The 144,179-nt window shown below is 41.5% G+C and overlaps 5 protein-coding genes across 6 annotated transcripts; all 5 read right to left on the bottom strand.

The window, feature by feature from the left end:
* Positions 1-5,096: 5,096 nt before the first annotated feature.
* LOC142204914 (cholesterol 25-hydroxylase-like protein 1, member 2) lies at positions 5,097-6,038 on the bottom strand. Its single transcript, XM_075276243.1, has one exon. It carries the CDS (start codon positions 6,036-6,038, stop codon positions 5,097-5,099), a length of 942 nt encoding a protein of 313 aa, XP_075132344.1.
* A 1,147-nt stretch (positions 6,039-7,185) lies between these two features.
* LOC142203276 (cholesterol 25-hydroxylase-like protein 1, member 1) lies at positions 7,186-8,239 on the bottom strand. Its single transcript, XM_075273858.1, has one exon. It carries the CDS (start codon positions 8,237-8,239, stop codon positions 7,442-7,444), a length of 798 nt encoding a protein of 265 aa, XP_075129959.1. The 3' UTR covers positions 7,186-7,441.
* Positions 8,240-28,964: 20,725 nt separating this feature from the next.
* On the bottom strand, positions 28,965-68,032 carry LOC142203251 (uncharacterized). The gene is made up of 13 exons (XM_075273822.1): positions 67,930-68,032; positions 60,098-60,780; positions 53,956-54,015; positions 52,923-52,975; positions 52,290-52,434; positions 51,825-52,186; positions 48,605-48,833; positions 48,384-48,501; positions 48,119-48,239; positions 46,345-46,456; positions 43,937-44,049; positions 41,611-41,705; positions 28,965-30,220 (listed from the first exon to the last, which is right to left on the bottom strand). The coding sequence occupies exons 2-12, from the start codon at positions 60,746-60,748 to the stop codon at positions 41,639-41,641; spliced, it is 2,031 nt and encodes a 676-aa protein (XP_075129923.1). The 5' UTR covers positions 60,749-60,780; positions 67,930-68,032; the 3' UTR covers positions 28,965-30,220; positions 41,611-41,638.
* A 6,425-nt stretch (positions 68,033-74,457) lies between these two features.
* On the bottom strand, positions 74,458-98,729 carry KTI12 (KTI12 chromatin associated homolog). 2 transcript variants are annotated; one of them, XM_075273856.1, is made up of 10 exons: positions 98,597-98,729; positions 95,081-95,243; positions 91,039-91,090; positions 90,030-90,082; positions 83,709-83,764; positions 82,379-82,458; positions 79,930-80,089; positions 78,217-78,279; positions 76,947-77,015; positions 74,458-75,495 (listed from the first exon to the last, which is right to left on the bottom strand). In XM_075273856.1, exons 2-10 carry the CDS (start codon positions 95,226-95,228, stop codon positions 75,352-75,354), a joined length of 825 nt encoding a protein of 274 aa, XP_075129957.1. In that variant the 5' UTR covers positions 95,229-95,243; positions 98,597-98,729; the 3' UTR covers positions 74,458-75,351. The 2 variants fall into 2 exon arrangements, with proteins under 2 accessions (XP_075129957.1, XP_075129958.1); XM_075273857.1 differs by having other exon boundaries at positions 95,081-95,240.
* An 11,772-nt stretch (positions 98,730-110,501) lies between these two features.
* Positions 110,502-133,210, bottom strand: NMB (neuromedin B). The gene is made up of 3 exons (XM_075273869.1): positions 132,985-133,210; positions 111,355-111,518; positions 110,502-110,676 (listed from the first exon to the last, which is right to left on the bottom strand). The coding sequence occupies exons 1-3, from the start codon at positions 133,145-133,147 to the stop codon at positions 110,626-110,628; spliced, it is 378 nt and encodes a 125-aa protein (XP_075129970.1). The 5' UTR covers positions 133,148-133,210; the 3' UTR covers positions 110,502-110,625.
* Between the last annotated feature and the right edge of the window lie 10,969 nt (positions 133,211-144,179).

Genomic DNA, 144,179 nt, shown 5'->3' with positions numbered 1-144,179 from the left:
CTTCAATGGGAGCGCTCGTAACAGCGGCGTTTACGAGCGCTCCCATTGAAGTGAATGGGAAGTGTTCGGCAGCCCTGCTGTAACGCCGGCGTGTACGGCTCTCATACACGCCCGGCGTTACGTAGTGTGAATGCACCCTAACATGTGTATTTTGACGTGTTTTTTTTACACGTGTAAAAAAAATGTCATTGAAGTCAATTGGAGTCTTATTTTCACACATGTATTTTGCCAAAATACACGCGCGTTTAGTCCGTGTGAACGGGCCCTAATGTTGAAGCGCTAGAGATAACCTAGACAAAGCACCTCTTTAATATACAGTGTTCCTATCCTAAAGGCTCAAAGTCAAAATCCAGTAATGTCTTACCTATGTTCGGTGTGAAATGTTGTGCACAAGACTTTTTATCTATATTCAATAATCTTTTGTGGTAAATGATTCATTATAATGTGTCATTTGTACCTGCTCATTGTGAGCCTAGTAGTCATATGGGTGGCTCTGCTCAGTGATTGACAGCCTCCCTTGAGTGTGTATGTCACGGGATGGTTAGAGTCTATACTATAGGCAATGTGTAATATATATTTCATGTGGAATGTATTCTCTAACCTGTTATATACATCAATGTGTAGTTGGCTGATTGGGGTCTAGTGTGTTAGCGCATTGTATGCAAATACCTCTAACTAGTGAGGACCAGTGAGGACAATGGGTGGAGATAATCTGATCAGTGTCTCCAAGAAGATGTTGGATGGTGCATTGTCCATAGTAGACAGGGAGTCTGCTCTCCTTGGTATAGGTGAGGGGGGAAGGATCTGTGACTCAGCCCTTCCCACCCACAGATATAGGTGTAACAGTTTTAGTATATAGTTGTAGCTGGAGTTAGTATGTGTTAGCCGGCCTGTGCACAGCTCTGCAGAGAGCCAGGATATAGTTACAGGACCAAGGAACCAAAGTTATCATTGGATTGTGACTTCTGTGGACTTATTGTTATTACGGTTGATGTGACCGCTGCCGGCTACTAACTTTGTGGATTACAATAAATTGCTGTTGTCTCCCGACCTCTTGCGTCCGTGTTGATTCAAAAGACCATCCGGAGGAAGACGTATACCTTTGCTCCGTGACAACTGGTGGCAGCAGTGGGATCAACAGCGGACAGCGAGATGGACTACAGCAGCTCAGCGATTAATGGAGCCACAACCTCAGAATACAGGAACTGGACTATGGCAAGTCTACAAGTAAGGGCCCGGGAACTAAACCTGAGTTACCAGGGAAGAACGAAAGATCAACTGATCGAGGCACTGGAGGAGATGACCCTGCAAAGCGACCATGAGGAGGGCTGCCCCCAGGAGACTGGAGAGATACGGGAGTGGCAGGTACAGACCCAAAAGAGCAGATGGGTTGTTTTGTATGAGGAGGAATTGGCAGTGCTGGGGCTAGGAGCAACTGCAGAGCAAAGGAGTAGAGCATTACAGAGGGCTCAGGAAACGGAGAAGGAGGAACAGAGAATGGCGCATGAAAAGGAAAGAATGGCGCATGAAAGGCGAATGGCTGAGATAACTACGAGGAATTATAATCAAACGCCGACCCCCAGCCCAACAGTGAGAGAACCACCATATGTCTCCCATAAACACTTCAAGACCTTTGATGAAGCGGCTGGGGATGTTGATGGATATTTTCAGGACTTCGAACACCAGTGCCACCTGATGGAAGTCCCAGAGAAGGATTGGGTCCGGTATCTGGTGGGGCACCTACGAGATGGGGCTGCGGAAGCTCTCAGAGCCATGGACCCTAGTGATCAGCGGGACTATGAGGCCATTAAAAGAGCGGTGCAGAAGTATTATGCAGTCACTCCAGAGACCTACCGAGTTCAGTTCCGCTCTTTGTCTTACAATGGGGGAAGCTCCTTCCACATGTTCGCCCACAAGTTGAAGCAAGCATGCAAGCGCTGGCTAGAAGGAGAGGAGGCTGTCACAGTCGATAAGATCCTCCAAGTCATACTTAAGGAACAGTTCTTTTCCCAGTGCCCCGCTGAGATCCGTGAGTGGGTGCTGGAACGGAACCCAGCCACAGTTGAGCAAGCTGCTTCTCTTGCAGATGAGGGCCTGACCATCAAGCCGCAGTGGAAGAGGTTGTTTGCAGAGGAGCGGAAAACTACCACAGTCCGCCAGACACCCTTCAGCCAGCCACCCACCTTTCGTGTCCGGCCTCAGGATTACAATTCCCCCTCTACCCCTGCCCCAGCCCATCGGCCTCCAGCTATGAACAACCCTGTCCCTAGACAACGACCCACTGGAAGAATGCTAGAGCGCAGATGTTTTGGGTGCGGGCGGCCTGGACATTTGCAAGCTAGTTGCCCTGCTAACATGGGGGCACGGGCCACCGTGGCATCCCGGCCTATTCACTACCTGGGAACCACCCCTAGGACAGAAAGTTTGGCCCCATTTCCAGATGACTCCATGAATGACCCATCTGTTCCACCTCCAGGGGTCTATGGGATTCAGCCTTCCGCCACACATCCCGCAAACCTTCAGAGGAAGCACTTGCAGGAGGTCCTACTGGATGGCCGAACAGTTGTTGGATTCCGGGACTCGGGAGCTTTCCTAACGGTAGCGGACCCCCGAGTTGTGCGACCCGAGGCCCTAGAGGAGGGCCCTGGCATTTCTATCAAGTTGGCAGGGGGTACTCAAAGACGTATTCCTAAAGCTACCGTGGAACTCGACTATGGTTATGGACCAAAACGATGCACAATTGGTGTGATGAGCGGGCTGCCGGCCGATGTTCTGTTAGGCAACGATGTTGGAAATCTACAGTGCCACTTTGTGGGAGCAGTGACCCGAAGCCAAGCTCAGAGAGACGCCAACATGGATCGACCGGATTTTCTGCCAGATGCCAGCCCTTCAAACCTACAACTTTACCATTCAGTACCGCCGAGGGAACCAACACCAGAACGCAGATGGGTTATCCCGGCAGGAGGACATATGAGCTATAGAGACTGATGTGCATTCCCCAATTTACCTGTGTAGGCCAATTGTGTCATGCACATGTTTTGACAGGGGGAGGGGTTGTCACGGGATGGTTAGAGTCTATACTATAGGCAATGTGTAATATATATTTCATGTGGAATGTATTCTCTAACCTGTTATATACATCAATGTGTAGTTGGCTGATTAGGGTCTAGTGTGTTAGCACATTGTATGCAAATACCTCTAACTAGTGAGGACCAGTGAGGACAATGGGTGGAGATAATCTGATCAGTGTCTCCAAGAAGATGTTGGATGGTGCATTGTCCATAGTAGACAGGGAGTCTGCTCTCCTTGGTATAGGTGAGGGGGGAAGGATCTGTGACTCAGCCCTTCCCACCCACAGATATAGGTGTAACAGTTTTAGTATATAGTTGTAGCTGGAGTTAGTATGTGTTAGCCGGCCTGTGCACAGCTCTGCAGAGAGCCAGGATATAGTTACAGGACCAAGGAACCAAAGTTATCATTGGATTGTGACTTCTGTGGACTTATTGTTATTACGGTTGATGTGACCGCTGCCGGCTACTAACTTTGTGGATTACAATAAATTGCTGTTGTCTCCCGACCTCTTGCGTCCGTGTTGATTCAAAAGACCATCCGGAGGAAGACGTATACCTTTGCTCCGTGACAGTGTATACAAAAGTAGCTGTCAGTCACTAAATAGGGCCGCCCACTGGACTACTAATCTCAGATAGAAGAGAGACATACTGTAAATGACAGGTTACACCGAATCTTCTCTGACAAAACTATTATAAGCTGCTCAGCAGCTCCTGCTCTGTAACATGCTGCCTGCAGACTGGACTGCATTTTCATGCCACATGATCCCAGGTTCATTGAATTTTAACCCTACAAGTTCCTGGATGCTTAACAGATGGCAACATTGTAGCCAATAAAACTGTATTAGACCTGCCATCAAGTATGTGCAAGAAGAGATTAAATGATTCATCTTTATCCTGTAAAGAATGCAACAAACAATAGGCATATAAATGCTTTACAGTCTTCATTTTTCCTATTTGACAAAGCAAGTCATAAAACTTAAGCTGGATTCATGTTATATAGCAGAAGGTAGACAGTGTACAGAGAACAATATCTGAACATCTGCAGATGTGTGCGCATGGCGTCATATTTCAGGTGTAATCAGTTATATTGTGTTATGCAATGCAAGAAAGCAAATGTTGGATCTTTTGCTACAGTATCCTTATACTTTACTGATTACTCTTAGTCTTTGTTGTTGCCAGAGAAATATACTGTACTTTGAATACACTTTGGTACTATTTTGCTTTGGTTGTGAAACCTCATGTTTATCTGATATCAAGTACGTATTAATACTATATGGATGTTGTGTTGTTACCAGTCATCGTCTTTTACTATTGCTTCCTAGCCATACATTTCTCCAGATCTGGTGAGCGGTTTAATGATTTCTGTTATCACTAAACTCATTGGGAAAGGTGTATCGATTTGACATAATATGAATTATTGTCTGAACTATAACATTGTTCATAGGAACAAACATATTACCCCACTTGCCATTTCCTTGGAGTATAATGAAGTACAAAATGTCACGGTAATATTCACCACAGAACAAGAAGCTAGAAATAAAAGCTAAGAACAATTCTAAGTGAGACCAATTCAGTACCATAGTAATAAACATTTCCTTAATAATGATCTTTGCATCACCATGATGTTTGGCAATGACAATACATTTATAACATTATTCACAATATACTGATATAAAATAGTCATTAGATGTTTATATGTGCACGTCTGCAAACATAAACCAATATTTGCTTTTCATAATGTGTAAACCATTTTCTTATATCTTCATTCTAAATAAATAGGGGCAATGAACAGATAAAAGCAGAGTAATACTACAACAGACAATCCGGACTGTTCAGTAGGCAAAATCCTACCGCAGAATGCAAGTTATGGTTCATGAAATATTATAAACCTTATTGATAATCCTGGTGTTGCAATGTGTAAATATTCTGATTTACAAACCTGAAAAATACTCATTGAAAAAATAACAATAAACAAATTAGTATCAAAATATAGAAATGTGCAGTTCTTCATATATGATATATAATTTAAATGCTTCTTTCTTCAGCAACCCTATCTGTTGGGGAGACACTTTCATCATAAAGGTTATCCTCCTGTTTACTGGCACAGCAAGTTTTATTCGGGGTAGCAACCTCCAGTACGCCTTTGACTGAAGTGAAGTCTGCATGTGTGCCAAAAATCTTGTCCCAGTGTGTAAAGTGAGGGGCATAGTTGCTCATGGGTTTCTGGTGATGAAGATCATGCTTTATTGGCCCACCGTAAATCCCAAATGGTATCAGACGTGAAGTGGACCAGGGAAAATCATATCCACAATGGTCTTCCACAGAGACATACACATGAAATACCATAAATATCCAGGCTGTAAGAGTATGGCACCTGAATATGATAGGGTTTATTGTGGTCCAGAATCCAACAGTCACCAGTTCCCAACCCCCAAGACATTGGGTAGCTAAAGAAAAAGGAGCCATGTATTCATGATGAATGGCATGGAATGTTTTGTATAGCCACCTGTTCCTGTGATGGATCATGTGCCATATAAAATACTGAAAATCAAATAGCAGAAGACTTGCTATCACCCCAAACACTACGTCCACAAGGTTTGGAGCGTCTTCTGGCAATGGGCATGGAGGTCTCCAGTACCACTGGGCAACTGTAGCTGGGAAGATAAAGAATAAGTGGTTGTATAGAGTCACTCCAAGGCAATGGAAAATCATTGGTCCAGTTGGATTCCTGTCCTGTTGGATCTTATACTTGTGAATAAAAGGCCATCTTCTGCCCATAATGTTGAAAACGAGGTAAGGCATGCAGAACACAGCGTAGCATGACACAGTAAGGACTACAGGAAAGAGTGGAGACCTAAGAGTATCAGAATAATGAAGCCGCAGGTAGTCCCACAATGGCTGCAGAAGTGATCTGCTCTGGAGATATGTGTCCAAAACATGGGGCAGACAGGAGAAGGCTTCCATCATCAGCACCTGCTTTGCTATAATCTTCAAGGGAAATGCTGCATAAGATCTTCCTTTTTATTATTCATTTGGATGGAGCTGAGCTGACTCCCCCTCCCATTCAGCAGCTTTCACAAACCCAACAATTCAGACCCTTTCCAGCTCCCTGACAACACAGCCTGGCTCCATGAGGATAATGTGACTGTTTTAAAGGGGCCACAATTGACAAACAACAGCTTTTAGTTACAGCAGTGAAACAGTGAACAAATAAGTGGCATCACACGTGTGATTTAATGCACAAAATAAAATGCACAAAACACAAAATATCAGCACTTATAGTAATTGTCACACGAGAGAACATATCATTTTAACCCTACTGCCTTGGAAGTACTGTACAAAAGTAGTGTTATATTACTACTGAATTATTTACCTACTGAAACAGAGAACACAAAGAGGACGTCATTCTACGGACACCACTAGGAGCAACATTATTTGGACTAGGAATATACAAATTACACCTATGGCTGTGTATAATTGGTAAGTAGATAACATTACTAGGTATCTGTTCCAGTTGTCTTCACACTGGTATTATGTGCTCTTTTAGCACTGGTTTCTATATGGTATGTAAAGAGGACCTGTCATCTCCTTGACCTGATTGTTTTAGGAAATAATTGTATTCTCTATGACATAACAATTCTGGAACATCTTTTCTCTGCATTGTCCCATTCTTGTAATTCCTCTTTGTAATGTATCAATAAATTGACATCTGGGTGTTCGCTGGCATGTCCCTGCACAGTCCGACGTTGTCCAGTCAGTGCTGACTGTGGAGGGACACACCCTGCTGACAAGGTGGATGGTAACACCCAATTGTCAGTCAATTCATATATTTCTAGGAGGAATAACAGAGGAAAAGTATTATGACAAAACAGGATCCAGAACTATTATTTCATTGGAATTCAAGTATTTACTAAAATAGATATGTCAAGAGAGGTGACAGATGTACTTGTAACAAATGTCTAAAATAACTATCTGCAGTTGACATTACCTCTATTTCTACACTCTTGTGAAATATGAACCGTTTATGTTATCACAAAATGTATTATATATAATAATGGATTATTATAAAATATTGATTTCACCCAATGTCACTATAATAACAGTTAACAATTACACACTGACACTGTCTTATGAGTCCTACAATGTAAGAACACGGTGCTAGATTGCACAGATGATCTGTGTGGGTGGATCTGAATGAAATGCACAGAACACATAGAAATGTAAAAGCACACTCTTAAGAATACTTTTATTTCCTGGGTTAAACATCGGAGGTGTAAAGGTTTCCTGTTGGTATTTTGGTCGACTCTAAAACACAGTTTGGTTTCCCTTCACCTTTTTATTATACAAAATAGAAACAATACACCTGAATATTAGGCATTTTCACTAAAAGAGCAAGTGGTTCCACAAATTAAGTCCCAGTGTCGGAAAAAAGGAGCAAAGTTTGTGCCTGGCTTCTGATGATGCAAATCGTGGGCTAGAGCTCCTCCATATAAACCAAGGGGGAATATATGGTGAAACGCCCATGGAAAGTTATACCCTATGTGATCATCTACAGACATCCAAATACTAAGTAGGTTACAGGTCCATGATGTTAATGGATGACATCCTAACCGGATGGGATTCATAGTACTCCAAAATCCAACAGTCATCAGCTCATAGCCACTGAGATTCTGACTAGACCATGAAAATGGTGCAACATATTCATGGTGAACAGCATGAACCTTTTTGTATAACCAGTGGTTTTTATGGTGTAGTAAATGCCATATAAAATACTGGAAGTCAAACAAAAGCAGGCACCCCAAGACCTCTCCAAGAAGAGTACAAAGGGAAGGAGCACTTACTGGCAAGGATACAGGTGGCGACCACAACCAATTTACAAATACAGTTGGAAAGACAAATATCACATGGTTCAATACCGCCTTCCAGACACAAGAAATCATCATTCTTATTGTGGGTCTCATGTTCTTCTGAATTTTGTATTGATAGAAAAAGTGCCATCGATTTCCCAGCAGGTCTATAACAGCAAATGGCAAACTGAAGAACAGATAGCCAGAGAATGCAAGGAAGACAGGGAAAACAGGGCTCTTCACTGTGCCATCAAATTCTCTGAGGATGTAATCCCAGAATGGCTGGAGAACCAAATGTTGTCTTGAAGTAGATGAGTTCATTCTGATATTGGTGTTCTGAGGCATTCACCGTCTTATTTATCTGAACACTAATCTACTAATCCATAGACATTTTTTAGGATCTGGAGGAGCAATCTCATTATGTAAGGGCAAAATAAGCAATTGTTTAGTTTGCCAATTAGTTTCTTAGAAGAGAATAGAATGTCTTTGAAAGCTGGAGCCTACAAAAATGTACAGTATATACAATGTACGTATCCAAAAATAGACATAACCAGCTTATCTGGTTCAGTGCTCCATGAAGGCTTTTCTGTCCTGTTCACATTGATGCCGAAAATGTAAAGATGTATGCTGGCAACAGGAAACATTCTTGTATTAAAAAGTTAATCTTTTTTTTTTTTTTTTTCTCTCTAAGGGTGAATTCACACTGAGTAAACGCTAGCTTATTCTGAACGTAAAACACGTTCAGAATAAGCGGCGTCTAAAGCAGCTCCATTCATTTCTATGGGAGCGGGGATACGAGCGCTCCCCATAGAAATGAATGGGCTGCTTCTTTCACTCCGTGCAGTCCCATTGAAGTGAATGGGGAGTGCCGGCGTATACGGCAAGCTCTGCTCATGCCGGAGCGTACACGCCGGCACTCCCCATTCACTTCAATGGGACTGCACGGAGTGAAAGAAGCAGCCCATTCATTTCTATGGGGAGCGCTCGTATCCCCGCTCCCATAGAAATGAATGGAGCTGCTTTAGACGCCGCTTATTCTGAACGTGTTTTACGTTCAGAATAAGCTAGCGTTTACTCAGTGTGAATGCACCCTTACATTGGACAATGGGACAAATCAGCTTAATTGATGTGTTTCTGGCGAAAAAGGTTCCTCTATTATAGCAAGAGCACCACCATTGGAACTATATACTATATGGAGAAAAGCAATGGTCCCATCTCTTCAGTAGTTCCAGTGAAGGGAATTTTTAACGCTTCAGCATATGAAGACATTGTGGACAATAGCATGCTTCCAACTTTGTGGGAACAGATTAGGGAAGATCCTTTTTCTATTCCAGCATGACTGCGCCCAGTGCACAAAGCAAGGTCCATAAATGCAAGGTTGGGTGAGTTTGGTCTAGAAGAACCTGACTGGCTTGCACAGAGCCTTGACATCAATCCCATAAAATACCTAGAATAGTTATTGAGAGCCAAACCCTCTTGTCTGATAAGTATTTCAAAGATTAATAAATGTACATACATACAGTATATACATCTTCTTAATGGTAACATATAGAAATAAGAGGATATCTCCTATGCGAGGGGTTTTTGATTGTTAATATGGTATAATCCAGTAATGCTATTTATTAACCACTAAGTAAATATGAACAGTCAACTGTAGTGGGTCAAGGTCATTTTGATCTCAGATTTATCTGACAGTCCTTCTTTATCTCAATAAACATCCGGCACAGAGGTGTTTTGGGGTTATTGCCTCTCATCAGCTTATGGCTGGCTGGATGAGAGGTCCTAGATGAAGAACAGAATGGGTACTATGCAGGGCATGCATGGTCTAATAAATGCGGGCAGCGCGCGGCAAGAACACGGAACCCATTATAGTCTATGGGATCTGGGTGCTTTTACAGCACAGCGCTTGCAATTGCGTTTGTATTCCATTTGGGGGGTCTCCATACAGACTATACCCGGATGGAATACAAAAGCAGATGTGAACAGGGCATTAATAGGGGCTGCTCCACTAATTCCAGCACAGTTGGAATTTTTTTCTCTAGCTCCCACTATTCCTGAGTAATCAGTGCTATTAGTTTTGGTACCTGATATGTTATTTAGATGCTGCACTGTCAGTAGAGTGGTGCCAGGCAGGAGCAGACAAGGGGTGTGATTCTGAGCTCTGATAATGGCTGCCTCTGATTGGAGTTCTGAATCACACCTCATTGCCTGACACTGCCCTTCTGATATTACAGAGCTTAAATCTGAGGTTTCCTCTGCAGACTTTCTGCTTTGATTTTACCTATGTGGAATCCCATCCACTTTACTGTGACTGTAAAACACTATGTTTTTTTCACTATCTGGGGCCCCAGCCCAAGAGAGAAGAAGCGCTGCAGGTCAGACCCCAACTGAGCCATCTTACATCATTGTGGCATACATAACCAGCCAGGGCAGGTGTGTCATCTGAAATAATCCTAGCAACTTTACTCCACAATATTTTCATGTCATCTATGGAGGAACATACAGAAAGAACTAAATCTATTCCTCTTGTTTGTTCCTAAAGGCTTTGGAAGTCATGCAACTCTTCTTCAAAGTCAGTAACTGAGCGGTGTCAGATGCATCCGTGCTTTCAGGGCAGGCTGACAAAAAAAAAGAAACTCCACTCCTGTCTCTTAATATCCGATGAAACATCTTTAGTTCTCCGTGTCACAATGTTACTTCTCAGGACAAATGTTGCTTCTCAGGACAAATTTTCTCTGCCATTTTCATCACGCAGTTTTTAATAAATTCACCCTCAGTAAAGGGTTTGCAGAGCTTGGCAATAAGCGTTGCTACCTCGCAGCTCACCTTCATGGCACATGGGCTCTTGTGAAAAGACGCTGTTACAAGTGCCCCTTAAATCAGCTTCCGCTTGCTTAAATTTTTTGACGCTTTCTTTCCCAGTTATCTTGTCACAGTTAGCATATTTCCTCTGATAGTGCCTCTTGATATTGAATTCCTTGAAAACAGCCACAGAATCAGTTGTTTCGTATTCCAGTGAAACAATTCCACTTGTCCTCGAACTGGCAGCCCTCGCAGTTGCTTTGAGGAAATGGTGTCAGCTCCTGGAGGTAGCAAAGTTTTCTGTGGCAATATATTACAGTATAAACCACAATTTTTTTTTATATTTTCAATCTGCTCACAGACTGAATCTCTATAGGTAGTCTTTTTCTCTTATTTTGAAAGAATGACTTTTTTAATGTACCATATATACTCGAGTATAAGCCGAGTTTTTCAGCACAGTTCCTGTGCTGAAAAAGCCCGCCTCGGCTTATACTCAACTCAAGCAACTTTTTTTTTTTTTTGGGGGGGGGTGGGGGGGGGGGGCAGGGAGGTCTTTGATACCTTTGATCAGAGATCTCAGGCATTAGCTCCAGCATCTCTGCTGTAACTCAGACCCGGTTGCTATGGCGACCGCTCTGCAGCAGAGCGGCAGCCATTATAATTACAGACCCGGCATCCGCTGTAATAGAAGGGCGGATGCCAGGGAGGGTTTTTGTGTCGGGGCCCGTAGCATCGCCACGCTCCTGCCACTGCAGAAAAACAGCGCCGGCAGGAGCTTGGCGATTCTATTTGAAAAATCACAGGTCCATAGGTCCACAGAATAAATCACTCCTTTCTCTAGAATACATATAAAAGTAGAAAATTACAGTGAAACACATACACATTAGGTATTGCTGTGTCCGCAAGTGCCCGGTCTACTCAAGAAAGGGTATCTGCAGTGCTCCTATTCTGTCGGGAAGGGGTTAATAGGAGCACTGCAGATACCCTATATTCAGCCAGGCTGAATTCCAAGTGGGGGGAAAAAAGCCAGTCCTCAAGCTCAGGGAAGGGGCAGACAGACAACCAAAACACCCCCTCCCCTTCCCCATCACCCAGCATCTACTGTACCCAAAAATTCCGGCCATTTTAATTTTTGAAATTTTCCAGTAGCTGCTGCATTCCCCCCCCCCCCTCCCCCAGCTTATACTCAAGTCAATAAGTTTTCCCAGTTTTTTGTGGTAAAATTAGGGGTCTTGGCTTATATTCACGTCGGCCTATACTCGAGTATATAAAGTAATAAAGTTTCTAAGCTCCACTCTTTCCATTTAAAGCCCCCCTCAGGCCAGTTTTATTATTCTTTAATCCTATAGTACTGGGCATGCTCATGTCACTCTCCGGGTATCATTATTCAGCTCCAGAATGGGTCCTGGGTTGGTCATGTGATCAGTAGTCTGAGCTGCCAACTCACACACCATCTGAAAGTCTCTGGTTTCTGTGTATGTAAGACTTACATAGGAAAAGTGACTTCTGGCTGCTTTGTGAATCACCAAGTCAGTCTGCCAATCACGTGATCATCCAGGAAGATATTTTATGAACAATGAGCCTAGTGTGTGCAAATCATTCAATCCACACTGCACATACATGAATGTTATTAGAGATACAGATGCAGCACAGAGCAAATAGTGAGTACCAGTATCAGAAGCAATTATCAAAATGGCAAAACAAAGCGCTGAGCATCCAGCGCACCCTGGGCCGCACCAATCCCAACCCTTCAGAAATGTTCACCAGAACCCCTGATGGTGGGGATGGACTTGGAGGCTATTGTCGGGTAGGGCGGTAAGGGTCAGGGAAAGCCGGACACACAGCACACCACTAGTCACAGCTTAACCAGAAACTGAATAACTTACCAGCAGTTTTTCAGAGTTGGCGTGAAGATTTGAAGAACCAGAAGGCAGCGTATGGCAGTAGCTATTAAATGGCAGCAGTACACCCAAGAGTAGTTGTCCAATCCGGGTCGTCAACATGAGGTCAGCACAGTACAGAGGGTAATCCAGAAGAGAGGTCAAGCAATTCAGGCTAGTAACAGGAGAGCAGAGCGGTACAACAACAGATTCAAGGAGCAGAGGTCTAAAGGCAAGCCGGGGTCGTCAACAGGAGATGTTACAGTACAAAATTGAGAGGCAAAGGCAGAGTCCAGGGAACAGAATCAGAAGGTCAAAAAACAGAGACACACAGAACAATACAGCAGAGGAAGCTAATTAGGAGAACCCTAATAGCCAGAGGTGAGCCAGAGCAAGAGCCCAACTTAAATAGGCTTCAGTGCACCACATGACCCACTGCCCCGGCAGTTCGCTGCCCAACTCAGGAGGGGACCGGCAACCCCCGCACGCCGCCGCAGAGGTTCCGGTTCCCCCTTCTGAAGCAGCCAGAAGCAAAGGGCCGAGGGACCAAAAGAGGAGAGGGCCGGCAACCTCCACACACAGCCACGGAGGCTCTGGCCTAACTCCCAACATACGCAGATAAAATGCCTATAGTTCACAAAATTTCAAAGGCAATAAACAAAAGACTTTTTTGCAATGAAATCAAAGTTCAGTTTTTGTTCTTCAATCCTTCCCTATTATTTCCCATGAATCATTGACTGTCTTTGGATTTGGCACATATAATTAACAAATAGATGCATAAATAAATTACATAATATTACTTCCTCTGTACTTATTAGCCGCTGAATAACAAGGGAAATGTCACGGAAATGTTTTGGGGAGAAAGATGTGAATAGTTTTATTCCATTCAAGCTGGCAGTCCCAATATGGTGATAGATAATAAGCTCAGAAATACATTCTGGCTTGTACAGTAAAGAAGCTCAGGCTTTCTGCTATATGAATCACATGTTGGCACTATATGAAGATGCAGCCACTCAAAAGCTGTTTCTGTATCTGGATGGCTCATATTTTTTTCTCTTAGCATTATAGGTGATGCTGTATGTGTTGATGTTCAGTAAGTATTTCATTTGGAAAAGGATGGTAGTTGGGGCATATGTGTATTTCAGAATCATAACTACATCCATCATTTCATCAGCTGCACCGCCATACCCTTTAAATGCATTTACATATTAATGTATAAAAAGATAAAATTACATTTAGTGCATATTATGTAACACCAGTAAGCTTTGGTACAAGACATATAATATCAACCACAGTGCCCATACATTAGTGCCAGCCACTGTGTAAGTTTTCCCACCTACATAGAATGGAAAGGTCTGTAATTTTTATCTTAGGTATACTTCAATTATTAGATAGAAAAAAAAATCCAGAAAATCACACTGTATGATTTTTAAATAATTAATTTGTACTTAATTGCATGAAATAAATATTTGATACAATAGGAAAGCAGAACTTAATATTTGGTACAGAAACTTTTATTTGCAATTACAGAGGTCAAATGTTTCCTGTAGTTCTTAACCTGTTTGCACACACTGCAGCAGGGATTTTGGCCCACTCCTCCAAACTATCTTCTTCAGATCTTTCAGATTTCAGGGTTGTCGCTGGGCTACATTGAGTTTCAGCTGCCTCAAAAGATTTTCGATGGCATCCAGGTCTGGAGACTCGCTAGGCCACTCCAGGACCTAATGCTTCTTACGGGGCACTCTTTAGTCGCCCTGGCTGTGTATTTCGGGTCATTGTCATGCTGGAAGACCCAGCCACAGCCCATCTTCAATGTTGTTACTAAGGGGAGGAGGTTGTTGGCCATAATCTTGAGATTATGTTGTTGGCCCCATCCATCCTCCCTTAAATAGTTATGGGTTTGGAAGGAAAGGGTTAAAGGCTCCCAGTTTGGAGGTTTCTGACCTGTAGTAGCCCATTCATGTAAACCAGGACACAAGACAGCTGATAAGAGGGAGCAATGTCTGTACTGTAGGTTTAGTGTCTTAACGAATAAATTACCAAAAGTTCTGATATGAAGAAGCCTCTTAGCCTGGAAGATTTTAATGACAGAATCAGGGGCGTAACTACCGCAGTGGCCTTGATAGTGGCAGTTATGGGTGTTGCAGAGGTAGAAATGAAAAAAGATGGTTAAGGCTGGGGCCTGAAATGGTGTAAACTCCCTGAAGAGACCCCAGAGTATAAGAACACTAGTATTTGTTGGGGTTCACCCAGCAAACACTCTTGCCAGGGGCCTGCAGCCTTAAAGGGGTTGTCCCATCACAAAGATCCTATCTATACTGCTTGTTAATGTGGATGTAAGACTTTTCCTAAATACACTGCTTCAGCAAAACTGCTTTGTTTGTCCACTATCTTACTTTATTCAATTATTTGTGGCCACAGCCCTGACTTATCTGCTCATGAGTCAAGTGATGTATCTGCTGCTCTCAGGGGGGAGGGAGGAGGGGCTAAGTGCAGGGAGCGAGCCTGTGTATCTAGCTATTCCTGTGTCTACACCACATGACCTAGCTTCCTGTTAGCAGATAGAGGAGAGGAGCTGCTTTCATTTCTTCTGTTCTCCCAGTTATCAGGCTAGCTAATTCAATTGTGTTCATTATGGCAGAGACAGGCAGTCTCTGTATGTAACACAGAATGGAGTTGCTGCTGCCTGTACTTCATAGTCCAATATGGGTGGGCGGAGCTACACACAAATTTGGGGGCGGAGCTGAACGGCAGGTTGCATGTGAAACCCCACCCACCAAATGATGCAAGAAACCAGGAAGAAAGAAGATTTTACAGCAGTAAAGACTGATGAGTATGTGAGGTGGGAATACCCCTTTAACTACTGATCCCTGCTCATGCTCACGGCGGCCTCTTATAGTCTCTATTGGGTGAACAGTCTCTTATGGATACGTTTAGTGTATAAACTAGGTGTTTTTCCCAACCTGTGTACTATAAGGAGGACTCTACTGCTATGCGGACAAAACGTTTGTTGCACAGATACAATAATGCGATAGTGCTATGTGGGGCCTTTTCCTTAATCTGACTTTTTTTAATTATAAATTATTACTGTACTCTCACATCATTACATACAATATCATAATTTCTTCATCTCTCAGAATCATCTTAATGTGTTAACATTTATTGGCAATAACTTTTTACAACGCAGATGGTTCTAATTAATCTTGGCTAAATACAATTAGTCCTCTCGCAGCTTCCTTTGTGTAATTAGCTTTCTTAGATCAAAAGGGAAAACAAGGTTACACAGAATGGGCGTATTGTGCAGAAATAATTGAGGCTAGAATAAGATTGTAAATCTGAAGACAGGCATGTGAAATCCAACAAGATTAACCTGGAAATGCAAAAAAACATAATAATCTAAAAACTAAAATGCTTCACTATAGATCTGTATAAGGATTTGCTTCAGGGACTGGCTACTTGAATAAGACATTCAGCTGGTCGCCAGGGGTCCGAACTGTTAAGGATAGGCTATCAGTTTTGTAAAGGAAGATAACCACTACAATCTGAACCAAGTAAACCATGAATGTAGTTATGGAGTATATTAATGGAAAGTACAGCCTCATAAAAATCAGCAACTTTATTTCATCTCCATAAAACCCACAGGGCGCTCCTTACTGCTAAGTGTGATTGTTATGCAGTAAGGAGCGCCCCCTCTGACAGTACAAGGCTATTTTAGAGTACAGTCAAGGGGGTGTTTCTCACAGCCCAGCAATGATGTAGGCTGATATTGAGGAGATATTGTTGCCGAAATTAACAGCACCAATATCTCCAGGATCGGGACACATATGGGGAAAGCCAACAGTGTGCTGCATTCATGACCATGACATTTAAGGGTTCCCGATACAACAATATTATTATCATATTATTATAATAATAACATATTTGGACACTCGTAACTTTTTTAAATTTCTATGTACATGGATGCATAAGGCTTCTTTTTTTGTGGGGCCAAGTGTAGTTTTTTTGTTAAAAACCTATTTGGATCAATAATACATAAATACAGTGAAACACATACACATTAGGTATCCCTGTGTCCAAAAATGCCTGGTCTATAAAATCTTTAAAAATATTTTTCCCGTACGGTAAACGTCGTAGCGTGAAATAAAGATCAAAAGTGCCAAGGGAAGCAGTAGGAGTTAGGAGAGCAAGAAAAAGAGACATTCTGCTACAGATAACATTAAGTTTTTAGCAGTTTTCTAACCATTCAAAACTGTATTGATGTGAGTGAATCTATAGTGAGATATATCTTACAGTTATCTGTTTTCTTTCTGCTTCTCCCCACTCCACAGACCTCTATTAACTGCCGCCACTTAGGACTGAAGAAGGATCTGAGCAGTAAACTGAGCAGGTTAGAAGGTAGGGGGAGCAGGAAAGAACTATAATAATTGGAGAGATTGTACTATTGTTTATTAAAAAAAAAAAAAAAAAAAAGGGAATGACAGCTACATTTTAAATTCAATGGTCAAAAAAACCCTTTTACAGTGCCCTAGTGTCAGGCTGTCTAGCCCTGATCAGCTTTCATTTGCATGAGCAAAGTATATGGGAGAGGAACGGTTAGTGTAGTGATCATTCTTATCATTATCGAGAGCACACCCCAGTCAATCCAGAGCAATGTGCTGCTGATTATCATCCATCTCTTTACGCTGCATAAAAGATGCAATCTGCCGAAACAGGGATATGTAAATATTCTTATGAACACTTGTTCTCGATAAAAGCTCTGATAACCCAGACGTGTGATGCAGCAGACATGTGTCTGTTCGTATATACATCATGGCTTTCTTTCATAATGTAAGGCAGTGACACTGTGCCAGATCAGGATTCATCATAAAAAGAATCGCAACGTGCTCCTTTGATGGTTTCCATCATTTTATAACATTCATGCTATGAAAAGTGATGGAACAGCAGAGCTACTAATGGGATTGTAATATCTAATGTAAAAGGAGGGAGGATCAAGTGTAGTATCCAGAGGTGTATCTAGCATAGACTGGGACCCATAGCAAACTTTTGACTTGAGACCCACCACCCACATATGACACAGCACCCCCTTTCTTGTCCCCTACACTGTATAATACTCCATTTACAGACAATATAATGTCCCAAAGTGGCCTCCAGACAGTATAATATGCCATAGTGGCCCTTCCACACAGTGCAAGATCCCATAGTGGCCCCTGCAAACGGTATAATATCACATAGTGAACCCTCCACACAGTACAATGTCACATACAGGTCCATTCACACAATATAATGTTCCATAGCAGCCCCTTCACACAGTATAATGTCCCACAGTGGCCCTTGAACACAGTATAATGTCCAAAACCATCCCCTCCACGCAGTATAATGTTCCATACTGATCCTTCCATAGTATAATGTCATATATTGGCCCCAGCACACAGAAAAATATTCCATAGCAGCTCCCCCACACAATATAATGTCAGAATGGCCCCTGCACACAGTCAAATGTTCCATAGCAACCCCTCCACACAGTACAATGTCCCACAGTGGCCCCTGCACATTGTATAATGTCACATAGTGGACCCTCTAAAGAGTATAACTTCACATAGTGGCCCCTCCACACAGTTTAATGTCCCATAGTGGTCCCTATGGTGTTCGTTACAGATATTGGAAAAATTTTGGATACACACGCATACATTATACATACTATTATGCCCCTTAGTGGCCCCTGCACACACTATTTATGTGCCATAGTGGCCGCTGCACACACTATTATGCCTCATTGTAGACCACCCATGAACAATTATTATAATCTGGGGACCAAAGTATAACAATTGGGGGCCCAGGCTGGGATACAAGCATAAAAAACGATGTTATTTACCTCTCCTGGGCTCTGGCACACTTGCTGATTTCGGTCATCTTCAGTGTCGGTACAGACGTCACATGAGCCAGGCCTGCGGTCGCATAATGACGCAGACCCGGTCCACATGATGTCTGGGACGTCACCACACATTCCCGAAGCATGCCAGAGTGCAGGGGAGGTAAGTAACAGTGTTTTTTTATGTTCCCTCACCTCCCCTGGCCCTCCCATCGTTATATTCTTGGGTCTTTTCAGATCCCAGAGTATAATATGATAGCAGTGTTTGTTGGAGTTCGCAGGCTCGCGGTCTCACTTGCCAATCCCTGCTCCTGATCACAGCTGCATCTGCAGAAGGAGAAGTGCAGGCAGCCGTGAGCAGATTCAGGGATCAGTAAGTAAATAGGGCCTGTTACCTACTGGGGTTATTCCAGCAGGTAATGGACTATTAAAAAAAAAAAAAAATGTCCTAATGTCCCGCGCCCTGTGGCAGCTGCTATTGCTGCTATCTCGGTTGTAACACCACTGACTATACCCCAGAGTATAAATCATACAAACAAAAACCAGAGAGACTTGCCTCTCCTGGGCTCTGGTATGACTCCTCTTCAATGATGTCACAGATGTGGGTTACACCGATGTCATTATGTACTGTGACACCAGCCTGACCCACGTGATATCTCTGATATCACTAAAGAGGACCAAAGACAGCAGGAACCAAGGAGAGGTAAGTAACTTTTTTTTTTTTTTTTTATGTTCACTCACCTCTCCTGGGCTCATGATCATTATATTCTGGGCAGGTGTCTGAAGAGGTCCCAGAGTATAATAGTCTCAATTTGGACGTATTTGGTCCAAATGGAACCTCCAGGCCGCAGGTCCACACCCTTATCCACTGCTTCAGCTTCCCCTTCTGCCCTTCAGGGGGCATCCGAGCATCCTATATTACGTTGCTGTCAGCGATGGCCTGACACTGTTAACCATCAGTAAGCAGAAATAGGGATCGGTAAGTAAATAGGGCCCATTGCCTGCTGGGGTTACTTCAACAAGCAATAACCTTTTTAATTTTAATATATATAAAATTAAAAAAGCAGCAGGGGCCCACCACTCATCCTTGTTCAGTAGCCTTCCAGATGCTGAAACAGATGGTAGTCTTGGTCTGTAATATAATTGGTTGCACATATACAGTTTTTTTTTCAATATATGTCCCAAATCTCTTTCAGACTAAATTTATTAAAACTATGCTGAAGATGATCTCCGAGGTTGCACAAGGCCTGCTGATACTGTGCTGAGATTTCAATGCACCTAATATGCAGCATGATGGATTATACAGCAGGCTCCAATTCTGATAGGGTAGAGACATACTCTCTAGCTTTGCAAAAGAAAACCTCCTTAATATTTGGAGGTATCAACGTGCCTCAGAGAGGGGTTATTCATTTTTCTCTACTAGACATCGCTCATACTAGAGGATCGATTATTTTCATGTTAACCGAGAGGCTGAGGCTTGGTTCACACATCAGTATGCCATCCGTCCTTTTGAATTCAGTTTGACACTTTAAAACGGACTGATGCACATACTGATTGTATATAGAGATGAGCGAACAGTGTTCTATCGAACACATGTTCGATCGGATATCAGGGTGTTCGCTATGTTCGAATCGAATCGAACACCGCGTGGTAAAGTGCGCCAAAATTCGATTCCCCTCCCACCTTCCCTGGCGCCTTTTTTGCACCAATAACAGCGCAGGGGAGGTGGGACAGGAACTACGACACCGGGGGCATTGAAAAAAATTGGAAAAAGTCATTGGCTGCCGAAATCAGGTGACCTCCATTTTAGACGAATAGTGGATTTCAAATCCGGGTGTGCTTAGCACACACATTCAGCTCTACTTCATCGGGCTAATAGAATGCATTGGCCAATCAGCGCTGGCCAATGCATTCTATTAGCGTGAACTGAGTTTGCACAGGGGTTCTAGTGCACCCTCGGCTCTGCTACATCAGATTGCTACATCTGATGTAGCAGTGCCGAGTGTGCATCAGATGTGTAGTTGAGCAAAACTGACTCAGCACTGCTAAGTCTCTGCATTCGCATAGGAATGCATTGGCCAGCCTTCGGCCAATCAGCGCTGGCTCTGCCGGAGGAGGCGGAGTCTAAGGTCGGACCTGAATGGAGACTGGTGTGGAGCGATCTTAGACTCCGCCTCCTCCAGCAGAGCCAGCGCTGATTGGTTGAGTTCCGTACTCTGGCCAATCAGCACTGGCCAATGCATTTCTATGGGGAAAAGTTAGCTTGTGAAAATCGCAAACTGACAGGGATTTCCATGAAATAAAGTGACTTTTATGCCCCCAGACATGCTTCCCCTGCTGTCCCAGTGTCATTCCAGGGTGTTGGTATCATTTCCTGGGGTGTCATAGTGGACTTGGTGACCCTCCAGACACGAATTTGGGTTTCCCCCTTAACGAGTATATGTTCCCCATAGACTATAATGGGGTTCGAAACCCATTCGAACACTCGAACAGTGAGCGGCTGTTCGAATCGAATTTCGAACCTCGAACATTTTAGTGTTCGCTCATCTCTAATTGTATACTGACACTTTTTTATGCTGATAGCAAACGCTGTCATCCCCTAGAGGACAGATAAGTGGATTAAAAGTAGAAAATTGTAAAAAGAGTAGAGATAAGGAGGACATAAGGAAATTTATTATGAGATAAGGACATTTATTATATGTCCTTATCTCTACTCTGTTTACAATTGCTACTTTTAATCCCCTTATCTGTCCTCTAGGGGATGACAGCGTTTGCTATCAGCATAAAAAAGTGTCAGTATACAATCAGTATGAACATCAGTCCGTTTTTAGTCTCAAACTGAATTCAAACGGACGGACGGATGGCATACTGATGTGTGAACCAAGCATAAGGTGTCTGCACAGAACATGAACTACTTTCCTCTCCACATGACTCGTGCGGACACCGCGCAGAAAACACACGGACTTCATTATAGTCTATGGGGTCCGTGGACTTTCACTGCTTGTCAATGCATTCGGTAATCCATTCGGGGAGTTCCCATGCGGACTCCCCGAACGGACTACCGAACGCAGATGTGAACCGGGCCTTAGTTAAGGTTTGTTGATGCATTTTTTTTTATTTTAATACTGGAACCAGGAGTGGATTGAGTATAGAGAGGCAGTACTTGTCCTTTATGATCTGCACCTGCTTTTGGCTACAGCAGCATTCAGTACCTGGGCTGCTGATGCTTTCACTTCTCAGGAAATAAATCACGGATTCATTTTAGCTTTATTTCTTACCAACATGGTAACAGCAAAACCGTGTGGCCAGTAATGAAATAAAGATGAATTGATTTGTCATTTCATGGGGCAACACGGTGGCTCAGTGATTAGCACTGTAGCTTTGCAGCACTGGAGTCCTGGGTTTGAATCCTGCCAAGAACAACATCTGCAAGGAGTGTGCATGTTCTCCCGGAGAACTGATAGGGAAAAATGTACAATGTGAGCCCTATATGGGGCTCACAATCTACAAAAAAAAAAAAAAAAAAAAAAAAAGGATGGGTTCACATCCATGTTGGAGACTCCATTGCAGATACCTCGGAAAACCAGCAGAGAAATAAGTCCTGCAAGGAGGAGCTTTTTCCTTCTCCGCCGCTTTTCGTTTTGAAATGGTGGAGACCCGACGGATCTCATTATAGTCGATGGGGTCTACTGGGCTCTGTGTGTGACTGCTGTTGTAGCAGCCCCCCATTGTTCGGTTCCCTCGATGAACCCAAATGACGGAGAGCCTAGTGTTCGTGTGAAGCTAGTATCAGAAAGATGTCAATGTTCTAAATCTTAAGGCTGGGACCCCACTTGGTGTAAGCATAGCGGATTGGCCGTGACAGAAACGCAGCAGAAAAAAACAGCAGCACTGCAGCCGCTAACCCCTCAGCCACCATGTTGCCCCATGAACCCAGCCTTATTGTGGCTTCACTATTGAGTAAACACAAAGAAATATCTACACACTAGCATTTGCGAGTTGTTGGCGTTGATAATCCGCCTATATTCAGAAAACTGCTGCCATCGATGGTTTGCCTGCTCCAGCATTTCGGCAGCTCTCAAGCTGTCCTGATTTTCTTTTTCCAGACATGTTGAAAATTGGCAAACTGCCAGTTTGAATTAAAGGTGTTTGCCCATGTCAGTTTTTCAGCAGTGCCTGGAGCAGATCAGATAATATGCAAATGCATGTACACAATCCACTGACAGTTAAGTGTGTTTACACAGAGAGATAACAGACCTGGCTGAGATAAGGTGCTGCAGGAGCAGTGTAATATAGTATGTGAACATAAATTCATAACAGTCGTAAAGCCATGTCATTTACCGGGATAAAAAGTAGCCTATATTTTAATCGAGGTTACAATCTATCTATGTGCCAAATTTCATCCAAGTCCGTTCAGTTATTTTTGCGTGATTGAGGAACAAACACACAAGCATCCAAACTTTCACAGTTATAATATTAGTAGGGTAGGATAGGATAGGATTGTCTGAGACCAAGAGGCAAGTCATTTTATTAGAGGTACAGAGTAACAATTCTCAATTAATTGACAACTTCACATTGAATTAAATTTTAAAAGTAAATTTAGGAATAAATTGACATTTTCCAATCTTGCACCTATATGACAGGTACAGTAAGCAAATCCATTTAAGTGCTATGTCAGAGATTGTCCCCTGCATTGTCATGTAAGGTAAGGCAACATAATGGAGATCTGCCTAATGTAAAATGCTATCAACATAGGGTAGCAGAGTATACAAATCAATGAGCATTGTTATCTTTATACGTATAATATACTAAAGAAAGGATGAACATTTTTGCAAAAATAAAACAGCTTATGGAAGAATCATTTCACTTCGTTTAGGTGGGCCATGGCATAGCACTACCTTTCCTTGCCCCCACACAGTATAACACCCCATTTATACACGCTTTGTCACATAGCAGCCCCTGCACACAATATAATATCCTATAGCGTCACCTCTACCACTATATAATGTGTCATAGCGGTCCCCACACACAATATAATGTCCTATAGCCTCACCTCTACCACTGTATAATGTCTCATAGCGGTCCCCGTACACAGTAAAGTATCATATAGTGGTCCACTCCACAAAGTGTGACATCCCATAGAGACCACAACAGTGTTCATTGCAAATAATGGAAATATTTCGGGTTTGGCAGCACCAAAGCTTTTTTGGGGGTGTACCATACACAAACTATTATTATACTATGGGGTCTATCCAGACTGGGGGTGGGATACCACTGAGTGAAGCACATAGCACTTCACTTCAACTTTTCCATCTTTTGGGCGCTCGCCCCTTTTTGCCCAGTCTTTTCGCTGTGCAAAGGGAAATTTTTAGAAGTTCAGCGGGACGACAGAACCATATTACAAGGCACTTTTTTCTTAGTGTGTTCACCATGTGTTTTGTCATGTTTGTCATAGGACTGAGGGATGTGGTTGCCTTTTTGGGACCTTGCAAGGATTAGGGGATGGATTGTGTGGCCCATTAGATTACCTCCTTCCCTGTAAATGTAAAGAAATCTAAACAAGGCGTGACCAAATCTGCAGACCTATTTCCATAGCATATAAAAGAGTCTACCACCTCCCCCCGAACATATTCAGCTGCTACCATTGTGTTACAGAGCACATTCGTGATAAACAACATACCCTTCTTATGTGTATCACTTATGTAGATTTGGAGCAAAACTCAGAAGTCTTATGCAAATGTGGCAGTTGGTGCACAGGGGGTGGGGCCTTCCACCCTGGGAGCACTACTTTTACTGCTCAAGTAGGATGGCTATCTACATGGGATGAGACAGAGATTGGCAGGCACCTGAGTAGGAGGAGAGGTACTCCGAGAAGCTGAAGGCTCACCCCCACTGCATCAACTGTCCCATTTGCAAAAGACTTCAAAGTTGCTTTTCTCAAAATCTACAGAAGTGGCCGACGTAACAAAGGTATGTTGTTGATACTGTAATATGGTGGTGACAACTGAATATACTTAGGGGAGCTGGCAGACTCCCTTTAAGCACCTTTTACACAGACAGATTTGCTGAAAGACAATATAACAAGCTGAAAGGCTTTAACTTAAAGGGTCTTTACATGTGAGATTGCAAACTGCATTAAGGGCATTAGCTGATTGTTGTCAGCATACCCCCTTACCACAGATGTGCAGCAAGCAACAATGATATTTGGCCAACATAAAAGATGCAATAAGCAAACAAGCATTTTTGCATTTGTCAGATGTTTAGCCTTCCAATAATTTAGAACATGTTTGTTCACCCATTCATCTGTATGGATAAAAATGCATTCATGGGGCACATCTGCTGCTTATGAACATTTACAATGAACTGACATAATTTTTCAGTAACATCTTGTATAGGTGAAGTACATGACTGCAAATGTGCTTTACCTGTACAAACTTGGGGGTGGATTAGGGTGAAAAAATGCAAAAATAGTATCTTTATAGCAATTTGCTATGAAAAAAAAATGTATGCAGGTGTGTTGTAAGCTCTCAGTCATGTGGCAAAAACTGCAGCACATGTACAGGCTAAATTAAGATGGACAAATAAAAGAAATAATAAGCATTCATTTGGCTTAATATAATTTCATTATTTAGCCTGTGGTGCCATCTTGTGGTGCAAACATGTATTACACTGTGTGAATTGCACTTTCACAGTACAGCATTCTTGTATTACACCATGACGGCTATCCAGTAAGAGGACATGACATGGGTGATTTTTGTGTATTATTTTTGCAGATTTTATTATTATTATTTTTTTACATCTTGTTTAGTTCCAGTATACAACTAAAACAAAGAAATATTTCTGACTTATAGTGTATTATAAGTGTCAGCCAAGATGTAAAATGTGGGCCTGTTACAATGACAACCCATCAACATGTGGTGATCATGTTGCAGTGGTGCCATGAGGTGTGGGCAGCGACATTATCAAACTCCAACTGTGGCATTTAACCGTTAAGGCCAGTGCCCCACGTTACATAAATGCTGCAGCAGAACAGTTGTGGTAAAAAAACATGGCGTTTTACAGTCCCTGCAAATCCCATCCATACACGCAGCAGAAATGCTGCACTTTCCAAAACGGTTGCGTTTTAGGAACATAGCAGCATATCAGTTGTACCTACAAAAATGCCAGCAGTTTCCCTATAGGTATAAACAAAGCAGAAAGTCTGCACAGGAAAACTCTGTGGACATTCTATGAAAAGCCTCTATGTGTTTCCGTTGAAGTTTTTCCCGCAGTTCGTTTTCGCTGCGGCCTGCTACACGGGGCTTTTGCCTTAAGGTCACAGCAGCCAGGTTTGGTCTTAAAGAGGACCTTTCATGTCCTCAGGCACATGCGGTTTTATACATCGCTAGAAACCAGACAGTGCACTGAATTCAGCACACTATCAGCTTTTCCGTTATGTGCCCCTGGTGAAGAGCTATCGGTGCTGTTACCGTAGCTCTTCACCATCGGAAGGGCGTTTCTGACAGTCAGTGAGGAACGTCCCTCCTCACATTACTGTCCATAGCTCTGTACTGTGATGGGGCGTTATTACGGTGATTACAACTTATTGGCAAAATTTAATGAACTTTTTTCAGGTGTCAATAATGTCCAGTTTAGGTTGGGGCCCCATGTGGTGCAAAAGACGTGGCGGAAATGGCGCAGAAAAAACAAAACTGTGGCGTTTTACAGTCACTGCTAGGTGGATGGGAGTCTGGCAACTCCCATCCACACACTGTGGAAAAATACACACAACATACATGCTGCTCAGTTTTGGAAATCACATCATGTCAATTATACCTACAGAAACACTGGTGGTTTCTCTATAGGTATAATGGAAGCAGAAAGTCCAAAGATGAAACCTCTGCAGACTTTCTGTGAAAAGCACTGGGGGAAAATCTGTGGTGCTTTTTTTTTTTTTTTTTTTTTCACTGCGGCCCACTAGCTAAGCCTTGTAAAAAAAAAAAAAAAAATTATTTGCTTTAAGCTTTGCGATTAAACACTTTGTGAAAAATCTCTTTGTTTTTGCATAACCATGTTCTACAAGCTATAACATTTTATTTTTCTATCAAATGAGCTATCAAAGTGCTCACTTTTTACTAGACAACATTTGCTTTCATTGGCACCATTCCTGGGGGGGGGGGCATATAACTTTTTTTCATTTTTATTTTTTTAAATTCGCCTTTTGTGACGAGGTGAAGACATTTCTCTTTTACGCTAGGTTCACACTAGCGTTCGGGTCTCCGCTCTGTGCATGCAGAAGACGGAAACCTGTCAGAGCGGGTCCGGCCGTGAGCGGTGGTGAGCGTTTTATGCTCTCCGCCGCAAAACCGTTTTTTTAAAACCGGACACAGAGTACTGCATGTCCGACTCTGTGTCCGATTTAAAAAAAAAACGGTTTCGCGGCGGAGAGCATAAAATGCTCACCGGCGCTCACGGCCGGACATCTTTCAATCCCATTCAAATGAATGGGTATGAAAGAGTCCTGCAGGTTTCCGTCTCCTGCCTCTTTTGTGCAGGAAACTGAAACCTACATAACGGAGACCGAGCGCAGATGTGAACGAGCCCTTAGTTGCAGAGTATTCGTGTATTTACTACTCATGTATGATTGTATAGAAAGTTTTGCAATTTTATCCTTCAAGAAACTAATACCCTGAACTAGCAGCATCATAGTTCCCTATATTGCTGCTCGCTTAGGTCATTGGACAGCAGTCAGAACAAATTTTTTCTCCTTCCTGTGAAATTCTGCATTTCTTTATTCTTTCCGCTGCTTCACTCTTCAGATCTGTACACTGCTTCTCATTGTGGACCAGGCTGTGTGAAATGCAGAGAAAATAAGGGTGGAGTAGGGTTACGTCAAACAGTTGTATCTCAGTTAAACTCAGAAAGTTTCTTTTTGGGCCATATGAAAGCGCAGCAGCTGCATATAAATATCCCCATCCTAATTGTTTTCAACAAGTGATATCTCTAGAAATCATACAGATAGAACTGCATTCTTAGAGTCCATTCACACAGAGTTTTTGGTGAGGATTTTGGCACTGAAATCGTGTCAAAATCCACGTGGAAAAACGCCTGCCCATAGAGTTCTATGGGTTCTGCTAGATTTTTTTCCCGCTAGTGAAAAAAGCGCTTCCTTCAGGTGGATTCCGTATGCAGAAACCTCCGCAGTCAATGGGAGGCGGAAAATCCACCAAGAATTGCCAAAAACTGCATGGAAAGACAGCTAGCGGTTTTTTCAAGGTCCATACACTGCGCTAGAGGAAAAAAAAAATCCTAATTCCTGAAGCAGATTTTTTCCTCGCCAAAAAACTCTGTGAATGGACCCTTAGTGTCATATGAAAGATGAGATTCTCTTCAAAAGCAAGTTTCTACATTTTATAATGGCCGAGGATATAGCTGTTTGAAGTGACTCTCCCCACTTTCATTTCATTTCACACAGCAGGTACACTGAGATAGATACAGGATTTCACAGAAAGAAGACAACATTTGTTAATAAAGTAAATTACAAAATTTATTAATGACACAAATGTTGGCAGAGAATCTAAAGTGGTCTGAAAGTTTAGTTAAATTTAATTCCATTTTCTGACAGGATTATGAGGTCAGCCATCTTGCCTGAGCAGCTGTTACAGCTGACACATGAGTCTGAGGCAGAAATAATCTGGAGATGATGGATTTACATGTTATCTTACAAATGCTCTTACTTCTGTGCAGAGGTCATCGCACAGGGAGGGTTAGTAGCTGTGACCTACAGTGGATCCTACAGAAAGAGGTGTTATTTCTCATAGTCATCCTACCTGTGAGGTAAATAAGATGGCTGCTGAAAAGTGAACAGAATAATGCAGAGTACTAAATAGGAACTATCAGTATATTAGGAGTCTTCGTGGCCAGGGTGAAAGCTGCAGGATAAATAAACTAAACATAACTAAAAATTCTTAAAAATTACCTACTTTCATCAATAGGTCCTTTTCTGGTAAGGCATTCCCATTGAGGTTCTGTTCATGTGCTACTTATTTAAAGCTAAGATAGGAGTTAACTGATCCAAAAGAATGGGATTTTTTTCATTAAATAGACATAATACCACTGTCTATATAAGCCCTATAGCTGGTTCAGACGTTACAGCATCTTGATAGCTAAAAGCCGGGTAGTAAACTGCCATTCAGCTGCATAACGGTGTAAACCATGCTGATCTGAATGTCACCTGGACCTCCTTGTAGGTCAGCCTTATGTTATTCTAAGACCCCTTGCAGAGGACCGTGGCTGTGGTCAGTGTGCTATCGGTGTTTTTCACGGATAGCACATTGACCCATTCATTTCTATGAGCCCGTGCACACAACCGTGAATTTCACAGTCCTGTGTGCGGGCTGATGGTCTGGGCCGCAAGATATAGAACAGGTCCTATTCCTGTCCTATTTTGTGGCCCGCACTTCTGTGGCTCCTATTCATTTAATGAAAGGAGCCACAGAAGCATGGTCCGTGTCACACATGGGGAACATCCCCGTGTCCCGCCCGTGCTTTTAATTCATGGCAGGCCAGTTGCAGCACAGTCGTCTGCAACTGCCTAAAGCAGCTATACCTTACAAAAGGTATACAGGTTATTTGGCTGTGCCAATTTTACAGGGTGATTTGAAGTTGAAGTTAGATTGATTAAAAAAATAATCTGCTACACCAAGAATTTATCATCGTTTACATAATTTTATCTAAGGCAGTGGAGGCAAAACAAAGATTAGAACTTTAAAATAATAGTTCTGATAGAAAAATCCTTATATCTTTGGAGGGGGGGGGGGTTAAGAAGAAATTTCCATAAAAAGAAAAGTGTGCTAGAGACACTGGGAAACTTTTAAGCACCGAAAACATATCTACATTTGCCTCCAAAATTAGCTGACATATTCTAAACTGATTCTGTACATAAAGCTAGAAAGATATGAGGTAAAATAATATCACAATGTCATATAAACCTAAAGCTCTGTTTACATCTGCGTTGTGGCTGTGCGTTACAAATAGAAAGCATGACATAGATACGTGCGGCACCAGAGAGATCCCACTAATTTATTAATGGGGTGTTTGTCAGGTTCTGCCATGGTGTTTGGTATTGGATGGAGAGATTTCCGTATGGGCAGCCCCATATTACTTATGGCAGATGTTCTCTTCACCTATTTCCGCTGACAGCTGGGTTCAGACAAATGTGTAACAATGCATGTGTTCATTTTGCTGGGAATATCTATATCCGGGGTCCCGGCAGGGTCCAGGGTACTGTACTCTACTTTTTTTTCCATAACAAAACCATTTTTCCCTGCTTATTCAATGGAAAATATATAATATGTAGCTTGTGTATATTGGTATCATATAAAGATGAAAGAAGATGTATACTGCATTTACATGTATACTTATATACACACACATGTGTATAGTATTGGAACTAGCTATCTGAATAAAAACATGCATCATTTACACTGCTGTCTGCATTTTTGAGAAATGGCTAACAGCGCAAAACAAAATGACAAAAGACATTCAGAGACGGCCTGTATGACGAAGCAACATTATTTCAGAAAATATTTAGAACTCCTATAATTACGCAAATGCACTAAGACAATGAATGAATGAATGAATGAATGAATGAATGAATGGTGTTTGGACTGATGATAAAGAGCCCACTGTTATTTGGTATATGTTCTGACATCTTGATTCCTTTATTATGATCTTACTTTCCATCAGAATGGGATGTGACTTCATAAGACACTGAGAATAAAACAAGATTAAGAGACAAGATAAAATGTGTGAGAAACATCAGAACACAAATGACATAACGGCAGGTATACATGCATATAGGAACTGGCCACAATAGGAATATACCGTATAATGTTACTAAAGGGATCTGCCACTTTCTGAAGACATATCAGACATGACATAAAATGTTGTGTACTGGAATATTAAGGCTAAGGCCCCATATAGCGGCAGCAGCAAAAAAGAGATGTGGGAAAAACCACAGTGGCAATGCATTGCGATTTTTTCCCACAGTGCTTATCACACAAAATCCGCAGAAGTTTCCTCTGCAAACCTCATGCTTCCATTATATCTATAGTGAAACAGCGAGCGTTTCTATAGGTATAATTGACATCCTGTGATTTTCAAAACTGCAACGGTTAAAGCGTCATTTCCCACCCGAGCACCTACACTAAAGCTCCCGTTTCCCATGGAAACCCTGTGTAAATGTGCACAAAACACAAGCCATTTTTTATTCCTCTTAACTGATTCCTGAATTGTAATTTCACTTCTATTGAAATGAAATAAAGATGGATTTCACCCTATGGCTGGATGAAGACTTATTTTCTGACCCAAGTCAGTGCTGTGAGGAGGATTTTAAAAAAAGCTACAGAAATGGCTGACCTGGTAATTTCTTATTCCAGTACCTAATGTAAACGCTGGATGAGGCAGACACTGCACCCTTGGCTCTCAACATGGCGGTGGACATGCAATTTAACCATGTGACTGCTTTACTCGCTGTGTCCTCTTCTGTGCTGAAAACATTCAGTACATATGCAGAGAGAGAATATTCAAGCATAGAAGCTGATGCAGTTAGGGAGAGAGTAAGAAAGTAAATCATGTCTAAAGAGCTTTGTTGTTGCAGATTGTTTTCACATGGAACTATGGGCAACATGGAGTCTTCAATGTAGGTGCTGCCGTGAGGAGCGAGGCCCATCATGCATAATTTTATACTGTATAACAACTATGTTGAGAAAGAGGCCAACCCCTTTAATCCTTTTTCTGTTAAACTAGAAATTGTATGAAATATTAGTTGCTATATTTTGCTTATAAACCACATCAGACTGGGGCTCACTGTACCCAACACAGAAATGGACTATTCATCCTCCATCTATAAAGAATAGAGATGAGCGAACACTAAAATGTTCGAGGTTCGAAATTCGAATCGAACAGCCGCTCACTGTTCGTGTGTTCGAACGGGTTTCGAACCCCATTATAGTCTATGGGGAACATATACTCGTTAAGGGGGAAACCCAAATCCGTGTCTGGAGGGTCACCAAGTCCACTATGACACCCCAGGAAATGATGCCAACACCTCTGGAATGACACTGGGACAGCAGGGGAAGCATGTCTGGGGGCATCTAACACACCAAAGACCCTCTATTACCCCAACATCACAGCCTAACAACTAGACACTTTACACACTCAATACCACCTCTCTGACAGTAGGAAAACACCTTGAAACATGTGTATTTGGCACTTGCAGTGAGGAGAGCTTGTCACCAGCAGTGAATTTGGCCCTTGTAGTAAGTTGAGGTTGGCACCAACATTTGTTTTGAAAATCAGGGTGGATTGAGCCTCTAACCAGCAGAGTTGGGGCAAATTCATGGTGGAGGGAGCCTCTAAAAACCCCAGTTTGGACCAATTCATGGTGGAGGGAGCCTCTAAAAACTCCAGTTTGGACCAATTCATGGTGGAGGGAGCCTCTAAAATCCCCAGTTTGGACCAATTCATGGTGGAGGGAGCCTCTAAAAACCCCAGTTTGGACCAATTCATGGTGGAGGGAGCCTCTAAAAACTCCAGTTTGGACCAATTCATGGTGGAGGGAGCCTCTAACCAGCCCAGTTTGGGCAAATTCATGGTGGAGGGAGCCTCTAAAAACCCCAGTTTGGACCAATTCATGGTGGAGGGAGCCTCTAAAAACCCCAGTTTGGACCAATTCATGGTGGAGGGAGCCTCTAAACAGCCCAGTTTGGGCAAATTCATGGTGGAGGGAGCCTCTAAAAACCCCAGTTTGGACCAATTCATGGTGGAGGGAGCCTCTAAAAACCCCAGTTTGGACCAATTCATGGTGGAGGGAGCCTCTAAAGACCCCAGTTTGGACCAATTCATGGTGGAGGGAGCCTCTAAAAACCCCAGTTTGGACCAATTCATGGTGGAGGGAGCCTCTAAAAACCCCAGTTTGGACCAATTGATGGTGGAGGGAGCCTCTAAAAACCGCAGTTTGGACCAATTGATGGTGGAGGGAGCCTCTAAAAACCCCAGTTTGGACCAATTGATGGTGGAGGGAGCCTCTAAAAACCCCAGTTTGGACCAATTGATGGTGGAGGGAGCCTCTAAAAACCCCAGTTTGGACCAATTGATGGTGGAGGGAGCCTCTAAAAACCCCAGTTTGGACCAATTCATGGTGGAGGGAGCCTCGAAAAACCCCAGTTTGGACCAATTCATGGTGGAGGGAGCCTCGAAAAACCCCAGTTTGGACCAATTCATGGTGGAGGGAGCCTCTAAAAACCCCAGTTTGGACCAATTCATGGTGGAGGGAGCCTCGAAAAACCCCAGTTTGGACCAATTCATGGTGGAGGGAGCCTCGAAAAACCCCAGTTTGGACCAATTCATGGTGGAGGGAGCCTCTAAAAACCCCAGTTTGGACCAATTCATGGTGGAGGGAGCCTCTAAACAGCCCAGTTTGGGCAAATTCATGGTGGAGGGAGCCTCTAAAAACCCCAGTTTGGACCAATTCATGGTGGAGGGAGCCTCGAAAAACCCCAGTTTGGACCAATTCATGGTGGAGGGAGCCTCTAACCAGCAGAGTTGGGGGAAATCAGGGTGGAGGGAGCCTCTAACCAGCAGAGTTGGGGGAAATCAGGGTGGAGGGAGCCTCTAACCAGCAGAGTTGGGGGAAATCAGGGTGGAGGGAGCCTCTAACCAGCAGAGTTGGGGGAAATCAGGGTGGAGGGAGCCTCTAACCAGCAGAGTTGGGGGAAATCAGGGTGGAGGGAGCCTCTAACCAGCAGAGTTGTGGGAAATCAGGGTGGAGGGAGACTCTAACCAGCAGAGTTGTGGGAAAGCAGGGTGGAGGGAGCCTCTAACCAGCAGAGTTGGGGGAAATCAGGGTGGAGGGAGCCTCTAACCAGCAGAGTTGGGGGAAATCATGGTGGAGGGAGCCTAGTATTAGCAGAATTGTGCAACGCTTATGGTGGATGAGTATGAGGATGCGGAGGAATTGGAGAGGTTGAGCACAGACATGGAGTTTCATGTTGGGGTGCTTTACACAGGTGGGCACAAAAATGAAGGCTCTATCCAGTGGTGGTTCATTTTTATCAAAGTGAGCCGGTCGGCACTCTCAGCTGACAGACGGGTGCGCTTGTCAGTGATGATGCCACCGGCTGCACTGAACACCCTCTCAGATAGGACGCTGGCGGCAGGACAGGACAGCACCTCCAAGGCATATAGGGCAAGTTCAAGCCACAGGTCCAACTTTGACACCCAATACGTGTAGGGCGCAGAGGGGTCAGAGAGGACAGGGCTGTGGTCGGAAAGGTATTCCCGCAACATGCGCCTATACTTCTCACGCCTGGTGACACTAGGACCCTCCGTGGCGGCACTTTGGCGAGGGGGTGCCATCAAGGTGTCCCAGACCTTAGACAGTGTGCCCCTCGTTTGTGTGGACCGGTGAGAACTTGGTCGCCTACTGGAGGAATTGCCCTCCCTGCCGCCAACGTCACATGCTGGAAACATCTCCATCATATTCTGCACCAATTGCTTGTGGCAAGCATTGATGCGATTGGCCCTCCCCTCTACCGGAATAAAAGAGGAGATGTTGTTTTTATACCGGGGGTCAAGGATAGCAAAGATCCAGTACTGGTTGTCCTCCATGATTTTGACAATACGCTTGTCGGTTGTAAAGCACCCCAACATGAACTCAGCCATGTCTGCCACAGTGTTAGTTGGCATGACTCCTCTGGCCCCACCGGAAAGTTCAATTTCCATTTCCTCCTCATCCTCCATGTCTACCCATCCGCGCTGCAACAATGGGACGATTCGAAGTTGCCCGGAAGCCTCCTGTATCACCATCACATCATCGGACAACTCTTCTTCCTCCTCCTCCTCCTCCTCCATTAAACGCGATGAAGCGGACAGATGTGTGGACCTACTCTCCAGCTGTGACGGATCGGATGCTATCCCTGACTCCTCTGTGTGATCTGAGTTATCCCTGATGTCAATCAGGGATTCTCTCAGAACACACAAGAGCGGGATTGTAAGGCTCACCATCGCATCCTCAGAGTTCACCCTCCTTGTGGACTCCTCAAACACCCGTAGGATGTCACAAAGGTCTCTCATCCATGGCCACTCATGGATGAGAAACTGAGGCAGCTGACTTTGTGGCACCCTAGGGTTTTGTAGCTGGTATTCCATCAAAGGTCTCTGCTGCTCAACCACTCTATTCAACATCTGAAACGTTGAGTTCCAGCGTGTGGGGACGTCGCACAAAAGCCGGTGTTGTGGCACATGCAGGCGTTGCTGGAGAGATTTTAAGCTAGCAGCGGCTACTGTCGACTTGCGAAAGTGGGCGCACATGCGCCGCACTTTCACCAGTAGCTCTGGAACATTGGGGTAGCTCTTTAGGAAACGTTGCACCACTAGGTTGAAGACGTGAGCCAGGCATGGAACATGTTGGAGTCCGGCAAGCTCCAGAGCTGCTACCAGGTTCCGGCCGTTATCACAAACGACCATGCCTGGGCCCAGGTGCAGCGGCTCAAACCATATTGCCGTCTCATCGAGGAGGGCATCCCTCACCTCGGAGGCAGTGTGCTGTCTGTCCCCCAAGCTGATCAGCTTCAGCACGGCCTGCTGACGTCTACCAACCCCAGTGCTGCAACGTTTCCAACTCGTAGCTGGGGTCAATCTAACAGCGGAGGAGGAGGCGGTGGCGGAGGAGGAGGCGGTGGAGGAGGAGGAGGAGGAGGAGGGGGGTGTTCTTCTCGTGTCCCTGCCAGGAATGTTAGGCGGGGAGACTAGGTACACCGGGCCAGTTTGGGAAGCAGTCCCAGCCTCAACTACATTCACCCAGTGTGCCGTCAGTGAAATGTAGCGTCCCTGTCCGCATGCACTTGTCCACGCGTCGGTGGTCAAGTGGACCTTTGTGCAAAGCGCGGAACTAAGGGCCCGCCTGATGTTGAGTGACACGTGCTGGTGCAAGGCGGGGACGGCACACCGGGAGAAGTAGTGACGGCTAGGGACGGCATAGCGAGGTGCCGCAGTTGCCATCAGGTCCAGGAAGGCGGGAGTTTCAACAAGCCGGAACGCCAACATCTCCTGGGCCAGCAGTTTAGCGATGTTGGCATTCAAGGCTTGCGCGTGTGGGTGGTTAGCAGTGTATTTCTGCCGCCGCTCCAATGTCTGAGAGATGGTGGGTTGTTGTAAAGAAGCGCCTGATGGTGCCTTTGATGGTGCAGGAGAAGGAGATAAGACAGGAACAGGGGAGGATGAGGGAGAAGTCAACAAAGTGGCGGAGGCAGATGAAGTGGTGTCCTGGCTCGTCCTCTGGAGTGCATCGCCAGCACAGTCAGCAGTGGCAGTGGCAGAGGCAGTGGCAGTGGCGTGAACGGCAGGCGGCCTTTGTCCTGCCATTGCTGCCTGCCACTGATTCCAGTGCTTGGATTCCAAATGACGGCGCATTGAAGTGGTGGACAGGTTGCTCTTCTCGGAGCCCCTAATCAATTTCGAGAGGCAAATTGTGCAGACAACACTATATCTGTCCTCGGCGCATTCCTTGAAAAAACTCCACACCTTCGAGAAACGTGCCCTCGAGGTGGGAGTTTTTCGGGGCTGGGTACAAACTGGAACATCTTGGGAGATTCCGGGTGTGGCCTGGCTTCGCCTAAGCTGCTGACCTCTGCCTCTGCCTCTAGCTACCCTTTTTGGTGCTGCACCTGCCTCAACATCCACACTACTTTCCCCGCTTGACATCCCCCCTGTCCAGGTCGGGTCAGTGTCCTCATCATCCACCACTTCCTCTTCCAACTCCTGTCTCATCTCCTCCTCCCGCACAATGCGCAGGTCAACTGGATGCCCTGACGGCAACTGCGTCACATCATCGTCGATGAGGGTGGGTTGCTGGTCATCCACCACCAAATCGAACGGAGATGGAGGAGACTCTAGTGTTTGAGCATCTGGACACAGATGCTCCTCTTTTAGGTTCGTGGAATCGCGACGTGGAGGGGCAGGTTGAGGGACAATGAAAGGAGCGGAGAACAGCTCTGGGGAGCAGGGACAGTTGGGGTTATTGTTCTGTGAAGCTTGGGAATTTTGGGAGGAAGGAGGACAAGACTGTTGGGTAATAGGAGGAGAGGAGGCAGAGTCTGACTGGCTGCTGGACAATGTGCTGTAAGCGTTCTCCGACAGCCATTGCAAGACCTGTTCCTGGTTCTCGGGCCTACTAAGGTTTGTACCCTGCAGTTTAGTTAATGTGGCAAGCAACCCTGGTACTGTGGAGTGGCGCAATGCTTGCTGCCCCACAGGAGTAGGCACGGGACGCCCTGTGGCTTCACTGCTACCTTGCTCCCCAGAACCATTCCCCCGACCTCGCCCACGGCCTCGTCCACGTCCCTTTCTGGGAGCCTTGCGCATTTTGAATTCCCAGTCAGAAACTGGCACTATATACCAGTAGCAAAAATTGTGGGTGCACGTAACCCCAATATATTCTTTGAATTCCCAGTCAGACAATGGCACTATATAGCAGTAGCAAAAATTGTGGGTGCACGTAACCCCAATATATTCTTTGAATTCCCAGTCAGAAACTGGCACTATATGGCAGTAGCAAGAAATGAGGGTATTTGTAAACCTAATATATTCTTTGAATTCCCAGTCAGACAATGGCACTATATAGCAGTAGCAAAAATTGTGGGTGCACGTAACCCCAATATATTCTTTGAATTCCCAGTCAGACAATGGCACTATATACCAGTAGCAAAAATTGTGGGTGCACGTAACCCCAATATATTCTTTGAATTCTCAGTCAGAAACTGGCACTATATGGCAGTAGCAAGAAATGAGGGTATTTGTAAACCCAATATATTCTTTGAATTCCCAGTCAGACAATGGCACTATATACCAGTAGCAAAAATTGTGGGTGCACGTAACCCCAATATATTCTTTGAATTCCCAGTCAGAAACTGGCACTATATGGCAGTAGCAAGAAATGAGGGTATTTGTAAACCCAATATATTCTTTGAATTCCCAGTCAGACAATGGCACTATATACCAGTAGCAAAAATTGTGGGTGCACGTAACCCCAATATATTCTTTGAATTCCCAGTCAGAAACTGGCACTATATGGCAGTAGCAAGAAATGAGGGTATTTGTAAACCCAATATATTCTTTGAATTCCCAGTCAGACAATGGCACTATATACCAGTAGCAAAAATTGTGGGTGCACGTAACCCCAATATATTCTTTGAATTCCCAGTCAGAAACTGGCACTATATGGCAGTAGCAAGAAATGAGGGTATTTGTAAACCCAATATATTCTTTGAATTCCCAGTCAGACAATGGCACTATATAGCAGTAGCAAAAATTGTGGGTGCATGTAACCCCAATATATTCTTTGAATTCCCAGTCAGACAATGGCACTATATACCAGTAGCAAAAATTGTGGGTGCACGTAACCCCAATATATTCTTTGAATTCCCAGTCAGACAATGGCACTATATAGCAGTAGCAAAAATTGTGGGTGCACGTAACCCCAATATATTCTTTGAATTCCCAGTCAGACAATGGCACTATATACCAGTAGCAAAAATTGTGGGTGCACATAACCCCAATATATTCTTTGAATTCCCAGTCAGACAATGACACTATATAGCAGTAGCAAAAATTGTGGGTGCACGTAACCCCAATATATTCTTTGAATTCCCAGTCAGAAACTGGCACTATATGGCAGTAGCAAGAAATGAGGGTATTTGTAAACCCAATATATTCTTTGAATTCCCAGTCAGACAATGGCACTATATAGCAGTAGCAAAAATTGTGGGTGCACGTAACCCCAATATATTCTTTGAATTCCCAGTCAGACAATGGCACTATATACCAGTAGCAAAAATTGTGGGTGCACGCAACCCCAATATATTCTTTGAATTCCCAGTCAGACAATGGCACTATATAGCAGTAGCAAGAAATGAGGGTATTTGTAAACCCAATATATTCTTTGAATTCCCAGTCAGACAATGGCACTATATAGCAGTAGCAAAAATTGTGGGTGCACGTAACCCCAATATATTTCTTTGAATTCCCAGTCAGACAATGGCACTATATGGCAGTAGCAAAAATAGTGGGTGTATATAGCCCCAATCCTATTGCTAGGGGACTTGCAGGGTATTTCTGAGGTGAAGGTGGGGGGGGGCACACCGTTGGAACGGGGATTTGGGGTGTATATATGGGGTATACGGGAATACACTGTCAGTGTATTCCATTCAGGATCCTGGGAAAGCTGGGTTGCGGCGATTGAGCCCGTCAGTGCCACGTTACACTGACAAGCTTCTCCCTGGAATTTAGCTCTTATAAGAGCTGTTGGTTGTCTTCTCCTTCCTATCCTAGCCTGTCCCTGCCTACCCAGAATCTAAGCCCTAGCTAACTGGACGGAAACCTCCGTCCCCAGTGAATTGCAAGCTCAGAATGACGCGAACCTGGGCGTCGCTGTTCTTTTAAATTAGAGGTCACATGTTTTCGGCAGCCAATGGGTTTTGCCTACTTTTTTCAACGTCATCGGTGTCGTAGTTCCTGTCCCACCTACCCTGCGCTGTTATTGGAGCAAAAAAGGCGCCAGGGAAGGTGGGAGGGGAATCGAGTAATGGCGCACTTTACCACGCGGTGTTCAATTCGATTCGAACATGCCGAACAGCCTAATATCCGATCGAACATGAGTTCGATAGAACACTGTTCGCTCATCTCTAATAAAGAACAAAGTTACACTTTTTTTTTGTAAACTCTTTCTCCCTGTTAATAAAGGCCGCCACGTAAAAAACAGAATTCTTGTTCTGTTCACCTGGCGCAGCCTCCACTTGGGTCACCTGCAGAGACAGGGGATTGATAGCCCCATCTGCCAAATCATACATGCTTTTTGAGCAGACAGGAAGTTACTCTCTTTATGCAAGTCTATATCACCAATATCAAGGCTCTTACACTTGCAAAAAGAGTCTGACTTCCAGTTGATCCAAAGAGCATTTAGGAATCAGCAATTCAGTTTGAAGATAATATGTTTCAGACAGAGAATCCGGGTAAAGGTTGTTCAAGCCCCTGGTGAGCAAAGTAAGAGTGGTATAGTTTACAGGACACACATTACCAATGAGCAGAAAGTTATACAGCTCTGGCAAAATTTAAGAGACCACTGCACAGTTTTCTAAAAATCAGCATCTCTACATGTCTGAGAGCCGTTCCATTCCAGTGTCAGCTGAATTCCAACCAAAGTCCAACTCATTCTACTTAATGTGCTTCTGATTAGGTGATCACTTGAGCCAAATCTTATTTAACGAGGGAATGTATAAAAAACACTGCTATGGTCTTCACAATCTTCTTGCAATAGGACAAGCTGGATGGCAAAACAAGTGCTAGGAATAGCCCAAAAGAAATTTGAATGAAAAAAATAACAACCATGCCAAAGGAGTTGAAAAGAAAAGTCTTGAGTGAGGAAAAGAAGGGCTTAATTCTGGCTTTAATAGCAGAGGGATACAGTGACTGTCATGTTGTCTCCAGCCTTAAAATTTCAAAGACTGCAGTCCATTACAACAAAGTCAAGCAGCAGACATTGGGGATAACAAAGGTACAGACCTGCAGAGGGCAAAAGCAACTCTCCAATGACTGGGATGACGGTCATCTTATTCGATTGTCACCCAGGAATGGCAAATGACAGCTGGGGTGAAGTGCAAGAACAGTTCATAACAGGCTCCTAGAGGCAGGGCTCAAGTCATGTAAAGCTAGAAAAAAGCCTTTTATCAATGAGAAGCAAAGGACAGCCAGGCTAAAGTTTGCCAAAGACCATAAGGATTGGACCATAGAGGACTGGAGTAAGGTCATCTTCTCTGAAGAGTCAAATTTTCAGCTATGCCCAACCAGATCACCTAATGGTTAGACTGAGACCTGGAGAGGCCTACAAGCCACAGTGTTTTGAACCCACTGTGAAATTTGGTGGAGGATCTTTGATGATCTGGGGATGCTTCAGCAAGACTGGAATCGGGCAGGTTCATCTTTGTGAAGGACGTATAAATCGTGCCGCATACAAGGTTATCCTGGAAAAATACTTGCTTTCTTCTGCTCAGGCAATGTTCCCCAACTCTGAGGACTGGTTTTTCAATCAGCAGGACAATGTGCCATGCCACACAGCTAGGTCAATCAATGTGTGGATGAAGGAGCACCACATCTAGACCCTGTCATGGCGGCCCAATCTCCACACCTGAACCCCATTGAAAACCTCTGGAATGTAATTAAGAGGAAGATGAATAGTCACAAGCCATCAAAAAAGAAGAACTCCTTGCATTTTTATGCCAGGAGTGGTATAAGGTCACCCAAAAGCAGTGTGAAAGACTAGTGGAAAGCCGAGACGCATGAAAGCTGGGATTAAAAATCATGGTTATTCCACCAAATATTGATTTCTGATCTTCCTGAGTTACAACATTAGTATTGTTGTTTCTAAATGAATATGAACTTGTTTTCTTTGCATTATTTGAGGTCTGACTGTGCTATTTATTTTTCATTATTTTGACGATTTCTCTTTTGCTACAAATAAATATATTTTTTTTTTGCTTTGAATTACAGAGACAAGTTGTCAGTAGTTTATATAATAAAAGAACAATGTACATTTTACTCAAAAATATACCAATGTAAAGAAAAATCAGAGAAACTGAAAATGTTGCAGTGGTCTCTTAGTTTTTGCCAGAGCTGTATATATTAAAAAAAAAAAAAAAAAAAAGTGGAGTGCTGCTTTAACTGTATGGCAAACTCTGTTGTGCACACACAGGACATTGACTCAACAAAGTCAGAAAGCAAATTAATTCTAGTAGCCAGTAATTGGCTACAAACTCTTCTCCAAAGGCGAGTGCCTTCTGCTGGGGCTTTGGAGCCCAGTTATTTTTGGAGACCATTACTGTGTCACAGTCTGAGCCAGGCTGCTCCTACTGTGAATTCTGTGATCTTACAGGTGTAATATATCTAGCCAAAATGGCAGGAAAGGCAAGCTTGGTATTAAATTATTCAAAGCTGAATGGAAAATGTATACAATAATGTAGGTTATCCCTACCCTACAAGGAACAATCTCCATAAACGAGTAATGCATGACTAAAGAACAAATGAATCAGATTCTTGCATATACTTACCATTTGTGTAAGCTCTGATGGAAGATGGCTACTTCTTGTTTACACTCTTTCGTGACAAAGTCTTTGAGGAGTTTGCATATTTTTGCTTATCCTTTCTGCAAGTAATAAAAAGTCAATACAAAAGTTAAAGGGGTTATCCAGCTTCAAAACATTATCTGCTAATCCACAAAGGTGCAAAATACTCACTGTTTCCTTGTGTAGCCTTTTCTTGGCTTTATTTTACTAGCGACTCCTTGTATCACTGTTATTTACATGTGAGCCTGTGAACAAACTATAGTTCTCATGATGCAGCTGCCTGCTGTCACTGTCTGTGTTTGCTGCTCATAGAAGGGAGGGAGGAGTGAGCTGCCAAATGAAACATCACAGGACATGTGACCTCAGATGTGGGAGTGATTTATTACTTACAATTCCATTGGAGGAGAGAGTGGAGAAGGGAGGGGCACACAGAGAGTGAGAGTAGGGTGAGGAATCATGGGAAATGCAATTTATTCATATGTTCATTGCATGTAAAATAACAGTGATACAAGAAACAGCAAGTAAAAGAAAGCGAAGGAAAGGCTGCACAAGAAAACAGTGAGTATTTAGCACTGCTGTGGATGTATTTATAGTTAAAGGTGTTATCTAGATTATAAAAATTAACAAAAATTCCAGACCAAAACACAAGTCAATAAATGGAGAATAAAGGCAGCAGTATAGACATAAAGGGGTTGGCCACTTTCAGACTAGTATTGAGAGACAAATGTTATAGTTTGTTGTAAAAGTCCTCCTCATTGTCATTTTCTTAGCTGCGTTCTTCTAATCTTCATTTTCACCTAGAATTAAGATGGCGCATTGAACATGCATTATATGCTTGGCCACCATGAACCCAAATTGGCTGAGTATAGAGCCTATACTCAAGATTTGGATCTCGCCTACGTCAGAAGCTGCTATTGATGCAGCTAAGAAGATAACAAGGAGGAGGACTTTTACAACAAGAGGGCATTGAATTCAGAGGAAGAGGGCATTCAAATTAGGATGATGTGGCTGTGCTCGTATCACAAGGATAACACCCCCTGTGCTCCGTGTAGCTCATTTACATATTGGAAAATAAGGGATTTACAACAAAACTGCATGGAGGATCATTGAACAAAAGATTTGCTTGAAATAGCCTTTAAACAGGACCTTTCACCACCTGGGGCACATGCGGTGTAATACACCGCTAGAAAGCCAACAGTACGCTAAATTCAGCGCACTATCGGCTTTCACTTTCTGTGCCCCAGTGAAGAGCTATTGGTGCTGGTACCGTAGCTCTTCAACGTCAGAAGGGCGTTTCTGACAGTCAGGAAAGCCCTTCCTCACAGCAGCATCTATAGCGGTGTACTATGACGACTCCCACCCCTCCTGATAGTACTCGTCCATAGAGGAGTACTGGGGGGGGGGGGGGGGGGCTTTTATCACCACTCAGCGTCATTGCTGGGGGGTAAGGAATGCCCCCTCTTACAGTACAGCGCTATAGGCGCTACTGTGAGGAAGGGCGTTCCTGACTGACTGTCAGAAACGTCCTTCTGACACTGAAGAGCTACGGTACCGGCACCAATAGCTCTTCACTGGGGGTGCAGATTGTGAAAGCCGATAGAGCGCATGGTCCCAAAGGAGCCATAGTGGATAGGGGGATAACTTATAAATACCAGAGTATCCTTTTAACTCCTGGTATCAATTAACTGCAAGATCTTGACAAACTGTTACTCATAGCATTACTAGACATTTACTAAATTAATCGTAAAGATGTTAATACGTAACATTCCTTCTGAGAAGGGATAAGGAGAAGCAGCACCTTGTTTTCACTTCTTCCAGACTACATGATTGAGACAGCACATTTTCACTATGATTATATGCAGACAATATAAGTTCCCAAATTTCACTAAACCAAAAATAAATTCTGACAAAATACACTAGCCATCGCTCTCCCCTCCCTGCTCTGTGTGGGTTTGGGATGGAACCTCATATACTGCCAGGCTGGGGTGGGTTCCTGGGCGAGGAACTCCCTTCCCGTTAATTCCTCTTACCCTTTTTTTCACTCTGTCTCTTTCATATTGCTTTATTTTTGTGTGAATCCTTTTCTTTATCTGAATTTTTCCCTATAATCACATTTTGCAAATAATCATGCCTTGTTAGTACTTTCTAGTTTAGTTTTTCTTTTCTCCCCCATATATATTGATTTGTATTGTATTGAATTATTAAAACTGTATAAAGAAAGAATACAAAAAATAAATACAGTGGCTGTCAATACTTCATGCAATGCACATATCGGTGTCTACGTGCATGGCATCTTAATAATAAGACAAACCTTGACATTTTAATTTTATTTCTGCAGCCCTTTCCTCCTTCCCAGTGTACAGACTGGATGTTCCTATTCATCATGTTTCCACAGGAAATGCAGGGCTTCCCATTAGTGTATGGCTGCATGAGACAAACAAGACAGGTGCTAAATACTTTATAAGCCATGAGGAGCGAGAAGTATGAAAACGCTGCACACAAACAAGCAAAATAACAATGAATGCAGGAAGACTTATTAAAAAGTCTCTCGATGGAGGAAGAGGCAATAATTCCTTCTTTCCCCAAGAAAAATAATCATCAACAGAATGTCCTCTCCCTAATGAAACGTCCATGTTTATGATGTAATGCTGCCAACAGAGAAGCTTCTCAGTAAATAATGCTTAGTACTTGCTTTATTTGGAGTTTAGCTGACTTGAAACTTATTGATATGTACAAAAGTTAAGGCGCTGTACACACCAGGCTAGAGTTTATGTATATGGATGATTTGAATGATAAATATTGCTCAGAGGAAATTAAACAATGAACATTGAAAGTGTTCCTACATGTACTGTCCTTTGCCCGCTATCACTAAACATGTATAACCAGTCTGAATAATTGTGATGGTCAATAAGAACTAAAATAGGTATGGCTGATCCTATGAAATAATCGATCACCATGCAATGGTTGGTTAAATCATTGTTCAGCCATCTTGTAGTATGTGAAGTAGTTATGGTTTTATAAAGACAAGTATTTCATTTGTGGAGTCCCATTCAATTTCTCTATTTTGTATAGCATTTCATAACTGTAAAAAGGAGCAATTTCAACAACAAGAGTATATTCATCTCTTAAAGGGGTTTCCAACGTACATAATCGTATCAAAATTTGTAGACAATTAAAGGTTAAAAATGATTTTAAGGATTTCCTTATGTGGCTGGGCTGTCTTCCTATGCATGCTGTGTTCCTGCATTATACTCCCCTTTTAACAGTTTTCAATCCTATAAGGAGAAGTTTATCATATCACAATAGTGCCAGTATTATTTAGAACTAGCTGTTACCCGCGACTTCGTCTGCGGTGATTTGAGAATTGGGCGGACACAGACGTGTGAAACTGTAAAAGTGCTTTAAAAAGTTTGGTGGGCTAGCAAATGTGATGTGTTATATTGTGTATGTAGTGATACAGACAATGTGATGTGTTGTATTGTGTATGTCGTGATACAGACAATGTGATGTGTTGTATTGTGTATGTCGTGATACAGACAATGTGATGTGTTGTATTGTGTCAGACAATGTGTTGTATTGTGTCAGACAATGTGATGTGTTGTATTGTGTCAGACAATGTGATGTGTTGTATTGTGTATGTCGTGATACAGACAATGTGATGTGTTATATAGTGGAAATCTATATGTAAATGTGAGTGGGTAGAGTGAGGGCTACTCCTGAGGTGACAGTAAGGAGTGTGCAGGCAGGTTGAGGCAGGAAATGCCAGGCAGTGTGTATGAGTCTATAGCTGGGGCTAGGAGTTCTGCTTTTGTGAGTCTCCTGCTAGGAAGCCATGTTGTTTAGTGGCACCAAAAGTAGCCTGTGACTCAATCCTAAGGGAAAACTATGTTTGTGGAAAATTGCACGCAAATCCGTCCAGGCGTTTTAGTGTGATTGAGGAACAAACATCCAAACTCACAAACATCCAAACACACAAACTTTCACACTTATAATATTAGTAGGATACAAAGGCACTTGAAAGGGCAAACTCAAGTTATTCTCCAACAGGCATCAACAAGACAGCCCTGGGGACATTTGTTAGGTTCTAGACTGGCAGTACGAGGCAGGTGAGGACTTAGTTTCGGCAATCTAGGACCTAACAACCACACACAAGGACCTTATAAATCATCAATGCCATCTATTTCCTGTACTCCTGTTAAGAATACCAATTTCTGGCATCTAATGTGGAACTGTGTTTATGTTGGATCCTTTAGGAGGGAAGTGATTGATCTCCTGTCAGAAGTGGTGGACCCTTCGGTGCCCTTCACACTGTAGGCTTGTCTACGGTACACCCATTTCAGTTAGGGCATCCCTTTTATGGACTGAAAGGCGATTGTCCTTTGCTGGATTAGGGAACGCTCATCATATATATCCCAATGTAAATCTATGATCATTAAGGTGCCATCATTTCTGATGGATGGGCCATCAATATTAGCAAGTGGATAACCCCTTTAAGTCCATTAACTGTTGTTTCTCAGGGCTCCCAGCCTGTCTCAAACTTTGCAGCAGGAATACATTGCATTTATTTCTGTTACATTGTACTTCTATAGTGTACCTTTTATGATCTTTATTTGTTCAACTGTATGGCTCTGTTTATTGTGTTCAATAAAACCAGTTTTAAAAATAAAAAACTAATCAAATTCAAAAACTATAGGCCACAAGAAATACTGAAAGTTTCACCTGTTCCTTAGCACAATAACCACATAGCATGCGTGAAGCCAACTCCATTTCATGGTTTTCAGCTTCATCATGGCAAATATCACATGGGTAAGCTTTTCCGCAGCATGGGAACCTTAAATAAAGAGAGAAAAATAGGGAGAACGAGATTGTTTCTAACAAACCACAAATAATCCTACTTCATATCCACATAGCATATACTAGAGGTTAGAGGATATTCCGATCAGTCGGTAGCCATCAGATGAGAGCTTCTTGGTTGTTCTAATCCCATGGATATGACAGAGAGGCTAGTCCCACACAAGAAGGAGATGTGTTCTGACAGTCGTTTCCAGGAAATGGCCTGTACCGTTTGGTTGGTTAGCCTGGTGTTCGCTTATGTGGCTGTGTGACCTGGGTGTCCAGTTGGCTTCAACTGCCTAGAACACACAGCCACATAAAATAACAACAGGAAACTCTTAAAACCCTCCCCCCTGCACTGCTTTCCTCCAATTTACCCATCCTCCTTGGTGTGACAATGCCTGCCTCCTGGTTCACTCTGGCCAGCCCTCCAAAAAGAGACATGACCTTTTTCTGCTTTATCCAGAAGTTAGGCTAGAACGGAGAACCGATTGACATGGATACGTCACCAGAAGTGGAGAAATTAGCTCCAAGCCAATGACGTGGCCACTGTTGTGGAAAGAGAATGACTCACGAGAGGGAAAAAATCACAATGTCAAATACATTAGGCATAGGGACATGGTTGCAGGGAAACTTTGCCATATAGTCTGGAAAGACCCCTTTTATAAAGTAGGATTATTAGGTGATTAAAGAATCATATTTATGGTATATTTATATGGGTAAAATGTGGTCATGACTAATTTCCAGGAGAGTTCATGATTAGAACTGGTCATTTCAGGTAAAGTAAAAGACCATGTGATAAAACGATGGTTTATCACGGATATTCATAAATCATGCCAATGATATTCCACCAGATCCTTGGCAAAAAATGATAGATGTAGTGATTTCAACCACCAATACCCAAGCAACAATGGCATCTCTTGTCCCAGCGCCCATCTACCTTTAGCTAGAGATATCTTACATGGTGAAAGGCCATCAGATTCTCACCGGTCTTTCCATGCTAAGAAAATACTGATACAAAAATGAAGCAGCAACTTGTACTCTACACAGCTAGTTATCATTAGCAAGCAATGCCAATAACCATCTCTATGCTCAATGCTTCACTCCTTAATGACCAAACCACTTTTTTGTAGTCTTCCATTGTCACATATCAAGAGCTACAACTTTTTTTTTTTTCTGGCTATGTTACTGCTTGAGGGCTTCTTTTTTGGGTGACAAGTGGTAGAGTTTAATAGCACCATTTTAGGTAGCCTTATCTACCTAATCTGTCAGGTAGTTTTTGTACCATAAACTGGCAGGATCAAGTACTTTATTTGGTGTAAAAGGCACAAAAACACCAACTAAAACAATTACTACTAGAACTAGCGTATAAAAAAATCGCAAACCCAAGGTTTGCGACTTTTACGTTAGATATCTGTTGTAAAGTATATAATTATTATGCCGTAATATATGTATTATGTTTTTATTTTTTTATATTTCGGGATGGGTGGATTAATTTTTCTTCACAGTATTGTGTCTTCTGATCGATTACATAATAATCCGCCCTACCTTTGGGATACTGATTATTCGATATCTGTATTAGATCACTTTGGATAGAACAGCCTACCTCCTATATAAGAAACAGTAAAGATACAATACAAGTAGGCATAACAAAGCTCACCGTAGCCAGCGGCAGCTCTTCCTATAATGTCTACAGGTACCGTGATCTGGAAGAGGCTTCCCAGATTGTATAGAAGGATCTCTCAATGTCTTCTTTCTCATATAACCAAGATTTTTGTTACCTGTAACAGAATTAATAATACTTATAAGTAAGAAATTATTGTATACTTACATGCCTAAATCTTGGCAAGTGTGTTTTTCTTGAACTAAGGATTTATTTATTTTTAAAATATAATTAAAATGTTATACAATGGTTTGTATCCTACCACTATCTTTCCCAGGGTAACGCTGAATCTTCTGAAACCTGGCGGCTTCAGTAAAAACGCTGAGCTTGCTATGGCACTGGGCACAATTCAAGTCTTTAGTGATGCCATAAGAGAGGCTCTGCAGAACAAAGAAGGAGATAAAGATAAGACAGACACAAGCATGAAGTAAGTGAAGAGGAGGAAAGGGCATATGGCATTGTTATCATCAATGTGTCTCGTACCTTTACTGGTTCTTCACAAGAACAATTTAAGCAGCTGATAATAAATGTACAATCCAGCAAGACGAGATCTCTGGCAGAGGCTCCTTGTATATCTACAAAGCCCAGCACAGACGAGTACTGGTGCAGGATGCTCGGGTGGAAGGTGCCGGAAATACGACTGTTACATTTCTCACACTGTGCTGTACATGGCTGCTTTCCAGTCAGTGACAAGTCTGCTATAACTTTACACCTGAAGGAACAAAGCTAAATTCATATAAAGAAGATTACAAGAGTTCAGTTGTTTACTGCAATAAAGGAGAATATATTACTATTGGGTGAGTGGAGGTTTTATAGCGGAGAGGGAGAATGTGCGAAATAAGAGGAAGAACGTATTGTACTACTACTGGGCTGAGAGAAAACACAATAATAAAGCAGCAAGTGTCTGTCCAGAAAAAGACATTCAGCATTCAATACACAGGCAAACTCAGGGCTTTACCGAGGATACTTTAAAATCATAGCAATCCTATAATTAAGGGCCGGTATGGCCTGAAATGCGTAAGCGTCTAGTGTCTTGCGTGTATGTGGATTTTAAAGGATCTTCAATAAAGCCCTTACTGTTTACATCTGTTGGATGCTGGGCGCTCTCTTTCTCTGCTGTACACAGCCCCGTGCAAACATTATACAACTGGAGGAGATTGACGTTTTCAGAACGGGGTTGGTGATGTGACTTTACTACAAAGAAAGTGATATATGGAGAAGAATGTGCTAGACGAAAACTGATGCACAACAAAGATTGTGGGGGACTTTGTTATGGATAAGGGGGATAAATGATACAGGAGTGGGAGAAAAAGAGGAAAATATTTAGATGAAAGGATAAATAAATGTGAAGGTTATGGAATATTAATAAAGGGGTTTCGAAGACTAAAATATGGATATTCTTAGGACAGCTCATCAATATGAAATTGGTTGCAGTCTGACAACTAACCAGCCTGCCATGTCCGCCAGCTCTTGTGTATGGCGCTGGCAGCAGACAGTTATGTATCCTGTGTAGCGACCATGCTGGGGTACTGATGCTTAGTCCCTATTCAGGTTGAGACAAACAATGCTCTCCATTCTACTGGATTTAAAAGATGCCTGAATCTTTTTACCATGCTTCATTTCTAGCTCCATCATTGTCTCTTAGAAGTAGTAAAATCTGACAATGTGTTAAAGGATCCTTTTGAAAAGTGTAATCTCACTGAATGTCCCTGAGGAAAGCGACAAGGGATATCAAAAACTCACCGGACATTTTTGGGATGTTTCAGAATGATCACACTGACATATTACTTGTACAGACTACACCATTATATCAGCATGGAACATGATCTCTCCTGGATATTTGTGGAGAATCAAGATTTACCCCCTAAAAGCAGGGGTGTAACTTCAGGGAGTGCAGAGGGTGCAGTCTCACCGGGGTCCAAGAGCCTTAGGGTCCCATAAGCACTGCCATCAGTATTGAGATTATAGCTTCCATCTGGCCCATAAGGCAAAGAGACCCACAGATAACCCTAACCACACTAAGGCTGCGTTCACACAGAGTTCTTTGGTCAGGAAACTTACTCAAATTCCTCCTCCTAAAAACGCCTCACCATAGGACTGTATGGTGAGGCGTTTTTTGGAGAAGGAATTTCAGTCAGTTTCCTGACCAAAAAACACTCAGTGTGAACGCAGCCTAGGTTGATTAAACGCCTTAGCACCTATAACTATCACTATCAGGAATTCACTGTAGGGATGAGGTAGGGGGCCTGGACAAAATGTTGCACCTGAGCCGATAAGACTTTAGTTACGCCACTGCTTAACAGCCATATTAAAATTGCAAAAAACCCTTCCAAAAATGTCACTTTTTGTTTTTGCAGATTTCTTTGAATTCATGGTTCAAATAAATACTGCTGGCACATAACTTTGTTGCCTTATGTACATTTTATCCCCTTAGTGATCTAACACATTTTAGACTTAAACCAGTAACATTTTATCTCTTTCTGAATTCCTGCTTTCAACTAAGGCCCCAAGTGACGTCCTGCAGCAAAAAAAAAGTTTTGCGGGAAAACCAGAGGTGAAAACGCATTGTGGTTCTTCCCGCAGCGCTTTAGATAGAACGTTTGCAGAGCTTTTCTCTGTGGATTTTCTGCTTCAATTATACCTATTGGGAAACCACCAGTGTTTCCATAGGTATAATTGACATGCTGCATTTTCCAAAATAGCGCCGGGTTTTAGAAATCGCGGCGTGTCTGCAGCACGGATTTTACTGCAAAGTGGGAATGGGATTCGCTAGAATCCCATCCACTTTGCTCCGATTGTAAAACGACGCAATTTTTCCCACGGCATTTCCACTATGGGCAAATTGCAGTGTTTGTGCCCGGAACGCAGATACATGCCTGTATGTAGGGGGGTGGGGTCTGTATTCCAGGCCTGCTAGCAGAAGCACCATAAGTACTTCTGCAGTTTTAAATGAGCAGCATCGCTACGCTCCTGCTATGAGCGTGGCTATGCTGCAGCCCGGCACCTGTCCCGGTGTCTGTAAGCCAGGTCCGGATGCCGGGTCTGTAACTATGATATTGCTGAATTACCGTAATGACCCGAGTATAAGCCAAGGTGGACTTTTTCAGCACAAAAACTATGCTGAAAAACTCGGCTTATACTTGAGTATATACGGTAATTTTAATGTAAGGGTTGGTACAGATGTGGTGATACCAATTTTGTGTTTTGCTTTTTTTCCATTATTATTTTTTTATTTCATTATTATTTCATTTTTCCTGTATAATGACTTGGGTGCTGTGGTCAGCATTGACTACAGAATATGATGGGTTAAACAGCAATTATGCTTTCTGATTGATAATGTAGGGGGATGACATGAGCAAATGTCCAAGGTACCCCCTCTCCTGGGGTCATCTGAAGTAACCAGGCAGGAGAATAATAAAATCATTTTCTCCTCTCCCTGCACTGAAAGTGTTCTCTGCAAAGTGAAAGGTGCGAGTATATACAACACTTTAACCAGTGATATCTCTATCTCCCCCGCAGCTCTAGAGTCAGAGCCGTCTAAAATGACAGTGTCCCTGGACGTATTCCACCTGGGGTGAACTATAATGCTCATTGCTCAAACTTTGAGTAGAGTTTGTTCAAAGTCGTGGCGGGGGGAGAAGGGGGGGGGTCGTCAACCTGCATAGAAAGCTGCTAAAATTACACCCCTGCCCTCCTGTCTCACCTGCTGCACTCCAAGGACACTACGATGTTTTGTGCAGTTAAAGTGCCCACTCCACCTCCCATTTGTAATCCCAAGAATCGTATTTCTGTGCCCTTTCTTGGACCTTCTACTTTTCCTCCTTCCACAATTCTCATGCCACCGGTACCATCTCCTGTGCCAGGCTCTACAGCATCCTCATCATCTTCATTGCAGCTTATCCAGCTATCTGAGTCATCATCCTCGAAATCTTCTTGGTCAGTCTCATGTTGTTCCTCATCTTCAACATTTTCTTCCTCGCCTGATTTAACTGCGACTGCTGCTTGCAACTGCTGGTATGGCACAAACTCTAATCCTGCTTTCTCTGCTTCAATGTCTCTTTTTAACTAGAGCACAGGCAAAATATAAATTAACACTAACATGTAAACCTGTATCAATTGACTTTTTATATACTTATTATTGCTCTGGATAGAATAAAAACTCTCCTACCAGGCGAGCTCCTTCTGTAAACAAACGCTCCAAGTTGCGATCAAGCCAGAGAAGAAAAGGCCTAAACAAAAGCTCCACTTTTCCAACCAACTGATTGGTTGCATGTTTTCCTTCGAGCCATGCCTTTGAGGCGTCACACACATGCCTGTGAAATAATATACAAAGTTTAGGCTTTGTTCACATCTGCATGATACAATTTCTATTATAGTTTCCAGCATTGTTGACAGTGCCCTCTAGTGACAGACCCTGTAATAAGTCAGTAGTGTGTGCCTGAATCTCCTGGATTAAGGATTTGTCATAACTCTATCAATCTGTGATTCTAATACAGAAACTTGGTCACACTAGTTCAGTATTAGAAACACATTTACAAGCATTCATTTTTATTTATTTATTTATTTTTTATTTTCTCAAGAGACCCAGTACTTGTTCAAAATCAACAAGAGCACCGTCTGCATGTGCTCCCTGTGTTCGCTACTTCTCTTTCAACCTCTGCCCTGTATGTATAAGGGAAACTAGAACACATGCCTGAGTACAGGCACTTGTGTGAGATTTGTTATACTGTTATAATGTATAATAAATATTTATATATAAATATTATAATGTACATAAATATTACAATATGTGTTACCTTACCTGCCCATAACAGAGGGCAATTCTTGATCTTCAGGGATCTGAATTGTAAAAACCTGGAAATAAAATGAAGGAGTGTCCAGGTTTTTATTTTTTTATATAAAACCTTACAAATTCCTGATATAGTTTGTAGATTCAATTGCAGCGCAGTTGGTTGCAAATTTCTAATATACACGTCCTTAAAATTCGTCTCACTTATGTTTTTTATACCATGGGACTATCAATTCTAAATATGACCCTCTCATTACAAAAGAAAAATACCCTGCTTCAATGTGCCCCATAAAATATGGTTGGATAAAATGTGTTCCCATATAAACAAACATTTGGGAACAAATCAAGGCATGATATCTGAAATGTATTTAAACATAATGGGTTTTGTTGTATTCTGTACTGCTAGAGCTCCGTAGACAGGGACACAGATATTAAGTAAATGAAGGACTATGGGGCCTTGCATTACAACCAATAATGACATACATGAGCATTTGAGATTTCTTAATATTATTAAGTGGGACAGGAAGAGAGAATGTAGGTTTCATAGCAGAGGGGGCAGTGAGGAGGTGATACGGAATACAGCTATCTACTGTCAATCACTATGTCTTTATAATTCAACAAGGACGACAACGGAGACGCACAAAATGATGAAAATACATCAAACGTCATCTCAAAGCCAACAAAGATCTTATTAAATCCTCTTTGGGAGACAGTGTTGGGATAGCTTTAATCTCCTGAACAAAATCTTGTAAAAAAGCATGGAGGGGAGGGAGGTGGAATTAATTGCAGTGAACATAGTTGTTAGGATGATCCCAGTTCTCCGCATGAGGAAGATGAAAGAGCAGTACAGACAACCATGATGGCTTCCCAAGATAGGAGAAATTCATGGGGTTTTTTGGGGTTTTTTCAGACCGCTTAACCCCTTAAAATGATGAACAGGTGAAATAACTCTCCCACCAACAGCAATAAAATTTAAGGTATATTCTTTTCAAATGAAGGTAACGTGGTAAACAGGCTAAAGGGTCATTGGTTCGGTCTTAAATACCTGCATGGGATAGTCCTCTGGGAACTCCAGCAAAATCTCAATTTCCTTCAGGTCAAATGGCTGCGGAAGACATAAATAAATGCATTAGTTTATCATCCTAGTCATTAAGGAAAGGATGAAGGATCCAGATGAGAACAAAGTTACAATTGATAAAAAGAAATCAAGATGAAAACAGGGGCATAGGGATGAAAGAAGGTAGTATAACACCAGATTTTAAGAAAACAACATATTTTGGCTGTGGGATGTGATGGAAATAAATGATGGTTTGTGTCGGACCATTACCAGGGTCAATCTCCTTCAGAAAGAAAAGCGTTTAAAGGGGTATTCCCATCAACATAATCATATCTATATTTGTAGATAATTAAAAGTTAAACAGTTTTACAAATATAAGTAATTAAAAATTCAGCAGAGTTTTAAAAATTTCCTCTAACCATCTTAGTGGTGACGTCTGTTGTCTTGATCGGTTGTCAATGGTAACGACCACTAATGCAGAAACTTTCTATGGTCTGGGACTTGTCAAACACCCAGCCATGATTTTTTATTGTAGCTGGGTCATCAGGCAGGGACACTACATGTATCAGACGATATCCCAGCCACAATAAAGAAATCATAGCTGATTTTCTGTCCTTAGAAAGTTCCTGCATTTATGGTCGTATCCACTGGCAACCGATCAAGACAACGGACTGTGACCACAAGATATTTAGAGAAAATCTTTAAAACTCTGCAAAATGTTTAATTACTTACCGTATTTTTCGGACTATAAGACGCACTGGACTATAAGACGCACCTAGGTTTTAGAGGAGGAAAATAGGGAAAAAAAATTTTGAAGCAAAAAATGGTAAAATATTTAATATATGGGAGTTGTAGTTTTGCAACAGCTGCAAGGCCACATTGACAGGTGACCCTGCAGCTGTACGGGGATGCATAGAGTGTTTTTTTTGCGGGGCCAGAAGTACTTTTTAGTTATACCATTTTGGGGAATATCTATTGCTTAGATCACCTTGTATTGAAAAAAAACCCGGTGGTATATGTATATATACATTTTTTTTTTCCTAGGGACAGGAGGTGATTTAGAACTTTTATTTATATTTTTAAAGCTTTTTTTTTTTTTTTTTTACTATTTTATTCCCCCCGGGGCTTGAACCTGCGGTCACTTGATTGCAAGTCCCATAGACGGCAATACAACTGTATTGCCGTCTATGGGACATTCTGTCTATTAGTATTACGGCTGGTCATAGAGACCAGCCGCAATACTAATACAGCAGTGACAGGCCTGGGAGCCTCATTAGGCTCCCGGCTCTCACCCGAACAGGTCGGCTCCTGCGATATCGCCGCGCAGGAGCCGGCCTGCAACTTTACAGGTACGGGGCCGGTGGGGACCGGCCCCGGGGGAGAAAGGGCCACCGATACTGACCCGGCATCCGCTGTACTAGAGAGGCGGATGCCGGCGAGGGATAGACGCCAGCACAGGTGCCGGGGCCTGAGACATTGCTCCTCTGCCCTGCCTGAAGCCAGCGGCAGGGGGACGGAGGAGCGGAATAGCATCACTCCTCCCGCTGCTGGCTTCATGCAGGGCAGAGAAGCGCAGCGATGTCTCAGGCCCCGGCGTCTATCACTTGCCGGCATCCGTCTCTCTAGTACAGCGGATGCCAGGTGCCACATTCGGACTATAAGACACACCCTTCTTTTCCCCCCAAATTTGGGGGAAAAAAAGTGCGTCTTATAGTCCGAAAAATACGGTATATTTGCAAAAATGCTTAACTTTTAATTATCTACAAATTTAAAAATAACTATGTACATGGGAATACCCCTTTAAGGCTAAAAAGGTATCTAAAAATGTGTTGCTTTTTTCCTCATAGTTTTTGCTGTGTCTTTCTCAGCTTTTTTTTTTTCTTCCTCTCTTCAATATATAGGGAAACAGCTTTTGAGTCCGCAGCTAAAATTACATGCTGCACATTTTAAACACAGAGACTTTTTGGTTGGTTGCCGTCCAAAGATAAATTAGTAAAACTTACTATTGTTGCTAATAATAGTAATAGTACTATTACTATTGTTGCATTATTTTGAGCCAAAGCCAGGAGTGGATTAAACAGATGCAGAAGTATAAAAGCTACCTATAGATTCCTTTTGTAGCTATTCTTGGCTTTGGCTCAAAAAACCGCAGCAAAAATCTGCCATAAAAAAGCTGCGTTTCCGCAACGTGGAGCCTCAGCCCAAGGGGGTGTTCCCATGAACATAACCATATCCAAATTTGCAGACAATTAAAAGTTAAAATTAAACATTTTTGAAAATACAAATAAACAATTGGCAAAAATTTAAAGATTTTCATTTACCAAAGAATACACAACCATGAATGCAGGAACATCAATGGTCTGACACTGGTCAAAGACCCAGCCCTGATTTCCTTGTGTCTGGATTATTTTCTCCTGCATGTAATGTCCCTGTCTGATAAGTTGACCGCAATAAGGATATCATAGCTGGGTTTCTGACAATACCATAAAAAGGTCTTGCATTGATTGTCGTATCCATTGGCAAACGATGAAGACAAAGGATTATCAACATGAAGATAAGTAGAGAAAATCTTTAGATTTATACAAAATTTTTATTATTTACATTTTCAAAAATGTTTAACTTTTAATTGTCTACAAATCTAAATGTGGTTATGGTCACAAGAAACTCCTTTAATTCAAAATACTGCACCAATACCCTAAATTCAGACCTCTATCTCTTTTTTTCCCCAGAAGCTTCATTTGTGCTTTTGTCCACAGGCAGAGATCTTCCTGCTACCTGTGTCAGTTATGTGATGAAGAGGACTGGCAGTCTAGCTCATGTCATTAGGCAAGTCAGCCAACTTCTTTACCACCCGAACGGAATACCGAATGGGGTCCGTGTGCTTTTACTGCTCACCGCTTGCAGTTGCGTTCGGTCCTCATGTGAATTCCCCTGGACGGAATCACAACGCAGATGTGAACCAAGCATATCTGAGGGTGTTTAACTACATACCTGGAAGCAGCTGTAGCCACATCCACATTCCTGGCTGCTGCTGCCTTCACTTCTAAGTAACAATATATTCACACAATAGTTAAAATAGTTAATATTTCATGTATTATGGATGGGTTTTTTTTAATGGCCATCAAACGGCCTCATTAATTTCAGTGCATGTGAATGGGGGCTATTTACATGACCACCAAGCAAATCAACCCTTCAAGCAAGTCACGGAGACTAAGGGAGGGCAGGAAGCTCTCTGCTATGTTGAAACAAAAGCAGAAGATAAGATTCTGGAACCAGGAGAAGAGATCTGAGAGAAGGCCAGTGATCCAGTACTGGGAATTAAAGTACATTAGAAGGTTGTATTAATTTACATAGGGACAACAACCAAATTATGCCACATAACAGATACTAATGTTCCTGATGGACCCAGCTGACTGTCATGCGGACCATTAGGTTTTGATCATGGGGTCAGTCATTTAACCGGAAACTAAATGGTGTGCTGTCTTGTTGGGGTTTGTTTTCTGTGAATCTGTGAGAAAGGCTCCTGAAAGGTGACAAAACACGGCATGTCACTAAAAACCATCTCAATGTTATATGTAGATTTCAAAGAAGCATTAGGGGATATTTACATAACAAAAAGTGACAAATAATATGTGTTTTGACAATTATACATCCACTTTGATCATTGTGAAAAGCGTTGAGAAAGGAAATGTAAAGTTTCCATATATACCAGCCATGATGTGTTTTCAGAGCTATGTGTCTAGCATGCCTAAGAAGTTGTGCCACACTGGAAACAGAGTCATATAATAAATGTTAAACCCAAATGTATCTCTGAGAATACAAATAGATCCTATACAGCTAATATGTTCTTAATAGTAATACTACATTCCCAAAGGGGGGGCAGGAAAGCAACAAATATCATTGATTTCCCAAGTATGCACCATGTGGCTGTTAATAAATAACCCATCTATGAATTTCCTAATGATTTTGTGATCAAATATTTTACGTTAATCGCCTGTCAAGTATATAAAACAATGTACTCTTAATAATTTCACAGTGATGTGATGCAAGAGTCTTTCATTGTGTGCACTCTTGCACACCATTGCTCTCAATACCAATTCGCTTAGTGGCACAGTGGGGGGGGGGGATATTTATTAATGTAATGATGGCAACTGTGTATTATTTTGAATAATCGCATTAAAAACAATAGGGGAAATTTATCAAGCCCGGCACTCCTGAATTCTGATGTAAAAAAATGCAGATATTTGTGACTGATCAAGCTCAACTTTCTGATTTCTGCACCGCTCACAACACCCAGTGGGTGGCATAGAAAGTGATGTCGCATTTCAGGAAGACGTTTCAGATAGATGCACCTCATTTATCAATGTGCAACATTTTATAAATTTGGTGCAAATCATATCAATGCATGGTCATGCGATATACAGTCTATGGTCATGTGATGGACACACAGGTTCACAGCTTGCCATAGTGACAGCACAGTAATCAGACATCTGTCTTGTAACAAGCTGTGTGCCTGTGTGTCCATCACATGACCATGGAGTGATTTTTATCCACTGACAGTAAGCAGAATGAATGACAGCAAGCACGGATATAGTAAACCGTAAGGAATTGATCTAGAAAGTATATTGGGATATGGACTAACTTTCCTCCAACTTCTACTTCTCTACCAGGTGAAAAGACTGTCTGATGAAGGACCGGGACAGACTGAAATGTCACAGACAGATGGAATGCATTCACCTAATAAATCTGATCTAAATAGCATATTCTCTTTTTTGGAGTGCTGGGGTCTTTGATGCACCCTAAATTAATCTGACTTCAAACTAGACCCCCTATAAACACCAGACAATAAAACTCATCCAGACCCTTTGACAGAATCTAAAATCCATTCACATGTCAGATCAGACCCCTAAATGAACTCAGACCCCAGACATGACATGTAAATAATTTCAAGTCCCAGACTGCTCTCCTAAGAGACACCTCTGGCACAAAGACAGCGCCCTCATGCCCACCTTCTATTCTACACATTACTCCTCATGGCTCTCCCCAGACACTTCTCCCTATACCCTACCTTTACATAGGCTGGTCTCTATGACCCTCTTTTCTCACAGACTGCTCCTCTCGCACATTGTTCTCCACTCTCACACAAAAACTGGACTTTTCCCCACTATTTCTCACAGCAGCACTCAGCCGCTATGTCTGACGCTGGGTTTTTTCAAAAAGCTGATTGATGGGGGTGTCAGGGTGATACTGATACTGAAGACTATCAGATCTAAGGGTAGGCCATCAATATTGCAATGTCGGAAAACCCTTTCAATTAAGGATGATTGCTAAGACTCTGTTTGCATCTACATTTTGTATCACTGTCAGTGGTTCTGTCAATGTTTCAGTTACTTACAATGGGAAGAACCAATGGTATAACATGAAGCTCCTGGGCCCCAATGAAAAACCTGTACCTGTAATGATCCCAGAGACTCCACTCTCAGCAACCTAACATTTAGCCACACTGTGGTGTATGTTTTTGTGGAATAACCTGTTTAAGCTTTATTTCCATAACATCTGAATATGCAACATAAACTTATCAAAGATTTCTATTTAATAGTGAACTGAGGCCGGGTTCACACCTGCGCTTGTAGTCCAGTTTGTGTAATTTGGCCGGTTTCCATCTTCTTCCCCATGAAATTGGACAGGAGGCGGAAACCCAACGGTCAGTTTTCAAAACCATTCCCTTGAATGGGTTTGCAAAGGTGACCGCCTGTGAGCGTCTTCTACCTCTCCGTGGGGAAACCGTTTTTTTTTCTTTAGCCAGACACAAAGTTGGACATGCAGGACTTTGTGTCCAGTTAAAAAAAACAGTTTCCCCATGGACAGGCAGAAGACGCACATGGGAGGTCACCTTTGCAAACCCATTCAAGTGAATGGGTTTGAAAACCGACAGTTGGATTTCCGCCTCCTGTCCAGTCTCTCAGGGCAGAAGACGGAAATCGGCTGCATTACACAAACTGGACGACGAGCGCAGGTGTAAACACGCCCTGAGACTGTACTGAATAATGTATTCTTAGACCGCATTATTAACACATTCTCATAAAGAAGATTGGAATTGGTTGCTCCTGGATCAGAGATAATAACTCACCCAGTCTGGATCTGTAGGCTCCACAGTTACCCTATAATAGGTAACTTTTCCATCCTCTCTCTCTTGGATGATCAGTTTGTCCTTAGGAAACCGCTTTAAGAGTTGAGATATTTCGGTCTCTCTAAGCTTATTGGCCATATCTGCAGTTAGATTTGTAGTCCTTATATCTTCTGGAATAACTGATGGTCGCTCCACCTTAGCTCTAAAAGGTGGTTTCTTGTTTCCAGAGGAGATCTCATGGACTGGTGGAATCATCTGAGGATGCCAAAACCTGCAGTTCTGATCCATGGAGCAGTATCCTGCAGCAAAGTAACGGCATAGCCTTCTGTTTTGATATTGCTTGTGTGGTGGTTCAGTGCGACTCTTTGTTAGCACAGGATTGGGTGAGCTTTTACTTTCAGCGACCGGTGGATCAGTAACTTCAACCACAGTGTTATTTTGTAAGGCTGAATTATTATTCTTCACAGGACGCTTGTCATATATTCGTTGGTGTAGAAATCGGCATCTCCGCCCAAACTGGCAGAAACGTCCCTGGGAGTAAAACCTGCACAAGGGAGGCTGTTGAACATGCTGCGTTACATTCTGACTCGGAGTAGCACCTTCTTGTAAGGAAGAAGAGAGATCTGTACTTTGTGCTTCACTTTCAGCCATCTTAATGCAGAGGAATACAGATGAAAAGCAACCTGAAATGAATCATACAAAATTATGGTTAGCAGTGCTTTGTTTTACAGTCTACAAAGTGCTAAACAACATAGCAGAAAACCATTTATGTAACCCTCTTCTCATTAGGCAGTCCTGATCAGTTAGTGATAGACTTGCCTGTCTAAGCATGAATACAGAAATAACTTGGGAAGAATATGCAAATCTGACTTCCATGATGTAATTAGGAAGCCAGTACCTCAAGAATGCACACCAATAAAGGGCGCTCACTGAGGATGTGCAAGTCTATCTTCCATGATGTAATTAGGAAAACAGAGTCTCAGTCAAGCAAACCAATAGAGGGCGCTCCCTTTAACATCATGCCGACCTTCTCAGAGGTCTTTGTTTGCAATAATGTTGGGATTTTACTAGGTAAAGTCTCTCAGCCAAGGACAGATGATTCGATGTGTTGCATCTCGTAAGCTTGGCGCAGAGAGGACTGACCTGGCAGAGGTGAGAGGCTTAGACAGAGTTGAGGGGATATCTTCACTCCATAGGGAGAGACCACCATTTAGGTGTGTGGAGTCTTATTAAGCCATGAGCGCTCCACTGTGCAAAGGAACATGGGAAGAATATGCAAATCTGACTTCCATGATGTAATTAAGAAGCCTAAATGGTGGCTCTCTCCCTATGGAGTGACGATATCCCCTCTACAGAAATAACTGACAATCATTGATCAGGACCGGCCCACTGGACCCCTAAGTTCAGATGGACCAGAGTCTTACGGTAAATCAATAAATTACTAGTCATACAGAAGATTTCCCTACACAAACATACACATATATAAAGTTATCTGCAAAAGTTTCAGGTAGGTGTGAAAAAAATGCTGCAAGGTAAGGTTATGTTCATACTACTGTTGTTAATGTCTGTTATTTTCATCCATCATAGGAGCCCCCTCCATCTCTCTCTGTTCCCACTAATGCAATATAGTTTACTTTTGTAACAGAAGAAAGTCCTGCATGCACAACTTTTTCTTCCATTAAAAAGAAAAAACATGACCGAAAAAAGCTTCCGTCAGGTTTTTTTTTTTTTACACTGGGGTGAATGCAGACAGAAGACGACAGAGCTCCCTGTCCTTTAATGTCCATTGCTCTCAGCCTGTGACAGACATTAAATACTGGCAGTATGAACCTACCCTTCGAATGTTAAAAAATAAATAAATAAATAAATAAATAAATGGTCAATTTATTTTTTTCAATTAAAATGAAAATGAATGAACAAAAGAAATCTAAAGGAAATAAATATTTGGTGTGACTGTCCTTTGCCTTCTAAACAGAATCCCTCCTTCTAGCTACACTTGCACACAGGTTTTGAAGGAGCTTAACAGGGATTGTTTGGAACATCTCTGAGACCTAAGCACAGATCTTCTGTGGTTGTACGCTTGCTCAAATTTTTCTGTCATATCATATAATCCCAGAGAGTCTCGGTATTGTTGAGATCAGGGTCCATGGGGGCCACAGTATCACTTCTCTTAACTCCTTGACCTTCTTTAGCATTGAATACATCATGACCAAATCCCCAGCTCCATTTGCTGATAGTTGCCTCCACCATACTGCACTGCATACACTCAATATTGTAGTGTTCTTCAGCCCTATTTTGAAGGTAACGGAAAGTCACAATATATACTGATTTCATTTACATTTTTCTTTTATTCATTCACTATGAATTTTGTTAATTGACAAAAATAAACCCTCCTATTGTTGACAGCAATCTTATTTTCCTTATCTTCTTAAACATATATACCTCAATCTTATTAGTTCCTCCTGCTCTTTAGGATGCTGCTTGCACATTAGACTGCATTTTCAATGAGACACATTTTTCTTTATTTCAGGTCAGGGCCAATTTTGCATTTCCATTTTTCCTCCCTGCCTTCCAACATCCATAACTTTCTTTTTATTTTCTCTCAAATAATCATAAAAGATTTTTTTTCTTGCAGGATAAATTGTACTTCCAAATGACACCATTTAATATTTCATATGTATTGGAAAGTTAGAAAAAAATTCTGAATGGTGTGAAATTTAAAAAACAAAACACACAAACAAACCCCCACCTTCTGGGGCATTATTTTTACGAGATTTGTTTCTGTGGTGGTAAAAATAATACATTACCTTTATTCTGTGTCTGTATGCTCATGGTGATACAAATTTTATATAGTTTTCTTATGCCTTGTCTCCTTTCAGACATCAGCCATACAACTATGGCAGACATTGGGACTTTGAACATGGTGCCTGAGCAGCAGCTGAGCAGGTTATATAGCCGCCAAATCTCCACTGTTTTACATAATGAAGACACAATGTCTGCAATTAAATTCCTATGTGACCATGGGCTTTAGCCCTTTAAATGACTCATCCATGATTTCTTTGTAGTAGTGAGTCTGTAATATAAATCAATGGATTTTACAATATTGGAGTTGTTTAATACTGCAGTACTGGTGATCAGACTCAGTTCAATGACCCTACGGGGTCAAAGTTTTTTAAAAAAATATTAAAATTCAAATCACCCTCTTTTGTTTATTCACAAATAAAAATAAACAAACACATTAGGCATCCCTACATCCATAACTGCTCAATCTATAAACATGTAAAAATATATATCCTGTATGGTGGACGGCAGAACAGGAGAAAAATCAGAATGATCGAACCTCTGTTTTTTTGCAGATTCACCTGCCAAGAAAATGTTATTGAAAAGTGATGCAAATCTTATACAATCCCCAAAATGTTATCTTAATGACTGTCCAGGAGTTGGCAGATGCTTTAGTCCAGGTCTGGGAGGAGATCCCTCAGGAGCGCATCCGCAACCTCATCAGGAGCATGCCCAGGCATTGTAGGTAGGTCATACGGGCACGTGGAGGCCACACACACTACTGAGCCTCATATTGACATGTTTTAAGAACATTACATCAAAGTTAGATCAGCCTGTAGTGGGTTTGTCCACATTAATTTAGGGGGTGACTCCAAATCCAGGCCTCCATCCTATTAATATTATAAATGTGAAAGTTTGTGAGTTTGGATGTTTGTGGGTTTGTGTGGATGTTTGGATGTTTGTTAGTCAATCACGCAAAACCCGCTCGACCGATTTGGCTGAAAGTTTCCACAAACATAGTTAATACACCCGATTGCGCAATAGGCTACTTTTCGTCACAACAGCGCACATACGTTTGTGCCAGGACCCCCACAAAACCCAAACTCACACCACCATCTCTGCAATCTCACACACTGGACCATAGCAAGTCACAAAATTCATATTGCCCTCTGCAGCCTAGCCCCTAACCCCACACAATCACATTTACATATACTTTACCACTTTGCCCCTCACCTTAACGATACTCCAGGAGGTTCTCTTTAACGCTCCGGAGCAGCCATGTTTGCCGACCCCCACCGCTCTGACAATCCGCGACACCGCCCACCCATGTCAATACCCCTAGGAGGTCTAATAAATGCAAAAAAAAAAAAGTTTTAAAAAAAAAGTAAAAAAAATATAAAAACAAATAAAGGATTAAAAATTCAAATCACCCCCCTTTCCCTAGAACACATATAAAAGTAGTTAAAAACTGTGAAACACATACATGTTAGGTATCCCCGCGTCCGAAATCGCCCGCTCTACAAAGCTATACAAACATTTTTCCTGTTCGGTAAACGCCGTAGCGGGAAAAATGGTCAAAAGTGCCAAACCGCCGTTTTTTCACTGTTTTGATTCTGATAAAAATTTGAATAAAAAGTGATCAAAGCAATAACATTTCCCGAAAATGGTAGAACTAAAAAGTACACCCGACCCCGCAAAAAAAGACGCCCTATACATCCCCGTACACGGATGTATAAAAAAGTTACGGCTGTCGGAATATGACGACTTTTCAAAAAAAAAAATTTTTTAACAGTTTTGGATTTTTTTAAGGGGTCAAAATGTAAATAAAACCATATAAATTTGGTATCCCCAGCATCGTAACGAAACAGAGAATACAGGGGACATGTCATTTTGGTTGCACAGTGAACGCTGTAAAACCAAAGCCCGTAAGAAAGTCGCAGAAATGCATTTTTTCGTCAAATCCACCCCATTCAGAATTTTGTCCCTGCTTCCCAGTACATTATATAGAATAAATAATGGTGGCATCATGAAGAAAAATTTGTCCCAGGAAAAATTAAGACCTCATATGGCTCTGGGAGCGGAGAAATAAAAAAGTTATGGGGTTTAGAAGGAGGGGAGTCAAAAACGAAAATCAAAAAATACAACACCGTATAGCAGCTCTAATACAAATTACCTTCAACACAAAAGTCTCACGTATTCTCTGAATTACAGAAAAAACAAGATACAAACTTACATTTCATATCCCATACCTTATACACAGTACGAAAACCTTACCCACGCCTGTATATACCCACTTCTACAATCACCGCAGACGAAGTCGCGGGTACCAGCTAGTTGGTTAATAAGTGTGATTTCCATTGATGATTTTTGTGTGATATTGTTGTCATCACATTCAACTTTGTACAGAACAAAGTATTCAATGAGAATATTTCATTCACTCAGATCTAGGATGTGTTATTTGAGTGTTCCTTTTATTTATTGGAGCAGTGTATACATATATATAAATATTTTTTTTTTCACCTGTCCTCAATGTCTCCAAGCATGGTCCACTCCTGCTGCTCCAATATTTTCTTCCAATCGGTTGTCTTTGATTTAGTTTTAGAAGTCAGTGTGAGGTGAGCTGCAGGGACAGCACCTGGACACTATACAGGGCACAGAGCTTTCTGCTTCCAGCCCCTGTATATTGTATAGGACCGGAACCGTTAGGCCATAAAAAGCTTAAAGGGGTTGACCACTTTCTGACAAATGTTGAGAGAAAAATATTTTTTGCATAATAAAAGGTTGTACAATTTTCCAATATACGTTCTGTATCAATTCCTCACGGTTTTCTAGATTTCTGCTTGCTGTCATTCATTTTGCTTACCTCTAGTGCAGTGATGGCGAATCTATGGCACGGGTGCCCGAGGTGGCACTCAGAGGCCCCTCTGTGGGTACCCATCTGTGGCACAGATAATACGGTGTGGAGGCCACTGTGGAGCAGATTGTACTGAGTGGGGGTCACTCATTATTTATATCACACAGTATTGGCTTTATAAAAGACATGTGATTTTATTATAGGTCATAATAACATTGCATGGTCACTATAAAACAGATCTGTGCAATGTAAATAGTGAACATTAATTGTTCAAAATTGGTACAAAAATGTTTCTAGAACTGAAAGCTCTGTAAAGCCCCATTCACACAACTGTATTTTGTGAGTTCGTAATTGTCCGCACTTTTGGATCCGCACAATATTAAGGTTAAATTGATGTGTTGGCAGTTTGCAATAATTTAGCGGGTTTTGGGTTGCAGTTTGGGCACTCTGTCTCTAAAAGGTTTGCCATCACGGCTCTAGTGGATGAAATTTGACCATGGCTTACAATCTCATAGATTGTAAGCTCCTGCGAGCAGGGCCCTCAGTCCCGTTGTGTGAAATGACTTTCTTTGTTATGTATCTTTCTGTCTGTATTTGAACCCTACAAATTGTACAGCGCTGCGGAATATGTTGGCGCTATATAAATAAAATTTATTATTATTATGTGATGTACACACAGGCACACAGCTCGTTATAGTCACAGCACAGTAATCAGACATCTGCCTGGTAATGAGCCATATACTCCTGTGTCCATCACATGACCATGGTCAGAGTTTCATCCACTACAGGTTAGCAAAATAAATGACAGAAAGCCGAGATCTAGAAAACTGTGAGGAATTGATACAGAAAGTATAATGGAAAATTGTACAAATGTTTATTATACAAACTATAACATTTGTTTCAAAATATTGGTCTGAAAATAGCCAACCCTTTTAAGCCTGGACAGCCACCTCAAATATTGTCAGAATGGTGACAAAACATTTTTAGTAGTTTTTTTATTTTGTCAAAATATCAAAACATAATAAAATACAAGTAACACTGGACTGGCAGAACTGTACTGACAGCAGTGTAAAACTAACAACATCATTTTTATGGTGCAGTGAATGGCAGAAAAATGACATCCAAGTGACAGAATTGCGCTTTTTCCCATTCCACCCCACTTTTTTTTTTTATTCCAACTGTTGAACACATTATATGGAGTATTAAAAACGATAAATTATCCTGTTAATCATAAACTCTCACATGGTGATATTGAAGAAGAAAAAAAAGAAGAGAGATTACAGCAAGAAGGAAAAAAAACCAAAAGGAAAATGCTGGTGTCAGGAAGGGGCAAAGTACACCTTCTCCTCTGACACACAATGCCATGCTATTAGCTACGCTAATATTTTCCGATATTTTTCTAAACAATTCTCAGAAGCCATAAGCTGTACCATGCCGGTGGGCATCAGCACAGCTGGAGACTGGCAAGCAGGTGAAAGTCTGTACATGTGGTAATGTGTGCTAATGGCTGCCGCAGCCCTTCATGAGGGCGGGTGAAGGGCACTAACCCCTGAGGCTTTCTGTATTACTATTAAGTGCCTCTTCCTTGTAGGATTTGTATGCAGCACTCAAGGTTACAATTTCTTGGTGGGAGCTTCAATAGGGTCCCAACCCCAATATGTAGAGAGTATAAAGAATTCCGACACTCCTTAGGATGAGATGAAGAGGTGATTTAATGAAAAGAAGTTTCTTACAGAACAGTAAACGTTTCCTGCAATGCTGCCTTCACCAGACTCTATGGTACAACAGTATAAACAGTTATAAGATAGAATACGATTGGTAACAGTCCAGTCTATATTACATGATCCAATCTGGATTCACAAAATCCACTATGTGAGGGATCTCCTCATGTATGATGCAGACTATAGTACATAATAGGGTGAATAAGGCGCAGAGGTCCTCTATAGCAATATCTGCAGAAGATCACTCGTCTCCTAGTTAGTAATAGCAGTGACCCCATAACTATAAGGTAACACATTACAGTCTCATTAGTTCTCATACAGGAAGGGTAGAAAGCTCTTATATTGCTGTAAAGGCACACACAGAGATCATTGGAGCTGTGCAGGTCACATGTTATTAGGGATACAAGTCCAGACATGACAGCCAAGGAATTACTACCCACATCCAAGTGTCATTCCTGCTGTCAGACAGTTCTTACCTCTTGTAGTACTCAGGACCGCTGGCAGATTGGAGTCTGCGCTCTAGGTATGTCAGATGCTGAGTAACAAGATCCCCTGCTTGTTGAGGCTTCTCAGTTTGACAGAAGAGTTTCCTAGCCACTTCCTGTCCCAGAGTGAGCGGAAGTGGTCAGAGTGTGGGCGGAAGTGCATCACTGTGCAGAGAAATCTGCCAGTACTAGATATGGGAACAGCTTGTAAGAATAGCAATGCAGTACAGTATATAGGGAATAGGGGTGTGGGTAATAGATGTAGCAATAACTGAAAGTATTACTAGAGTGAGTAATGTAATAGTGAGTGAGAGTAATTGTACACAATGACTACCGACCTGTAGCACTGACATCACACCTAATGAAGGTCCTAGAGAGACTGGTCCTGACACACCTACGCCCCCTAGTGAGCTCCGCTCTGGACCCCCTCCAGTTTGCCTATCGGCCAGGCATTGGGGTAGATGACACCATCATCCACCTTCTTCACAGAGCTCTCTCTCACCTGGAGAAACCCGGGAACACTGTGAGAATAATGTTCTTTGATTTCTCCAGTGCGTTCAACACCATTCAGCCAGGGCTACTGAGGGAGAAGCTGAACCTTGGTGGTGTGGACCACCACCTGTCCAACTGGATACTAGACTACCTGACAAACCGCCCTCAGTATGTGAGAGCCCAGGACTGTGTGTCTGACACTGTGATCTGTAGTACGGGGGCACCTCAAGGTACAGTTCTTGCCCCATTCCTCTTCACACTGTACACTGCTGACTTCAGGCACAACTCATCCAGCTGTTACTTACAGAAGTACTCCGATGACTCTGCTATAGTCGGCCTTATCACTGATGGCGATGATAGGGAATACAGAGACTTAAACCGGGATTTTGTTGAATGGTGCCAGCAGAACCAGCTCAGGATTAATGCTGGGAAGACCAAGGAGATGGTGGTGGACTTTAGTAAACGGAGAGGTGCTCCGACCCCGGTGGAGATCCAAGGAACATGTATTGAGATAGTCAGGACCTATAAGTACCTGGGCGTGCTCCTCAATAATAAACTAGACTGGGCTGATCACCTGGAGGCGCTGCACAGAAAGGGCCACAGCAGACTCTACCTGCTCAGGAGGCTGAGGGCCTTCGGAGTCCAGGGGACACTTCTTAGGGCCTTCTTCAACTCTGTGGTTGCCTCAGCCATCTTTTTCGGTGTGGCCTGCTGGGGAAGCAGTATATCAACCAGGGACAGAAATAGACTTGACAGGCTGATCAGGAGGGCCAGCTCTGTCCTGGGGAGCCCCTTGGACCCAGTACAGGTGGTGGGTGACAGAAGGATACTGTCTGTGGTGACCTCCATGCGGGGGAACAAATCCCACCCCATGTATGGGACCCTGATGGGACTTGGCAGCACTGTAAGCGACCGTCTGCTTCACCCCAAGTGTGAGAAGGAGCGCTATCGCAGGTCCTTCCTTCCAACCGCGACCAGGCTGTATAATCTACATCAGACCAAACGAAGAGCTCTCCGCACAGAGAACTAATGATTATGAGGATGACCATGAGGTCTTCCTCTTTCTCTTCTGTTTTTCCTTAGCTGCCATGGACTCCTAGTATATCTTCTCTTCTCAGCTTATCTGTGTCTACGTCTGTAACATATTACTCTGTATTATCCTGTATCTGTATTACTATGCTGCTGTAACACGCTGAAATTTCCCCAAGGTGGGACTATTAAAGGATTATCTTATCTTATCTTATAATTATATGTAGAAGAAAAATATATCTAGGAAAGAAAGGCAGGGGTTAGGAAAGTCTGAAGGAGGTAAGACTAAATACAGAAAGGTGAAGGGGAAATAAAAAAAGGAATGGGAAGGTGCCCATATTTAATACTGGCAGATTGCTCTAGTAATACTCTTGTACCATAGGTAAGGCAAGGTTCACATCTGCCTGTTCGGGTCCCCCCTCCTCTCTCCCCTGAACTGAATACATTAAAATGCAGTTAGCAAAGAAATCACATGGACCTCATAGATTACAGTGGGTTCTGTGTGTTTTCAGCATGAATCATGCGGAGAGAAAAGTGCTGTTTGAAGTACTTTTCTCTCCACATGATTCGTGTGGACACCGCGCGGAAAGCGCAAAGACCCCATTATTGTCTGTGGGGTCCATGTGGTTTCTTTGCTAACCTCATTTTAATGCGTTCGGTGTTCCATTTGGGGGGTCCTCAAGTGGACTCCCCAAACTGAATACCAAACTCAGATGTGAAAACCAGACCTAAGTCTGAATTGCTTTCTCCTACATATAGCAGATACTTTATTTACTTGATGTATTAATATGTACAGTATATCTAATATCAATTACATTGAGATATTACTTGCTTAACCTTGGATGCATTAATATGAATAATTTAAAGGGATTCTATAATTAGAATACCCTTTTTAAAGTAAATACACACAGGAATAGCCTTAAGACTCTTCTCTTACCTTTATTGTTTTGATACGCTCCGCCGTTCATTAGAAATATCTTCTTTCTTCCTTATGCAAATGAGTTTTCTCTCAGCACTGGAAACTCTCCAGCGGCGGCCTCTGTCTTCTTCTCCACCTCCCACCTCTTCTCTTGCGCTCCTCTTCTCCAAAAAGTGCCTACTGCGTATGTCCGTTGGCCATTTTTCTGTGGCCAAACAGGAGAGTTCATACATCTGGAGTTCATTTAAAGGGATTCTACCGTTAAAGCTCCTTTTTTTCTCATTCACACGTTGAAATAGCCGTAAGAAAGGCTATTCTTCTCCTATCCATAGAACTACAGGAGTGTACTGCACATGCTCACTTAAGCGGCCACAGAAAAATGGCCGCTGGCATCTGCACTTGGCTCTGCCAGAGGCTTGCTGCCAGAGCTAACTGCGCAGACGTCGAAGTGTGTCCCCAGCTGGAAGACGATAAGTGAAGTGGCAGTTGCTGAGGAAGATAGAGGCGTCACTGGAGAGAGTTCTCTCGCAGCATTGGGGACGCCCCCAGTGCTGTTTGAGCGCTGAGGCCTGCCCCCAGTGCTGCGAGAGAACTCATTTGCATACCAACAAAAACCGGGATTTTAACCGAACGGCAGAGCGGAGCAACTTCTAAAGGTAGGAGAAGAATAGCCTTTCTTAAGGCTATTCCAATGTGTGAACAAGAAAAAAAAGAGTTTTAATGGTAGAATCCCTTTAAGTTTATAGATACGGAATCTATAAATAGCCAGCAGTTTATAGGTATGGTACTTCTAAATAGCCACATCCTAAATTTAATATTAATGGCTCTATGAAGATAAGATTCATCATGCATAGATATTACTACTGATGTATTTTTGATAGATATTTTTGTGACTTTGTATCTTCATCCATATGTGTATATTAGAATAGATTGAGCGCTATTGTTTGTTTGCTTTTTCATCTGTTTGTTAAACTATATTAATATGATGTTAAATATCACAACCTACTGAGCAGAAAATGTTTACTGCTCTGTAAGAATCTTCTTTTCATTAAATCAGCTCTTTAACTCAACCTAAGAAGTTCTTTATACTTATTACTCTTCCTATATACTGAAGAACAATGGAGTGAAGTGTAACAAAGTGTTCTTAGCAGCTAGCTGTGGTGAGTGGCGGCCTGGCATAGTCCACCATGCTGTGTCTGACATACAAATCAGTGTACATATAGAAGCATAGACAGACTAAGGCAGTGCGTGCTGAATGTCAATCCACTGAAGCATCTGGCTGTACTGACAATGGAGCCCTGTACACTCCGCGCGGTATATTTAAGACACTTTCCCCGTATCGCTGTATTGTCTTGTGTCACAATGCACAGGGCCTATCAATTATAATCCTTAGTCTATAAACTAGAGCCAAGGGAAACTGAGGCCGTCTGTGACAACCACTGGACACAGCTCCTGACTAAAACTTGTCCATCTAGACCCCGGCAATTAAAAGGTCCTGCCACCTACCTGCAAACTGATACAGTAAGCAAACTGGCCCTCCTGAACAACCTTGTCCTTCGGAATTAGCTTCTACGGCTTTGTGCGCAGACACTGTTGGTTCCAATTGTGTAACCTATGGGCCATGAAGTATCCCTATATTATGTGTAGTCGGGATTGCACAATGTAAGGGAGCAACTGTAACATCAGACTGACTCTAATAGGCCTCTTATATACAGCAACTTTAGTACACATTGTATATACACCACAATAGTCACAAGTCAGACTTCCTTTTTTTTTTTCTTTCTTGAAGTAGATATAGATGAAAAAGTATTTCTTTCACCTTTTCCTACTGTTCATGTTTTACTTTAAATTACCTGTTAAAACCTACCTATTAGATGTAGGGTATTTTTCGTAATGTATATGAAAGTGAATGTTTTGCACTTTTTTTTTTTTTTTAAACCCTCTCTCAGCCATTAGGCATTATGCACACAACCGTGTTTTATCATCAATGTGGACCCATTCAGTTCCACAGCCTCACATACATAACTATTGTTTATGGATCTGTGTGGACACTACAGGGAAAAGTCCAAAAATATGGAGCAGGTCCTATTTTTGCAGCTCAGCCTCATCTAGTCTATTGATAGAGTTTGTGGAAAACAGACTGCACACAGATGCAAACTGTGTGGAGTCTAATCTGTTTTCAACAGACCCACACACGACTACAGTTATGTACAATAGGTTATATTCACACAATGGAATTTGGTACTGAATTAGAGGAAGATTGCGCCTGAAACCAACCTCCATTGACTTCAACGGTAGGCAGATGCTGTTTGTTTCCCGCTAACTGAAAAATTAAGTGTCAGGGTCGCTCTTTAGATGGATTTTGCCTGATAACTCCCTTTGAAGTAACTAAAAAGCAAAAAATATCACCTGGCAAATGGCGCAGGATTTGTTCACATGGGGAAAAAAAAAAAATTCAGCTTCAAATTCCCAAAGCAGAATTTTTAATCTAGGGAAAAATTGTGTTGGAATCAGTGGAGCAGCACTTATTAAATGATGTACTTGTATTGGACTTGTTGGCGTTGGTGAAAGGTCCCCTTTTTAAAGAGCAATGACAATGACTTGTAGGACAATTTCCTGGTCTTTTTGCAAAGCTGGCTCCTGGAGTTGGAACTGTGAGGAGGGTACCCGAATAGGGGCCTAGAAGTTGCCAACTGAGCAGCGATATGGGATGGCAGCCGTTCCAAAGTTTCCACCCCAGACTGGTTATGTCTGGCAAGGTTATTTATGGCCCGAGTAATGGAAATTACCCAGTCTGGGGAAGTATCCACTGGAGAGGGGCCAGACAGGTCCTTAGTTGGCTTAGGCAGAAGGCTGGAAAGCAGTTGGACTCAGACAGGCTGCATGACACCACTCTATTACAGTGGGCGCACGTATAAAATATGGCAGCACCAAACGAGGCGGATTGGCTCATCGCGGGAGGACATGGTCGCAGGAGCCGAAGAGGAGAAAAAAAAAGGCTGGAGGGATGTAAATGCAATAATTGTAAGGCTGACAAACCCTATATTAAAAAAAGTCATACACCACAAAACTATAACACAGAAGTGCTACCATGAGATGCTTCTAGACACATGCGTTTACTGCCATTTCCTGGGATGCACCTGTACTTTCCCATTAGCAGCAATAAAAGTACATGTACATCCCCAAATTAGTGGTAAGTGTATGCGTCCAGAAGCACAGTACTTGGCCACTGGTACTTTCACTACAATGCAAAGCTACGCCCCTCCACCCAGTATAGTATCCCAACAAATTTTCCAGAAATTTTGAGTTTAGCCAAACCTGAAATTTTTGGGGTTCACCACACACTAGCTAATATTATACTTGCCGTCCCTGGACTCCAGCCAACTCTCTAATTTCTTCGGAGCTTCTACTTGACGTCAGCGACCGCTCTCAGGGATCAAGTAGGTGTCATTACATTTGAGTCATGACACCAACATAACCCAAGACCCTAACAGCAGTCTCTGACATCAGGCAAAAGCAACAAAGGACCGGGAGTCACTCTGGCGCATTTGAGTAACTTTTTTTTTTATTTTTATGTTAGCTTATTATGACCTGGGGTCTGAAGACACACCCAGAGTATAATAACATTTTCATTTAGGCTCTGTTTGGTGCAAACAAAACTGCTGGCCAAGTCATTCTAAGTGCAGCCCACTCAGGCAGGGACTTGGGCTGCTATGACAGACAAAAATCCCATGGGTGGCACACCTGCCAGGGTTGCCAACCCCTGCCATATAGAGATAATCAGTGGGCCATCTTACGTATCAGATGGACAGCTGATCCCATGAAATCACCAAGTTTAGCTGGCACAAGGCATAGATCTCTCCATTCTTTGTGATGACAGTAGGGAATATGAGAATAGTATCCCCCTCCACCCTTTTTTCTGGCATTCCTCCATTGTGTATCACAATTCTAAAGTGGGACAAAAATCAAACTACACATGAATTACCCTTTTCATAACAAAATAAATAAATCATTGTAAATGTATTAAAACTACCAATATAAATTTGCATGACGACTATCACAGTTTGTCCATATAAATAATAGTTTACATTTTTATTGTAGAAACGGTGTACAGACATTAGTAAAAGCATAAGACCCGGGCTACACTGCAAAGTTTTGTAGTACTACTAATTGATTGTGTAAAAGTCAGTAGTAGATTTAGTAGAAGGAAGAATTAGAAGAGCTTCCTTTATCGTTTCCTTTCCTGTTTCCATTCCTTTTCAAGCCACTCTTGATTTTGATTCAAATAACCACAGCAAACTCCCCCCCCCCAAAAAAAAAAAAAAAAAAACAGCCGTTATGCAGCATGTAGTCTCAACCCAAAGCTGGGTTTACACTTTTTTTTTGTACCGAGATGCAAATTCACATGTACTAGGAATTAACAAAAAAGCACTGTGTAAAGCCAGCCTAACGGCTGCAGTCAAAGTGAATCTTGTGGACTGCATTTGTTACTTAATAGTTGAAATCAATCAGTAAAGCTACAAAAAGTCTCAATGTAGCCCAGGCCTAAAACTAAAATGTAACTTTTGTCAATGAAACTGTACTTAAGATCCAGAGAAGCACAAAGGGGTATTCTGGGATTTTTATATTGCTGACCTATCTTTAGGATCAGTGCTGAATTTTTTATTTTCAGTGTATGCCAGGCATACATGTATCATCTGTACCTGGTATAGCAGCTCAGTTCCATATACCTGGATGGGACTAAGCTGCAGAAGTATATCATAACTGACAGACATGACATCAGTCACTAAGAAGAAGCCACAGTGCTAGCCCAAATGCTGCTTCCATTTTCATTCAGATCATTGAAGGGAAAGCAGGATGTCAGATCCCCAGCAATCTGATAAGTCACTAATGGAAAAATCCCAGATATACCCCTTTAATAGCTGGAAATAGCAGCAGATTCTATGACATGAAAAATTCATTTGGTTGTCTCTTCAAATGATACTTTGTTTCAGGTACTGTACAAACATATTTGCAAGCTGTGAGATATTCTCATTGGGATGAAGTTTGGTGTAACTGATAAACTGCTGACGAAGCCTCCGCAGCTCTGACATATTCAGCATACGTGGTAGCTGCATGTGGGAACATTAAGGAAGAAACCGCAAATATTAAAACCTAAGAGTTATCTCTGTAAGAGAAAATCAGAAGTAGTCCAAGGTTCTGTGCAAGCTTATGGAAAAAGAGGAATCACAGTATTTATCAAGGGCCCTATGACAATTGTGAGCAGTGCTGGTTAATAGAAATAGTCACAATAATAAGGGAGAATATACAATTGTGTACTGATAAAACCATGGTCATAAGCTCCATACAGCCACAATTATAAAACCACAATTAAGATGTATCCTTAAGAGGTTTTCCAGGCTAAAGGTATTGATGACCTATCCAAAAGAGATCATCGATATCAGATTAATGGGACAGAGCAGAGCTGCTGTTGAGAAAAGCTGATGGGTGGGGTGCTAGGAGTCAGACTGTCACCAATCTGATAGCGAGGACCTGTCCTTAGGATAGGGCACCAATATTTTTAGTTTGGCAAAATTCTTTAAGGCTAACGCCCCATGTAGTGGGCTGCAGCAAAAAAGCACTGCAGGAAAAAACATGGCAGCAATGCATCGTGGTTTTTCCCGTAGTGCTTTTCACAAAAAGCCTGCAGAGGAAACCTGCTTCCATTACACGTAGGTATAATTGACATGCTGCAATTTCTAAAACTGCTGCAAAATGCCCCTTCTTTTCTTCAGGATTTCTTCTTTGGGCAAACCGTAGCATTTACGCCAGATGAGGGCCCGGCCTAAATAGTATTTTCATCTTGGACATTATGACATATCCGCAAAATATTCCATAAATGTCTGGATAGATGCTGATCCAACTTCATGAATCTACAACCATCTCTACAACAAGCATTCCCTGACTTTTATCCCACTGGTTAAGTGACATCCGGGTGTAAAATGAATGGAGAGTTGGAGGTTCTCCATTCTCTTCTACAGGTGTGTACCACCAAAGTGGATTGGGGTGGGGGGGTGGGAGCTGGCTCTAGAAACACAGGTAGGTGTCAGAGGGTGGGATATGCATCTATCAGACATTTATGGAACAGCCTACAGGTTTGTCATAAATGTCTAGTGTGGGAATACTGTTTAAATGCCTACCTTTTCTTCTGAGGCATTTTCTAGACCTATTTCAATTATTTGCTTTGAAAAGTATACCTTCAGTAATGCATATAAATGCAGATCCATACATAGTTTATATGCATACCATCGCCAGAAAGACATTAAAAAAAATAATAATAATAATAATAATTGGTCTTTTGTGAAGAGGTTTTTTTTTTATGTTGCATCTCTCTGAAATTGAAATAATGGAACCATTCAATTTTGACTTTAAACACTAGATGTCAGTATAAATGGGTTACATTTCACATTGACAAATAGTGCATACGTATAGGGGAGTCAGAGACAGCTTGTAGAGCATTAGAATTGATTTAAAAATAAAAATCATATCACAGTCTTTTTGTGACATTTGCAGTTTTTTAAAAGGATATTTTCTCAGTGGCTCCCGGCACCATAATGATATCTCCCGGCACACTAGTCTTCTGGGCACTTAGAATAGCCTGTGAAAACAAATATTTCATTCTTTTAAATGAAGACAAACAAAATACACATTAAAGCAATGTATAACACATTGCATCATAGGAGCTAAATGTCCAGGAGTGGTATTGTGCGTGGTTAGGCAGGGCTCTGACTATAGGGACCCTCCACATATCACCTATTTCTGGAAACATGCAGATCCAGTATTGTTAACACGGTGGCGCTAACCTGCTCACTCACTGTATTCTTGATAACGGCAACTGTGGATACTTCAGCGGTGTCCCATAAATTTGACATAAGACATGCTGCAGTATCCATAACCAGCACCATCAAGGATATGGCAAATGAGTTGTGCAGCTACCAGTCGACCTGCAAGGATCTCAGTACTGAAACTGATCTATATTAAATGGTCTCTTAATTATTAACTATTAATAACTTTTGAAAAGATGGACAATCACTTGGACAAATATATTTTATACATCTATAAAATTTTTAACATATATATATATATATATATATATATATATATATATATATATATATTTGTACAAACTATAAATCACTAAGAATATTTGACTATTCCAGGTTCCAAACATCTACATATGGGCACACATCTGTTATTCTTGTATTTGTGTATAATTTATCACATACAGTCAGCGCCGCTTTAACCATAGGGCCATGGTGCATTTGCATCAGGCTCTATGGTATCTGGGGCCCCTTTGGACAGCAGGACAGTCCTACATTTGCTGTCCAGGACAGTGGTTCTAAGCTACCCCAACTCCTTCCTCTGTACCAAACAGAACAGCGTTGGGTGCTACGAAGAGACGAAGAGGAGAAGATGCCCGGGGGAATGAACATGCAACAAGAGGCGGTGAGCGGCGATGATACTGGTGTGCTCGGAGCACAGAGTGAACGCCCTCTGTACTCCCTGAGCATAATTTGCAAATGAAAGTAAACGTGTTTTTTTTCACAGAAACAGCGGGGAGCACAAGAGGAAGAAAGGTATGAGTAAAATAGCCTTTATAATAGCCGTGGTATTACTTAAAAACGTGATTTTCAAATAATAGAATCCCTTTAAACAACTTTAAAGGTACAAATACAATCTGTGTGAACCTGGTCTTATAATGTGAGCTAGGTTGGGGGGGGTGGGACAGAAACAGAAAAAAAAAATCCATGTTCTCTGTCTCACATGAACAGTCACTTTCAGTAGTGGGTCACACTCACAGTCACAACGTCCTGGGTCACCTTATCCAGCTCATGCAAAAAGTTTGTCGAGGACAAAGGTTGCTGTTTTAAAATAGAAAAAAAAATAGATTATTAAAGAAGAATGTTGTAATCAGATTTGTAACCAAAAAAGTAACTATGCACCTCAACAAGAAATAACCCAGAATTCATATCATAAAACAATGAGTCATGTAGTAGGCCTGTGTCTCTGACCATCATGTGATTTGTATCCTGCATTACGTAGCAGTTTTCCACTCAGCAGGCTCTAATTCCTAGTTGTCTCAGAGCTGTTGGGGGTAGACCAAAGGCTATGGTGACTCCGATACACATGGAGATTCTCCTCCTTTCACCACCAATAAATAGGAAAATATAAGGAAGTATTGGGGAGTACTGATCTAAATAACGTGAATAAGTTATTTCCCTCAGTTCATCCATCAGAACATGTTCTTGTGTAAACATCAGCCAATACCATCTGATTCAGATCTGCCCACAGATTTAACAGCATCGATCCTACAATGTGATGGTCTTCACTGATGGAATTAAAGTACTCTACATAACTTTCCTCTTTAGGTTCATTAGTCTTTGTCTGTGCCTTTGTGTCCCCCAACCAATCACGTTCACATTTCCCGTCCTCTTCTCTATAGACGTCTCCATAAAGAGATACATCCATGAGCTTCTGTCTATTGTGGTCTAGCAAGATGGTTTAGGCCACTTTCATACAGTCAGTATTTGACATTAGTATCTGTAAGGCTAGGTTTACATCTGCGTCCAAAGTCATCAGAGAGATAAGTCCTGCATAGATGACTTTTTTCACTAGTTTCAGTACAAAAATGGTGGCAACCCAACAGACACCCGTGAGGATTCTATTATAGTCTATGGGGGCCACGGATGTCCACTGGTAACAGCTGTTTTAGATGATGGGCTCCCCATTGTTCAGGTCCCCACGGCGAACTCGAACAACAAAGAGCCCAACGCAAATGTGAACATAGCCTAAGCCAAACACCAAAAGTGGAACCTAAAATTGATCTCCTGCAAATACTCCTTCCCCACCTCCTACTTCTTACCAAGTGCTGGCCATCTTTCATCGATTGCAAACTCAGCAATGAAGTACTAGTATGTCATTGCAAAGCCAACCCCCATTATGCATACACTCAGTGGACGGTCAGCAAGTGGTTACTAATGGATAGGGACTAGAGAAGAGCGAACAGCGTTCGATTGAGTACATGTTCGATTGGATATCAGGCTGTTCGAGATGTTTGATTTGAGTTGAACACCAGGTGGCAAACTCACTAAAAATTCAATTCCCCTCCCACCTTCTCTGGCGCTTTTTTTGGACCAATAACTGTGCAGGGCAGGTGGGACAGGAACTACGACAATGGAGGCATCGGAAAAAAATAGGAAAAAGTAATTGGCTGGCTAATTTAGGTGACCTCCAATTTAAACGAACAGTGGATTTAATATCTGGTCCATATGAGACTGTGAACTATGTGACTGTGAGACAGGGACAGATGTACAGGCAGGGTTAGCTAGGGATTACCTTTATTTAGGTGGGAATGTCACTCACACAGCTCTTTGGGACTCTATCTGTTCGGGATCCTTGTCAGCTTGCGATATGCGCGAGCTGACTTTTTCCCATAGGAATGCATTGACCAGCGTTGATTGGCCGAATGTCATACAGAGTACAGCATTAAGAATGAAATGTGAATTACGCACCGTTTGTGTAGATTGGTTGGGTGGAGGTGCTTTCCTGTGAAAAATTGCATCACTAATCTGCTCCAATGGAAGCGTGTCATCCTTATGTACAGTAAAGAGAGGGCTATCCCAGCGATTTCGAGAATCTGGAGCCTCAAACCTCTGCACCAAAGAATCAAACCTGTCAAAAGAGATAAACATGTGTTCACCATTTAAAGTACGACACTCATTATTAAAAACTTTAATTCACATAACACAACCTAAGGCACCAATTGACAAGGTTTCCAAACCCAAATAAGCAAATGTCACAAGATACTGCTGAGACCTTAATATCAAAGAATGCATGTTGTAACGTTTCATTAAACTGTCAAGGCGGTTATACGCACAACATTTTTTGAAGACATGCCACTGCAGTTTTTTATGCCAATTTTGGAACCAAACCAAGAAGTGGATCTAGCAGGAAGGAGCAGCAGAAGTCATTTACAAGAAAAAAAAAGTCAGAAAAGCATCCACCTAAGCCTTGTCTCTGTAGTTGTTTTTGAGCCAAAACCAGAAGTAGATTTTTATTAAAATGGTTGTCTGGGCTAAAAATATATTTTTTATATATTTTTTAAAATAGAGGAGGTAAAAAAAGCCCAAATAACTAAAAAAAAGACAAAAAAAAAAAAAACAAACGCACCCACATGTACCTGTTGTCCTCCCATCATGTTCTAATCCTACTGCTCTGGTATCTTCCCAAAGTGAAATTGCTCGCCAGCAATGATGTCCCAGAATCCTTCCACTAAAGCTGCTGATTTTGGGCTCATGAAGAGACTCCTGGGACATCACAGGTAGTGACCTCAGCGGTCACATGCAGCAGGGACTTCCACAGGAAGACAACCACAGACTGGGAGGACCACAGTGCGCTGGAAGGCACCAGAGCACTGGGTAAAGGAAAGCATGATTTATTTTTTTTTGTTTTATTATGTTTTTCACTGCCTCTGGCAGATTTAAAAAATGATTTGTTTGTCCATATTTGAATGGACAACCCCTTTAAGGGCTTCATATGTGACCCACTTCTGGCTTTGGTTCAAACTGCAGCAAACACTGCAACAACAAGACTGTTGTCAGAAGAGGTAATGTCATCTAAAAATTCCAGGTAAGGAATATAAAACCTCATTGGTGAGAGGAATTTGCTCCAAGCCCCACCTTTTGGAAGGTAGCTCCTATCAGATTAATACCTGGTTTTTAAAGAAACCTAAGGACACAATCTGTGAATAATAGCCAAGCTAATAGGAAGAGTTCCCCATCAACAGACGGCTGTTTCGTGGTTTTTGGCTCCCATCACAGCAGAGTAGGGCACTAGCTGGCTGTGTGAGAGGTCTCGATGCGGGTCAGAAGGGTTAATGTCTACAACAACACTGTGTAACATACAAAAGACAAGCATAAAGAGCACAAACAATTATGCTCTGGAGGAGAATGAGCTGGAACGTAATACAAAAGCCTCACAAAAACAAAACAAAAAAATCAATTGAAGGATATAACACATTTAATGAGTTTTTCTGTCATTATTTGGGACTTGGGGCTCTTATTGGAAGGAAGGTCCCATAGGGTAGAGGTAATTACATTCCCCTTCTGTCTGGGAGAGTTAGAAATATCAATCAATCCCATACTAAGTGGCTGCTGCATTGGTTCCTCACATAATGTCTCTTTAGGCATTTAAGACAACTTTTGGGCACAAAGTGAAGTACTGACAATAATGGTCTTAATGTCATCTTGAAAATCTATATGCAAAAAACAAACGAGAAGTGTAATGATATAAACCACTGACTATTACTCTGACCATAATGTGGATGATGTTTTTAAGCCTTTTTATATTCTTAGCTGCCTGTAATACATCAATTACCATAATTATATTAAATATTAACAAGAAAGAAAAATGATCTGATTGTTTTTAGAACAAGCTGCTTTACATTGAAAATGACTTGAAATTCAGGATGCCTTAAACTAATCCCTAAACATCTGAAAATCTTTCGTTCTCATCTGCAATTCAAAGAGTTCCATGTAGAAATAAAAGACGTACAAGAATTCCAGCAGCCGTTGATGGCAGCTTTGAACTAACCAATTCAGAAATCTGTACAACCCCCCAGAGAGAAGCTTACGGTAGCACGCATTTTAAGCCCGCTTTTAATGAATTATTCTCTGTTTGCCTTCAAGGCCAAATTAGGATTTTTTTTTTCTTCTATCAGTCTCGAAAAACAAATGCAGAAAGCGATCCAATCTAGAGACTAGAATGGAGATAGCTATGGGCTTAATTCACCATTTGCTGTAAAATACCTGTTGTAAATAGGCACCATACAAATATGTTAAGGAGTCTTCTAGAACAGGAAACTTTTTATTAACTACATCATTCCTGGCGAGTTCGTTTCAATGTGTTCTTCTATTGTAACGTTTCTAACAAAGTGGCACAGACAAGGCTTCTATTACTTACACTGCTTGTGTGTATTGGTCATCCTGCTGTCTGTCCTGGTTCCAGCTGGAGCTGATGTCTGGAGAAGTTAGACAATAGATCTGCAAAAACATAAGAGTATTCATTATCACTCTTCAAGGAGCACAAGGGTTAAGCCCCTTCATTAGGAAACAGAGAGAGTATAAGTCAGACCTGACTAGGGCCAGAATCTATGCAAAGGACAAGGCGACCTCACAGGTGATAATATGAATACCCATTATATTCACAATGGAAAACTATAACCGCAAGATGACTATGGACCTTTACCTAGAAAAGCCACATGCCACCAGTCTGCAGTAAACCCCTGCATCTGGGATTTTTCTAGATATGGCATAAAAGCAATTTTTAAGAAGGACCTTTCACAACCTTCCCAATTCAAGACTTTAACATCTGCGAGAACCGAGCACAGTGGAAATTTTTTCTCTAGTTTCCACCATTCCTGAGCAACAAGTACAGTTAGTTTTCATATTTGGGTCTGGGGTTGCTAGGTGGGGTGGGGTATATATTGTAAGCCGATGGCTGGTCAGGTAATGAAGGGGTGTACATCTCACCCAGACTACTAAGGTGGGTGAGATGAGAAAACTCCAGGAATGTTTGTTCTCAGCAGACAACTTTCGTCTGTTGAGCATTTTGGTAAATGCTCAGTACTGGGCTGAATTTTTAGGAATGAGTGGTAGGATTGGTAGTGGGACCTGTCATTCCACCCCCCTACAGTCCACACTTTGAGGATGTTCCGGCAGCGACTTGGCTGCAGAGAGTCTCCTTGTCACGGAGGCTTAAGCAGCCAGCTCCAGCAGCAACATTTTGGCAGTGTTTGGCTGGAGAGCTGACAGAGAGGTCATATTTTTGTAGCTGTGTCCTGAATGATTTTACTGGCTTTTGGATTGCTGCTATTCTAGGTGAGGTAACCTATTCTGTGTTTAGTTAGAGCCTAGCCGGGCAGGTATTTATTTTTGTATTGTTTCCTTTTGTTGCTGCACTAGCTTTTTAATTGAAAATAAACTCTACCTTTGTTTTGGACTAAAGAAACTGGACTTGTGTGTCTATGCCACCCCACCTAGAAACCCCAGACCCTGACTATATATACATATATTTTATTATTATTTATTTTTTATATGTAAAAAACAAAAAAAATGGAAGAAATGCAGCAATTTTTAACAATAGGTACACTTTGTATACATTCTCCACTATGGTAACTTATACATTAAATTATCTATTACATATATCAAATGCAAACACTAGTTAATACAATCCAATGATTATCACTAGTTTATAAATATCTATATACAAGGAAATGTTGGTAACGTCATACCAGGCAGTGTGGAGTCTGTGCATGTTTAATAAGACAAAACAGCTCATACCTATAACCTGGAAAAGAAAGAGGAGAAAACATTTGTCTGCATTGCTTTCCAATTTTGAAACAACAAGGTAAACTACAGTCACAATATTATTACTTAAAGGGGTGGCACCAAGTTATAAACTTCATAGGTTATAGATTTCTGATCATTGAGGGTCCAAATCCTCTTCTCTTTGGCAAAGATGAATAGAGTGTTAGAAAACATGCTCAACCATGTTCACACATGCATTGGGGGACATTGTGAATACAGTACATGTGGGTATGTGTGGAAATGGTTGATTTTCTGCTAAAACCAATAAACTATGAAGCTAGCGAGCGTTTATGCAGGTCTCAATGGACCTTCCAACTCTATTTTCTTCCATGTTACCAGCAGTCATCCCGTCCCATTACGTATACCAATGAGATATTCTCTGACTGTCACCCCAGCACTACATAGTATAATTACTCAGATTACTTCAATGATTTACAGGAATCAATCCCAAAAGCTGCTAGTGGCTGCATAAATAATGTATAGATTGGAAATGAAGCAGCAAATTGTGATTAAAGTGGACACTGCTTATTTGTCTTCATAAGACAAATGTGTTCAATTTTCACTAGTCCTGATGGGCAAAAGTGCTGGAAATTAGAATTGTCTTTCCTTTTAGGCATTTGGTACACTATGTATAAAGCAATCATTGCCCATCATATACTGCAATGACATTTTACCCACTACAATTACAAAGTTATGTGACTACAAGGCATGTATGCATGTGCAGAAGGGTTTCATTTCTGTTACATGACCCTGCCATCTGTTTTCACCAGTCTGTAAAAAGGATAGTAAGATGAAGCTTAACAATAGCAACCACAAGTACATGATTGTTTTACAGAAATCTCCCTTAAGTGTTGTCATATATGACAGCACAACACCTTAATTATTTAGATCCTGGCTTCAGGCTGCCAGGGAAAGCAATGGTCTATGTATGATTTATACTGACATGTCTGTAGATGCGGTATTGTTGTGACAATAGCCATTTTATGTAATATTGCAGATTTCTAACTCAATATACAGTTAATTCCAGTGTCCTACTTTTCCCATTTCATACTTACACGGGGCCAAAAGCTGAGATATGTGGTTATGTACTTGGATCCTCATACTTGACATTTGGCTTTAACCATAAAGATGCCAGCATGTGACAAACAGGACACTATACTCACTATCGGCTATATACATTATTCTGTGTATGCAATTGCTGAAAATGACCAGTCTTAACCATAAACTTTAGTAACAAACTATTACTTTAAGTGAACCAATGACACGATTATTGTCTGGAAACAAGTTGTCCATGTTTGAATTTTTCATTTGATACTTAGAGGAATGTTTTTTTGTGCTTACACAACATCTTTTTGTCCATGTAAGATTTTTCCTTGAAACATTGTCCCAGAAATATGACTGATCCATCACCTGCTAAACATGTGTGACCAAGTCTGAAAATCTGCCACAGTCAGTAAGATCTAAGTATATACAGCTCCATTTGTGAAATATTTGTATACTGAACAATCTTTGGTTACATGGTTGTTCAGTCACTAACCTATATCTAACTAATGTACATAGCCATCTTTTAAGAACAGTTTAGGTAGTCTGCTGGATGACTGTTTGACCCCAGAGAGTCACTAGTGTGTTAGCAAAAGAAAGTTCCTAGTGAACAGTTTTACCTACATCTCACAAACCGAGACTGGCAACACTAATCTAGGGATCCCACCGTCTAAACTTTTTTTTGTGAATATAACATTGAGGTTATATATTAGGGTCAAATACAGAATTTGACAAAATGCTCAGATTGCAGTTAACAGTTGTTGCTTGCAACTTGAAAATTTAGGCAGACACTGCATTTACAACATTGCCAAAAGATCTAATATTCATAAATCAGATTCCTTACCAATATTAAACAAATAAATTGCATTGCATAAAAGACGTCTATTTAAAACCCTACTCCAGAAAAAGATATTTTTTAGCCCTTCAGTACAGGGTAGTGAACTGTGTACTCACTCATCAGTTGCACCGTTCACTTTATTCAGCTGCTGAACATGTCAGCCAGCTGGTCAATTGATCTGAAAAAAATCAGATGGAATCCACTTTTTCTTTGGATGTTACACTGTCATAGACTTACACCCAAAACAGGCACTTCTGGCTGGTGTATGAATGGTAGGTCAGTCTGCGACCAAACAGAGGACACATACAATAGCTGCATAAAGTGAACAGTGCAACTGAGTGAATGCACAGTTCACTACATGTTAGTATGCCCTGTACTAAGGAATATGTATCTGTCTCTGGAGTGTTTTTTTTTTTTTTATTCTGGGTTTTGTAGTTAACTAACTGCAAAATAAAAGGATTCATCCTTTTTACTAATATTACCGCATATTTACTAATTATATTTATACAACTAATTTGAAGCATAGCTTTTGCATATTCACTTTCATAAAAATTAAATTACTAGCTTTTTTTGCAAATTAGAGGAGCTCTGCAGTTTCTGTCTGACCATGGCTGCCATTTATGAAGTCGGACCAGGAGTCAGTCAGACTGTGAAAAACTAATAGGCTCAGAGGAAGTTTGGCCTACCAACTCCACAGCCCTGATTTTAATATGTAGACCAATGTTTGCTTTAGCATCTTAGAAAAAAATATTACAGGACAGCTTATCATCATGTGGACTTAACTGACCATGACACACGTGGCAGATGGAGTAGACAGGATAGAATATCCATAGTCTGGCCACATGTAATTATTAGGTCATTACATTATCATTATAGCTACTAATTAGAACAAAGGTCATTCTACATACCTTAGACTGAATGTTTTATTGTAATTGGCTACTTAATAAGCTGGATTCATTATCTACTCTCAACACTTGAATATGTAGTAACCATCTGCTGTGTTACATTATCTTCGGCTTACTGATATCAGTAAACTGGTCTAAACAGCATATGCCAAGAAGACAAAGTGGGTCACAGTAGTGATGTTTTAGGAAACTACATCAGTGGAACCCCCATAATGGTCAGGATGAGGGGGCTGTGATCACTGGAATGGCGGTTCTGACTACCCCATTTATCCCCACTGCACAACAAAGTCTATGGGACTGACCAGGACATTGTCCAAAAGAGTGTGTACACAGAGTGAGTACTATAACATTTCATGCACATAAACCATTGTCTTCTTATAATTTTGTAGAATAAAATATTTAAAAAAAAAATCTAGCAATTTATGATATACTAGCTGGTACCCGCGACTTCGTCTGCGGTGATTGTAGCAGTGGGTATATACAGGCGCGGGTAAGGTTTTCGTACTGTGTATAAGGTATGGGATATGAAATGTAACTTTGTATCTTGTTTTTGCTGTAATTCAGAGAATACGTGAGACTTTTGTGTTGAAGGTAATTTGTATTAGAGCTGCTATACGGTGTTGTGAGAAACTTTACATAGTGACTTTGGGACAGAAGTATTTGAAGTTAACCCTTTCCCGCCAATGGCATTTTTTGATTTTCGTTTTTGACTCCCCTCCTTCTAAACCCCATAACTTTTTTATTTTTCCGCTCCCAGAGCCATATGAGGTCTTAATTTTTCCTGGGACAAATTTTTCTTCATGATGCCACCATTATTTATTCTATATAATGTACTGGGAAGCAGGGAAAAAATTCAGAATGGGGTGGATTTGAAGAAAAAATGCATTTCTGCGACTTTCTTACGGGCTTTGGTTTTACGGCGTTCACTGTGCAACCAAAATGACATGTCCCCTGTATTCTGTGTTTCGTTACGATTCCGGGGATACCAAATTTATATGGTTTTATTTACATTTTGACCCCTTAAAAAAAATCCAAAACTGTGTTAAAAAATTATTTTTTGAAAAGTCGCCATATTCCGACAGCCGTAACTTTTTTATACGTGCGTGTACGGGGATGTATAGGGTGTCTTTTTTTTGCGGGACCGGGTGTACTTTGTAGTTCTACCATTTTCGGGAAATGTTATTACTTTGATCACTTTTTATTCAAATTTTTATCAGAATCAAAACAGTGAAAAAATGGCGGTTTGACACTTTTGACCATTTTTCCCACTACGGCGTTTACCGAACAGGAAAAATATTTGTGTAGCTTTGTAGAGCGGGCGATTTCGGACGTGGGGATACCTAACATGTATGTGTTTCACAGTTGTTAACTACTTTTATATGTGTTCTAGGGAAAGGGGGGTGATTTGAATTTTTAATCCTTTTTATTTATTTTTTTAGATTTTTTTTTTACTTTTTTTAAACTTTTTTTTTTTTGCATTTATTAGACCGCCTAGGGGTATTGACATGGGTGGGCGGTGTCGCGGATTGTCAGAGCGGTGGGGGTCGGCAAACATGGCTACTCCGGAGCGTTAAAGAGAGCCTCCTGGAGTATCGTTAAGGTGAGGGGCAAAGTGGTAAAGTATATGTATATGAGATTGTGTGGGGTTAGGGGCTAGGCTGCAGAGGGCAATAGGAATTTTGTGGCTTGCTATGGTCCAAAGTGTGTGAGATTGCAGAGATGGTGGTGTGAGTTTGGGTTTTGTGGGGGTTCTGGCACAAACGTATGTGCGTTATTGTGACGAAAAGTAGCCTATTGTTTAATCGGGTGTATTAACTATGTTTGTGGAAAATTTCAGCCAAATCGGTAGAGCGGTTTTTCCGTGATTGAGGAACAAACATCCGAACATGCAAACATCCAAACACACAAACCCACAAACTCACAAACTTTCACATTTATAATATTAATAGGATGACCAAGCAAAATTGCCATAGACTATGCCAAATGAAAACCTGCATCCTATCCACAGAACACCAGGACAAACCATGGATTGGGATACATATTTATTGGTATTTTTTTTTGTTGTTTTAATGCATGCCATTGCCTTGCAGCTATCTAATCTCATTCACACAGTCTGGTTGTAAAATATGCTGTTTTGTCAGGACAATGGCATTTTTGGTGTGTGCCATGCTCTTTATGTGGTTATACTTTGCAGTTAAACCACCTCTAAGGCTCGGTCCACATCTGCATTTGGGATTCCGCTTGGGGACCCCCCGAACGGAAACCTATATCCATAGAAAAGCTTTTACCTGGGAAAATACGCAGACCCTATAGACTATAATGAGGTCCGTTTGGTTTCCACACGAAACATGCGGAGAGAAAAGTGCTGCGTGCAGGACTTTTTTCTCTGCATGTTTCATGCAGAAACCACATGAACCCCATTATAGTCTATGAGATCCACGCGTTTTCCCAAGTAACCGCTTTTCTATGCATATAGGTTTCCGCTGTGGGGGAGGGGGTCCCCAACCAGACTCCCCGAACGGAATCTCGAACGCATATGTGAACTGGGCCTTTAATGTAAATGGAAAATAATAGAATTGCAATGTGGTCCATTGATATCTTCAGAGTTATCTTATTTCAGAAGTGAGTTTCCTGAGGTTGCTCACAATGTTTCAAGCAGTTGACCAGTATACAAGCAAAAAATAGTTTCTGTTACCAGCTGTAAGTCACCTGCACATACAGTAAGCACTCATTTCCTTTCTCTTTGCCAAAACTTCCAGGTAATTAGATTATAGGGGCTTTCCAACTCAATTTTTTATGTAATACTGCTGCTGAAGGGCCTTTAAGAATAAGAAATGGCTACTTACCAGTCCCCGGCCTCTGTTACCCGCTCCATCAGCTCTTTTCGTCTGTATACAAGTCCCCTGACGGATGTCACCAGTTTATGGGGATAACGTCCACCCTTAGGGAGAGACCACCTTTTCAGTTGTGAGGAGACTTATACAGCCATAGTTGCTCCACTGCACCAGTGACATCCAGTTTGAATTAGATGACCGCAACATCGAATCACAGGCATCGGTGACCTCTTCACAAATGGCATGTGACCACTGTATGTGAAGAGGTCCCCACTGTGGCCTGTTATTAGCTGCAGCAGTCATCTGGCACAAACAGCTGGAGGATCTGTATGCAGATGAGAGAATCTGCCGGCGCTGAGTAATTGTTGCCCCTCAACAGCAGAATTAAATAACAAAATTATGATCTTGTACACCCCTTTATTCATTAGATCCCTGACTCTATCTCTGTATTATCTATATTAGATATTTCATCATTCCTGCTAAGAATTAATGGTTAGTAAGACTTAAGGCTAAATAGTTTTAACATACTGTCACATGGCTAGTGAGTGGGTTAAAGGGTCATTGACACCACACATACTTTAATATTATTTGTGAAGCAGGAACCACTGAATGAAGATAAGCAGTCACCTTTAATATAGTTGAGGGAATCCAGAATGACAACATCATCTTTATTTAATTTCCTAAAATAGCAGAAAATCATTATATATTTCAGTACAGGAGTTTACAATTCTGCACAATCTAATCCACCCCAATCCCCAGACACAAAGCCATCACAAAATTAGATTTGTTCCTTAGTATTCTGACCTCTGATTAAGGAAATGTAGAAAGCAAAGACAAAAAACCTACTGAATAAATTGCAACATTAAGAAGCAGTCAATGCATAAGAACATTTCCTACCAGGTGAATCCTTTAAATAAAGTCACTAAGCTAATGTTTCGTTTATTTCTCTTTGCTACACAAGGAACACAAAAATGGCTAGAGTTTCCTCAGCATTAGGTGTACTTATGAATTGATGGTACAGAATTTACTAACTCTATTAGTTTAATGCATTATCTACTATGAGGCACACAAATTGCAGCCTGGGGCCACTGGTTAGCTCCAATGCCATTCTGTGTGGCTTCCAACCATCTGGACAGAAACGTCCTGGTCTTTGTTCAAATATACTCTCAATGTGTAGAAATAGGGACATGCAAGTAAGATTGGTCTACTGTGAGCCATGTCAAGACCACCACCCTTTACACTCCAGAATAAAAACATATGATGTGGAAATGTGACTAACTATGCAACTTCTTCATTGTTATCATAAAACTCTAGGCCGTTTTGCAACTCCTATATTCTACAAGGAAACAGCCACAGTCATTTATGTTCTCCTCCTCTCGAGTGCTGAATTGGGGAAGAGACCCCTGATCTACAACCTCAATATACTCACTGCAAGCAGAAGTGGTTTATAGATGAAGCATCTCCTGCACAGGCCACTGTATATCTGCCCTCCTATGGCCTCCTTTTGCCCTGCTCAGCTGGACTGACAGACGGCTATCTACCAAGATGGGAGACACCTCGCGGATAACTTCTCCTTTCTCGTTAAAACCATAGTTAATAAAAACAAGACGACCCACAAATTAAATGATGTAATAACCTTTCAACTTCAGCTCTTAAGGCTCCACGTAGATCCTTCTCTTTTCGTGAATCTGTAATAGAAATATTTCATCCTTATATTACAACACATTATCATCTTATTTCTGAGGCTACAGAAATAACAGTTTGTATTTACCACCATACAAAAAAAAACCTGTTATGTGTCATTGACTCATTGATGTGACTTCTGATAAGCCTTTTATTTTATAATAGACATTACATTTACACCCCATTCACAATGAGTCTGTCCTGGCAGCAGCATGTAGTGTTTGTATAGACAGCAGTCGGTGGCGCAGGTTTTCACGCCAAGCTTTTCACCCGCATTAATTACATTTCACACGCACCAGGTCTCCTAGCAACTATAGATCTCCAGTGTCCACTGACACCTATACATTCAGCAAAGGCTCAGTATGCAGGGTATACGGTATCTAATAGACTAAAGCGCTAGTGTTTTGTCAGTTTGCTTCAATTCATTTTTCCCACTTCAAAATTGTTAATCATCTAAGAATTTAACGAATCATCAATAAACAAGTATATGCCCCAGTTACATAAGGCTCTGTTCACACTGGCATCACTGATTCTGCTGTTAAAGGATTCACAAAGGATATAACCAATCCTCATTGTTAACCTGGTCACCATGGATTCTCATGTAAAGCAGCAGCGATCGTCATGAAACTCTCCATTCATGAATGGAAAAGATTTGCTGCAATCACAGTATAGCATCTTACTTTAACTTAACGCAGCAATTCCCAAGCAGGGTGCCGTGACAATCTGGTGGGGAAATGGCTGCATGTCTCCTTAGGATGCCAAAGCTGTTGAATAGAATAGTGCAGCAGGAAGGCTTTAGCTTCCTGCTCTATCACTCAGACATTAGCTAGTGATGTCTGCTGAAGACCTGCTGCATTGATCTGCAGAGTAGAAGCCGGAGGACTTCAGAGCTCCGGAGTACAGAGGATGGGTAAGTGGTATTGTTTTTCATTTACAACTACAGCGTGGGCCACTTGGGGCATTACTAATTGTGTGGAGGCCACTAGAAGACATTATTAGAAGCCTTTGGGCTGCTGGGGGACATTATTATATGTCAGGGGGCCACCAGGGATACAGTATTACTTATCTGAGGGGCCACTGAGGGACAGTATTACTGGTCTAGTGGACAATGGAGGACCATTATAAAATATATTAGAAGTCACCTTGGAGCTCCAATACCTGTATACATACTACTGGCCTTTAATATCATGATGGGACTCTTTAGTGACTTCTAACATTCTTTTAAATTATCCTGTCATGAAAAACAAAAAAAATAAGGGACACCCTCTTTGAATTCTACGGTATCTGCACATAAAAACATCATCCTTAAAATTAGCTAAATACAACTTCAGATGAACATCTTTGCGTGTGCCAGCCACCCACGCATGTGCAATACAGTGGACAGTTGGCACACATCACAAAGAGGAGGTGTCGGCCAACTAGGACATTCTGGGTCCGAACCTGAAAGGGGTGTGGGTCAAAGAGGAGGTGCCAGCTGGTACTTGTCACAAAGAGTTTGTGCTGGCCAGCACCTCCAAAGAGTGGCAGCTGGGAATCCCGTAGCAGGGGGTCATGTAGTGCTGTATAATATGGACTGTGAATGTGCAATCCAGATTACCCTGTACTGGGGCCACTGTGGAGCCTATTATACGATATGCAGAGGAAGGAATCATGGGAGTTGTAGGAACAGGAAGATGCTGATGTAAACAAATGCAGAGGATGCCATGAGCTCACAAAGAACCCAGAAATCACTCAAAACACTGCTAAAGGTATTTGGGTGCACTTTAAGGCTAAAGTTCCTCTTAGCAAGCCACAGCCAAGAAAAACAGGGTTTTTTTTTTTCTGCAGCATTTTTAACCCTTTCCCGACATCCACTGTGCTAGTACAGTGGATGTCGGTTGTTTAAAGATGGTGGCCGCTTCTTTTACTACTGAGCACTACTGCATCACCACTGAACACACACATCCTGCATTCAGCCTGCCCCCCTGGACAATGTGAGTTGATCCTTCCAATGAGAGTTGATCCTCCCACTACCCAGGAGGATGAGCTGAATGCAGGATGGCTGTTTTCAGTGGTGATGCAGCAGTGCTCAGGGTCTGAAAAAAACTCCCCCTGTGCTCCTGTATATCAAAACTAGAAAAAAATAGTGATTTAGCGAATATCAGGGACATAATGCAAAGGCAGAATAAGCATAGAATTGGAATACATAATACATTTTGGGTATTTAATGCAATCACAATAAAATACAGTCATGTGAGAAAAAGTATTCTCTCTCATGAGTTAAAGAGTGTTGCTGGCGTGCACTACAAGTGACTTTTGATCTTACCAACAGGTTTTTAGATATGGTCCTTCATAGTGATGCCACGCTTAAGATCCATTCTTAACTCAGCTGTCAGATTTGAGCCCCTGGTGACATCATGGCCAGCACCATGAACCAATGCGCAGAGCAATGAACCTGAACTGACTTGACAGCTCTATTCCTAGAACATATCTAGATCTGCCATTGGGGAGTGGAACCAGTACAGAATCCCGCCTCCAGCAAGTACAGTACAAAGACAATACAGAAAGAGAAAAAGCTTCAAACTTGTATACAATAGGACCTAAAATCACTTCAAAAGAAAAAAAGGTAGATAATTGGCTCCATAGGGGTAACTTGTAAGACGCTGTTATGGTGTAGAAAATAGCAGTTATGGTGAAAAAAAAGTAGTAAATTATGGTGTATAGCATTCTTTTTCCAAAGTGAAAAGAAATAGTTGGCAGAGGCTCAAGCAAACCAAGATTACTTTACAATTAACCGGAGGAAATTATAGCGCAAGTCTACCCCTGTTTATATTAAGTTTAAGCTTTAGAGGGGTTATCCAGTCTCAGACCAATATTAAGGCTGGGCCCCATGTGGCATAAACGCCATGCAAAAAACGCAGGTGTTTTACAGTCCCTACAAAGTGGATGGGATTCTAGCGAATCCCATCAAAACACTGCAAAAACATATGTGCAGCAGGCACACTGCAACTTCCAAAACCGTTGCGGTTTTGAAAATTGCAGCGTGTCAATTATACTTATGGAAATGCCAGTGGCTTCCCTATAGGTGTAATGGAAACAGAGTCCACAGAGGAAACTTTCTGTGAAAAGCTCTGTGTTGCCCCATGGTTTTACTCTCTTTACAGCTCTTTTTTTTCTGCGGACCGCTACGTGGGTCTAAGACACAAATGTACTTAGTATAGGTCATCAATATTTTTAGCTTGGACAACCTGGACTTAGCCTGGTCATTAAGTAGTTAAAGTTGTGGATAGTAAAAATAATATAAATAGGGAAAAAAAGAAAAAAAGAGGGGGTGGTCAGTTCATGTTTTGCAAGTCTCATTGGTCAAAAAAGAGCTCTTCCAACAGTTTATAATTGAGAAAGCATCCTTTTAGATAGATACTGTATTTGTACTGCATTTTGTGCTACACCATGACTTGAGAGTTTTCAGGAGTAATTGTAGTATTTATTTGTAACTAAATACACAAACACCTCAAGGGTTATTCCAATCTTAAGGTATGTTCAGACGCTCGAAAATGGATTCTGCGTGTGAACATACCACACGGCTAGGTGCAATGGAATGCCGATGCAGTGCACCAGCATCCCGTTTCGGATTAGGCCCGAATGAATGGGCCTAATCGGAAGGGAGTCTCACGCCGCAGACGCCACAGCTGAGTCAGCCGCAGAATCCATGGCAAGATAGGTCATCTCGCTTCTTTTTTCCGCTACTAGCTAGCGGAAAAAAGAAGCGAGCGGCTCCCATTAAAAGGTTCTTCTGGCCACTCGGCTGTGCAAAGTATCCCATCTGGCCTCAAATACGTGGATGAAGCCATGCGGCAGCCAGAGTGTCACTGGAAGAAGATGTTGCAGCAATGTCGCAGAGGTGAATTCCCCACTGATTACAAAGTGATGATATATCCTACAGACATGCCATCATCTTTTAGATGGACATACCTCTCAAATAGTCAAAAAATCATGATTTTAAGAATACTGCTCACCTGCATACACAGAATTCCTATCTACTCCTAGATCATGGTCTCCAACAATATAAACTTTTCTTCCCTTCTGCTCCAAGTGTTCCTTTAACTCTAATGATCTACGACTCTTTCCGCTGCAAGGGAATCCGCACATCACAACAAGTGGCATTTTGGAAGCAGCCTGCTGGAATAAACACATCAAGCTATCAGAGCACAGATAAAACTCAGAATATAGCAAACCTAAACGCCTTCAAAACAATTCTGTGAAGAAAAAACAAAACAAACAAAAAAACTAAAAACATTTTAAGAGCACCTGTGAGGAGATAACTGCTGCCAGAAGCACAGCAACAAGAAATCCCCACAGTATTTTACTGTGAAACACTACGACATTACACTTTGCTTTTAAAAAGCTGGAAAAAATGAAAATAAATAAATAAAAAATAAATAAATAAATAGAGGTTAGCTCTTAGGGCTAGTTCACATGGGAACATGGAGGAGGATTTTGACAGCGGAATCCACGTCATAATCCTCCTCCATACAATGAGTCTATGTAGACTGCTAGCTTTTTTTTTTTTCTGCTAGCAAAGAAAAAGAAGCGACATGACCTTTCTTCAGGCGTTTTCCGCCTGAAGAAAGCAATAGAAGTGAATGGGAGGCAAAAACCGCACAGAAAAAATAAGTGACACCTTTTTTTTTTGCAAAAAACCACGTGGAAAAAAACACAACAGTTTTTTCAGCCCATTCACTTTACAGGAGGGGAAAACAGCCTGGCTTTTTTTTTTAAAGCTGTTTTTACAAAAAAAAAGCTCCAAAAAAAGCTTGGCAAGGTCCAAAAAAAAGCTTCCTAATCAGGAAGCTTTTTTTTACCATTGCCAAAATAAGCCACACGTTATATCAATGTGTGAACTAACGTTTCTTCCAGCTCAATTTAATTGATAGATCTCTCTATATGTACATAGGGAAAACTTGTCAATTGTGTTGAGCCGGGTGGGGAGAAACTCCAATGACTCTTTGTCCTGCTTGTTTTCAACCATAGAGCTTCAGATTAATATATAGTGGTTTGTAAAGAGTGACATGCTCTGGGCAGAATGAATCTCCTAACAAGCACAATACTTGCAGGCTCAACTATGTTTTTAATGAACAGAACGTACAGTGTCACGTTTTATTTACATGTTCGTTTTTCTGGTCAGCAAATAAGCAGCGGGAGCAGGTCTATTTTTTTCACTGATGCATCACACCAATTTTTCTATGGGTCCAAAACAATAAATAGAATAATGGATGACATCTGTGTGCCATCTATTTTTTATGGTCCTAGTGATATCAAGTATATAAAATGAAACAAACAAATAAATAAAATAAATACATGTGATTGTTTTTCATAGACATGAAAAGTAGAATAACCATGGATTTCATGCATCCACATCTTGTAGGAAAAGGGGAAAGGAAAAGTATATACTCAGCCTGTCCGTATTCCAAATGTTTTCTATTTCCTCAATGCCTCCTTGGAGGATCCCGCTCGGAAAAAAGACTCTCTCGGTTCAGAGCCACACTCAAGAAATCCAAGTAAAAGAAATCCAGCGGCAATGGAGAATGTTGAATAAAAAACTTCTCCTTTATTTGTAGAAAACTTCAGATAAAAGTCAGCAATACACACGAGTCACAGGAAAAAGGGAGGGGAAGCGTCAGACGCTTCCCCTCCCTTTTTCCTGTGACTCGTGTGTATTGCTGACTTTTATCTGAAGTTTTCTACAAATAAAAGGAGAAGTTTTTTATTCAACATGCTCCATTGCCGCTGGATTTCTTTTACTTGGATTTCTTCATGCATCCACGGCTGCTGCACCTAGTCCTCTGCAGACATCAGGCACATTATAACATTATTCAGGAGCCCAGAAGAAGACTGAAAGCATCGCTGGAACCTAGAGGTGGTGAGTAGTTTTTATGTTTGCTCACCTCCCATGGGCCCCCACTCATTATACTCAGAACAAAATTACAGGAAAAAGCTCACAAATAATTTAACAACTAAACCAAAGTAACCAACGTTAACAAAATCAGGTCTGTTAGACAGATTGCCATTTGATGTTACCTATTTTTTAATTAATTGCCCATCCATACCTCACACGGTTTTATGATGCTGTGCACTCTATCTACGTAAATTCAGGTCAGACTGCAAAACACAGCCAACATACCACACAATATTTCTCAGGCCTAAATAGGTTTGTGTAAAAAAAAAAACCTTAAAGGGGCTATCCAGATTCTAGCAATAATGGCCAACCCATATGGCCTGTCCTATAGACTTCAGTGTTAGGCCCCCACAAATCTAATATTGATGGCCTATCTTAAGGATAGGTCCACAATCCTAGAAACCAGATAATCCCTTTAGGCCGAGGTGCCATATTGCAGAAGTGCTACAGAAAAAAAAACAACTCTGTATTTTACAGTACCTGCAAAGTTGCTAACTTAATCCACACTTTGCAGAAAAATATCTGACGTGGAAAAGCTGCTTTTTAAAAAAATCTCCAGATGTACCATTAAATGGATCAGTTAAAAAAACCGAACACATTAACACCAGTTAGTGTCTGTTGGGGCAAGTTCACATCTAAGCCCGATCTCCACTTTGCTGGTTTCCGTCTTCTGCTCGAGAAACTGGACAGGAGACGGAAACTGGTAGTTAGTTTTAAAACCCAAAGTGTCCGCCCGTGACCGTCTTGTGCCTCTCCATGGCAGACCTGTTTTTTTTTTTTTTAAACAAGACACTAAGTCGAATATGCAGGACTTTGTGTTGGGTTAGAATAAAAAAAACGGTTTCGCTGTGGAGAGGCACAAGACGCTCATGGGTGGACACTGACTGCCCGGTTTCCGTCTCCTGTCCAGTTTCTCAGGCAGAAGATGGAAACCCACAAAGCGGAGACCGGGCGCAGATGTGAACCCGTTCTAAATGTCTGTTATGATAGGTGCCCGTTTTTTTTGTTGTTGTTGTTTTTTTTATGAACAACTTCATAACAGACATTAACAGTAGTGTGAATCCTACCTTAAGGTAATAATGTCTCAATATAATTAATATTAGATATACATATTGATATATCAAATGAGATATACAGGAGAAAGCAACTCAGACTCGCCTATGGTACAACAGTATGAATAGTTATAAGATAGAATACGATTGGTAACAGTCCAGTCTATATTACATGATCCAATCTGGATTCACAAAATCCACTATGTGAGGGATCTCCTCATGTATGATGCAGACTATAGTACATAATAGGGTGAATAAGGCGCAGAGGTCCTCTATAGCAATATCTGCAGAATATCACTCGTCTCCTAGTTAGTAATAGCAGTGACCCCATAACTATAAGGTAACACATTACAGTCTCATTAGTTCTCATACAGGAAGGGTAGAAAGCTCTTATATTGCTGTAAAGGCACACACAGAGATCATTGGAGCTGTGCAGGTCACATGTTATTAGGGATACTACAGATGGCAGCCAAGGAATTACGACCCACATCCAAGTGTCATTCCTGCTGTCAGACAGTTCTTACCTCTTGTAGTACTCACGACCGCTGGCAGGAGTATGTCAGATGATTGTTGAGGCTTCTCAGTTTGAGCACTCAACCTGGCTTGAAATTGCACGCTGAGAAGACATGCTGATGCTGTAAACCTGGCAAGTTCCTGTCCCAGAGTGAGCGGAAGTGGTCAGAGTGTGGGCGGAAGTGCATCACTGTGCACAGCAATCTGCCAGTACTAGATATGGGAACAGCTTGTAAAGAATAGCTATGCAGTATATAGGGAATAGGAGTGTGGGTAATACTGTAGATGTAGCAATAACTGAAAGTATCACTGGAGTGAGTAATGTAATGGTGAGTGAGAGTAATTGTAGATAATTATAGGTAGAAGAAAAATATATGTAGGAAAGAAAGGTAGGTGTTAGGAAAGTCTTAAGGAGGTAAGACTAAATACAGAAAGGTGAAGGGGAAATAAAAAGAGGAAATGGATGGACTAAGGGATAAGACTTACAAGGGAACTAACTAAAAATGGGGGAGAGGGGAGGCCTACTATTACCAAGGGATTGAGGGAGATAATGAACATGTAATTCAATGGTGTACCTTCAAGCTATATGTCAAAATAAATAAACATATCTACAGAAAGCAGTTATGGGGCATAATACTGTGTGCAGGGGCCACTATGGGGCATAATACTGTGTGCAGGGGCCAGTATGGGGCATAATACTGTGTACAGGGGCCACTAAGGGACATAATAGAGTGCGGAGGAGGGGGCCAGTCGAGGTCTTCGACGTCGGTTGGGGGGGGGGCATGTCAAAAGTTCGCCACGGGGGCCTGCCATTCCTAGTTACGCCACTGCTCCCAACTGAGGCCTTTAGAATCCAATGTTGGCAACTTATGAATCTAAAAAGCTTCACGCTTTCTAAGGGTCAGTATCTGATTTGCACCTCTGCATGCAAGAGGCACGGATTCCAGCACTTGTTAGCACAGCCGTGCTATGGAGTGATTCTGTCTTATAAAATGAGCAGGAATAGGAAGTAGCATGTTTTTACACTGTATATTAGGCTTATGTTGTTTCATGTGGTCTCGCACACTTTGGGTCGTCTCCCCAATGTATACCAGACCGCACGGGTATTTGCTCAAATACACAACAAAATTACTATTGCATGTGACAAATTCTTTACACTGTATAGCCTTTCCCAAATACAATAGAGATGGAGTTGTGGCAGCCTGGACCCACTTTCTGTACAAGCAAATGCAGGTTTGTTCCGCTGCACCACTGGCCCTACAGTTAAAGTGGCTCTGGCTTCATGGCATGGGTTCCCATTGCTGAGCAGCTGCATGCAAGCCTTAGCGTATGTTCACACAGAGTTCACAGAGTTGCATGAGGATTTTGAGGCAGAACCCGCCTCATAAAACACCTTCCATTCATTTCAATGGGAGTCTGTAGTAGATTTTTTTGCTCTTCAGCTAGAGGGAACAAAAAAAAAACAAAACAGCATGACCTATCTTCAGGCAGCTTCCGCTTGGAAAAACCCATTGAAATCAATGGGAGGTGGAAAAAATAAGATTTTTGACTTGTTTTTGCAAAACCTGCATCAAAAAGCGTTTTTACAAAGTGAAGTTTAAAGATTCATACAGTGTGTTGGAGCAAAAAACTACATCAAAAAACCTGTAACAAAAAATGTGTCAAAAACTACATCTTGCATAAAATGCAAAAAACAGTGTTTAAATTCCTGAAGCAGATTTTTTCAGCATGTAAAAAACTCTATGTGAACATACCCTTACATTATCAAGCATGATTCCAGTGGTATAAACCACAAATAGACTTCGGAATAGTAGAATCGTGTTCCATAGAGCAATGAATCAAGCTTGACAATTTTTTTGGAGAGTCTGGGTTTGATACATGAAGGCCTGGTTGAGTGAGTTGGCATGGGGGGAAAAGTGTCTGGTCTGCACAGAGCCCTGACCTCATCTCCCACTCAACAACTTGTATGTTATTCACTGGCACTGACTTGTATTTCACTTTCACAGTGGAAAATGCTGAAGCGAATGTCAATCCCACAGTGAAATTACATGTATGATACAGTTCTGAACAGGAAAAGGAAGCTTTGTATAACAAAAAAAAAAAAAGAATGCTGAGAAAATTGCTGTGAAAATAAAAGAAAAAATGCAATAAAGCATTTGGGGTGCAATTTCAGACATATAAACTAATCCAGCTTCCAGGCCCCATTATCCGGTCAATGTTCATTTCCCCCTGCTCATTAGTATTCATTACACTGCAATGGCACCTTTGTGCAGTGAATACTAAAGAGGAAGCTGCTGGGAGACTCCCCCATCTAGTTTAAGGTCTTGAACCCAGGATCACAATCTTCTTCAATAGTACGTATTCTTTTTTTGTGTTGACTTATAAAGATATCTCTCTATATACAATACATTAACATTATGCAGGGAAAGAATAAAACACTATTGAACTCTGGAAGGAGAAAAAACTTCCATTGCAAATAATGGAGTTAGTGGCTCAGATAGCAGAGTTGCTGACTTGAATACGTCTTCATTAGGTGTAATTGTGCTTTAAAAGACCCTAATGAAAAAAAATACATAGAATAAAGATCCCTACTGTAATTTCCTTAAGTTTTAGCTATTACTATTATTATTATTAATAATAATAATGATAATAATACATTTTTTTTATATAGCGCCAACATATTCCGAAGCACTGTACAAATTAACACAAGAGGTAGCAGGGATGGCGGCACTGACTGGTGATGGCTCATAGTTTTATTGATACTTGTAATTAAAATAACCTTTATCACAAAAATGGTTGGGCCACTGTATAAAAAATACTACCTTCTATCCCCTGCTACCTCTTCTGTCACCTCTTCTACCTCATGAATTGTAAGCTCTTGAAAAATGGGCCCTTAGGTCGGGTTCAGACGGAGTTTTCTGGACCGGATTCTGACGCGGAAGCCACCTCAGAATCCGATCCAAAAAACGGCTATCTGCAACTGGATACCGGTGCAGTGCACTGGCATCTATTCGCGGCATTCCGCTTTGGATTAGGCACAAATTAATGCGCTTAGTCGGGAGGGAGGTGTCACGCCGCGGACTCTGCAGCTGATTCCGCCATGGAATCCATGTGAAGAAAGAGCAGCTCACTTCTTTTTTCCGTGAGCGGGAACAAACCGCTTGCAGAAAAAGGAATCCATTGAATTCAATGGGAGGAGGTTTTTTGAGTAGGATTTTGACGCGGATTCCGTGTCAAAATCCTGGCCAAAAAATTCCATGTGAACTCGGCCTTAATTCCATTGTGTGAATTAATTATTCGGTAATGTCTCATTTTGACTTTAACCTTACGATTTCTAAAGTGCTGTGGAATATGTTGGTGCTATATAAATTGTATTATTATCACACAAAGGCAATTCAGCTTCATGCCTTGCTGTCTCCAATGTGCAGGAGGCTAATTGTTTACAGATTGCAATACTGAAAGATTTTTTCCCCCTGGTTGTATTAGTGTAATACAGTATGTGAGCCTGCATATATGCCATTTTGGTGAAATAGTCCATGATAAGAGGTACCTGTCATCTCATGTTTTGATCGTAATGGCTTTTTAGGTAGATTGTTGTAATTTCTCCCAATTACAGCTCCTTGACCTTTGCAGTAAGACATCTGTAAACAGCAACTTATACAAGGCTCTTAAAATATTCTGTTTCTGAAACCATTTATTTCAGGCCAGAGAACATAATAATGTAATAAAATTGCTTAATATGAATACCTGCAGCACTTTTCTCTTGATGTTAAAACAACCCGCACATGTGAATTTATTCCTTGTTCTTTATTATGGACAATTTGTTCACATTGATATAATCCGATTTTCTTCTACTTTTGACTTTGATACATAAACTCTATTTGTAAGTTTAAGATACGCATTTATGCTTTATTTCTTTCTCCTGCATGAAATTGTGAGTTGTAGCACTGAGTTTCTGGAAAAGGAATAAATAGATGTTATCTGATCTTTGAAAGTGTTTACATGCTGGAAGATCTATCTAATGTAGTGTCTGTAACTGGAATCGGGGGATATTGTCACTCCTTAGGGAGAGACCACCATATAGGTGTGTGGAGACTTGTTAAGCCTTTAGCACTCCACTTTGCAAGGAACTATGGGAAGAATATGCAAATCTGCCTTCCATGATGTAATTAGGAAGACAGTTGCTGCCTCATTGTTGCAAACCAATAGAGGGCGCTCACTGGAATGTACAAGCCTGTCTTAAGACAGGATTCCAGTGAAATAACCCAATAATGGCTGCTCCCTTTAGCCTCATGCCCGACCTTCCAAGAGGCCTTTGTTTAGCAATGACGCTGGGATTAATACCAGGTATAGTCTCTCAATCGAGGACAGCTGTTTCGATCTGGTTGGATCTCATCAGCCCGATGTAGAGAGGACTATAACCTGGTAGAGGTGAGAGGTGAGAGGTTATTTCACTGGAATCCTGTCTTAAGACAGGCTTGCACATTCCAGTGAGCGCCCTCTATTGGTTTGCAACAATGAGGCAGCAACTGTCTTCCTAATTACATCATGGAAGGCAGATTTGCATATTCTTCCCATAGTTCCTTGCAAAGTGGAGTGCTAAAGGCTTAACAAGTCTCCACACACCTATATGGTGGTCTCTCCCTAAGGAGTGACAATATCCCCCGAACCCTGTCTAAGCCTCTCACCTCTACCAGGTTATAGTCCTCTCTACATCGGGCTGATGAGATCCAACCAGATCGAAACAGCTGTCCTCGATTGAGAGACTATACCTGGTATTAATCCCAGCGTCATTGCTAAACAAAGGCCTCTTGGAAGGTCGGGCATGAGGCTAAAGGGAGCAGCCATTATTGGGTTATTTCACTGGAATCCTGTCTTAAGACAGGCTTGCACATTCCAGTGAGCGCTCTCTATTGGTTTGCAACAATGAGGCAGCAACTGTCTTCCTAATTACATCATGGAAGGCAGATTTGCATATTCTTCCCATGTAACTGGAATATCACTGCAGGCCAATCTTAGAGGTAGTCATTTAACCATAAAGTTGGTGTTTATATCCTGCAGGTGTGACATCTTGTGCACTAAACACGCAGTTACGTCCCTCCTCCTTGGACTTTGAGAAGTAATCCATATGTTTCATATTCCAATCGTTCCCCTAAGGGTAAGTTCACACGGGGTTTTTTGGTCAAGATTTTGAGGCTGTATTCGCCTCAAAATCCTGACCAAAAAGACAGCTCCCATTGATTTCAGTGGGAGCCGGTCAGGTCTTTTTTTCCGGGAGCCGTTTGTTCCCGGAAAAAGAAACAAGATGCTCATTCCTCAGGCCGATTCGCCTCGCAATTCGGCCTGAAAACACTCCCGACTAGGCCCATTCATTGGGCCTAATCCGGAGCAAAGTGTGCAACTCGATGCCGATGCAGTGCACCAGCATTCAGTTACGGCTACCCAGTTTTTGGTCCGGAACCTGAGGCGGCCTCTGCCTCAGGTTCTGGACCAAAAAACCTTGTGTGAACTTGCCCTAACTCTCCCTGACCTCCCTGTCTCAGAAGGAATTGTGTTTCACATGCTCTGTAGCAGATAACACAGAGTCAGTTACCATCAGAATACCAAACTGTGGGTAATTGCTTACATATTTTGAGGCATTAAAGCCTCTTATCCATAGCTATTTATCGTAGCTTCTTGTCTTGAAGCATGTCCCTAGCTGCAGGCTGTCTGTCTCCAATGACCTATGTCTTTATTTCACCTAAACAACATTTGTCACCTATCCTCAGGATTGGTGATAAAGTTGTGGTCACTGGGTGTCTTAACCATGGAACCCTCTATGATCACAAACATGCACCCTAACCCCTGATCCAGACCTTTCCCACTACATTCTGCAAATGTGGGTGATGCAGGTTGGGGCATGGGGTGGGCAAGTCCCTGCGCCAGTTGGGTAGTTAATTAGGTCTGGCTTACAATAAACCAGTCTTAATAAATATGCCCCAATATTTTTAGTGACCACTAAATTGTATGAACAAAAATGGTGCAATTGTTTATTTCATTTCACCGGTAAATATTGGGGACCTGCTATTTGTTTTATGGGGAGTTAATATATATAATATAATAATATATATAGCTGTACTCAATTATGAAGGCTACACCCATTGAAGTGCCCACTCCCACTTTTGCCACAACCTGCCTTGTGTGAATCAGCATATGTAGGGCTCTCCCAGGTGGATGTCTCTATTATTGAGACTTAGTTGCTACTTCTTCCAGCAAAGTCATCTGTTTGCTGGAGGTCAATCTCCTATAAAATGCCTTGTTCACTTTAATTCAGCTGTATTGTAATATCAGAAGCATGATGATTATACCTACGGAAATGATGGCGGTAAAAGCAGAAAGTTCATAGAAGAAAACTCTGCAGGCTTTCTGTGAAAAGCGTTTTTTGGCTGCGGCTCGCTACATGGGGGCCTTAGCATAAAGAAGGAATTGCAAGTTACTTAAAAGTTTCCGGTGAAAAGCAGATGGTAAAAAAGAAGAAAAACTAAGGTGAGTCACTGTAAGCTTCCCCTACAAGTTTTCAGCAGCTATTTAAAACCAGCAAATGTCAGAGAGAACTGTTAATGTAGCATCTGTTTTTCTAAAAGAGTAGCAAAATAACAGGAAACAGTTTTTCTTTTTCTTTTTTTAATAATTTTAAAGTTCGCTATGTTTTTGCTAAAAATGATACTAAAACTGATTTCAGCTTTAATCTATTCTTCATAGACTTATGTTAGTTGTTGTTTATCCACTGCTGACCTCTTCTGATATGCTATATACGATCAGGGTTTAGGGTCCATTCACACGGAGGAAAATGGTGAGGAATTTAGTGTGGAATTTCAGCACTGAAAAAAAAGCCTCCCATTGACTTCAATGGGTTCCAAAGGAACCCAATGAAGTGAATGGGAGGCTTTTAATTCCACACCAAATTCCTCACCATTTTCCTCCATGTGAATAGTCCCTCAGTCTACAAGGTCAAATGATCATCCAGTCTTTTGTGGTCTCCTGTTACATTTTTTAGAGTGAGGGGTGCAATGCTGCCTGTAGAAACCTTTGTTATTGAGCACCCTTCCCTTGTGGCCATATTTCGTAGTAGGAATTGGCACAGTAACTTACATGAAAGTGGTCTTTGGTATGAGGCTAATATGTAGTATTATATATGTTCCTGATTACTGATAGGACTGTATAGGAAGTTATATACAGTTAGGGCCAGAAATATTTGGACAGTGACACAAGTTTTGTTATTTTAGCTGTTTACTAAAACATGTTCAGAAATACAATTATATATATAATATGGGCTGAAAGTGCACACTCCCAGCTGCAACATGAGAGTTTCCACATCCAAATCGGAGAAAGGGTTTAGGAATCATAGCTCTGTAATGCATAGTCTCCTCTTTTTCAAGGGACCAAAAGTAATTGGACAATGGACTCTAAGGGCTGCAATTAACTCTGAAGGCGTCTCCCTCGTAAACCTGTAATCAATTAAGTAGTTAAAAGGTCTGGGGTTGATTCCAGGTGTGTGGTTTTGCATTTGGAAGCTGTTGCTGTGACCAGACAACATGCGGTCAAAGGAACTCTCAATTGAGGTGAAGCAGAACATCCTGAGGCTGAAAAAAAAGAAAAAATCCATCAGAGAGATAGCAGACATGCTTGGAGTAGCAAAATCAACAGTCGGCTACATTCTAAGAAAAAAGGAATTGACTGGTGAGCTTGGGAACTCAAAAAGGCCTGGGCGTCCACGGATGACAACAGTGGTGGATGATCGCCGCATACTTTCTTTGGTCAAGAAGAACCCGTTCACAACATCAACTGAAGTCCAGAACACTCTCAGTGAAGTAGGTGTATCTGTCTCTAAGTCAACAGTAAAGAGAAGACTCCATGAAAGTAAATACAAAGGGTTCACATCTAGATGCAAACCATTCATCAATTCCAAAAATAGACAGGCCAGAGTTAAATTTGCTGAAAAACACCTCAAGAAGCCAGCTCAGTTCTGGAAAAGTATTCTATGGACAGATGAGACAAAGATCAACCTGTACCAGAATGATGGGAAGAAAACAGTTTGGAGAAGAAAGGGAACGGTACATGATCCAAGGCACACCACATCCTCTGTAAAACATGGTGGAGGCAACGTGATGGCATGGGCATGCATGGCTTTCAATGGCACTGGGTCACTTGTGTTTATTGATGATATAACAGCAGACAAGAGTAGCCGGATGAATTCTGAAGTGTACCGGGATATACTTTCAGCCCAGATTCAGCCAAATGCTGCCAAGTTGATCGGACGGCGCTTCATAGTACAGATGGACAATGACCCCAAGCATACAGCCAAAGCTACCCAGGAGTTCATGAGTGAAAAAAAGTGGAACATTCTGCAATGGCCAAGTCAATCACCAGATCTTAACCCAATTGAGCATGCATTTCACTTGCTCAAATCCAGACTTAAGGCGGAAAGACCCACAAACAAGCAAAACCTGAAGGCTGCGGCTGTAAAGGCCTGGCAAAGCATTAAGAAGGAGGAAACCCAGCGTTTGGTGATGTCCATGGGTTCCAGACTTAAGGCAGTGATTGCCTCCAAAGAATTCGCAACAAAATATTGAAAATAAAAATATTTTGTTTGGGTTATGTTTATTTGTCCAATTACTTTTGAGCTCCTAAAATGTGGAGTGTTTGTAAAGAAATGTGTACAATTCCTACATTTTCTATCAGATATTTTTGTTCAACCCTTCAAATTAAACGTTACAATCTGCACTTGAATTCTGTTGTAGAGGTTTCATTTCAAAACCAATGAGGTGGCATGCAGAGCCCAACTCGCGAAAATTGTGTCACTGTCCAAATATTTCTGGCCCTAACTGTACATCATATATTGAATTCACTTAGAGTATGTAATTGCTACCTAAGTTTATTATCAATGGGTTTTATCAAGCAATTGTTTGCTATTGTGGACACTTCTATTGTTGGGTATATACATATTTAACTGGTAACATTATAAGTACACTATAGGTCCTATTTCTACTATATGATCACTACAATCTACTAGCATTTCTATCTGGCTATCTCTGTGTTTTTGGTGCAATTGCATGGCTGCAGCTTCACATAAACAACTTTGTAGGCACTGTTTTGTGATTTCCAACTATATGTACATTCTTGCATATTTGATATCACTGTGTGGCTTTATGAAAGTACTAGTCTGTATCCTACATTATAGACTGTTGTATTGTAGCTGCCAACTTTACCATATTAGCATTAATATGCTAATTAGCATAATGAATGTGTTGGCATTACCATGATTGTTGTTATTACCAGTATTGCCACATACATACATAGCTGATCATCTAACTAAATGTCTTTAACGCCTTCCCAGAAACAAATTTAAAATTTTATTATTCTTGTGTTTTCCTTTATGCCTTCCAAAAGTCATCATTTTGTTGTTTTTCCATTCACATAACCAATTGAGGGCTTGTTTTCTGCGGACAGGTTGTCTTTTTTAATGACACTATTTAATGTTCAAGGCAATTTATTGCAAAATTTAAAAAAATTAATTTGTGGGGTGATATATGAAGTGCAGTTCCACCATTGTTTTTTCAGATTTGTTTTACAATAGAGATGAGCGAGTAGTATTCGACCGAAATCCTCCCCTGCATAGTTATTGGTGTAATCGGTGGGATACCAAGGGGTTAAACACAGTAAAAATTTGATGCTCCTCCTACCTTCCCTGGCGCTTTTTTTTTTTTTTTTTTTTTAATGTAGATTTTGAGCCCCACATAGGGCTCACAATGTACATTTTTTTTTGCCCTATCACTATGTCTTTTTGGAATATGGGATGGAAATCCACACAAACACGGGGAGAACATACAAACTCCGTGCAGATGTTTTTTTTGCCCTTGGCAGGATTTCATCCCAGGACTCCAGTGCCGCAAGACTGCAGTGCTAACCACTGTGCCACCGTTTGGCCCCTCCCTGGCGCTTTTTTACACCAATAACTATGCAGGGGAGGTATTCGATCGAATACTACTCGCTCATCTCTATTTTACAACATTCAGTGTGTGGTAAAAATGACTTGTTAACTTTTATCGGTAAATCCGTAACATATTGGTGATACCAAATTTATATAGTTTTTGCTATGTTTTACTTCTGGAAAAAAAAAAAAAATTAGCCTTATTTCAAAACAAAATTTGATTTGAATTGCTATATGTATTTCTATCTATGGATGTGTGTGAAGTTCACTTTCTACAGGCCAAGCTGTAGTTTCTATTGTTTTGGGATATGGAAGTAAACAATAAATCATAGCTGTGAGGAATTAATTCATGAAATGCATTAGAAAATCGTATACATTTTCATTGTACAAAAATTAACATTCATTTGCTGAAATTGGACAACTCCTTTAAGTGATAATTACAGTTAACATTTTACTTGCTATTTAATTTTTTAGCTAAAAAATTTAGGGTCAGATTTATGAAAACTATTTAAAATCTCTTTGTCTACTGACTATAATCAGTCTTGGGTAAGAAACTTCAGAGATTACAGGGAACCTTTCACATTATAAATGTAGGTATCATGTTATAGAGCATAAGGAAGGTGAGCAAATTGATATATAGGTTTGTAGAAAAAGATTCCATATAATCTGTTATTTATTCATTGAAAGCCCATTGGTTGAGAAGTCAGAGATGCAGTTCTTTGGTGATTGATAGCCTCCCCTCTACGACTGTGCATATAGAGATAGCTCCCGGCCTCCTTCATGTCTCAACATAGAAAGAACAGAGATTTCAATGGATAAGTGACAGATTATATTGAATCTTTTCCCTCAAAATTATATATCAATGTGCTCAGCTCTTCCTTCTCATTCATAGTTGTAAATTGAGTACACCTCTCAGCCACTAGCCAGTCACATCATAGCTTATTATTTTCATAAATACCAAATATTAATATTTCAAGTATTTTCCGATGTATATGACGACCCCCGACATTTCCAGTTAAAATATAGACTTTGGGATATACTTGCCGTATAAGAAAATAATCATTGATCTCAGTTTGGTGCCATCAGCTGTACTTGCTGATACCACTGTAAAACTGGACTTCTCATGCCCTGTTGTTTTAATTAAAATTGTTTCATGCACTTTGTGCACAGGTTTGGCATCCATGGATGGAAAGAGACACCCACAACATGCTGTATTTTTCATTCTGATGTTCATTCTGCCTGTGTGGCTTCATTGCAGGAGCGACATCTGAGAGGCAGTGAAGGAGAGGCGGGCCAGAGGAAGAAGGAGGCGTGGTTTTCTCGGCAAGCTTGAAACCACGCCTCCTTCACCTGTCTGGCCCGCCCCTCCTTCCCTGCCTCTCAGATCTCGCAATGAAGCGACACAGGAGGGAAGGAGGGGCAGGCCAGACAATTGAAGGAGGTGTGTTTTTCTCGGGACAGCGCTGCTCTCCTTTTGCCATCCCCCAGGCTTTCAGTACGCCTCCAGTAATAGGATACAAGGGCCAGAGGGATGCGCTCTGACAAGACCCAGCGTATAAGACGACTCCCGACTTTAGAGAAAATTTTCAGGGGTTAAAAAGTCGTCTTATACACCAGAAAATACGGTAGTTATTCTAAACTACCATCTGCTCACCCATTATAACTTGGCGTATGGCTGGAATATATTGTTGCACTTACTGATCCATTTCTTTGTTCCGTTCTGCAGCTCTTGGATGTGCAATATATTAGAACATTTCATTAGTACAGAGAGAATGATCTTCTGCATAGTGTGCAAATGATGTCTTTTATTTATAGATTTGCTTAGATAGAACACTGTGTAAATGGCATAAAATATACTATACATATGCTGCACGAAAGTAACTACTTGTTGTATAACGATAAACATAAAGAAATGAAATGTAAGGTTCTGAATGAAAGGACTCTCATTTTCATTAGCATTTTCTTTTTATTTGTAAACAATAGCCTTTGGAATGTCTGAAATAAGTTCCATATCTCAGGCACAAATATATATATATAAGTTTTATGTGTACAAGAAAATAAATATCCCCTCTACTTCTCAGACATTTTAAAATTCTGCTCCAGGATTTTCCTTAGTATTCGCTGAAAAAGAAAAAAGAAGACAATTTGCATAAGAAAGTATTAGCAATCAGAAGACCATTAAAATAATGTAAAAACATGTGATATACCAAAAATATAGTATTTATATAGTAAGTTTTCCTGGGCTCTAAGATAAGATTTGACAAGGTAAGTAAATCAAGCAATTTATAACGTTACTTAAAGGGGTATTCCAGCAATTAACAGTTATCTTCAGGATGGGGGATAATTGTCTTATCGGTGTTGTCTAGCTGCTGAGGCTCATGAGAATTGAAAAAACTTTAAATGTTTTGTGTAGAGTCAAATTGTGGAATACTGTAAAATGCCATTCCAGCTCAGTTCTCCCTTTAAGAGGACCTTTAATGCATCACTATCACTGCTGCTCAAGGAGGAACTCTCCCGACGCTACACTTCTATAGTGTTGTCACACCCAACTATGACGGCTTAGCTGTGAGGCCGACCCCTCTGACAGAGCAGTCATATTGGAAGACAAAACTAATGGCACCAATATTTCGACAACCAGTGCAGATGCTTACAATACTGAAAGTTCACTGAATTCAGTACACTGTCAGCTTTGCAACATTTGCTATCTTAGAGGACATGAAATATCCTGGGTTTTGGGGCCCTGGTAAACAACCCTGAAGTCAGCCAGCTTTTGAAACCACAATGGTATGTCCTACATACCTGTGCTCCCTGAAGCTGCATGGGTGACAGTGCTCGGCGTTGCTCTTGCAGGAGAGTAGCTCTCATGCTTTCCACAGTGCGTGGAGGGAAGATAGCTGATCTCTCCAAATCTTGTTCACTCAGTCTATATGTGTCTTCAAGGCTCTTCTTACCCATAAAGTGCCCTGATGAGAACAAAAGATGCGACAGTCAGTATTGATAGTAGTATAGTGCATTACCCATACCCAGCCCTGAACCAGTGCAAGTGGTTGTCTGGTTTGGAAGACCCATTTTTAAATACTCTACTGGTGAATTTGCATGAATAAAATGAGTTTTTCTTTCCAGCTATTTACCTGACAGTAGATCAGATACAAGGAGCTCATTGTGGACTACCTAATGTATAGGCAACCCATTGGCTTCAATAATAATTGTGTGATGCATAATCTATATTCTCTACAGCAGAATTAAGCACTTGGCACTAAAAAGATTAACCATAGTGGATATTGCCTGTAAATGATGTGAAACACTTAAATCACGGTTCCTTCACTAAACATTTGTGACCTTTCTAATAAATAATAATCCATCAACCTGACATACTTTGAGATTTTCATGGAAAGTATTACAGAAATTAATATTGATCTTCATTAATTGGTATTATATTTATTCATATTAATGTATTAATAATCGTGATATTATTTGCTTCTGCCTTACTTCTGTTTTCGAGATTTTTTAATATTTTCGTTTTCTTGTCATACTTTATATAAAATTAGAAAATTACTGCCCACACTATGATGCGTATCCTTAACCAAGTTCCACAAATCTGAACTTGTGATCTGAGGTAAATACATGGAACATACGGAGATACATGTATCTGTCTTGGCTTACCAATTTATCACGCTAACTACTGACTAAAGTATCCTATGAACCATCTATGTACATGTCATTTATATAGGAATGTGATTGGTTGATTGTAAGAGACATGGCTTTAGTATTTCAATAAATGATTGGTTGTCTGAGTGAAAACCCTGAGACAACGCCAGTGACCACTCCTATGTGTCGGTGTGTTTTTCTCCCTCTGACCAGTGACATAGCCTTTCCTAAAGAGGAACAGATAATTATAACTTGATATAACTCGAATCAATCCTACAAAGTAGTTAGGTCCATTTGGAGCTTATCACATTCTAAATTCTGCAGCAACAGTTTGGTACTTCGAGACAGAAACTCCAATAAAAGTCCTGGGGTATAGTCCAGAATTAGCACTCGGGTCTGTGGGAACAGTGGAAACCATGTCGAGACAATTTGTTGTTATAGTGATCTCCCACTTGTAAGACCACTACTCAGGTATGGTGTTCTGATGATGTTACAGGTTTCAAAGCACACCTTTGCCTGTGAGGTAGGTCTTATGTAGGATTGTTGGTATGTTGTGTTCCTTTGTGCCTGCAGTTTTGCTTTATGTGTGATTATGTGATTACTAAGTTTAGTGAGAGAAATGTGTATAAGGAGAGTGGCTGAGATAAGGAAGCCTTTGCTTTGTCATCTAAAGAAATACAAAACTCTCATCTAAGCCTTAGTATGCCTGATGTGTTCTCTCTGGCTGGGTCTGGGTTTTATTGAGATCAGATTGCAAATAGACTCTTGAAGTAGTGACTGGTAACCATCCCCGCACATGAATCGGGTATGGTACCCCTATGAGACCATCTTTTGACCAATTGAGGCACAGGCAGACAGGAGTAAGTGACTATACATAGGTTGAGTAGAGGTATTTTAAACCTGAATCAGATGTGAAGAGAGGTGGCAGACTGCTTATGTGGTGACTGGAGTGTGATGTGAACTTGGCATGAGACATGCATAAAAGAAAGAATACAGTGATTGGTATTTATGGGGGATTCACGGATGTTGTAGATAAAGAGTAACATTGGTTTGTATACTAAAATGATGCATAAATGTTCACAAAGAGTTACATAAGTTAGAGAACCTTAGAATTCAGGAGTACTCCAAGAACCATCCTCCTAAGTGCCCCAAGTTCACAAGAGGTGACTAAATATGGTATGGGAGATACCTACTTGTGCAGAAGAATTTATAGATAGATAGTTCTAATTGGTTTGCTAGTGCTGGATCGGGGTGCCAGGTGGTCCAGGACCAGAGAAAAGGGTATCCCAAAGCCAGGCGAGAGTAAAGTAGCCAAATCCAGGTGTGAGAGCCTAATTACCCCTCGAGGGACTGATGGGTATTTACCAGTCCAAAGAGGCTGTTCAGGGCTGGTGCCCCTCATTGAGGGCATGGACTGCGGTGGATGTGGTCAGAGAACAATGGGGGAGAAAAAGCAGTGAAAAGTAAAGGCAGAATTTTTAATAAAGAAAATATGCCACAGGAAGGTTGTCTAGATTTGAAACAATGGAGGAGGTTCTAAAAAGAGCAGGACCAGTAAACCGGATTCCAGATAAATCCGGCAAAAAGGAACTGCGCTCTTCTTAATTGGAAAATATAGATTTATTGGCATCAAACACACACAACGCGTTTCGGGCGTATAACCACGCCCTTCCTCAGGTGTAATAGTTTCTTTACCGCTGGGAGAATGGGTTAACCATTACACCTGAGGAAGGGCGTGGTTATACGCCCGAAAACGCGTTGTGTGTGAGTTTGATGCCAATAAATCTATATTTTCCAATTAAGAAGAGCGCAGTTCCTTTTTGCCGGATTTATCTGGAATCCGGTTTACTGGTCCTTTGACTTTACGATTATACACCCATGTGGTGTTAGGAACATGCTGCCCCAATTTGAAGAGAAACCCTTCGGTCATCTCATATTGTGATTTCAGAGTTGTGACTTGGGCTCACAACCCTTTAAGGTGAGCGTCATTCCTCTGTTTAATATTCCAACGTCTATAAGACTACTACACTACGGTCTGCTCGGTGTCCATATTCCCTTTTGTTTTTGAGAACTAAAAAGAGCAGGGTCCTTGGATAAAACAATAGAATTTAAAAGCATGTTCAACAGTGGGCAAAAGTATGTGAAATGATGAAAAAGTAAGAGCATACGAGATGTTGGGAGATGGGAAAACACTTGTTACTAGGGGGCAAGAAGAAAAGCATACAGAAATTATCAAAACATATTTACGTTATTTGAGACGTATCAAGTTCTAAATTCTGCATCAACAAAATGTTTAGTCTGAGAGTTGGGTATGTCATAGTTGTCACGTGATTGCCAATTAAAGTCCTTTTGTTCCCCAGTATCACATGCTCTAGACAACATCCTTCAAGGCATTCTCATACTTTACATAACTTTGTATCATTGCTGTCTTAACTGGCCACAGATCGGAGATAAATGACCACCAGAATCTTTTCAATATGTTTTATATAAAGTAATTGTTAACTGTTCATGGACTTATATGTTTGTAAGGGGATTTAAAGGGGTTGTCCCATCACAAGGATCCTATCTATACTGCTGGTTAATGTGGATGTAAGACTTTTCCTAAATACACTGCTTCAGCAAAACTGCTTTGTTTGTCCACTATCTTACTTTATTCAATTCTTTGTGGCCACAGCCCTGACTTTTCTGCTCATGAGTCAAGTGATGTATCTGCTGCTCTCAGGGGGGAGGGAGGAGGGGCTAAGTGCAGGGAGCGAGCCTGTGTATCTAGCTATTCCTGTGTCTACACCATGGGACCTAGCTTCCTGTTAGCAGATAGGGGAGAGGAGCTGCTTTCATTTCTTCTGTTCTCCCAGTTATAAGGCTAGCTAATTCAATTGTGTTCATTATGACAGAGACAGGCAGTCTCTGTATGTAACACAGAATGGAGTTGCTGCTGCCTGTACTTCATAGTCCAATATGGGTGGGCGGAGCTACACACAAATTTGGGGCGGAGCTAAATGGCAGATTGCATGTGAAACCCCGCCCACCAAATGATGGAAGAAACCAGGAAGAAAGAAGATTTTACAGCAGTAAAGACTGATGAGTATGTGAGGTGGGAATACCCCTTTAAGTTGACAACACCTTGACAATTTTCAGTTGGTTTAAAAAAGTGGTGGATGTAATCCTAATACACAGGGTTCCCATCTGTTAGGTGTGCATGTTCTGAAACAGTGTGAGTAAAGAAGTCGTTATATAAGAGTCTCACTACAAGGCTTTCATACTGCATATGCAAGCGTGGAAAGAGAGCCCATTTTCTTCACTTTATGAGCACCAGCCAACATGGACATGAGCTGGTCTGTAGGCAAAAAATAGATAAGGATTAGGAAATCTGCTGTACAGAATATGAACTTTGACCCTGTTCCATGGTAGTAATAGGTTATATTAATATATTATGTAACTGGTGGGGAAAAACAAAAAATTACATTTCCACTTTATAGATCTAAAAACACTACATTTAAGATGACATTGATTCATGTGTGATCACTAGATTTCTACAAGGAAATGAAAATGAAAGGTCATGTCGTGTATTGGGAAATGAGGAGAGTACATTAGCACATTACCAGATGTTAATGAGAGACATTGACGTGTCTTTGTGCTTGTGAAGCTTTTCCTTATTTCTGTTGTAAATGATGGTAAACAGCACATAGCAGTAAGGCGCATGGGTAAAGATAGTAATACTTTGTTTTTCACCAATATTTGCGTTATTGATGCAGTCTAGCTAATAAATGTGATGTTCTGACTTGCTACCTTCATTGCTGATAGCCGAGGTCCAATCCAGATATGAGTCATGTCTGATTGTAGATACTACAGATTTACAGCCTATCAACCACATCCTTTCTAAGTCTCTAGCAACCAGTGACGTCCTTCCAATGGTAGCAGACCATGCAGCTACTATGGGGTCTCTGGGATGTCACGATACAGTAACAATTTAAAAGGGCATGTTTTATATAAGGGGCATTAGGAGTTGTTATTATTAAAGGGGTTGTCCTGGATTTAATATGATTAGAGATGAGCGAGTAGTATTCGATCGAATAGTACAGTATTCGAAATACTCGTGCTCGATCGAGTACCACTCGCTATTCAAATGGAAAAGTTCGATGCAGAACCAGCATTGATTGGCCGAATGCTATACAGTCGGTGAATCAACACTGGTTCTTCTCCTACCTTTAGAAGTCTTCTCCGTGCAGCTTCCCCGCGGCGTCTTCCGGCTCTGAATTCACTCTGCCAGGCATCGGGCCTGGGCAGAGCTGACTGCGCATGCCCGCGCTACAAGAAAATGGCCGCTTTGACTGTAAGCTCTGCCCAGGCCCTATGCCTGGCAGAGTGAATTCAGAGCCGGAAGATGCCATGGGGACGCTGCACGGAGAAGACTTCTCGGAGGATCCAGCCCAACCCTCACTCGTGGACTTGGTAAGTGTAATTTAATCGAATGTTGCCTACCCCTGAAACGAGTATTTTCCCCCCATAGATATTGCGCTGCTACTCAAAATGAATATCGAATATCGAACATTTTGCTGTTCGCTCATCTCTAAAGTAGATCTATGCAGCCAGTAAGAGAACAGCCGTTTCCATGTAGGTATAAAAAAACCCCTGTGTTTTCCTTTAGTATAATCGAAGCAGAAAGTCTACAGAGGAAAACTCTGTGAAATTTCTGTGAAAAGTGCTGCACAAAAAACCACGATGCGTTTCCACTGCAATTTTTCCTGCAGTGCTTTTTGGCTGCAGTTACAGTCCTATGAAAAAGTTTGGGCACCCCTATTAATCTTAATCATTTTTAGTTCTAAATATTTTGGTGTTTGCAGCAGCCATTTCAGTTTGATATATCTAATAACTGATGGACACAGTAATATTTCAGGATTGAAATGAGGTTTATTGTACTAACAGAAAATGTGCAATATGCATTAAACCAAAATTTGACTGGTGCAAAAGTATGGGCACCTCAACAGAAAAGTGACATTAATATTTAGTCGATCCTCCTTTTGCAAAGATAACAGCCTCTAGTCGCTTCCTGTAGCTTTTAATCAGTTCCTGGATCCTGGATAAAGGTATTTTGGACAAACAATTCAAGTTCAGTTAAGTTAGATGGTCGCCGAGCATGGACAGCCCGCTTCAAATCATCCCACAGATGTTCAATGATATTCAGGTCTGGGGACTGGGATGGCCATTCCAGAACATTGTAATTGTTCCTCTGCATGAATGCCTGAGGATTTGGAGCGGTGTTTTGGATCATTGTCTTGCTGAAATATCCATCCCCGGCGTAACTTCAACTTCGTCACTGATTCTTGAACATTATTCTCAAGAATCTGCTGATACTGAGTGAAATCCATGCGACCCTCAACTTTAACAAGATTCCCGGTGCCGGCATTGGCCACACAGCCCCAAAGCATGATGGAACCTCCACCAAATTTTACAGTGGGTAGCAAGTGTTTTTCTTGGAATGCTGTTTCTTTTTGGACGCCATGCATAACGCCTTTTTTTTTTTTATAACCAAACAACTCAATCTTTGTTTCCAAAATGAAGTTGGCTTGTCCAAATGTGCTTTTGCATACCTCAGGCAACTCTATTTGTGGCGTACGTGCAGAAATGGCTTCTTTCTCATCACTCTCCCATACAGCTTCTATTTGTGCAAAGTGCGCTGTATAGTTGACCGATGCACAGTGACACCATCTGCAGCAAGATGATGCTGCAGCTCTTTGGAGGTGGTCTGTGGATTGTCCTTGACTGTTCTCACCATTCTTCTTCTCTGCCTTTCTGATATTTTTCTTGGCTTGCCACTTCTGGGCTTAACAAGAACTGTCCCTGTGGTCTTCCATTTCCTTACTATGTTCCTCACAGTGGAAACTGACAGGTTAAATCTCTGAGACAACGTTTTGTATCCTTCCCCTGAACAACTATGTTGAACAATCTTTGTTTTCAGATCATTTGAGAGCAGGCTGTCCATGTTCGGCGACCATCAAACTTAACTTGAATTTTTTGTAGAAAGAAATGGTCCAAAATACCTTCATCCAGGATCCAGGAACTGATTAAAAGCTACAGGAAGCGACTAGAGGCTGTTATCTTTGCAAAAGGAGGATGTACTAAATATTAATGTCACTTTTCTGTTGAGGTGCCCATACTTTTGCACCGGTCAAATTTTGGTTTAATGCATATTGCGCATTTTCTGTTAGTACAATAAACCTCATTTCAATCCTGAAATATTACTGTGTCCATCAGTTATTAGATATATCAAACTGAAATGGCTGTTGCAAACACGAAAATATTTAGAACTAAAAATGATTAAGATTAATAGGGGTGCCCAAACTTTTTCATAGGACTGTAGCTATGTGGATCTGATCTCGCTTGTGTAATCAGAAATTGAGCTTTTTCTGGTATTGAGTGACCTGCCAGCACCTCAAATATACAGTAATATATAAAATAGTAGGATAGGCTTGGAACCCAGCAAATAGTTACGGTACTTAGATCAGATATTTTCCCCCCTTCTACCCTGATGGGAAGGGCTGGCTTTCCACCGCTAATTCCTGAGTTGTTAATATATGTCAAATATGGGGTCTAATCTGAATTCTATTGATCTGATTGAACGTTAAAGGGGTTGTCCAGGATAATTGTATTTATATTAGGCTAGGGAAGGTGAAAAACTAAAAAAAAAAGCAGACTCATCTGTTCCTGGTGCTCTGGTGCCTCCCAGCGCAGTCTGGTCCTGCTGCTCCAATGTCTTCTTCTGGTGGAAGTCCTTGATAACTTTGATGTCCCAGGTCCCTTTCCTTAGGCCGCTGATTGGTCTCAGCGGTCATGTATGGTGGGGACTTCCTCCAGAAGAAAACACAGGAGGAGCAGCACTGGGAAACACCGAAGCACGGGAAACAGGTGATTTTTTTTTTTTCTCTCACCTCCCCTGACCTAATTAAAAAAAAAAAAAAAAATCCTGAACAACCCCTTCTAAGTTTAATATGGTAGCTCAGTGTTTAGTGCTGCAGTCTTGTAGCGCTGGAGTCCTTGTTTTGAATCCTGCAAAGGACAATATCTGTATGTTCTCCCGTGTTTGCGTGGATTTCCTTCGGCTTCCTCCCACACTCCAAAGACATACTGATAGGGAATGTAAATTGTGAGTCCTATATGGGACTGTGGCTGTCAATGTTTGTAAAGCGCTGCGGAATATGATGGCGTTATATAAGTAAGCATAATAAATAAATAAGTTACTTTCGGTATAGTTATAATACTGCTACACAAGAGGAAATGTGTTGCCAATAGGCAAAATGAGTCCTTGGAACAGATCGGAAGCCCCCTATAGATGTGAATGCCTTACAGAATGCACTCGGTTGACACTTGGGTGTCACTCTGAGTGTCATTTGACCTCATTCCACTGCAATCTCGGCCCCACATCAGATGCACAGTTGGTCATGTGCGTGAGGTCTTACTGTATTTTGGCAGAAACTACATTTAAGTGAAAAACTACTAATTTTTTAACATTAAAAACTATTTTGTGAACTATAGAATGAACAATTATCCTTTTTGTTACTGCAGAGAAAATAAATACATGAACATTGTTTCATGTTAGAGGTACTTTATTTGCACTGCCATCTGACCATCTGAACTCCATCCAACCATGGCTGAAGAGTGGTCCCAATGGTTTTGCCAGAAGGACATCCCGACAGATGGGTAACACATGCCCTAGGTAAATTATTAAATTCATTCTATCCTGGATTATACAATATACAATAGTTAAGGTGTTACAAAGTAGTTTTTATTTATATATTTTCTTCCAGCATTTGAAATGACCTTTAATGAAATCAACAAAGAGGAAGTAAAGTTACTTACATTTCGCTTGCATTCAGCAGGTAATCTAATAGATTTGGTCTATAATCACATTAATAGCAGCAGAACTCAACAATATATTACAATTATTAAATTAATTTAAAAGTCATTCTAAATATTCTTAGATTTACATTTTACAAATATTCTGCATTTACTTTTATGGTTTTACAAAGACAAATTATGACCCAGACTTGACTCCACCAGAAATCAAGACAATAGGGGGTGGGCAAGTTGTTGTATTCAACATGCCAACCACATAAGGTGTACAGGGTTGCCTCAACTCAACCCCAACTGATGATGTCATGGACAAAAGAAGTCGGGCATGCTGGAATTCAACATGCCCAATCCTTTATTCTCCAGGCAGATAACCTGCCACCAAAAGAGATTGACAGTAAGTTATTCCCTTTTCGTCATTGCAATTACATGCATTCTCAGCAAAGTACGTGCTGAGTAAGATAAGGTTCAGGTAGTTGGATTCTAACTTATGCTTTCAGGGAGATAAGCGGCAGTCTGAGGAGTCTGGCTGTATCTTCTTCCCTCTCCACGTTGGACATGTTGTGATTGCAACAGTTACAACCTTTCTTGGTATGGAGATAAGTAAATAGCAAGCTTCCCACAGAAACTCTTCAGAATATGCAATTGAAACACACAGAGGGGTATGTATAATGAAATAAAGCTGGCCACAGACACAAGATGTATATCTCTAGATCATTGACAGGTTCAGCAAAATTTGGAGAGATCTAATAACAATTTATGTGACCATTACAGGTGATGATTAAAGGTGCCCATAAACTTTCAATACTTATTGGCTGAAGTTTCATCCTTGGCCAAGCGTGCATATGTTGTCAGTAATGCTGGCCGTACACTTTAGATAGCAGTCAGCCAAATGCTTGTTTGTCCAACAATTATCTCATCCAATCCCCCATACACATGCACGATCAATTGAGAAGTTCTTATGCTTATATACTGAATGATAAGATGGGAAGGAACTGCTGCCAGACTTCTCTACCATTACCTTACCTCCCAGAGGACAAAAGGATTGAGCAGTTAAAATATGACTCCAACTTAGGAAGCTTCCATACACATTTAATGGTTGCCCAATGGTTCCAAAATTGTCAGGTTCAGCCAACAATCTTATGTGTTTGGTCAGCTTAAGTTGCTGCCGTATACATCAGGCAACTGTTTATCACCGGGGAGATTAAAGGATCAGACTTCATAGAATTTGAAATGCCAATCCTTCATTCTCTTAAGACCATTTATTGGGGAAAGATGGAAGGCTGCCATGCACGTAAGATATGTCAGCTTGGTCCAGCCAAAACTGGAGGCTTTGGTTGACCTTTCTATTATGTGTATTTGGGTTTTGGAATCCGTTAGCTCAGAAATTACTCAGCTTGTTATTACTCTAGCATGTATCCACCTTGGCAAAAGTGAAGCCCCGTTACTCTAACATGTCTCCACCTTGCCAGCATGCATTATTGTTTTATATAATAAACAGTAGGCACCTATCAATAATGCTGAAGTAAAAGTTTAGCCGGCCATTTATGATGTTGACATACTTCACATTATGAGAGATTTTTAGCCCAAAGATAAATGATGGCAAGTGCAGCTTTGATCTAAACTTTGATGAGACTTGCCATTTTCTGTGACTGTGGCAAAAAACGAACGCAACTGATCATCCTGCGAAGTGCCACAAATTTCTCCCTCAATTATAGCATTGCCAGAAGTGTGTGCCCAGTGTGTGGCTGCCCTCCACTTCTTGCACTTGCTACAACGGAAACCTTCATAATCTTTCTGACACATACGCTTGGATCACCTGCTAACTGTTCTGGTACAATGAGAGGTTCCAAGAAAACACTGTTCTTGTGGTTGTTGTTGCTGCTGCTGCTGGAGCTGTTGCTCGGAAAGAAGTAAGCCATTTTGTCAAGCGGCGTACTTAGAAGCTAGTTCCTCAGTGGATATTAGAGCACAAAGCTCGAACATACTAGGATCTTACAAAGCCATTTCAGCTGATTCACAAAACGGTATAAGCCACAAAAACAATGTTGTATATCATAAATGGCCCAACTTTATTGATACATTAATGTGGGTACATTTTTGCCAAGGTGAACACATGGTAGAGTAACAGGGCTTCACTTTTACCAAGGTGGATACATGCTAGAGTAATACCCATTACCTCTGTGGGGGTGCTGCTAATAGTGTTATGTAAAAGATAACATTTCTAAATCACCCCTGGTTCACAATAGCGTTTGTATTCTCTCTGGAAGGAGTCCGCATGGAGACCCCCTGAATCATTTGTGCGGGCAGTGCGTGGCTAGCACATGGATCCCATTATAGTCTATGGGGTCCGTGTGCTTTTACAGCACAGCGCTTGTTTGGGGTGTCTCCATGTGGACTCCTTCCGGACGGAATACATACACAGATGTGAAGTTAATTGGCCTAAAGCTGTTCATATTACAAATATCTTCAGTCTAATCTAGTAGCTTCTATAATGTTGTAGAGTACTATATGCTCTAGAACATATAATGATCTAGAACATCCCAAACTGTAGCCCACAATCCCTTGTGGGTCATGTAAACACCTTCAGGTGTCAGGAGCCAAGTTGAGAAATTTCTTTTCCATACTGCAGGACCACAAATTGCTGGCAATACTGATTTCTGATATTTTGCAGGCTAAGTAATGTAAGAACAGCAGCAGTATACAGCTGAAAGTTATAATGGAGACAAATATAGCTGACTTTTTTTTCAAATTAGACTAAGTATGGTAGTGGGGATCACAAACAAAAGTCTAGCCCAAAAGAGAGTACCTCTTTCAGAAAGTTTAGGAGCCACTGCTCTTGAGGGTCCCACCACTAGTTTTAGCTTCAAACGTTTAGCATATTAAGTCAAAAGATTTAATAAACCTGACAAATATTAGCAAAGTAATAGAGGTTGCAGTGATGGCAATAAAGGCTAGACCAGTGCACTTTAGTGCTTAGAGAGACCCCTGCCACCCCGCAGCATTTTTTGTTGCAGATTTTGCTGCGGTTTTTTTGAGCCAAAGTCAGTGGTGGATTTAACAGAAGAGAAAAGTATATGGGCTTCTTATATATTTCCAATTCCTTTTGTAGCCACTACTGACTTTGGCTCAAAAAAACGCAGTAAAATCTGCATCAAAACAAAAAATGCGTTTCTGCAATGTGGGGCCTTAGCCTTAAAGAATATCTCCAATTATAACAACTTGTCATAAAGGAATAGTATAGGTGAATATAAGAAACTTTGTAATATATCATAATAAAAAAAGAAAGCTAAGCTCCTCTCCTCCTTATCATCTTATTAGTTTTTGTTTACATTGAATCCATAGTTGCACCCATCTCATTCAGAACTCTATTAAGAGAGGAAGGAGATGAGAAGTCTGATAATTGATTTATTGCCTCATTCTGTGCGCTGGTAGACTGTTATCTTTAGCATAGAAGTATTAAAAGAGCTACCTGAGCCACAAAGTAGCAGAGTATACCAGGTTCAGTAATCTGTCTTTCCAGCAGCCTCATTCTCCCCCTCCCCTATCCATAGACTAATTTGTAAAAAGTAACTCATTTTGATAATTGGATTAGAAAATATATTTCTTAAGATAAGATATATTACAAAGTTTCTTATATTTACATGTTCTATTAATTTATGAAAACTTGTTTTATAATTGGAAGCACGCTTTATAAATGTTTTCTACATTCCAAACTATATGCATGAAGCTTCTTCTAATTCATTTAACAATCTGGCCTGTAACCTAAGTAGATCAAGAGAATTGATTGACATATGTAATACAATTGTATTCAACAAGTACTGGGATAATTCTAAATGATATTTTTTAGCTCAAGTGTCTGCCATAATTCATTTATCGGTGCTAAAGGGTGGATTGACACATTTATAATGTTCTGCATGAAATTCAATTTCAGTATAATGCATGGTGCTGTGAGCGTTAATAACAAATTACTTGAACAAATTATTGTTATTTCTGATTCATGTTATTTTTAATCATGTTACAATTTTATTATTTATCATTTTAGTATTGGTTCGGTCTGGGTGCAAATGAGGATCTAAGGGTGAAAATTGGATATTATCTTACATGGGTAGGAGAAGTAGACAATTTTAGCTTCTATTCTTCACTTTTTGTTAGAGTAATGGGACAGATTTACTAATCCTGTCCAAAACATAGACTGGATAGTTTTAAAATGTGCCAAGTGTATTTACGTGAAGGCTCCTGGATGATAGATCTGGTGCAATGTTTCACCACCTACTTGGCTTACTTTACTCCACAATTTTGCCACAGTTCTGGTGCACATTTTAACATCTTGAAGTGTAACTCCCATTTTTTTCTGGGGGTTGTGGTGAACATGTTTGTAATATACTTTGTCAACCTTTACAACTTCCTTTCTATAGAAAACAGGCTGTAAAGTTTCTATTAGCAATGATCTAACCAGGCTTTGCAAGACTGTTGTACACCCATACTCAATGAAGTATATAGAACTGCACCATTTATCAAACGGAAGATGGTCACTTCAAATAGGTGTATCTCTGGGTGTATACCTCCTAGAAAAATGGTTCTACCTTCTCAGTTTTTATATGCTGACAAAATTGAAGTTTCAGCTACAATAAAACATGAGATATCGCTGATAAGGTCATAGTCACGTTTATGACTAATTGACCAATAATCTCGGGTAACTGTCGTCATCCTAATTAATAAGGCTGAGGGCCGGCGGTCAAGAAATCATACCACTCTATGTATTGGTATTCATTATTTTCCCTGCTAAAATGTATGCTGATGCACTTTTTATTGAGAACACAGAGTTAACCTCTTCCCGACATCCGCCGTAATAGTACGGCGCTGCCGGGAAGGACTTCCCACAAACCGCCGTAGTACTATGGTGGCTACATGGTGCGCACACAGAAACTGTTTGCGCACCATGCCCTGCGGGTATCACCCGTAACATACGGCTGACAATGCCCTGTAACACCCGCGGTCGGAACCGGGTCCGATCGCGGGTGTTAACCCCTAAGATGCCGGTGGTTAAACATGACCGCCGGCATCTCAGGGGTTTCGGTACATAATTGTACCGATCGGCGCCCCCCGTGAAGGTTTCGAGGGGTGCCGGTGTTGGTAGTGGACAGCCCGGGGTCTGATCAGTGACCCCGGGTCTGCCCCATGCCGTCCCCTCCATGTATCTGGTTGATCCTGCCACAATGGAAACTGTCAGCCCCGTGCTTGCGCACGGGGCTGAGAGCTTCCTGTACTCTGCAATACACGTGTAACACGTGTATTGCAGCTACATCTACCGAAGCAGTGATCAGCTTCAGTGGGGACAGAAAAAAAAAAAGTTATAAAAAAGTTTAAATAAGTTTAAAATAAATTAGAAATAAATAAAGACCCAAAATCCCATTTTCCCATATAAAATGTTTTATTATGTAAAATTAAAAAAAAATAGAAAAAAACCATTACATATTTGGTATCACCGCGTCCGTAATAACCTGAACAATAAAATTAAAACATTATTTAACCCGAATGGTGAACATCATAAAAGAAAACCTCACAAAATAATGATTATTCACCACCTTTTCCTTACAAAATGTTCAATAAAAAGTAATCAAATGGTCAGATGAAAACCAAAATGGTACCAATAAAAAGCAGAGGTCATCCCGCAAAATATAAGCCCTCAACCAGCTCTGTCTACCGAAAAATAAAAATGTTATGCCTTTCAGAAGATGGCGATGCAAAAATAATTGATTTTTTCCCCTAAATTGAATTTTATTCTGCACAAATAGCAACGCATTAAACAATCATATAAATGAGGTATCGCCGTAACCGTACCGACCCGCAGAATAAAGGTAACATGTTACTTATGCTGTATGTTGCACGGGGAAAAAAATAAATGCTAAAAAGCAATGCCAGAATTGATGTTTCCTTTTACATCCCACCCAGAAAGAGTTAATAAAATGTAGTCAATAAGTTACAGGCACCCCAAAATGGTGGCATTGAGAAGCACATCTAATACCGCAAACACCAAGCCCTCATATGGCCACATTACCAGAAAATAAAAATAAAAATCTAGTTTGTACAATGTGAAGACAAAAACCCCAAAAGTCGCCAAATCATTAGGACACAAGTGGCTGCAACTAGAAGGAAATGTATAAGCTGTGCGAGCGTTTTCAAGGGACCCCCCATATTTAGAGCTTATGAGAGATAATACACCAGCGCTAACCCCCCAGAATGCCCCTCTTCCCCGTCCGTGTCATAGGAGCAAGTGGGAAAATAGAATGGGATTTGGTGTGCCCAATTTACTCCGCACAGCTTACACATTCACTTCGGGGTTGCTATTGCTCACTACATCACTTGATAAATTCTTTGAGGGGTGCGGTTTTCAAAATGGGGTCACTTTCTAGAGGTTTTCACTGTTTTGACACCTCAAGGGCTTTGTAAATGCGACATGGTTCCTGAAACTGATCACAGCCAGATCTGCCCTCTAAAAGCTCCCTGGCGCGCCTTTCCTTCTGCGTCTCGTTGAGCGTCCATATATTAGTTTACACCCACAAGTGGGGTAATATGGTAGTCGGGAGAAGTTGCCTAACAAATTGTGGGATGCGTTTTCTCCTTTAACCCCTTGTGAATGTGCAAATTCTAGGGCTAAACGAAAATATTAGTAAAATAAAATCAAATTTGAAAATTTCACCTCCATTTTGTATTAATTCTTATTAAGCACTTATAGGGTTGAAATACTTGGTATATGTTGTTTTGGCCTATTTAAGGAGTGCAGTTTTGAAAATGGGGTGATTTATGGGGGGTTTTAATACAAGGGTCTTTCAAAACCCCTTCATAACTGGATTAGCCCCTTTAAAAAATGGGTTTTGGAAACTTCTTGAAAATTTTCAATATTGTTGTTTCACTTGTAAACCTTATAATGTCCGTAAAAAATAAAAGGGCGACTAAAGTTTGATGCCGACATAAAGCAGAGATCTGGGACATGAGATTTATGATATAATTTTGGCGGTCTGACATATTTTTCAAAATTTCCACCAAATTTCCTATTTTTTCATAATTAAACACAAAACATATCAACCAAAATTTTCCACTAACATGAAGTACAATGTGTTACAAAAAAAAAAATCACTTTGGTAAGTTTAAGCATTCCAAAGTTATTGCCACATAAAGTGACACATGTCAGTTTTGAAAAATCGAGCTTGGTCAGGAAGTCAAAAAGTGCCATCAGTGGGAAGAGGTTAAATAGTATCAGAGAAAGGAAGTGATATAACAATAACGTAAGTTTTCATATTCATTCCTGATTGGTATGGTACAGCTCAATCAAACAGAAAGTGTAAGCAGTGCCATATATAGCCAGCTGGTCCCGATCCTGCGTGTTGACCTTGGGGCGTGTCTTGTGGCAGCAAGCCAAGCATTTGTTTTTCTTGCACCCATCTTGGATACAGGCGCCATCTTATCATATAATATTATAGCAGTTTCAAGCATAAGCAACTATATCTAGCATTGAGCTTTAAAGGATAACCATGTTTTTTCATACTTTACATAATTATAAACTTCACATCACTAGTTAAAAACACAGTCGGGAATGTGATTTTTTTTAAAGCAGTTACAGCATATTAAGTTCAAATATAATACTTTCATGTGATAGCAGAATTATTTTTCTACCATTTTTCAAGGGATACCAGAATTATTATTCACAGCACAAATGTGTATGGACTTTCAGCTCAGTCTGAGGATTACTAGGGAGAATGATACAGACTGTTTTGTATTAGAAAGGAAGTTAGGTTAATAAAGTATATCACAAAATTCGTCACCAAACAGCCCTGACACAATAGCAAAAAAAAAAAACATTGAAAAATGGGAGTTACAGTTTAAAGAAGTTGTCCAATAAACACTATTAGCCATTGTTACAATGACTAACCCATATTGTTAACAGCTGTGGTGAACAGAGGGAAAATGAGATGCAGGAATATCGTTCTATATCTTCTGTATATGTGCAACTAAAGTAGCTTTATCCTATTTCCAAGAGGAACAAGTTTTCCTAATCCCTCACCCAACAATTTGTAAACCCAATAAATGAGATGATAGTGAGAGGTGGATTAGATACATAATAATGCAAAGGAAGTATGCTGCCCCAAACTGAGCCTCCATGGGAGCAAAAAATCCAAAATCTTTCTAGTTAAAGGGGCTCTATCAGCAAAATTATGCTAATATAGCCCCACATATGCGCGAATAGCCTTTAAAACCCCAGTTATATTAAACCCCAGTCCCGTTTTTAAATAAAAGCATTAAAACATATATGCAAATCTTACCGAACATGCACCATGGGCGGGGATGCACGATGTGACGTCAGCTTCGGGCACACCTGCCTCTTCTGTCTTCTTGTAGTAACGCCCTCTGGTTCCGTGTCTTCCGGCTTCTTTCTGCAAATCCCGCGCCTGCATAGTAGCGCTTCCCTCCGGAGAGCTACTGCGCAGGCTCACTCGCCATTTTACTTAATGGCAGTTCGTGAGTGAGCCTGCACAGTAGCGCTCCGGAGGGAAGCGCTACTACGCAGTCGCGGGATTTTAAGAGAAGAAGCCGGAAGAAGACACGGAACCAGAGGGCGTTACTACAAGAAGACAGAAGAGGCAGGCGTGCCCGAAGCTGACGTCACATCGTGCATCCCCGCCCATGGTGCATGTTCGGCAAGATTTGCATATATGTTTTAATGCTTTTATTTAAAAACGGGACTGGTGTTTAATATAACATTTACGGTGCCTGAATAGCCTTTTTAAAGGCTATTCACGCAAATGTGGGGCTCTATTAGCATAATTTTGCTGATAGAGCCCCTTTAAAAAACCCAATAGGATGCTCATCCCATCATAATGTCTCCTATGTCTGAAAGAGGTAATAGGCTGCCCCAGTAGAATGATATTGTGCACTATGTGAAGTTGACTTTTTTTCTACAGCCTCTGCATGTTGGCTGCACATTATCCAGTCATAGGACCTCACATTCACGGCTTAGAATAAGTGGATGTAATTCATGAATATAACGCCTGTGTTTAGACTAAGTGACAAGCAAACACCCCTTTCTTGAAGAAAGGCTGCACAGGAAAATAAAATAAGAGATGTCATTTAATCTAATGCTCCCACAATTATATATATTGTGATATGACAATGAAAAAGCAGTGACATATACTCTTTAAAGCAAATCTCCACCTATAGTATGTTTTGGACGCATTCTACATGGCGGTGCAGAATTTCCGATGATGATTACTTCGCAGAATACAGACTGCCATTTCCACTGTAGTCTTGTCATGGACGGAACCCAGACTATGCTAAAACATGCAGTAATTCACATGCCTTAAATAAACTTTATATCTTTTCTCTCTTTTGACTTCAGGGTCATTTTTAAGCTTCTATTAAGTTTCTGACAGTCAATACATATGGTAAGATTTTGCATCTTATTTATTAAATGGTCACTAACTTTTCAGACATATGAGCATTTGATCCTGGACCAACATGTAGTGAACTTTAATTAACAATGTGCCTGCTTTCTGCCTGAAAAACCTCTCTTAAATTCTGACACTAGGTGTCTCCCTTCTAGCTACAGTCCACTTATTTGATTCCAAGGAAATCCCTCCAAAGACACATTCCATCCTGCGTATCTCAGTCAGACGGTTCCAAACGGTTTGTCTATACAGATGCTCTCACACCCTGATGATGTTTCCTCTTCCTTCCCACAGGTCATGTACTAACTTATTCTTAGGGTACTCACATAGCAGTATTACCATCTCTCTTTACTAACAGAAAAAGCTTTAAGGCGATCTGTTACTGTTTTAGTTGTTATACTTGTTGTTTTATAGCTATTGTAATAACTATATTTTGAAAAATCCAATAAAATATTTGCCTAAAAAAAAATGTTCTGCAGAAAAACTCTTGCCATTCGCACAGTATAGCAGTGGTGCCTGGACTTGCAGCACTGCTCATATTCACTTGTATAGAAGCAGGGCTGCTGCTGGCTGTATACTTAGTATATGGTTCCCAGCAGCTGCATCAGCTGATTGGTTTGGGGTTCGGTTGTTGGACCGCTACCGATTGGATCCTGTAAATAGGTCATCACTCTCAAAAATCTTCAGGTACTTGGCAACCACTTAATAAATAATATTATGCAACATCTTACCTTTGTATTGAGGACCAGAAACTATATACTGTGCAAGCTTCACAATGCCCTTGACATCAGGAGGAGAAAGACAAGATATGAACTACTTCATCAAAGTCATGTGAAGATTCAGTGATAAAAGTCACAATGTTTCTTTTATTAATGTGCCCTGTTTTGCAATGTAAACACTATGTGATACAAGTAAAGGCTCGTTCACATCTGCGCTCAGGAGTCCGTTTTGCAGGTCTCCATTTCCTGCACAAAAGAGAGCAGGAGACGGAAACCTGCAGGACTCTTTCAAGCCCATTCATTAGAATGGTGTCCGGCTGTTTGTTTTTTTTAAACGGACACAGCGTTGGATATGCAGTACTCTGTGTCCGGTTTAAAAAAAACGGTTTCGCCGCAGAGCGCATAAAACGCTCACCGACGCTCACGGCCAGACTCGGCATGACAGGTTTCCGTCTTCTGCATGCAGAAGACGGAAACCTGAGAACGGACTGCCGTACGCTATTGTGAACCCAGCGTAAAGCAAGTTCTAAAAGTAAAGAATTGCTCCTGATTTGAACAGCAGTCTCGTATCTTTCCATCTTGAGATTATAGTTACTATTATTATGCCCTTTTTTTCCAACGAACAAAAATCAAAGAAAAAAAAAAGTTGAAACATTTCAGAATTGCTCACAAACCCAGCTCATCATGCTAGACATGCAGTTAAAACTAGATTAAAGGCAATCTGTCATCAGGCTCGGGGCCCATAAATGCTGCTGGGGTTTAGGACATCAAACACATAACCCCAGTCTTGTCTATTGCAGCTTTCGGCAAAACTTGAAAGTTTTACTCTGCCAGAGATGAAGTGAGAAGTATTCTCCTTGGCGTCAACTTTGCACTGTGCAGAAAATAAGACCTGGCAGAGAAGAGTAATTACTTATCACCAGCAGAATGACAATTCATTTCTGAATAATGCTGCCCCAACAGATGGAACTGGGGGTCACCAAACTTGGGGCCATTAACCTGAGTATAATAGGACATGCTGCTGGTGACATGTTCCATTTAAGTTGTCAGTGTCTTGGTTTTCAAAATAAAAAATTCATATGTTTATCCCATATTTGCTTGGTTCATATTTTATTATATGCATGTCCAGCCAACCCATTGCAACATAAAGGATGTTTCAAAATCCAACAAATCAGATGAATAATCTTGTTCACTGTTGAAAATTTAACACACACATCAAAAAAAAAAAAAAAAAAAATCAGCAAGGTCTAAAATTGTTTCCACCAATGAAACAACAGCTTCAACACCCTAGACATAATGATCACCTATGGACTTAATGAATGGCAATCAATCAATTACCATGTACTCCAATATCATACTTAATGATAATTCTTTATAGTCAGATCGTTATTAGACAAGAGTCACCTAAAGTTGTAAGAACATTTCGAGTGTAAGGTAGCATCGGGCTATGAGGACATCATGCTATACCTTTATATCTTCTTAAAGATAGACATATGAGTCTCGATTAACCCAGGCATTTATTCATGAGTTTTACAGAGAATGAAACCTTTATATAGGAGAGCATCAGTTCTTTATGTACATATCTAATGTGCTCTATATATATATGTACGCAGAGTCAAGTATATATTTAAACACTTTTTGGTTTTCCCTCAAACCACTTATCATTTCCGGAATAGTTTTACTAAATATCATTTGTCATTACTGCATTATCACCCTATGAGACCTGCCACTGATGCTTTTTAGAAGATGATTGACCTTTCACCCTACCAATTACCCTGCTATTCGGATCCATGAACGTAACTAATCTGTTGATTTTATGGCTGTATCTGCCTTATTAATAGATTTTGTAATATATTTTATTAACATGTTTGGGCTCCTTTCTGTGAAATCCTGCATCTTTCTATTCTTTCCCTGGCTTCTGTATGCAGAGCTGTTCCTGCCTCTCACTGAGTAACTGTGTATGGAGCACAGGGCTGAGTAACATGTAGAGAAAATGAGGATAAGGAAAGGTCATTTCAGTTATAAAACGTAGAAATTTCTTTCAGATGACACTAAGGTTGCAGTACTATCTGTATTATTTCCAGAAATATCACTGGTTGAAAATATAGTCAGGATTAGAATATTTCTATGCAGCTGTATAATATATATGATATCAATATCCCAATCTCTCTCTAGAAATAATATAAATAGCTCTGCAACCTTCATGTCATCTGAAAGAAGTTTGTACACTTTCTAACACAAGCATTGTTTACTTCATATACCATTATAATCGTGTACTTCATACAGTTACTCAGTGACAGGCAGGAACAGCTCTCAATACAGAAGTAAGAGAAAGAATAGATACAGGATTCACAGAAAGGTGGCAAAATTTGTTCATAAAATATATTAATGACACAAATACTGTCAGAGAATCAAAAGTTGTCCAAAAGTTTAGCTACACTTTAATGCTACATAATCCTGCCCAAATTCTAAGTTATAACCCATCCCCTTGCCTGCACAAGAGAGACTCTTTCAATGCACGATACATGTCACTGTCTGGATAACTTATTTAGCTTAAAGGACATTAAAAATGCCATTATTGTCAGATGAATTTGAATGTCTCATCTTTGCTGCCAAGACTGTTCATTTTCCCCTAGCACTATTTATAAAAGATGACAGTAAGACCCCGATGCCCATGCACTTTCCTTCTGGATGCCACTAGCCCTATAACCTAATAAACATGTAGTGTTATCAGCTTTGTGTGTGGAAATCGTAAAAGTTCTACTTACCAATTGCCCACTGGTTGCCTCCTCTTCGAAGTACATTGACTTTGCCTAATTTGCCAGTTTCTTCAGTGAAGTCCATGCAGACAGTGAGTGAGACAAAGGAGAAGAGAAGTAGGTGAGCAAGGAACCCAATAGGCAGGATTCTAGTGAGAGGAACTGCAGACATGTCTGTGCGTTGTGTTCTCTGGAGATGTGTGAGTGTAAAGGATGTGTGTACTGATTTCTCTTCTCTGCCCTCACTTTATATAGTAGGTGCTCTGGGAGGGGGGCAGCAGGCTTGTGATGAATAACACACGTGTTTGCACTGTGTGCAAGACTTAACCCTCTATTGTCCACCTTATACAGTTTATAGTGCGCAGGTGTATGTGAATACGTAATATGCATGAAAGACCTAGGATATCGTGCTACAGGGGCAGCTGGTGAACTCCAGAGGATGCATCAAAACATAGACTGTAACCCCTACAATACCAGCTGAGCTGCAAAATAATGTATGCATAACATCGTATGTTAAATGTAGAATTTTCATTATTATTCATGAAATCTATACACTGAATTAGACAACATGTTAGCATTTCCAAATATTTCCTATAATTGCAATGTATGATACTTGATGAAATGATAATTAAAAAGGAATCACTGCTATATAGTGTTTAAATGGAGGACATTTAAGGGACTTCTTTTGATGTATCGCTTTGTAATGGCTGCTATTCATAAGAAGTTAGTCGTCCTGGCACTGTAGAATCCTAAAGCCCAGACTGTTCCAAACAGCCTTGAGCACCAGGTTCTGATCAGAGACCAAACACTTGTGCCAACCACACAGTGCCAACCAGCACCTTAACACACAGACTGACAGCCCCATTGTACGAGGATGAAAACAGACACCCCAACAGACGTGGCCACTTCCTGGGCGATACAAACAGATCATTTGTATACAGATTGAAAGATAATTTTCATGGCAGCACAATTTTTCACGTAAAGTTACATTAAAGAAGCACTCTAGTTTGTTTTTTTTTATCCCTGCACACATCACCTACCACTCTTCAGACTTCTGTTGTGTATGCTGCACTTATATCCCTGTAATCTAGTTGTTCCTTAGCTCTTGATCAGACACCATCTTGGTTTTCATATTTCTTTCTCTTTGTTCTTCTATCAATCCCATGGTACATCAGTACAGTATCACATGGTTAGCTAAAGACTGTACCATATCTACCTGCTGGGGCTAGTACAAGTATCCTTCTCTCTATATTCTCCTAAATAACCTAAGAGACTATAAGTTTATAGGGAGTCTGAGCTGTGAGAACTATCCTCAGACAGTTCCTGCATCACTACTCTGTTTGAAGCACATTCCTATGTTCTCCGGCCCCAGGAGCTGTAGGAGTGATGTGATGACAACACTAACATTGCGCCTGCAGCTCCCTGAACAGTCCGGAACAAGAGACTTCACAGAGAGGCAGGGGGAGTGAGGAGAGGTGAGAATCAGTGTTTTATTATGTTAAACTGGAGGTAGATGAAGGGGGGACATTAAACTGGAGGCAGATGAAGGAGGACATTAAACTAGAGGCAGATGAAGGAGGTATTACACTAGGGGATGCTGAAGTGGAACATTAAAATTGGGGGGCAGATGGAGGGTGATATTCAACTGGGGGCAGCTGGAGGGGACCATTAAACAGTGGGGTTCGCTGCATGGGACATTAAACTGGGAGAAATTTGGAAGGGGACTTTAAACTGGGGGCAACTGATGGAGGGAATTAAACTGTGGGGGTAGCTAGAGGGGAACGTCTGCCTCTAGTTGCCCCTAATTTAATGTCACTGTCCAGCAACCCCCCAGTTTAATGTCCCCATCCAACTACCCCCACGGTTTAATGTCCACCTCCATCTTCTCCAGTTTAATGTCCCCCTCTAGTTTCTTCATACTGTGGGGTAATTGGAGGGGAATATAATCATGTGGGGGCATATAATATTAGGGTGATTGTAGGAGGATTATACTCGGGGTACATAGAAAAATGGATGAGAATGGGTGTAGTCAATATAGAAGTGGGTGGAGCTAAATTTGCACCACACATTTTGTCCCTCATTTTATCTTTTGAAAGTTGGGATATATGCATAGGTGCAGAATCATATATTGATAGAATAGCTACAGAGGTGTTGGGCTGCCCACAAGCACCAGTGGATCCTCTGATGGGCCCTGGTGCTAGCAAAGTCATTGTTCAGCAGAGGATGCGCACATTTTTGGGTACAATAGTGTATTTTCTATGGGTTATTGGATGGTAGGCTCCAGAATCATTTTTTTTCTGGTGGGCCTAATGAACCTCAGGCTGACACTGTATATAATTAGAGATGAGCGAACACTAAAATGTTCGAGGTTCGAAATTCGATTCGAACAGCCGCTCACTGTTCGAGTGTTCGAATGGGTTTCGAACCCCATTATAGTCTATGGGGAACATAAACTCGTTAAGGGGGAAACCCAAATTCGTGTCTGGAGGGTCACCAAGTCCACTATGACACCCCAGGAAATGATACCAACACCCTGGAATGACACTGGGACAGCAGGGGAAGCATGTCTGGGGGCATAAAAGTCACTTTATTTCATGGAAATCCCTGTCAGTTTGCGATTTTCGCAAGCTAACTTTTCCCCATAGAAATGCATTGGCCAGAGTACGGAACTCAACCAATCAGCGCTGGCTCTGCTGGAGGAGGCGGAGTCTAAGATCGCTCCACACCAGTCTCCATTCAGGTCCGACCTTAGACTCCGCCTCCTCCGGCAGAGCCAGCGCTGATTGGCCGAAGGCTGGCCAATGCATTCCTATGCGAATGCAGAGACTTAGCAGTGCTGAGCCAGTTCTGCTCAACTACACATCTGATGCACACTCGGCACTGCTACATCAGATGTAGCAATCTGATGTAGCAGAGCCGAGGGTGCACTAGAACCCCTGTGCAAACTCAGTTCACGCTAATAGAATGCATTGGCCAGCGCTGATTGGCCAATGCATTCTATTAGCCCGATGAAGTAGAGCTGAATGTGTGTGCTAAGCACACACATTCAGCACTGCTTCATCACGCCAATACAATGCATTAGCCAGTGCTGATTGGCTAGAGTACGGAATTCGGCCAATCAGCGCTGGCTCTGCTGGAGGAGGCGGAGTCTAAGATCGCTCCACACCAGTCTCCATTCAGGTCCGACCTTAGACTCCACCTCCTCCAGCAGAGCCAGCGCTGATTGGCCGAATTCCGTACTCTGGCCAATCAGCACTGGCTAATGCATTGTATTGGCGTGATGAAGCAGTGCTGAATGTGTGTGCTTAGCACACACATTCAGCTCTACTTCATCGGGCTAATAGAATGCATTGGCCAATCAGCGCTGGCCAATGCATTCTATTAGCTTGATGAAGCAGAGTGTGCACAAGGGTTCAAGCGCACCCTCGGCTCTGATGTAGCAGAGCCAAGGGTGCACAAGGGTTCAAGCACACCCTCGGCTCTGATGTAGCAGAGCCGAGGCTGCACAAGGGTTCAAGTGCACCCTTGGCTCTGATGTAGCAGAGCCGAGGCTGCACAAGGGTTCAAGCGCACCCTCGGCTCTGATGTAGCAGAGCCGAGGCTGCACAAGGGTTCAAGCGCACCCTCGGCTCTGATGTAGCAGAGCCGAGGCTGCACAAGGGTTCAAGCGCACCCTCGGCTCTGATGTAGCAGAGCCGAGGGTGCACAAGGGTTCAAGTGCACCCTCGGCTCTGCTACATCAGAGCCGAGGGTGCGCTTGAACCCTTGTGCAGCATCGGCTCTGCTACATCAGAGCCGAGGGTGCGCTTGAACCCTTGTGCACACTCTGCTTCATCAAGCTAATAGAATGCATTGACCAGCGCTGATTGGCCAATGCATTCTATTAGCCCGATGAAGTAGAGCTGAATGTGTGTGCTAAGCACACACATTCAGCTCTACTTCATCGGGCTAATAGAATGCATTGGCCAGCGCTGATTGGACAGAGTACGGAACTCGACCAATCAGCGCTGGCTCTGCTGGAGGAGGCGGAGTCTAAGATCGCTCCACACCAGTCTCCATTCAGGTCCGACCTTAGACTCCGCCTCCTCCAGCAGAGCCAGCGCTGATTGGCCGAATTCCGTACTCTGGCCAATCAGCACTGGCTAATGCATTGTATTGGCGTGATGAAGCAGTGCTGAATGTGTTTGCTTAGCACACACATTCAGCTCTACTTCATCGGGCTAATACAATGCATTGGCCAATCAGCGCTGGCCAATGCATTCTATTAGCTTGATGAAGCAGAGTGTGCACAAGGGTTCAAGCGCACCCTCGGCTCTGATGTAGCAGAGCCGAGGGTGCACAAGGGTTCAAGCGCACCCTCGGCTCTGATGTAGCAGAGCCGAGGGTGCACAAGGGTTCAAGTGCACCCTCGGCTCTGCTACATCAGAGCCGAGGGTGCGCTTGAACCCTTGTGCACACTCTGCTTCATCAAGCTAATAGAATGCATTGGCCAGCGCTGATTGGCCAATGCATTCTATTAGCCCGATGAAGTAGACTGAATGTGTGTGCTAAGCACACACATTCAGCACTGCTTCATCACGCCAATAGAATGCATTGGCCAACACTGATTGGCCAGAGTACGGAATTCGGCCAATCAGCGCTGGCCAATGCATCCCTATGGGAAAAAGTTTATCTCACAAAAATCACAATTACACACCCGATAGAGCCCCAAAAAGTTATTTTTAATAACATTCCCCCCTAAATAAAGGTTATCCCTAGCTATCCCTGCCTGTACAGCTATCCCTGTCTCATAGTCACAAAGTTCACATTCTCATATGACCCGGATTTGAAATCCACTATTCGTCTAAAATGGAGGTCACCTGATTTCGGCAGCCAATGACTTTTTCCAATTTTTTTCAATGCCCCCGGTGTCGTAGTTCCTGTCCCACCTCCCCTGCGCTGTTATTGGTGCAAAAAAGGCGCCAGGGAAGGTGGGAGGGGAATCGAATTTTGGCACACTTTACCACGCGGTGTTCGATTCGATTCGAACATGGCGAACACCCTGATATCCGATCGAACATGTGTTCGATAGAACACTGTTCGCTCATCTCTATATATAATGAATAAAAAACAAAATTGCTGGAGCCTTTATATTTTTTATTGTATTTTTTAGAGCTTTACAAATACTTATTAAAACAAGCACAAACAAACATTACAAACCTCCTAGAAAGTGAAGTGTTCTAGAATATATTGTAAGCATATTCAACCTTTCTAGTCCAGATTTGTCAACTTGTAATTTGCCAGTCTGTACTTCCTGAGCAACTAACAACAAAAACTAAGAACTGCTGTTGGCAAGTAATGAATGTTTTACATGCACTTCTGTAGTGGAAAAATATTTGATGTATAAATGTACACTTTGAGAGGTCTATGTTTTACTAGATTGTTGGCTGATTTCTACACCCTGCTTTCTGTTATACGTTTGCTTGTGGAACTGCAAGTTTAGAGCTCAGTGACATTTTCCTATGAAGCATGCTCTTTCCCTTCTTTCTACTGTACTACACAAGTGTGTCCACAGGGATATATGCTCATGCAGCAACCACAGATAGTGATTTATTACTATACTGCTCTTGCATGTAACTAAAAAGCAGAAAAATAACACAATAGAAGAGTGTACGCACATAGTTTGTTGCAATATTACTAATATAGCATGATTAAAATCTCATACATGCGCTGTACGTGACTAGCTGCTCTGGAAGCAGTGAAGAGGTGTAGAAGGAGGGATTGTCTGTAAAGAAGGGGGCAGTGAGAAATGGAGGTGGCTGATGATGCAGGGGTGCTTGGAGCACAGGGATAACGCCCCCCCCCCCTTCCTCACGGGGCTCCTGTGAAGATTAATTTGCATATGAAGAAAAACAGTTTAATTCAAAAACGGCTGCGAGGGTCAAGGAAAGACAGGTATGCCTAGAATAGCCTTGCTAAAGGCTATGTAAAGATACGCTTAGTTAAAAAACTATAAGGACTCCCTTTAAGTTGCAGATGTTACCATGTTCTAGGGCAGAAAATATATGTTTATATTAATGTCATGTAGACTTGAATAGATACCAGGGCTATTGTTATAGTATAACATTCTATTAAATATACTGCTATCGATTGATTTAATTATAATAAATTACATTTGTGGTCAACATTATTTTCCGCATTGTTACTATGTCCAATTCTAAAATACATTATCTAAATTTATTACATAAATTAGTATTATGGTAAAACAATCCTCTATCCTTTTGCAATGTGATAGCTGCTAAACTGGTGGGGTCCAATGGCTGGAACTCCACCAAATGTTGGAAAGGCGGGCCTCTATCCCTGTTCCCCCAGTCATGGGTGAGGGAGTTGAATGGAGTAGCGGCTGAGCCTGCATGCTGCTGCACCATTCAGTTATATGGCACTGAAGAAGGTAGTTGAGAACTGTTCTACTATTTTCATCAGTCTTAAGGAAATTGAATAGAGTGGCTTTGTGGGTGCTCGGCTGCTCCATTCAACTGCTCCTGACCGACCATGATCTTGTGGCTGAGGAACTCAGAGGCACAGCGCCCTAGTTTTAGCAGTGGATAGGTGGTAACTTGTTATTACTAGAATACCCATCTGAATGGGTTGTTACAGATTACAGTATATCATACAGGTATATACTATGATATTTTATCCATAAGAGCTTGTTTTCATGTTTGATCCCTTAATGTCTGTTTACATGAAGAATGTATGCTCTACTGTACACTTGCAATATTCTATTCTCATCACTTCTATCTCTGAAATTTAAATAATGGCTATGATCAAGAGCTAAGAATGAAATAGACATGAATGTAGTATTGAGTCATTTGGATAAAAGCATATTATAATGTATTCTGACAAATTTTCAGATTTGCATTTATAAAAAAAAATCTTAAAAATTCTTTCATGTCTAACTAAATCTAATAGGACAGAGCAAGGACGGTAATATTCTCAATGTAATAACAAAATTAGTCATTAAATCATACAAAACACAAATCATATATTTGATTAAAAAAATTATTATTGGAATTATTTGCCTTTCCAATGATATGTATGCTTTCATGAATGTGTGACGTCGTTTTCACAGTCTTTCAATGCACTGACACATTACCAGATTAAAGGGGTTGTCCAGGCAAAACTTTAAAAAAAAATATATATATATATATATATATATATATATATATATATACACAGTATATATATATATATATATATATATATATATATATATATATATATATATATATATATAATCACCTGTCCCTGAAGCCTGGCACATTGCACTCCTTCTACTGAACAGGTCTCTTCAGGAGTTCCTCTGAAGCTGCTAATTGGCCTTAGCAGTCACGTTACCGCTGAGGCCAATCAGAAAATGGTATGTGATGTCACTACCTGTGACTTCACGGGTCTTCTTCCAAAAGCATACTGAGGCTACTGATTGGCCTCAGTGGCCATGTGACCACTGAGGCCAATCAACGGCTTCAGCAGAACTTCGGAAGATATCCAGGAGAAGCCGCCAGAGTAGAAAAACAGGGATGTTTTTGTTAGGAGGACACTGGATCATCGAGGACAGGTGTGTATGTGCAACACTCAGGAGGGCCAGGGCTAGTATCACGGTAATATATCAGATGTGGCCGGCTTGCAGGGAGTCCCTGGGTCCCGAATGTGCACAAAATTTCCCTTTTTGATGTCCCCGACTACCCTCCCCTGCGTGATATCTGACAATGACAACAGACAACCAGGCTTCGGGGGTAATCGTTGCTTTTCTTTTTACTAGCAGGACAAAGTAATACACATGTACATATGGAGGACTTCTTCACATACAATACAGCGATCTTTGCAGGTAGTGTCCAATTAGCAGAGGATGGGGCAGAATGCTTTGGATAGTGGTTGCTTGGCAGTTAACTTGTATATACTTGTAAAGATGGCCTGTATCCAGGGGGTTAGTCCTCAACAAACTGGGTACACGTATGTAGAAGAACAAATACAATTTTTCTTAGCAGCGGGAGATTCTCAATTTCTGCCAGACTAGCTATGGGCTTCTTTAAATATAGATTTGTCCCAAAGACTTACTTGGATAGAGATATACGTGGGGGGTCCCAGATGTATGGATAACCAGGTCCATCAACTTCAGCACTTGTAAGATTAGAGCTTCAGAGGAAAACACTCTCTGAGAAGGGCCTTGAAGATAGGGAAGAAGACATCTCTGCTTGGTGCACCCTGATAAGTCGGAAGCCATTATCCATGCTCCATGTGCTCTGTCTCACAGCTGTGTCTACACTTGTAGCCCCACACAAAAGACATCAGCCAAAAACGTCCCCAACCCCCTCTAGAGAGGGTGGTCACTCAACTCTCCCTCCAGGCCAGTCAAGGGAGCCTCATTGGTCCTGGAGGTCAGCTAATCATAATGGACACTCCCTTTACAGTTACAACTCAAATTACAATGGCAAAGTATAGGCAGGTGCAGTTCACAAAAACATCCACAAGATGGCGCATTAATAGACCCCCTGTGTGCTGGCTCTGGAAGAATAGAAATATATAGAAGGAATGAAGGGGGAGGAAAATATTTACCTTATATGAAAATGTCCATGCTATCTCGGTCTGCATTAGAGGGAATTGGACTAGCAGTACCGGGACATTACATACACCCCCACTAAGAAAAGAGCCGTCCTCGGCGACTAACTAGCGCGGAGGAACCTAGAGAGATGGGATGCGCACAGGTAGTAGGGCTGGATACCTGAGAAACAATAAACAGAATAATGGCAAACAACAATGTGACATGACTTATGTACAAGAACGATACCCCGTGATTATATGCAAAACCAAAACATAATAAACAGTAGAAACATAATGCCAATAGGTGGGTAGAGTCTCTTTCAGCCATAGGGCATTGTCCATGGAAAGGCTCAGGGTAGGCACTATGTGGCACAAATACAGTCCTCAGTAGTCCATAGGCTGTAGAGAAATATGTAATGCAAAACAAGAACATAACAAAATGCTTGGGATTACCCAGGTACGGAGGCTTAAACGGTTGCTAACTAACTAATTAATAAGAACATAGGTATATGAAAGAGGCAAAGTATATATATACATGAAAGGATATGGTTGCTCAGTCTCTATAGCGAGCTGGGGGAGTTCCCTTGGTACTTCGCTCTGATCGCCTCAGCACTTGGTCTTCTACTTGCGTAGGAACACTGGAAACTGGAACTCCATCTTGTGCTGGTTCAGGAGCAGCAATTGGAGCAGCAACACTGGAGTCCGGAATTTCATCTTGTGTTGATTCAGGAGCAGCAACACTGGAGTCCGGAATTCCATCTTGTGTTGGTTCAGGAGCAGCAACACTGGAGTCCGGAATTTCATCTTGTGTTGGTTCCGGGGCAACAATTGGAACCGGAACATGAGTCAGGATAGGAACTGGAACAGGGACAAACTGGTAACAGCCGGGGATAAGAAATTGAGATCTAAAGATCGATTCATCTACAGAAGGCTGTCTTGGAGGAGTTGCCATCACAGGAACTGGTTGGTAGACAGTTGTAGCTTGTGGTGGTGCTGACATCCTCAGTGAGTCCTCTCTGGTGCACAATTTGATACGGTTCCAATGCACTGTTTGTGGAGCCATGCCTGGTTTCTTTACTTCATAAACATCGGACTCTGGATAGGGAATGGCTGTAATGGTGTAGGGCTCCGCTTCCCAAAGAGAATCAAGTTTTCCAGTTCTGTGGTACTTCTTTAACCATACTTTGTCACCAATGTGTAAAGGTGTAGCATTAGCTCTTTGGTTGTAGTTCTCTTCTTGTCGTCTGTGAGCTTCCTTCATGCGACAGTCGACTATCTCTTGCGCTTCTTGCATTCGGCGCTGATGTTCTAGAACCCAATCAGTCTTTGGCAGAGGGTTGATCACATCTGGTATCTGAATTCCTAAAGCACGGTCTTTTGGAAGTTGACCTTGTCTTCCAAACATTAAGAAGTATGGTGAATAGCCTGTAGAACAGTGGGTAGTGTTATTGTAGATCTCCACTAATTCATCAAGTAGTTGAGGCCATTCTGCTTGTTTGGTGACAGATGCTGTTCTCAGCATGTTGATGAAGATCTGGTTAACCTTCTCACAAAGTCCATTCCCTTGGGGATGGTAGGCAGTTGTTCTCAGCTTTTTGCATTCATGGAACTGGCATAGTTCTTGGAAAAGCTGTGACTCGAATGCAGGTCCTCTGTCAGTTAGGACTGCTTCAGGACACCCGTAGTGTCTCACATATTCGCGGTAGAATGTGATGGCTGTGGTACGTGCGGTGAGGTCTTTAACTGGCACAACGACAACCCACTTGGAGTAGTGGTCCACCATGGTAAGGGCATATGAGTAGCCTGAACGAGTCGGGGCTAACTTCACATGGTCAAGAGCAACTAGTTCGTTTGGTCTCTGAGTATGGATGGGATGTAGTGGTGCTCTAGCATCCTTCTTACCAGTCTTTGTAAGGTTGCAGGCTGGACATTCACTACACCAACTCTCAATGTCAGCACGCATTCCAATCCAATAGAAGCGTTGGCGTATCGTGGCTTCCGTTTTCTGCACTCCAAAGTGTCCAGATTGATCATGGTAGGCATCAAGAACGATCTTGGCATCCCGCCTAGGAATGAGAATTTGGTGCAACCTCTCACCTGAAACAGGATTTAAGGTGTTGCGCAGAATCAAGCCTTTCTGGATGAAAAGTCTTTTGCGCTGCCGCCATAGGCGTTTGAGCTCAGTATCTGTATACTGTCTTCTGAGTCTGACAGGTATTCTTCCAGTGATTAGGTAATCATAGATTTCACCTATGACACGAGATTCTTTCTGGAGGGTTTGCCATCTAGATAGTTCTTGAAGTGGGTCAGATTTCTCTTGAGGACCTCCTTGAGGCTGTGTAGCAGCAATGACGTTCTGCGTAGCAAACTTCTGATAGAAGGGAGGCATCTCAACATCTTCCCACATGTCTTCTTCAGGAGGTTCTTCTCCTATAGGCAAACGGGATAAAGCATCAGCGTTTACGTTGGTCTTACCACTGCGGTATTTGAGGTCAAAACAATAGTTCGCCAATCTGGAAGCCCATCTCTGTTCGAGAGCACCTAGCCGTGCTGTGTTTAGGTGAGCTAGAGGATTGTTGTCTGTGTAAACGGTAAATGGTGTAGCTGCAAGGTAGTCTTTGAATTTC

The sequence above is a fragment of the Leptodactylus fuscus genome, chromosome 5 (assembly GCF_031893055.1).
Source record: "Leptodactylus fuscus isolate aLepFus1 chromosome 5, aLepFus1.hap2, whole genome shotgun sequence".
In the NCBI taxonomy this organism is placed as follows: domain Eukaryota; kingdom Metazoa; phylum Chordata; class Amphibia; order Anura; family Leptodactylidae; genus Leptodactylus; species Leptodactylus fuscus.
This window is presented reverse-complemented; position numbering and strand designations above follow the sequence as displayed.

What these genes read in the sequence shown, in the direction of transcription:
- LOC142204914 (XM_075276243.1), bottom strand. Translation starts at nt 6,038, where the DNA reads ATGATGGAAGCCTTCTCCTGTCTGCCCCATGTTTTGGACACATATCTC.
- LOC142203276 (XM_075273858.1), bottom strand. Translation starts at nt 8,239, where the DNA reads ATGAACTCATCTACTTCAAGACAACATTTGGTTCTCCAGCCATTCTGG.
- LOC142203251 (XM_075273822.1), bottom strand. Translation starts at nt 60,748, where the DNA reads ATGGCTGAAAGTGAAGCACAAAGTACAGATCTCTCTTCTTCCTTACAA. An exon ending in CAGAGGACTATCCCATGCAG is followed by an intron (nt 52,976 to 53,955) that starts GTATTTAAGACC and finishes TTTTATTTCCAG; the next exon opens with GTTTTTACAATTCAGATCCC. An exon ending in TTACAGAAGGAGCTCGCCTG is followed by an intron (nt 52,187 to 52,289) that starts GTAGGAGAGTTT and finishes CCTGTGCTCTAG; the next exon opens with TTAAAAAGAGACATTGAAGC.
- KTI12 (XM_075273856.1), bottom strand. Translation starts at nt 95,228, where the DNA reads ATGCCACTTGTTGTGATGTGCGGATTCCCTTGCAGCGGAAAGAGTCGT. An exon ending in TTAAGAGCTGAAGTTGAAAG is followed by an intron (nt 90,083 to 91,038) that starts GTTATTACATCA and finishes CTGCTATTTTAG; the next exon opens with GAAATTAAATAAAGATGATG. An exon ending in CACAGACTCCACACTGCCTG is followed by an intron (nt 82,459 to 83,708) that starts GTATGACGTTAC and finishes ATGTTTTTGCAG; the next exon opens with ATCTATTGTCTAACTTCTCC.
- NMB (XM_075273869.1), bottom strand. Translation starts at nt 133,147, where the DNA reads ATGTCTGCAGTTCCTCTCACTAGAATCCTGCCTATTGGGTTCCTTGCT. An exon ending in AGGCAACCAGTGGGCAATTG is followed by an intron (nt 111,519 to 132,984) that starts GTAAGTAGAACT and finishes TGTTCTCATCAG; the next exon opens with GGCACTTTATGGGTAAGAAG. An exon ending in TGCAGCTTCAGGGAGCACAG is followed by an intron (nt 110,677 to 111,354) that starts GTATGTAGGACA and finishes TTTCTTTTTCAG; the next exon opens with CGAATACTAAGGAAAATCCT.